At 46.0% G+C, this 123,509-nt stretch overlaps 1 protein-coding gene and 5 long non-coding RNA genes across 17 annotated transcripts in view; 3 read left to right on the top strand and 3 right to left on the bottom strand.

Annotated features, from left to right (window-relative positions):
- Positions 1-19,600: 19,600 nt before the first annotated feature.
- Oat (Ornithine aminotransferase precursor) lies at positions 19,601-62,229 on the bottom strand. 3 transcript variants are annotated; one of them, XM_089578266.1, is made up of 9 exons: positions 61,826-62,229; positions 44,713-44,887; positions 36,435-36,659; positions 35,246-35,469; positions 32,186-32,358; positions 29,975-30,053; positions 28,050-28,163; positions 21,752-21,890; positions 19,601-19,893 (listed from the first exon to the last, which is right to left on the bottom strand). In XM_089578266.1, exons 2-9 carry the CDS (start codon positions 44,879-44,881, stop codon positions 19,724-19,726), a joined length of 1,293 nt encoding a protein of 430 aa, XP_089434392.1. In that variant the 5' UTR covers positions 44,882-44,887; positions 61,826-62,229; the 3' UTR covers positions 19,601-19,723. The 3 variants fall into 3 exon arrangements, with proteins under 3 accessions (XP_089434392.1, XP_089434393.1, XP_089434394.1); XM_089578267.1 differs by having other exon boundaries at positions 36,435-36,497; XM_089578268.1 differs by lacking the exon at positions 36,435-36,659 and having other exon boundaries at positions 61,826-62,226.
- On the top strand, positions 62,050-65,943 carry LOC149349352 (uncharacterized). Its single transcript, XR_016290047.1, has 3 exons — positions 62,050-64,710; positions 64,809-64,891; positions 65,290-65,943. It is a non-coding gene; the product is annotated as an uncharacterized LOC149349352 (long non-coding RNA).
- A 20,291-nt stretch (positions 65,944-86,234) lies between these two features.
- LOC149349351 (uncharacterized) lies at positions 86,235-96,853 on the bottom strand. 6 transcript variants are annotated; one of them, XR_016290036.1, is made up of 4 exons: positions 96,671-96,853; positions 96,489-96,546; positions 95,919-96,071; positions 86,235-86,415 (listed from the first exon to the last, which is right to left on the bottom strand). It is a non-coding gene; the product is annotated as an uncharacterized LOC149349351 (long non-coding RNA). The 6 variants fall into 6 exon arrangements; XR_016290037.1 differs by having other exon boundaries at positions 96,692-96,851; XR_016290038.1 differs by having other exon boundaries at positions 95,919-96,031; positions 96,671-96,783.
- A 100-nt stretch (positions 96,854-96,953) lies between these two features.
- LOC149349350 (uncharacterized) lies at positions 96,954-101,259 on the top strand. 5 transcript variants are annotated; one of them, XR_016290044.1, is made up of 4 exons: positions 96,954-97,710; positions 97,814-97,994; positions 98,479-98,595; positions 99,231-101,259. It is a non-coding gene; the product is annotated as an uncharacterized LOC149349350 (long non-coding RNA). The 5 variants fall into 5 exon arrangements; XR_016290042.1 differs by having other exon boundaries at positions 96,954-97,994; positions 99,231-99,420; positions 99,475-101,259; XR_016290045.1 differs by lacking the exon at positions 97,814-97,994 and having other exon boundaries at positions 96,954-97,356.
- Positions 101,260-106,205: 4,946 nt separating this feature from the next.
- LOC149349349 (uncharacterized) lies at positions 106,206-113,600 on the top strand. The gene is made up of 3 exons (XR_016290035.1): positions 106,206-107,326; positions 107,805-107,921; positions 108,557-113,600. It is a non-coding gene; the product is annotated as an uncharacterized LOC149349349 (long non-coding RNA).
- Positions 113,601-123,316: 9,716 nt separating this feature from the next.
- Positions 123,317-123,509, bottom strand: part of LOC149349348 (uncharacterized) — a 1,017-nt gene continuing 824 nt past the window's right edge. The window contains exon 2 of the long non-coding RNA XR_016289408.1: positions 123,317-123,463. This is a non-coding gene — a long non-coding RNA (uncharacterized LOC149349348). The remainder of the gene's footprint in view (positions 123,464-123,509) is intronic.

Raw genomic sequence — 123,509 nt, 5'->3', positions numbered from 1 at the left:
TTTTAAAACGAGTGTTGTGCCACCTGCACTGAGCATCGGTTTTACATGGAAAGCAAGCTTCCTTTTAAGGCCTCTAACATTAAGGCCCTTTTACAGCTCATACTGCAAAGAGGCCTTAAAGGGTCACTGACGAGGGGTCAGGGCATTTTTAACAAACCAGTGCGTAGATGAGGCATCAATGACAACTTCTTAAAAATTCTAGATCCATGCGCGCCCCAAAAAGCTGTAAAAATTCTAATCAAAGCCCATTTGCTCTTTACTTCGAGAAGCAAACACCCTCATCCTCTACTGGCTCCCAAGCCTTCAAGTTGACATCATCTTGAAAACCTTGGCGAAAGGCATTCCATTGGTGCGTCGTTCTGACTGACGGCCGAAGGGTAGGCATAGCCGGTTCGTCACGTTCGTTGCGGGCACGCTTTCCGTAGCGCCTTCCGTTTTCGCACGCGCATACATGCCCCCCCCCCCCCCCCAAAAAAAACAAGATTTTTAGTTACTTGTGCAGTTCATGTATGCTTCAGAGTAGAGCATTTCCCTCGCTCACACATTTGACCGCTCTGCACACGCATTGCTTCTCGCTTGTCCATCTTGTCTACACTGTCGTTGTGTGGTTTTTGTCGGCTCTGTTGAAAGACACGCATTTAGGAACGGAGAAAAGTCGCAGTCAAACAGAACACACAAATACACAAAAGTGCACAGGCTTGCTTTCCAAGAAATTCCGGACAGTTCCCCGCGCTTCGCCGTGCTAACAAAAAAAAAGCAGGCATGAAAAGGATGCACTCGCCAGCATATGTTGAAGTGGTCGAGCTGATCCTAGACTAGACAAGGCCTGCTCACTCCTCCTCTCCACAGCGGCCTACGTCACACTAGTTGCCCGACCGCGAAAGGCTTTGCCGCGAATGATGGTGAGACTTCTGTGAAACGCAGGCGGATGCAGCACAGGAGCATTGCACCCGGGTGGATCGTGCCACTGTGGTTAGGTTAGGCAGCGAACGTGTTGACACATCTCTTTTCCGGCTTCTCGGTTTTCGAGCTGCAGAAAGTCAAACTGTTTTCTCTTTACTTGTGCGCGTTGAAACCAGCAAAACACACTCATTTTGTAACCGCACCAGCATAGGCCGGTGCTGTGTGCATGGGTGCCACGGAAATTACGACAGTGGCCAAAAGTTAGTGTGTTTAGTTTTGCCAAGGTTGAAGCTCGCAGAAAACTTTGGGGATAGTAGCTCCTCGCAAGGATTTTAAGCCAACCATGCGTTCCAAGGTAAGTAACTGAAATTTAACCGCTTTTGATTGCTTATCTTATGTTGTATAAAACCCAACACTAAACAAAAATGTTAGTTGTTGAATAGTGGTTTCGAGAGAACTGGATGGTATTAGAATTAAGCTTCCTCATACAGTTATGCGAGCTCCATTTCTATGAGCAAGACTTCATCCCAAGCTCTCCCATGATGATAAACAAACGGGAAGAACCATACAGCCCAAGCGCGATGGTGTTCAGCTTCACAAGGATGCAGTGCGTTCGGTGTTCCCCAATTGCCCGTCGTGCCTTTCTTCTACACCTTCATGTCGCGAGTCCACAGCAAGAAAGAGAGCATGTTCGGAAAATGACGCTACCCAAGAAGCCATAAACAATACTATCAATTCAAGTGAGGAAGAAAAACCCATAAATTCAGCGTCTTCGTTTGAAGTATTGCAAATCATTCTAGTCAACATTTGCGACACCAAGTTTTGGACAGTCACGGCGAACGAAAAGTCCATCATGTTTCTTCGTTTAGAAACTGAGCCGTCTCCATATTTGAAATGTGCTGTCATAGTCCTTCCGGATCTGACAAAATCTTTTTACTATATGCATGGTGAGGCTACAGTAACTAGCATTGAAACTGAAGAACGACGCCATTTAGGACAGCAATCAAATTGGAAGGTAGCTGCGAGGAAGCTAAAAAAATTAAAGAATTGCTATATTTTAATGCAAAGCACCAAGAGCAATAAAATGTTCACATAGTCTTCATGTTCCTGTTTTCCACGACTTCATTCATTTTGTTTATTTCAATGTTTAGCATGCCATCCACTTTCAAAAATGGCAAAAAAAAACATACGTTTCTTTTAAAAGCAGTGCAATGCATGAGGTGCGGCTAGATACTGCAATTCGTGCATTCTACTGCATTTTACTGCTATGCTCAAGGAAATAATATTTTGGTGTTAATATGAACTAACTGCGATGAACTGAAGAGCAGGAACTGTAGCAATGCAATGCTTTGTCACAAGTATTATCATGAAATTATAAAAACGAATCACTTAGCTGCAGCACGAAGTGTATCGCGAGGGTCACGAAAGAAAACACAAATTATAATAAATTAACACGGAAGATATATAGCGAAATTAAGCACGCGGTTAAAAAGCTGCTCTTTACTCGCTAATTCATGTTAATTGGCTCATTACTACAGCCATTGTACCTCGGATAGTAAAGTAAGGCGCTGAAAACTGCCGGCAAACCCTCGCAGCCGCCAGCGGAGGATGGGCAACTCGCGTGACGTCACGGAGCAAGCGGAGAGGCCCTGAGTAGTCTAGGTGGCTGATCGCGTCTCTCGATCGTTCAGTGTCGCCCAGGCAAAGCAGCCTCAGGAAACATAGAAGGCATAGAGGGCAGCATACATGACTGAGCACAGCGGAGTGAGGCCGGGGAGGCATGCGTGCCTAGCAGGACGCAATGACGCTCGAGAAGCGGGGGACAGCCACGAGAAGGGTCAAGCTGTTTCGTTGCACACCCGCCCAGGAAGCTCAGGGTAGGGGATGGAGAAGGTGAAAAAAACATCAAAGAAAATAACTTGGGCGAGGAAGGTCAACGAAAAAAAAAGCTCGAGGAAACACCATGAGGAGACCCCTCCGCCCCCCTCCCCCCCCCCCCCTCCTGAAATATCCCTGGTAGTAAAAAGCAAGAAAAGAATTCCTTCCAAGGCAGGGCCATGACGTAGACATGTGACGTCCTCCACAAGGAGCATGGCGAAGTAGCTTGATTGCGATGGCTGTAGCTACGCTATTAAAGGGACACTGAGGAGAGCACTATTAATATTTTTTTTATAGTAAAATCCGATAGCTCGGCATGTCATGGCTTTGTTGCCACTTGGCCGGCAGCGAAAGATGCATTTATTTCTAAGAAATTTGGATTCGAAGTTGAAAAAGTTTTTCCCGCCGCTCTGATTCAAACTTGGGATTCGTCTAACGACAGAGGACTAAGAGACGTGAAACATGACGTGCACATGACGTAACGCAGACTCCGTGATTTCTGGCTGCCAGCAGTGCGGCCTAGCAGCAGCCGAAAAGAAAGCTACCGCCGGCCGCACGTTGAAGGCATCTATCGGCTATTGCGGCCGTCGCTACAGTCGCTTCGATTACGTTTGCACTGGCGTTTTGCCAGCGTTACGATGGATCTCGTTCTCGAAGTCGTCAACGAAGTTCTCGCAAATAGACACCTTTAGCATACCGTGTACCTTGTTACCGCTAGTGGAATACCGGGAGCCCGCCTACCGCCGGAAAACAGGCGCTGATTTGTCCCGATGCTTCAGGAGCGCGCGTAGAAGCCGGGCACGTGGCGCCATCTGGCGACGTCAAGGAGATTTGCGCATGCATTGGCTGCGCCTCAGTGATGCATGGCTTCTCGGTTCCTGGTGTTGCTAGAACCATTCGTTCTAGCAACACTGTTTTGTTCTATGATCTCATCACGCTTGTACTTGCGAGTTTGGCCTGTGGCGGCGATACCTGTATTTTGGTTCTTGCTCTTGTCTACGTTACAAGAGCTTTGTTGTCAGTATGAGTGGCGTTTTTGTAATCAGGAGCTGGTATTCTGTCGATACAAGCTAACTTCAATTTCTCCTGCCGCCATCTTGCGAGTAGTTCATATTCTGCCACCAGGCTACGACACTGATCCATCACTGAGAAAGTGCCTACCCGTCTTGCCCCGAGCGAGCCCAGACTGGTTTTGGTTGAGATGTTGAGATACGTGTCCGGTCCTTTCTTGACCCGTGCCCCCGTGCTGCGTGAAGGCTTTTCTTTTGTTGCTGCGCCTGCCTTCAGAGGATTACAAACGAACCATGGCAAACCCGGCTGCTAGTCCCCGTCGTGCGTGGGGGGAGGTGTTGGCTGGGGTGGTTCGGCATGCTTCTTTCTCTGCCTCTCCCTTGCCAAAGCCAAAGAGAGTGGGGCTTCCTTTATTCGGTCTATGGTTCCGGAAGGGTGAAGGGAAAAAGTTGGAGAGCTGGGGCAAAGAGGGTACCGTCATTGTCCAAACGGCGTCAGAGGTGGGGCGATCCTTGTTCCGGATAAGGATGCCCAGCACGGGAACAGAGGACCGCTTCCTTCTCTCTCTTGTTTAGCCTTGGCTAAGTAGCCGCAGAAAGCTGTACCGTCGGGCCTCCTTTGAGGGAATGTGCCGTTTCGTTCTTGAATTTTACCCGACTACAGACTTTCCTGTTTTCAATGTCGTGACATGTATTAGTGGGAGCAAAGAAAAAGAAAAAAAATAATGCTGCCCAGCCCGCATCGCAAAAGGCACAATGTCGATACAGTGGAAACTTGGGAGAGTTAGTGATAATTGTCGACATAATTGCACAGCGCAAATTAGTAAGTAAGCGAAAAGAGGAAGCGGACGCCAAAAATAAGGAAGGTGTGAAATAAAGAAAATTAATTATGTTTATGTCCCATGTATATATTTCTAGCGTTTCTTTTTTTTTTTCAATGAGCCTTATAGTTGAAATCGGTGCCTTTCTTGTGTCCTTCCTTCTGCCCTCGTCTTTTGCGCGTTCAATCACTTCGTCACTGTTGATGCATAGTAATATTAGTAGCAGTCGGAACACTCCTAGTCTATAGTGTAACCTGCAAACAATTGACAGACTGTGATTATTTCCCGTTACTTCTCTCATTCCTCTTTAATTCCCCTCATTCCCTTCCCCTGTGCAGGGTAGCCAACCGGAATCCTTCTGGTTCTGGCCTTTCCTTCTCTCTCTCTCTCTCTCTAGCGCTGAAAAAAAATATTTTTTTTATCAAATGATATTGCATCTATGATAAGAAAACTATAACAAAGACAGCTATACAATTTAGTCAACGCTCAGCGTATGCCTGTCCAACCTTATAAACTATGGTTGGTAAAGAAAAAGGCAGAGAGAAGTGGGCAATTGTCAATTTCTGTTTACCCTTGAGATGAATCGACATTGCGCAAGAGACGTGAAATTGCTATTGAGAGGGTTAGCACCGCAGGGTGTCAGAATGTGTTTACCTCAGAAGCAAATATTCGTCGTACATGCGGCGGCACCTTGCAACCAATTCCGATCAACTTAGACGGAATTTTGCCAAGGCTTACAAAAATACAATATACAGATGCATACCATTCACGAGGCGGACTCGAGACTTTTTGTATAGACATTGTACGAAGAAGAACGGGGGGGGGGGGGGAGGGTGCAGGAATGCTGCCAAAAAAAAGGGGTCGGCTACAAAGCGATAGTTCTGTAGGCACTTAGGGCGACCCCCTCCCCTCTCTCGTTTGGACCCTCAACTACGTGCTCTTATTCTTTTTAGACGTACGTCTTTCTTGTATCCAGTTTGCATCATTAGGTTGCTTATTCCCTCCACAATTTTGCATCGCGTGCTGAAATGTATATCTTTCTTGCCTTGCGTCGATTTGCCTCGATTTGGTTGGATCAAAGATTGAAAAAGTGCGCCCGCGTATGTGTGTGTGTATGCGTGCGTGTCCACGCGCGCGTACCTGGAAACTGAAGGAACAGCTGCTATTTTCACACCGTCTATTGTCAGGAAACTATAGCCTCGTTTGCATGAACCCGACTTCGGCGGGTCGAGCCAGGAGATCGAGTTGAGCAAGGTCAGCCCAACTTGACTGCATGTTTACATGAACTCGATTTTAGCGAGTCGCGACCGGTTCAACAGCAGCGGCACCAAGCGTCGAGCGGCGCAGCGGGAAAGAGCAGTGGCAGCCGGGAAGATTGCGGCATGCACGGCTGCCTCGGAGGCGCTACGGCGCAAGCGAATAACAGGTTCGCATTTGTCACCTCTCCTTCCACTAACCCGACTCAGACCGGTTTACGTGCTATCTGCTGTTAGGGTCGAGTGAGTCAACCCACCCCCTGCAGCGGAGTTGACTGGACTCGCTCCCTCGACTCCCGGACCCGACTCTTAGGTGTTTACATGAACCCAGTAACCGGTTTTCAGCTCAAATCCTCAACTCAACCCGTCATGTAAATTCCGCTTATAACGTGCTTGAATAATTTTCCGAGAATTCCTTTTCCTGCGGCGGTAGTCTACCCCGCCTGCAGGAGGGGCGCGCAGCAAGGGGAGGGGGCGGTCCTTTGTGCCAGTTCCCGAAAAGGGGACTTCTCAGCACTATAGTCGGTTACAACAAAAGAACGAAGCGGCACACGCAACTCAGACGGAGCTCTCCAGCCAATCACGTCGACTTGTGTGGCTGCGCATGCAGCCAAGCCTGCGAAAGAGAGCGAAGGAGTCGGCGCTTTGTCCCCGTGTCGCCGACGGTGCATGTCCTTTGTTCGGGATAAGGCTAAAAGAATAATAACGCAAAAAGAAAGGAAAAGATTTTGCTGCCCCGGCATCCGCCATCGTCTCTAGGAGCACCTGAGCTGGAGCAGGGGAAAAGACAGGGAGAAAGGCGAAGGTACTAGTAGGTGTGGTGCCCCCGTTTATCGTCTCAGCTGCACTGGCCACTAAAGGGGGAGGGGGGGGGAGAGAGGGGGGGCTGCTCACCTTTCGCATATGTCCGCGCGAGAGCGTCTTTTGCGCAAAAGCGCTGAATGTTACAGGTGGGGTCATATTCGGCAACAGACGGTTGTGGCAGCTTCAGTCTCCACTGCTGTCGCGGCGCACCTGTGGAGACCGAACAGAAAACTGTTCGGTCGACGCGCTTGGCTGGGCGGTCTCCTTTGATGGGCATGTGCTGCTTCGTTCTTGAGTTGTACCCGACTTATATACCACATGGATTCATTTCAGCGGTGGAACATGGCGCCCTCTGAACCACGGCATTCGTTTGAAAGAAGTGCGAGTCTAGTTCAGGAAAACTGCACCTGCTCCATGGTTAGTGCTGAAATAGTGCAGCTGCAGCCGCCATGGAAGCACATGATGGTTTGCGGGTTGTGATAAACGGCGGAGACTCAAGCAACTTTCACTCGTCGACAAGCTAGAACGCTGCTCGAGTTCTCCAAAGAAACGGATCGAGGCTGGTTCATGGCAACATGTTATTGTGATGTGCTGTTTGCACATTTCTTCATCAGATACGAGATGTTGGCTGCCGCTGATGTAGGCTGTAAACAGCTGGCTGCAATTCATTGGCATCGCAAGGCTAGCGACGACCAGGCCTGCACTCGACCATCCGTTTTGGAAGCAGACAGTGCCAAACTGCGCTCAAAGTGCCGGAACTAGCGGTACACACCCGCCGCACCGCCGCTACCGCAGAACTTTGCCGAACTGGTGCATTGAGTGCAAGCGAATCGAGCGCTCTCCAACTTCCCCTCTACAGCGCTAGCCGGAACAACGAACAACCGGCAGCACGAAGCGAAAGCTTGTCTCTTCCCTTTCCTGTCGCTTTAGCAATGCCAAAGCTGTCCTGGAAAAATAATACGACGCCCAGAATGCGTTTCGTAGATCAGGTGAAAAAAATTGGCAGGGGCTTAGCTCTGCTATGCCTGGATATACGTAGCGTAAAGCGCTCCGATGTTTCGGCCGCACGTTTCGCCTTGGCTGCTCGACGGCGAACTGCCAGGCGACAACCTCGGGATCGGAAGAATTTACATTTTCCAGTCTTCTGCGCCGTTTGGCAGTGGCTCGACTCTCCTTAGCTTACCAGAGCTTACATTTTGAGCGCGACCGTCATTTCTCCGCGCACCCTCCTCGGGCATGCGCAGTAGCGCGCGGCGCAACTGTCGTAAACACGAGGTCACGCGTCGTAGAGGAGCGCACGCCGGCGGCGCCGGCAGCAAGGAGCTCGCACCGGCTGTGGCGAGGAGGCGACGCACCTGCGGACCTGCGTCTCTCGTAACGTCACGCGGTTCTCGCGCATGCGCATAACAGGCGGCGCACACTCGCGCAAAACTCGGCTCTGACCCGCGTAGTGTGGCTTTACTAGCTTTACGCTACAAAACAATCTAGCAAAGCAATATGGCGGAAATCTGCTTGGAAGTTCGACACACACTACATAGGGCAAAATCGAGGGAAACGAGCAAACATCGTAGAGTTATCGTTCCCTCTCGTGAACACCTCCTGATTGTAAATGTTTAGCAGCGCCACACTCGTTATTTTTTTGAACTGTGATTATTTAGTACACGTGCATGTGTGTAGATGGCGCTACTTACTACATTACTACACCTGCCAAGCGGAGAGCCCATACCGCAGACCTCTGATTACCGCTATCTCGGCGTCACCATTGGTGCCCAAGGGGCCCTATACGATGCACACGAGGAGCGTGTACGGCTCGCCTCCCAGCGCGCCTGCTGCATTCTGCGCAGACGTTGTCTGTGGGGGTGTAGTCGATATGTGATGGTGCGTGAGCTGTGGAAGGCCGTGCACGTCCCGGGCCTAACTTTTGCAAATGCCGTCGTGTGTATGTCGGCCTCCACACGTGCATGGCTAGAGCGCGGACAGCACGAGGTTGGCCGAGTGGCCCTGGGGTGCCATGGTCGTGTCGCCATTGAGGCAATACAGGGCGACCTCGGCTGGTCGTCCTTCGAAGCTCGAGAGGCCAGCAGCAAAATCGCCTTCGAAGAGCGGCTGCGCATGCTACCCGACACCCGCTGGGCGCGCCGAGTGTTCCGGTACCTATACTTTAAAGGGACCGGAACGCAATGGCGTGCGCGCGTCCACCGGCTGCGCGGCAAATTCGGTTTCCTTGCCCAGACCACTGAGAGCACCGAAGAAACCAAACGCCAACCGAGCCGCAAAGTAAGGGCCCAGGTGCAGGCTGCGGAAGCCGCCCAATGGCACTCCGACATGCAGAAGAAAACGACGCTTCAGCTGTACCGCACGCATAAAAAGGAAATCGCCCCGGAGCAGCTGTACGACAACAGCGGGGGCAGCGCTCTTCTCTTCGAGGCGCGTGCTGGTGCGCTGCGCACACTCGTGTACCGCCGCCGCTTCGACCTCTCCGCCGACGTACAAGCCGCTATATGCAGGGCCTGCGGAAAGGAAGAGGAGCTCCCGGAGCACTTGGTGCTTCACTGCGACGGGTTGTCCCCTCCACAGGCAGATGGCGCCACCTTCCCGCGGGCGCTGGGATTTGAAGCAGGCGAAGGGGAACAGGAGGGAGAGCGCGGTGCTAATAGGCGCACACCAACAAAAGCCGTGTCCACCACGAAGGCCCGGCTACAACGATGGTGGCAGATGACGCGGCGGTGTACTATTCCGCGAACTGAACCGACACAGACGTAGTCGCGGTGCACATACGTTGTGACTTCTGGTTGCGTGTGCTTCGTTCTGTTTTTTTCTCTTCGTTATTTTTTTTTCTTTTCTTTCTTTTTTTTTCTTCGGCTAGGACACAAATTCTGTGCCCGCCCGTTACAAAGGGCAATGCCACAATATCATCATCATCATCATCTACATTTATCGCATGTCGCTGCGTTATTGCTATTATTGTTTGTATTCTGTGGACTTTGTTGTTGGCAATTGTTACAAGTTGATTAAAGGAATGAGAGACCGACATTTTAAGAGTATATTTGCCAGAAAAAAAGAAGCCGCGGAACGTTTGAAGAGCTTGTGTCCTTCATGAGGAGAACAAAAAGGTAGCTAAAATCAACTAGACATTGCGCATTCCCCAAAAGCCGTAGAGTAAAGGCGATGCTTAGCCGCGTAGAGCGAAGTATTAAGTTTCTTCACGCAAAATCTCAAAACTGCCACGCGCTGGTTACCTGAACAGTATTGCATTCCGTTTTTAACTATTTCGAAAAAACGCTAACTTTGATCAGCAATAACTTTTAAACTAAACAAGGCAGACGGATGAAATTTTCAGAATGGAAGAGCGATTAGACGATCTCAAACTGTACAAAAAGTCGCCGCAGTGCAATGCATATCCCAAAAGTTATTGCAAATTACATTGTTCTGTTTTCTATGCTTTTCAAACATGCGTGGCTAATAAACTAATCTATACACGTACTTCTAAATGCTTAAATATGTTCATTAGCATACGATCTCAAAGTATCTCGAAAGATATTTCTCTAGGTGCAAGAGGTTTTTCACAATTTTGCATTTCCTGAGACAAGTTGAGCTCAACTGCCAGTTTTCATCTTTGCGTTTTCTTTTACAGTTGACACAAATTGGCAGCTACCGTTAAACCACATGCATCTTTTGAAAGCAGAGAAAAGTAGCTTTTTGGAGATATCTGAACCATATTTATGAAGCGAACGAGCGAGGTACAGTCGACGTACAAATATCGCCAAAAATGGTTCCCGCTCACCGTCAGAGTGGGACCGCATCCCCGCTCTCTTATGGATTCTCATATTCACCTACTCGCTGATGTTTGCGTCATTTTTAGAGAAATAACCAACACTAACAACCTTACATTACTTCAGTCAGTGGCGGTCACAGAGAGTGGTTTTAGGGGGAGCGGACAGACTGCATGCTGTATATAAAAAAGAAAAAATAGAAACAACGATTTTTTATTTTATTTGCACAAAAATTTTTTTCCGCTTTGTTATTGAAAAATAAATGGCGAAAGGTATAGACGTTATACCATTACTCAATCTTTGAATGTTAACGTTTACGCGAGCAATATTCATTTCGATACCAGGGGAAACGAGTCGACGTCTGAGATATCCCGCCACGACATGTCCTCTAAGGTCAAAGCACCTGCCCGGACATTTCACCAGTGGGGTTAGCGGCCTTCATTTCTCAGTTCTGGGAAGTGGCTTTGTTCCGCCCTCAGTCCCCTCCTTCAAGGCGGCTGGTCGGCGCTCCTTGTCAAGCCAGAAAGGGATGGTCCCCTCGCTGGCGTCGCTGTGTCCCATGGTGGGATAAAGACATGAATGGGTGGCTCCCTCCCCCCCCCCCCCCCCACCCCCACCGACGAGGTTGTTGGCCACCGCAACCGCAGGTGAATGGCACCGCCGTCGCCGCCGCGCCGGCGGCATGGCAAGACAACGGTGGCGGCAAGGCCGGAACACGATACCTCGACAATCACAACGAATTGTGCTCGTATAACTATCAACGTGTAGAACGTGAAATTGTGTGAAATAAGACAGCCGCTAACAAGGTGAACGTACAAAGCAGGGGACTACTTGACGAGACCGCCACTGACTTCAGTGCGAAGAATGGTGAATGCAGCTATATATGAACAAATGCAAAGTCATGCGTGTATCTAGAAAAACTTCCGTCCCACCTCACTACTACATCGATAACATTTCGTTGGAATCAGCCTCATCATATAAGTGCATCGGCGTCCACATTACTTATCTTAACTGGTCTCTTCATACCGAGAACATAATTAAAAATGCTAATCGCATGCCTTGCTACTTACGTCGCAACTTCCTTAACGTTCCTTCCAATTTGAAACTACTGCTTTATCAAACACTAATACGTTAAAAACTCGAGCATGCAACACGTGTATGGCACCCTGCTCATGACAACTTCATTAATGATCTTGAGCTGGTGCAAAATAACTCTGTGCGTTTAATCCTTGTTAACTACAACCGCACAGCGAGTATAACTACTATGAAGTCTAATATCTGCCTCCCATAACTGACATCGCGTAGAAAAGTGTTTCGTATCACCCTGTTCCACAAGCTGTACCATCATCCCGCTCTTCGTGATCACCTCATCCCCCATACAATTTTCCCGCCGCATTGATCATGATCACAAAGTTGAAAGTATGTCATGCAACAGAAAATGCTGCTCGCAGTCATTCCTGCCGCGAACCTCATGCGACTGGAACCACCTTCCCGCACAAACAAGTTGCCCGCACTGAAAATTATGAGCAGTTCCGCGTAGCACTAGCTAACATTGTATATTCAGCGCTGTTTAATATTCATGTAATCAACTGTATTTTTCTCTCAGTTTTCGTATATTTACCATTCCCCCTGTGTAATGCCACTGGCCTTGAGGGGTAACATAAATAAATAAACAAACAGAGTAATATGCAAGCCTCTTACACAACATTCACTAAGATTTCTTTCTTTCTGTAATAACGATTTGTAGACAGCCTAAAGACTCATATTTCACTGACGTGAAGGTTCATTTTTCAGTCACAGTTCCATACTGTAGAGCGCAGGATAGCGCTTGTGCTGCATCGTTCTTCTTCTGTGTGTGTCATTGTAGGCGCTATTGTTTGTTTTCTCAAGTACTATGCACCATGTACCCCAAACTGAAGTTCTTCTAAATCTTCTTTGATATTAGCAGTTGCAAATTCAAGCCTTCTGCAGGATTTGAAGGAGGCCCAAGGAGCCGAGGACTAATTTTATGCATATGTAAATGTAAACAGCTAATCTATCTGTACTATTCTAACTTGCATTCTCTTTTTTGCTTTATGTGCTGTTCTTATATTTCGTGCCGTAGTGCTGAATGTCGTAATTTTTGTATTTATTATAGTGTAAATTGATACTGTACGTCTGCTGTCAGTGTTTTCTTTTTCTTTACTGTAATGCGCGATTGCAATGTTTATCTCTTATATTGTTTGGTGTACTTTCCATGTTCTTTTAAAGTACCAACTTGTTTTTCCTACGTTCAAAACTGTCATCTAATGGTCCCCTGCGCCTTGTCAAGCTGTGTGCACAGCTTTTAGCCCAGGGTGACCAGCCAGATTTTTCTGGTAAATAAAGTGCATTGACTGATTTATTAATTCATTGATATGCAACTTACAAATGATTGGAAATGAGGGGAACATGTGCACAGGGCGGAAAGCGCGTGGTCTGCCAGGAAACACTGAGGTGGCCCCGAGAAGGGCCTTTAGCACGGGCCTTTAGTAAGGACGACATCCGTTTTGTGCCTCTTCACTAAGCAGCGACGACACGGCGTGCGCAGTCCTCGTTTTGCCCGAGCTGTCGAAGCAATCCTTGGTAAAAAAATACACGAGGGAACAAAGTCGTGCTGTGTATGCAGATGCGATCGCCTCGTGGTTCCATTCACGGCGAACAATCATCCGGCAAGCCCGGCTCTTTCGACGGATTCAGGAAACGACTGAAAAGAACAAAAGTAAGGAGCGAAGAAAGGTGCACTGCTTACAGGTTAAAACACAAAAAAACAAAGCTAGGCGCTGCACTCGGTTAACCCATTCAACGAGGCGTGGCGTGAGCTTTAAATCCGATTTCGACAAGGCGTGAGAAGTCGCTAAAGAAGCAAAGGCACACTGCACTGGGTGAATGATATAGCTAGACTAAGCGCAACTCATAACTTCTCTAAAGCCACACTGCACTCGTTTAACCCTGCAACGAGGCCTAGCGCGGGTTCTGATGTCTGGCGCCGATTTCGACAAAGAGAGGGAACACGGCCGCGAGATTGGATGCCCGCAATCTTCCAGGAAGCAATGAAGCGGCCCTGAAAAGGGCCATTTGGAGCAGCTCTTCAACGTCAACCTACAGCGGCGTGGCGGCGAGCAGTAGGCCCAGCGTTCGCGGCGAACAATGACATCGGCTTCGAGAAGCATATCCAGGGAACGATGCTGCAAAAAAAAAGTTTCGTTACAAGCACCGCAATTTGGTGAGTCCTCAATGCACGAGAAAACTTGCGACAATGTAGTTCAGTCCTTACCTCGGGGTTGAGAATGCGCACGCCCGACAAGCGCGTCAGCGTGGCTGTCAAACGGCGGTCCTCAAAGCGCGCCTGATGCGGATCCTTGTAGTGCCGCGGCAAAAACTTCAAATACGAGCACGACACCAGCCACGTGCTACTGGAGAAACGGCGAAAGCCGCAAGCAAAAACTGCACAGAAATTTCAGCTGGCTGTCGCCGACGAGCGCACCACGCACGAACGCCATAGCTGCACACGCCTCGAAACGAGCGCGCCGAGGATCACGAAACGAATGCCCGCTCACCACGCACGCGCGGCGCGGCGGGTGCACCTAGCGATTCCCCAGGCGCTCTAGGGAGAGGTCGATTGATTGATTGATTGATTGATTGATTGATTGATTGATTGATTGATTGATAACAACTTTTATTTCCACCGATAGGAGGCCCCCTACTCCCCGTCCCTGGCACGCAGGCCTAGGGGACGGGGGACGGGACCTCCGCGACTAAAGACTGGCGAAGATACATTGTCTCTTCGCGGCTTCAGCCGCCAGGCGGACAGCTCGTTTCTGGTCGGCGGGGACCTCGCTTCGCAGAAGGGCCTCCCAGGCTTCTCTACTCTTAATATTGTCCTCAGCACCCGGGGATCCAGGGCATTGCCAAATTATATGATCGAGGGTCCCCCTCGCTCCGCAGGTCTTACATTTGTCACCTTTTTTATCGTCTAACGTGGTTTGAAATAACCAGACAGGGTTAACGAAATTTCCGGCCTGTAATCGTCGCCAGGCGATGGCCTCTGTATTGGTTAAGTTTGGATCTGGTGGTGGCATTAGACGCCTGCCTAACCTGTAATCGGTCGCCTCAGTAGTCGACGGCCGAGGTGCACCAGTCGCCGCCGCCTCTATTAGGAGTAGAAACATAGATACGGCCGAGGAGGTCGCAATAGCGCTTGCTTGCGCCGGAACCAAGGCTAGTTTGATTCTTAGTGACAGCAAAACAGCAATCTGCAACATCGGAAAGGGCAGGGTCTCGCCAGAAACGGCTCGAATTCTGTCCGCAGCCAAAATTGATCGCAAGATCACCTTAATTTGGGTACCAGCACACACATCCGTCCCCGGTAACGAGGCGGCCCACATGTTAGCCCGAGATCTCTACTTCCGGGTAACTGTAGAGCCACCCGACCATGCACCCGACCCCCAGGGGATGGACGAACGTTTGCAAACATACGCGGAAATCGCTGAGGTCGAGAAAGGCGCGCTGACGCCACGTCCGGTTGAGAACGAGGGCGAAGTCAAAAAACGTCACGGAGAAGCGCATCCCATCGACCAATCAGCGTTTCCAGCCTACCTACCCGCAAACGCTTCTGTTGCGAGAGGCGCCTCGCAGCTGCCGCTGGCCCGACGCTGGGGTCCGGCTCGACTGGTGCCCGCTAGCGCCGCTGCTGAAGGCGCCATAGAAATTGGCCATACTTTTATTTTCTTGTGAGATGATGCTGTCGACAGCAAAGCGGAGTGAAGAATAGGCCTTCAATTATAGCGCAGGCGACTTCCGAAGCGCCGGCCCTTGCCGCTTCGATGCGAAGGGACGCCTAGCAACGACCACGGCAGACAGGCAGCCGCAGAGCTCGTCGCCCGGAGCGCCCGCGAGCAGTGCTGTTGCCGAAAGCTCGCAACATCAGCAGGCATGCTTTGTCGCCGCTCGAGTATAACTGGCAGTCTTTCTAATAACAAGGTGATGCCGTGTTTTCTTGCAATATTTGTACACCAAGCCAAGCAGCGCTCAGGCACTGCTGCGCTGCGGCGAAGTACGACACCGGCTGCTTGCCGCTCCGTGTGTCCCTGCTTGCTGTGGTGTGGCAGTTCGGAAGCGGTGACTGGAGCGGCGCGCCGGACGTGTTGCCGGACATGCGTCTCCTGCTTTAGCCAGAGTGCACAGGCACTCACCGAACGAAAACACACAGCTGCTGCTGCACTCCGCCTATGTCGCCGTCGTTTGCTGCATGTTCGCAACGGAGAGAACGACGGCGCTCCTCGCCGCGCCGCATCGTCGTGCTCTTTTTCGCGCACACGGAACTCTCTATGAATGGCGTGGATGCTTTAAAATCCGAAACAAGCGCGTTTGAGCTACGTTTTGATTTTGTGACGCGCCGAAATAGTCGCCAGAATCGGAATGCATGTGCTCGAGTGCGCCGAAGGTGGCACCTTTATTTTTGTGCTCACTATACAGCGGAGCGGCTACACGGTAGAAGGAACTTTTCGCTGCTCTTTCAGTACTTCTATCATTTATTTTAATGTGAAAACAGACAGGTCACGGACTAGAAGAAAGAAGCATGCAGCTACTCCATGCGCTCTGTGCTCTGGAAACACAGCTTGTTTCCGTGCGCGTCTCTTCGCCACGCTGGCTGCAGAAAGGCACACAGCAGCATGCCAGATTGGAAAGTGGCGGCGATACCAGAACCTCGTAAATTTTTCACCAGATTTCACCAGAAACTAAAATTACATTAAAAAAAAAAACAAAAGTCAGCCGCCTTCGAACACTCATTTTATTAATAACATAGAATCATTTCGTTTAGCCTTTCATCATCACTTTTAGCGTCATAGACGTCTGAACGGAATCTGCGTAGCATATCGTCTGTGATGACAAATTTCACGCAGCACATCTCCCTGAAGGCCAACATTGTGCGAATCCGTACAATCATGCGTACAATGGCATCCAAAGTTTTCAGTGACATCTTGTTCCGGTACTTCGTCTTCACACACGCGACTTGGCTGAAGACCCGCTCTACCACCGCATTTGACACTCGGCTCGAAAGACAGGCCAGTGCATACAATGACAGTTCTTTGTAGGGTTTTTCACCCAGGGCGTTTTCATGGCAGGCGACGGAACCTCGCCAGCCACACCGATTGATTCGCACAAAAGCGCCCCATCCTAGGAAACGATGAAATAAGTGAAAATGTCAGCAAATTCCTGGAGCTCGTGGGCAGTTCGCTGAAAGCGCAGCAGACTGAGGCTGCCACACTCAGGCGGCGGCAGTGGGCTACCCACGCGCCTTTTTGGCTCGCGAAACCTGCACCTTCTGCGGACGAGCAGTGTCGGTAGTTGGTTGTCTCGGCAGAGACAACCAACCCCAGATACTGCTTGTCCCAGATATCACCAGTTTCCCCAGATATCACCAGTTTTTGTCTGGTGTGGTAGTTCGCCTACTTCGACACCAGGAGGTCTAAAATTTCACCAAATTTTTGAAATCTGGTGGCGAATTTCACCAGATGGCAACGCTGCTTGGAGCAGAGAGCCAATGTCAAGGAACATGGCTAGGACACAGAAACAAGAAAATTGCGCTTGTTGTGGCTTCGCCGGGCGCCGTACTTTTCAATCTGGCCCGAGTGCATACCGGCAGGCGTATGCCCAAGTAATGGCGGAGGCACCGCGGTTTGCGCACCACACACCAGATGGCACTGAATTTTCTAAAGGGTCTATTGAACACAACAGAGAGCAGCGGGCATTCTGTTCGGCGAGCGCTGAGCACACCTGTTGCTACGTTGCCGCTGAGTCGTTCAGTTCTTTCCGGGCACAAGTCAGCCCAAAATAGTTTAGTTTGGATGCCATTCTCGCTGTTTTCCTGCTCGCCAGACTGCAGTCACCACTATGTGAAAATACGCATCACCAATATGCGACCCCGCACACCTCACTTTAATCGATGCTATAGAATTGGTTCAGATTCGGTCAGCTCGCTTCACCTTTTCGAATTATTCTTGCACAGCTGGTGTTTCTTTAATGAAATCTAAACTTGGTCCGAATAATCTCGCAGTTCATATAAACATTTCATGCCTCAGTCTTTTCAACGGCATTTTCTTTCAAAATGAGACACTAAAACAGGAATTTTTTTCTTCAGTCCCATCATACGTATCATCACGTGTTGATCATCCGCATAAAGTTGCCATCCCTACTTGTAAAATGAATGTGCTTTTTAATTCTTTCTTACCGAAGACCAGCACTGAGTGGAACCACCTTCCACCCCATATCGCCAGCATTGAAGACGTGTCATCCTTCAAGCTACTTATCACCAAGTATATAGTCAAACAAGCGTCTGCATCATGATTTTTGCTTTTTGCCTGTACTTTTCTATGTATATTTTTTCTTTTTACATCCACCCCTCTACAACACCCTGCGGGCCCTGGGGGTACTGTAATAAACAAAAAACCCGTGTCTAACAAACTTATTAAAAAATTCTTGCCCCTTAAAGAAATTTATTAGGAATTCCATCTGGTCTGTCTCATTTCTTGTCATCAACGTTTAGCAACTCTGAAAGCAATCCTGCTTGAGAGATTGTTGGAGTACCTAGACAACTCGTCTGCTGTGACGCTCCATCCACATTTAGGATCGCCGAACAGAATTCCTCCACAACAAAACAGTGGTCCCATTGTTAAAACTTTTTTTTAATCTAAACAACAAGCTAATCGCAAGAAAAAAAATTACAGAAGACACTTTGTCAAGACTAAAGCGGAAGCCTGGCCCGGGACTCTGCGGTGCCGGACGACCCTTGCCGCCCTGATGCATGCGGCATATACATTCGGCCTCCCTTGAGCGCCGCTTCCACTCGGCGGCCCTCGCACGCTGAGTGTTGGGCGACACTGATCCTTCCCGCACACTGCCGTGCCCAAGCAGACACAAGCACCTCGTGACAGCGATGTCGGGGCACGCCGATGCGATGAGTCAGCCCGCGCAGCGCCGACACCCGTGTCCGACGACAGCGACGTCACACGGGTGCCAATCGGGAGGCACGCACATGCACCTAGCGACAGTGACGTCACGGCTTGGAGGAGACCAATCAGGAGGCCGGAAAGATTGGACAGGCATATGACCTTGACAGTGAGCCATTAAAGGCCTTAAAAACTATAAGTTTTGATGCCTGGCTTGTTTAATAAAATAAAACATTAAAAAGCTGATTTCATTTGCTGTTCACTGGCTCGAGGAATAATACAGGGCGCCGCAGACTGTGGCCCAGTGAAAACAACTGCTGTTTTTTTTACTTGCATCCTAGTACAGCAGTGTTGAAGAAATTCAATACAGAGCATCCCGCACAACGAGATCAGTGCCAGATACACGCTGTTCATTTCAAAAACCAAATTTTTGGACTTCGCTTAATTTGAAAAACTGGTCCCAAACATGCAATAGCCCCAGTAAAAGCTGGAAGCTTGTCATAGAATTATGAACGAGTCCAAATTTTCAAAGTGTGAAAAGTTTTCTGGCAACTTTAGTAACTGAGGTCGCACTGGCTTTGGTCCATAAACAGCACGTGCTAGCAATTAACATGGTAAAATTACGATTCACCCACACATCATCCAGTGTTCGTTTTTTTTTTTTGAAGAAAATAACTGTGAACACAAAGACAGGGACAATTTTCAGGAGAAACAAGGTAGTGTTTGTACAACTGGGAGAGCTGGTCGAAATTCGGGAAAGTCGGTAGGTATGCATGCCAAGTTCCATGTAATTTAAACTCTCCAGCTTTGACTAAATGAAGCTCCAGCTCCTTTTCAACACAGCATAGGCTTAACCATATTCAAGAAAACTTTGCGCAGAATAACACAAGACGGAAGGGAGAAACACGTACACACACACGAGCGTGCTCGTGTGTGTGTACGTGTTTCTCCCTTCCGTCTTGTGTTATTCTGCGCAAAGTTTTCTTGAATATATCGCTACACCAACTGGCCCAATGTTCTGCTCTACTAAGGCTTAACCATAACCTTACTATGACAAGCTCAAAAATATTGCTCAGTTTCTTCACTTTCAAAATAATTTCTAATTATGAAGCCTGAAAAGAAATTTTTATGCAAATTATATCCAGTTCATATATAAAGTTCCCCACTTAAGACCAAAAAATGCACTACAGAATTAAAATTATTTTATTAGCACTGATAGATGGAGTGCAAGTCAGGTCACATTGGCTTGAAGCTTGAGATTGTGTCACCAATGATATCATAGCACTGATAGATGGAGTGCAAGTCAGGTCACACTGGCTTGAAGCTTGAGATTGTGTCACCAATGATATCAATGCACTGGCACAGTTCCTTTTCAGTGATCACTAAAGGAGGTGCCAGACGTATCTTGTCTCCATGCGTTGGCTTTGCAAGCACGCCGTTCTCCTTGAGCCTCAGGCAGACCTCCCAGGCATCAATTCCTACGCAAGAATGTCACAAATGCTCACTGAAAGCCCGCACACAATAACACGCTTTCAAAAAAGAATAATCGCTGACTAGACTGCAACCCAGTGCAACCATAAGGCTCCAGAGAACAGCTACAAAGCTTCCTGCAACCTTTGCAGTTTTCAGCTTTCCTTCAACTGCAAAGATTCATGAAAGCTGCCCAGCTTTTCTTTGCAGCTGTATAGCGATGCTTTTGTGAATGTTAGTAAGTACTCCTTTGCACCTTCGGAATACCTGCTAAATACACGGAACGAACAACATTGAAAGAACAACATTTTGTTTTTTGAACTAATTCATTTTTTGCTAGTTTGATCTTGTCAGGACATTCATATCTGTTTTCATTATGCCAAGCTGAAAAAAAGACATGTTCAGGCCCAGCTGGACAAAAGATCACTCGAGCTGGCCTCCAAAGCACCCTGTAACAAACGACAGGCGTGTATAGCATATGTAAAAAGCTGAAGAGGTTTTTTTTGCAAGGCCATAGAGTATGGGGTGTTCTGCATCATTGCATTCCCCTGAAAGTGAAAGCAACTTAGTGCTCCCCTTTCCGAATGCGACAGACACTACACAGACCCATATTATGGTCTAGAAATAAACCCCTGGGGACTTGTACTTTCTCTCTGAATACAGAGTGTAAAAATGCTGAGCTCTACTAAGCTGAAACCTCAAGGCAGACAGACACTGCAGCACCCTCTCTTGCCTGGTGGCCATTGCAAGACAAAACAGCACAGCAACAGGGCAGGCTCCTTCATGGCCTGCGAGACTCTTCCGAGGCACATGCAGTTGACGGCTGGTCACCCTTTGCACAACCAAGAAAGCATGTGACATGAGCCTTCATTCCTACACACCATTACAAATTACGGGACCGCAGATATTCTTCGATTTATGCGGGATTTTGAATTAACAGAGCTGGATGTAATGAGGTTTTACTGTACGGGAAGAGGTAGCAATGAAGCGCGTGGAAGGCATGCGGCTTCACGGAGGTGGCAAGCAGAAGAAAATGGTGCTTTTTAAAGCAAGATGAGCATACCCATGGCAAAACGCACCGCAATCCCAGCTATTCTATACCATAAAACTGTCGATAATTGGTGTCTTGATTATACGCTACCCACCACAGAGTGCACATCGCCAGTTATGATGCCGATTTCAGCTTCAGTCGCAAAGTCTAATTACGAAGGCCAACGCCGACTGCTTCGGCCGTTTGTTGGTTCTTAATTCCTTTTGCCATCTTCTCACTCGGGGCCCTTCGTATTGCAGGCACAGCGTAGTTCCCACAGCGGCGTGCTCTAGACATCATCCCAACCCATGCATTCGTTGGCAGCATGCTAATGGCAGTACAGCCAACACATACCACCGGTTACCTGTGTACAGATGACGAGCTTCAGCATGTACACAAAACTACTGTCCCCTTCCTTCGGCATATTGCCAATAAGTTAGTGATTTTTTCGAAAAAAATTGATTTTCCGGACTGCCCTATTTTTCGTACGTTTTTGTGGTGAGTCTGAAAAATCGGTCTTTGGCAATCCACATTTCCAAATTAACAGGGTTCAAATTAATGAGGTTCAACTGTATCACACAGCCTTCTGCTCAATGCTCTGTGTGCATACACACACTTTTCTGATGCTGGTTATTTAAGGACACAAGCTAAAGAAAAACTTGTAATAAAACCTTATTCCTTCACCCTCTCTTTTATCCCTTCCCTCATGGTGCAGCTTGGGCGTCCACCAAGATGCGAGACAGTCACTGCGCCATTTCGTCTCTTCAAAAACCAATTTTTTCCAGAATGGCTCAACTCTACTTCTACAGGCTCACAAATGCAGGCTGGAGACTCACCAGGTGCCACAATGATGGCATTCAGCAGGCCTTTGCCTCGGACTTGGACCACCAGATCTTTTGGTAGCCGGTTCAACTTGGCACGAAGAATTTCACCAAGGTACTGTGCATTTTCAGCAAGTTTTTCTTCTTCCAGCACCTGACCAAAATATCGACCAGAGTAAATTTACACGACAGTAAACTGCCAAGTCCACCACCTGCAGATTCGCTATTATATATATATTTATTTATTTGACCCAATGTTTCGATTGGAAGACTTTCATGAGCGATTTGTCTTCGCTGGTGTTTCCTCTTTTATAGGGGTCGGACACAGAGTAGGTGAGCGATAAATGGATAGAGAGTACAGAAATAAGTAGACAGAAGTAAAAAAACATACAAGTAAAAATAAAGAAATGGGCATGTATAGGAAAAAGAGCAGTCAGACTCACACGAAAAAATGGAGGGTGCGCAGAACATCTAAGGAGTAGGACAATACAATTTTCAGATGCGACCTCTGTTTTGTTCGTTAAGCACCGTATGCCTGCGTATTGACAGGTGTGTCGAGCTGAGCTGAGATGGCCGACAGCATGCGTTGCCGTGCAGCAACCTTCGTGGAAGAATGCGGGAACTTGTTGGCCGCGAGGGCAAGGGGGAAAAGAATCTCGACCCAACAGAGAAAGACAGAGGCACCAAATCTTGTGGCTGATCTTACAGTATTTATTCACAACACTGCTAGCCCCAAGGAGGTGGGAAATACATCAGTAAACACCGAGAGGGTACACAGTTGACCAAAAAAAAAAACTGCAACGCTTGAAAAACATACTATACGTGAAATATTAAGCACATGAATGTAAGTACAAAGCACACATGCACATTACACGATAGGGAATAGACTTCACACACTAAGTTCAGTCAACACCTGTGATTCATCCATGTCATCCACTTCAACCCACATACTGTCAAGGCCGTTCCACTCAACTACCGAGCGTGGAATTGGCGGATGTCATCTCCTGGCAATTCTTGGCACATGGTCTTGTATGAAATAGGAATGAGGGAAGGTTTTGGCTGTCAATAATGAATTCATGCATTTACAGTCTGGCTCATTCCTGTATAACAGGAAATCTACATTCTTCCAGCACAGGCAAAGTGCCAAAATAATGACAGCGCAGTGAAACTGCAAACCGAAAAAAATGCAGCTGTTGTAACCAAATGCGATCCCTCAACAGGTCCACAATGTAAATGAGTAATAAAGTGTTTTTTTTTTATTTTAACATCTTAACCAAGTGTTCAGTAGTAACTTATTTTTGTCACCACATTTGAGCACCAGCTACATCCCTAATTACAATTTCTCACATTTCAGAAAATGGAGCTCATGCAATGCTAGGATAATGGGCACAGCATGAAGCAGTGTGTTGGGGAATGTTTCATTAGCACCAATGTAAACAAAAAAAAAATGAAGCAGGGAGGATATTTTAAAAAGTCACAGACTATCAATCAATCAATGTGGCAAAGTAAGATTTAGCATTAGAGTCCGCCTGTTGTCAGCTTCGGCACTGCACTTACCTCCCTCCCCGCCCCTCCTCCCTCTCCCACATCCCTCACCCACTCCACTTCTCTGATTGACTGTTTCCTCCTCTCCACATGACTCCTCCAACCAATCGGCCACTCTTCTCTTTCCCACCTCCTTGCAACATTCCACTCAGCAGTATCACAAAAAATTGGGGGGACATTTAAGCTCCGCCTTTAAAGGCATAACGTGACAGTAGTTCCTCTTGCCCACATAGACACTGCTTCCTCTTTCACAATCACTATCAATAAGTGAAAGACCATGACATACACGTAAAGCTCTGCTTTAACTAGGACACGAGTGGCTACTAGGAGTACAGCGATAGTTCTGCTGTGTAGCAACTTGTAGCATGAGCCGTCGTCTGCTTCGTGTTTATTATATGAGGGTGAGGCCCGTCCACTTGGTGCGTTACTCGCGGTTGCTCTGATCACTGAAGGTCTGACGCGCCGCTGGTGTAGCTGGCGCCATCTATAGGAGGCTCTTGTAACAGCCACCTTTTCGACCAATACAGATTCTTCCACCAGAACCGGAACGCCGACAACAACGGCGACTAGACGGACAGGTTTTGCAAATATGGGGTAATAATGCATTTTAAAAAATTACGGAGGGCACTTAAGACTACTTACAGGGTCTGTTCTGAAAGTAGTAGGGCTCATTTTTTTTTATTTCTATTCATGAGAATAGTACAAACGATTAGAACTTTTCAAAGTAGCATCCTTCCACATCTACACACTGCTGTAGAGTTTTCCAGTTTTCGTACGCCTCCAGAAACGCCTGGGCCGGAATGCTATTTAGCTCCCTCATCACGGCCTGTTGAACCACCTCTACCAGAAACGCCTGGACCGGAATGCTATTTAGCTCCCTCATCACGGCCTGTTGAACCACCTCTACCGATCCGTGATGTTTGCCCTCGAGCGTCGATTTTATTCTCGGGAATAGAAAAAAGTATGGCGGGGCCAAGTCGGGGCTGTAGGGGGGCTGAGGCATCGTTGCCGCCTTGTGCTGGGCAGAAAATCGGGGTCCTCATTCACATGATGAAGAAGATCCTGGCAGATCACTTTCCGGTTGGCCTTTTGCTCCTCTGACAATGCTCCCGGCACCACCTTCGCGCACACTTTCCTCATGGCTAAGTTTTCTGTCACGATCTCAAAAACTTGGGTTTGAGGAATGCTCAAGTCATCAGTAATCATTCTGATACTCATTCTACGATCACTGTTAAGTAAATGTTTCACTCGCTACGCATTTTCATTGGTCTTGCTGGTCGAAGGGCGTCCTGAGCGGTCGTCGTCTTCCACTCTTTCCTTACCTTCTCGGAGCAGCTTGCGCCACTCAAAAAACCCCTGATCTACCGATGGCATCATCACCGTAGGCCTCCTTAATCATGTCGTGTCTCTTTGCCCGTTTTACCAAGCTTTACACAAAATTTGATCGCGTATCGCCGATCCAGTAAACGCTCCATGATTCTGCGCGACGAGGCGTTTCGACAAAGGTTCACAGTACAAGCGACCTGCTTTCTTCAACGGCCGAGAGCCGACTGCCGATTTTTCCCAGCGTTCTCAATGTCCTCCTTCACCGATCCTGCATGCACAGATCGCTTCTCGTCCGCCCGTTCGCCCAGGAAAAAACCAGTCCTACTACTTTCAGAACAGACCCTGTACATGTTTTGAAATGAAAGCATTAATTTTTTAATTGATATTTTTTCCTTCCTTCCTTCCCTTCTTTCTGATGACATGTCAACTCATTAGCATACAGTTGGAAGGCAACGCATACACTAGATTCACCTTTATTCACCAAGAAGCAACACATTTTGTGGCCTATTGGTTGTGTGCTCGCCTTGCGATCTGAAAGTCCTTGGTTCAACTCCCTGCACCTTCGGAGGGAATTTTTTTTCTTTGCTGATGATGTCACTGGGGGTTTTGTAGACCACTTTTCCTGGACTATGCAATGGGCTATGTAAGGCTTTCACCTGACAAAAAAAAAAAGGACACTGCAGGGACGTGGTGCCTGCATGTGCTGGCCTCACACACTATGCGACAAAAATTTATGTTGTATAAAAGCATCTGTAATAGACAACCCTGCAGTGATAAGCAGAAAAAGGTGACTGCAGGAGAGAAAGCTCTCACTGGCCTCCAATTAACCCTGTCCACAGCCATCCTCTCGAATCTCATCTGCTGCCCCCTGCTCTGTTTGCCTTCCCCAAAAACGAAAATCATGCCTAATCAACACCAAATGAAAATACAGTTAAAACTTGATTTAACGAAGTTAAGGGGAGCCATGAATTATTTCGTTAAATCGAGAACTTCATTAAATTGAATGAGGCATTTCTTGGGCACATAATTCGGTACATTCGATTATAGGGTATGGCGGCATCCAGAAAGCTACCGCAGCATCATATTTGTGAAGTGTAAATGCTCCCAAAATGAAACTGCGGACCGCAGAAACAACCGGCGCTGCTAGCGCGTATGAAAAGAAACAACAAAAATTGTTACTCAACAAGAAAGGCCCGAGGGGACTACAAATTTATTTTCCCGCAAAGAAGTCGGTGATCTTTGCCTGCGTGTGCTTTGTGAGCAACGGCTGCACCGATTTCTCGCAGGTCTGAAGTGCGTCTGCGCGTCTTCCATCCCCTCGTGTGCTCCGGCAAAATGTCGCAGCAGATTGAGAGCATCCATCACCTGACCCGTTGTCGGCACGGGAGCTTCGGCACCTGCAGGGTCGTCGTCAGCGTCTTCAGCCGTCACTCCCTCCACACTTCCTACAAGCCGCAACATATCGGCATCAGTCAAAACTTCCGTTGTGACTGCGTCTGCTTCGGCGTTCACGTAGTCTGAGAAACTTATGCCTGTGGGCACTTCATCCACTGAGCGAAGGTGTTCCCAGGCATCTTCATCCTCAGCAGACCCGGACCAGCTTCAGCAGTTTCAGGGCCTAGTGTACCGAAACCGGCAATCCTGAAGCAGTTGGCAATTATCGACGGCCTCAATGCTCTCCAAGCCGCCGCCATCATCTCAACCGCCATAAAAATATCTATTTTCGTCTCGCGCTTCAGCTCCAGGTTGAGGAGAACTCTGTTGACGACTCGATGCTTGTATGCGCACTTCACGCTATTAATTATTCCTTGATCCAAGGGCTGAATTACGGACGTTGCGTTTGGGGGGAAGTAGCGAAGCTCTACGCTGGTCACGTCACATTTCTTCTGTCCACTTGTGACAGCACAAATAATGTCCGCTTTCTCGTCCAGGGTAAGCCTTTTTCGTTTCTTGCAGGGCTCCATCTGCTAGCCAGGAGGGTTAGCGGTGCGCTTGCTCTCACACACCATGTCTGCATTCATGATAGCAAGGCTAGACTGACTGGAGACCTAGCAAACTGAGCTTGACAAAGAAATGCGCTCAAACGCACAGGGAAATATCCACACGACGACGGCGGCGAGCGAACACAGAGCACAACACACACACACAAAAAAAACACAATGATATTGTGGCATAAGCGGGCACGCTGAACTGCAACAGTGCCATCTATGAAATGTGGCACGAAACTTTTTTACTGCTGGCACCATCTGGTGAGCTAGACCCAACATTAAAACTCTCGTTTTGAGCCGTGCTGTTTAAAAAAAGCAGGATGAAGATGCTCCGCACTGTTACCGCTGGCTCACAATCAATAAATTTTGGGGTGCTCTCTACAAAATAGACCAAAAATTAACACTTTTTCACCTTTATTTCTCGAAAAAAGGTTCGCTAAATCGGGACAGATCACGGAATCGGTTTCGTTATTTCGGGTTAGTCAAAGCATTGAAACCTATGGGTGTCTGAGAGGGAATTAGGATACCTTCATTAAATCGGGACTTCCGTTAAATCGAGCTTTGACTGTAATGCCTAGTTGTCCAAGAGCGTCAGAAACAATCTGCTGTATGAGTGATTTCTCAGCTCCGTGAGCAAGCACAATGTTGTGAACCAGCAGACAACATAATATTTCAGACGAGCAAACAGGCCCCTTCCGTCATGCATGTCTCTGTGCTCATCTGAAATGAGTAGTGCTGAATGACTTCTCCAGAAGAAACAACAGACAACACTCTCTCCCACCTTTGACTGCAGTGGTGGGAACTGCATCAGGCCCGCTGCTCCCAGTGGGTGCAACAAGGAGTTCCAAAACAGAAGTAAATGCATAAACCCTGTAGTGTGTACTGTCCCTGCACCACCATCCCTGCATGTCTGATTCTGCAGGTTTCAGGTGTACAGAGTTCCGAAATGTAGGAACTACATCAATTTCTGAAGCATCCTAAGTAAAAAGTTCTCTCCTCAACCAAGAAAAAAAATGCACTCTGCAGAGGTGGCATGTTTTGTGGTTACATCTTTAGAATCTGCATGCAGTCCAATGGCATTTGGGCAATAGCATAAAAGGCATTTAAAAATAAGCCTAAGAGCTTTTAGTCCTCCAATGATGAAGTTTCACATGCACTGCCTGTACTGTGGAAGCAACCAGGGCATTTCCCTGTCAAGGACAGCAGTTGTGCCACCACGATCTTAAGCCTTTTTCCCTGCCTGTAGCATGACACTGCACCACCACTGCTCTTTTCAGAGTAGCTCTACATCAAAGATGGCAACAGGAAAAAAATTTGCACTCAGCAGCAGAATCGCCCAGAAAATTATCGGTGCGATGGGGACGAGAGGAGACACACGCCCACGCGTCTGCCTCCTTGACCCAGAACAGTATCCAGGGCAGTGCTAGCAATATTTTTGCACAGACAATGCATACCTCAAGTGCAGCAAGCGCAACACGTGCCCCAAGTGGGTTGCCACCGTAAGTGGATCCATGTTCACCAGGCTTTATCACCAGCATCACCTCATCGTTTGCTAAGGCAGCCGAAACCTGCACAGAGAAAAGGAAGCACTTTACCCCAGGTGGGCAGCTAATGGCCTTAGTCAAAAACATGACCCAGCAGGGGCGCATTTACCTGGAGGTGATCCCTCCCCTTGAGCGCGAAAGGCCAAACAAGGGACAAAGGAAGAAGGAGTGGAAGAAGAAAGGAAGAAAGAGGTGGGCACTACGGCTCATCTCCTGGGCCAGGGTACCCAGATTTGAACCCGGCTGCAGCGGCCGCATTTCGATGGAGGCGAAATGCGCCCGTGTGCTGTGCAATGTAAGTGCATGTTAAAGATCCTCAGGTGGTCGAAATTATTCTGGAGACCTCCACTACGGCACCTCTTTCTTTCTTTCTTCTTTCACTCCCACTTTCCTTTACCCCTTCCCTTACGGTGTGGTTCGGGTGTCCACCAAGATATGTGAGACAGTTACTGCGTCATTTCCTTTCCTCAAAAACCAATTCACCCAGGAAAACTATGCTGAAACCCATTTTCTTTTCCTAAAAAAGAAATACATAGTTCGAATGTGCCCTGCCCCCCCCCCCCCCCCCCCAAACAAAAAAAAAAAACATAAATCCCCCCCCCTGTTGCCCAACGGAAAAGAACAGAGACTAAGAAATTCAGCCAAGTGCCAGTGAAAGCCATTTTGCTAGCATGGTTGGATTCACCCCCGACTTTTATTTTTTGCACTGAAAGCATGCACAGCACAGAGCACCATGAGACAAAACAAACACTCCTTGACAAGGAAAAACAACTACATAGCAGCATCTTGCTAACAATACTTCGGCAGATAAGTTGCCCAAGGGAGTGCAATTTTAATAAGCTGAACACTGCTGGTTTCATACCCTGCCTTAATAATTCTTTTAGGGGCGCGCAAATATTCGAGTAGTTTGCAAGAAGTATTTACTACCCGATTCAATTAGCATCACATTTTTACTCTCCGAACCCCCTAAACGTTCAGAAGTCACAAGCTTCCTGTACACCTCAACTTGTGGCCTAACGTACCTCGCACTAATCACGACTTAACTTACTATCTCGTCACAGAATCAACTGTCAGCATGCGTTAATACCAGGCCTTTGCATAAAATGAATGCGCTGATAACCATCGAAAGCAGCTCATGGGCCAGAAAACGAAGCCAGCACCACGCGTTGTGCCATGATGCTATGAACCTGACTGGCTTTAGACTACTATGATAAGAGACTTGTGGAGCACAGTGGAACGGGCAAAGTTGTAGCCTGCATGCACTGATGTTCCGCAGCGACCTCATTGATCATCATCAGTCACGCTCTGGAAACTGCGCATCTTAGGTCACAGAGGAAAGAAAAAAAGCACACGACAGAAACACCCATGTCAAAGCCAGCCTGCTGGAGAATCTAATATGCTGTATCACTGCTTTCCTGAACAAAAACTGTCGCTTTAAGGTGGTACACATGGTAAGTTTACTCTTTTCTCTGCACGCACAGCTTATATATCTGACCTAAGATTGGGAAAAAAATCTGAGGGCCCTACTGCATTTATTGCCTAAAGATAAATTCGTAAATTCAGCAAATCTGAAGAGTCAGCATCAACAAGTATTCATAATGCTGGCAGCCCACTCTATGCTCACTCCTGAAAAGTCTGCGAGTGACAGCAGTATTAACAGACTGCGAAACTGCAAAATATGATGCTGCCTTTGAACTAAGGTAACCTTTTAACTGCCGACAAGAAAACAAATACTTTGAATGCCCATTCATTGCCACTGGGAAAAAATGTGAGACCAACATGCAAGCAAAGCGCCATCATGCATTTGTGCCAGCATCAAGCTGACAGCAGCTTACCGGGTAGAGTCCTCCTGAAAGAGCCTTGCCCAGGGTAACTATGTCCGGTCGTACATTGTCGTGGTCCACACAGAGCATCCTGTTCATGCATGAGAAGGAAAGCAAGTAGGTACGGGGTGTCCAGTATGACCTTTGCTTATTGACTGTTGTACTTTTAGGAACCAGGTCTGCTTTTCACAATGAGAAAAAAGAAAAAGATGCCCAGGCACTCTTCATTTGTATCATTAGAGAAAAATAAGAACAAAAACTGAGGCTTGAAATTTTTCCTTGAGAGACTTTGCAACTAAACAGGTTTCACGTATGGCAGCTCACACAGCGAAAGGAAAAACCAAGCTTCAAAAGCATTCCATAGCATCCTATCTGGAAGCTGATTCCTACATACCTTTTGCTCCAGAGTGGTACTGTGGCCACCAATCTATTCACTCTACCAGTGTCTATTCAATCTGTTCACTCTACCATGTCAAGCACAGTGACAGTGCAGCACAACAGAAGACCATCATCAGCCTGGCTACACCCACTGCAGGGCAAAGGCCTCTCCCATGTCCCTCCAATTAACCCTGTCCTTTGCCGGGTGCAGCCACCACATCCCGGAAACTTCTTAATCTCATCCGCCCACCTAACTTTCTGCCGTCCCCTGCTACGCTTGCCTTCTCTTAGAATAGACTCCCTTACCCTTGAGGACCAGCGGTTATCCTGCCTTCGCATTACATGCCCTGCCCAAGCCCATTTCTTCCTCTTGATTTCAACTAGGATGTCATCAACCCGCGTTTGTTCCCTCACCCACTCCGCCTGCTTCCGATCTCTTAACGTTACACCTATCATTTTTCTTTCCATAGTTCGCTGCGTTGTCCTTAAGCTGAAGCCTCTTTGTTAGCCTCCACATTTCTGCCCCATACGTGAGTACCGGTAAGACACAGCTGTTGTATACTTTTTCTCTTGGTGGATATTAGTAAACTGCCATTCATGATCTGAAAGAACCTACGGAATGCACTCCACCCCATTCTTATTCGTTATTTCGCTGTCGTGATTCAGGTCTGCGGTCACTACATGCCCAAAGTAGACGTATTCCCTTACCACTTCGAGCACCTTGTTACCAACTGTAAACTGCTCGTCCCTCCCGAGACTGTTGAACATTACTTTGGTTTTCTGCACTAACCCATTGATCATGCTTTGCAGTCCCTCTCCTGAATGACTTTACAAGGCAATGTCATCAGCGAATCGCAGATTACTAAGGTATTCTCCATAAACTTTTATCTCCAACTGTTTCCAATCCACGCCAGGTGAGTACCGGTAAGATAAAGCTGTTGTATACTTTTCTCTTGAGGGATATTGGTAAACTGCCATTCATGACCTGAGAGAACCTGCCATATGCACTCCACCCCATTCTTATTCTTCTAGCTATTTCTCTCTCATGACATGGATCAGCGGTCACTACCTGCCCAAAGAAGACATAATCCCTTACTACTTCCAGCCCCTCACTACCAATTACGAACTGCTGTTCCCTTGCTAGACTGCTGAACAATACTTTGGTTTTCTGCATGTTAATTTTTAGACCCACCATTCTGCTCTGCCTGTGTAACTCACTGATCATGCTTGATCAATGAGTTACATCACTCACGATTCCCTGTGCTGAATGTTGTGCGGCACTGCTACGCTTCCTTTTAACACATTCCTTGGCCTGCGACCAATGCATCTGATAACAATGCATTTCGTCAAGTCCTTAATGTTTCTTTCTGAGTATGTGTCGTTTATTACTGTATAAAAATTGCCTTTCACTGTCTACACACTGTTTTAATATATCCCTACTGCATTCTAATCTTATTGCCTTCCTGTGTTTTCAATTTGTCATGTATTCCTGGTTTATTTTTGTTTTCTCTTGTTGTTGCTGTTTAGACTGAAAATTTTATGTATTCCCACTCCCCTCTGTAATGCCTTCGGGCCCTGAGGGTACAATAAATAAATAAATAATAAATAAATGCAGCAACATTGCATTCAAGCTTTACCTTACAAGACGCTACCTTCCAAAGCCGAGCACAAGCTCTTCAAAATAGGCGTGAAAATCAGGCAGCGGTCAGCATGAAACTACCTGGTTCTGAATGCAAGGCCATGAATATGTACAGCTCAGCTACCAGCACACTGCCACAAATGTACTGACGAGGCAGTTCTGCTGAACCAGCCAACCACGCTACCAATTCAAAGGTGGCCACCCACTTGCCCGTGCGGCCCAGACCGGTCTGAATCTCGTCTGCTATCCAGAGCACCCGATGTTTGGTGCAAAGGTCACGCACACCACGTAGGTAGCCAGGCGACGGTACCACTACACCGGCCTCGCCCTGGATGGGTTCCACCATGAATGCACACACGTGCGGATCTTGCAGAGCACGCTGTAAAGTGACAGGAGACACACGTTAATCAGTGCTGACACACAACTGAGGCATCCCACCTGCTAGCAACAACACATGTTGCCACACTACTTCTTGCTATGGAGGCTAGGCAAAGAGGTGGGAGAATCGTTTGGAAAAACTACCAACCTCTTCCACTGTTCTTGTGGAAACATGCTGAAAAATCAAGAATGGCCACCACTCTTGTGAAATTTGCATGTTCAGTTTTAAATAACTGGGAAAGCTAAGAGCTTAAATCTTGGCAGAAAAAAATTTCTGCCCAAACTGCCTCAGTGATTCTTTTTGAAATGCATCAGCAGCAGCAGCCGCAGTATCTATGGGCCCATGGCGAGGCTTACAGTGTGTTGAAACTGCAACATGAGGGCTCAGCACACTTGCAAAACACCACACTTGGGTGGCATTCCAGGGTTAATGTCCAAGTAGCCCACACTGCCACTATCACAAACCACCATGCATGCAATGCCCTTAGACAACAGTCACAGATGTCACCACACCAGCCTAACACCTTTCTATGTCTCAGAATTGGTGCCTGCAGTTCCTTCTAACAACTGTTACGAAGCTCACTTGTCACGAATACATAAGGTAAAAAAAAAAGACATTTAATTTTTAATTTGCACTGCTGACTTCCATATTCCATAATCAAACTCACTTTTAAAAAATTCAACTTTTAGTGCATTCTCGTTGCATATGTATTTGCTTTGCAACCAAAAATTTGATATTTGTACGCCTCCAATACTCTTTTTTCTACAGCCAATCTTTGCTCTAGGCAAAGGCTTATGATGGTCATTGCAGACCACAGCAAACAGCAGAGCAACCCTAGAAGCAAAAACATGGGCAAGTTTTTCTCAGTGGGATGGAAAATACCGAGCATACCATATCTTTTTTATGCAACACAAGCAAAAAAAAAAAGCAAAGAGCTATGAAATAGCTGTCTTATCAAATAGCTGTACATAAGACAAACTGCTGTGAGTATGAGTCGACCTGCAACTCGTGACATTTGTTATCTAGCAAAAGAGCAGTGGCCGACAAAAACAGCGATAACGAAAGCCTACAACGTAATGTAGAGAGAAGATAAGGGACAAATGTGTCCTTGTGAGTGCACTCCAATGCCACCCAAGAGCCCAGGTAAAATTATGCTATGTGATGAACAAAGTGATGCCCTGGATAAGTACTAGGCACATTTTGCAAGGCATAAAAGAAGGCGAAGCTTATTTCACACTCAAACACGGCAGCTGAAGTTTTTAGTGTGACACATTTTTGCAGAAAGAAACGTTCAAGAATGTTGAAAGTAATATGTTTGCCATCTATTTCAATGTTAGAAGCAGCCTTGTTTTGTTTGTGTTGAATTTCATGGCACACAAGTGGCTACGGTAACCGTGTATCACAGCATTTCTACCATCGTCTCAAAATGTGCTTAAAGATTATGGTGAAAATGGAAAGATTCTGCTGCACACTGACAGAATTCAATGCTGCAATACAGTAAAAGCTAATTAATTCTGACTTAGTTAATTCGAACTGGTGCCCGGATCCTGGCGCAGCACTGTGCATTTAAACTGGGGGAAATTATCGACAGTTTGAACATGTCACTATCCAGAATGGTCAATTTGAACTCAGAGCCCCTGGCTTACACCGCTCCTCACAGTTAGAAGCCAGCACTACCAGCACAAAAACCAGTCTATGCTACAGACTGTCTTGCTCAGTACTCACAACGGGTTGACTGCCCGATATCAGATTGAGTACCGTGGCTTGTAAGTAACCTTTCTTCAGAAAAACAACAATTCAAAATAGGAGGGTTGACTTTTGTGGAGTAAAATGTAGTTTTGGAGAAGCGGCAGGTAGTTCCTGGCAGGAAACAACGGAGTCTAGGCATTAAAAAAAGAAAAAAGTCGCTAATTTGTCTACAAACCAGTTCCGCTAAAGCAAATTTGAAGAGCACGCGTTCATGTTCTGGCAACAGTAGGCACCGCGAGAGCGAACCGTGCCAGAATCCGCTGTTGCCACCAGTGGGAGGCGGGCACCTCTCTTCGCTTCTTCTCATCTGCACTGGCCTCAGACTGCCGTCCTTGTGGCCCCTTCATTATGTGTTTGTTGCTGTGAGTTGCGCGCACGCTGCAAAGCCATCCCGTGGGAGACTACAGACGAGGCAAGGGTGGGGGGAGGGGATGTATGCGTGGACTTTTAGTTGCAGACAACTCTTTTGGCCAGCAACAGCCACGAGCTTGGGAATAGAGTTATACGCGGCTACATACAATGACTGCAAAGTTCATCCAATAAAGGCTGCACATTTCTGCAATAAATTTTTTTCCTGCACCCCTTTTTTGTTTGCTGTGTTGGTTAATTGAAAAACCTGGTTAACTCGAATAATTTTGGCATTCCCAGAGACTTCAAATTAACGAGGTTTTACTCACTCCATATCATTGTGTATAAACGTTGTTTTTTTATGCATCTGTATTATTCACAGGATTCTGTACAGTAAAAATTGTTTGTATGACATGAATCGCTGTCCTGAGATTCACCTACTTGTTCTGTACAGCACTTATTCACAGCACTTCACAACTGCTTATATACTATATAACTGCTTCTGTTGTGCTTTTTCCTTTTCATTTTCTTACTCTCAAAAAGGAAGTCCTGTTAGAACTACCTTCCTTTTTATCCATGTGACATGTTATTTTGGGCAACTGAACATTCTGAATGAAGAACGGCACAAAAAACACAGCACAGGGGAAAGAAATAAATGTTCTTGACTGACTGATCCATGAATCAAATTCTTTTTAAGCCACCTTGAAGCACAGCGAAAAGATGCATTATGAGAAGCTGCTAGTGAGAGAATGCAGTAGAATAAAGTGCGTGACCACGAAAATTCACTTACCTCCAGGGCTGACAAGTCGTCATATGGTATGATTTCAAAGCCCGGTATGAACGGGCCAAATCCAGCATAGCTGGAAGGATCTGTTGATGCTGAGACCGCAGCGAGACTCCGGCCCCAAAAGTTGTTCTCAGCAAACACAATCTTGGCTTTGTTGGCAGGAATACCTTTCACATCGTACCCCCATCGGCGAGCAAGTTTGCACGCAGTCTCTGCAGCTTCCACTCCTGCAAGGAAGTGGCACACGCTGCTGCTACATGGGTGAAGGTGCTGCGACGCCCCAGCTTCCAGCAGGGGCTGTTTTTGATCAGATCCTCTTGCAGTCGCACATTCCAATTTTGCAATCAAGGCAAATGGTGGTATGGGATGACCTCCTTACCTAGAACGACTAAAATCTGCCATCAAAGATCAACTTTTACCATTTCACACTTCCTCTCCCCATAAAGAGACCTCCATTTAAGGGAGGACCCTGGCCTTAGAAAAAATTTTTTTTATTAATTATGTCAAAATTACGCAATCTTCCGGGAACATGCAGTTTTGTGTGCTGATTCTAAATATATCATTTAATTTCATGTAAAACACGTCCTTGTGCACTTATGCAATATGCTATGCTAGTCTTGTGGAGAGAGCATATAAGAAATGTCGCTGCAGGGAATTTACTGAAATGCATGCCATCGGTTTCTCTCGACATCAAGGAATGCAACAAGGGTCAAATACTATAGAAGTTCAGTTACTGAGCTCTGAAGTTGCTGTTTCTGTAGTGGCAATGCAAAAACCCTATAGCTCAAGTTCTATGACAGGTAGGATGATAATTATAACTCACTGCATTAAGTAATGGCATGCATTTAAACAAGTTTCTTGCAGCAAAATTCCTTAAAAGCTCTCTTCAAAAAATTACATAACATTTTGGCACAAAAGCACAAGCACTTGTTTTACATGAAATTAAATTACATATTCAGAATCAGCAGACAAAAATACATGCTCCCTGAAGATTTCATAACTGTGATTTCATTAACTTAATTTTTTTTTTAAACCAGAGCCTCCAATTAAAACAGAAGTAAAAATAATTAACAGTTCATAGCAAACAGGTCACAATCACCCAGTTTTCATTCATTTTTTTCAAGTGAGTTCCTCCCAGCGCAAGTCCTATGCAAATGGGTGCCATAATAAACTCGAATTCACAACCACTCACCAGTGTTCATAGGGAGCACCTTGTCATAGCCAAACATTTTTGTCAGCCGCTCTTCCAATTCCCCTAGAGCAGTGTTATAGAAGGCTCGAGAGGTCAGAGTCAACACCTCTGCCTGGTCCTTCAAGGCCTTCACAATTTTGGGGTGGCAGTGGCCTTGGTTGACGGCACTGTATGCACTCAAGAAATCAAAGTAAATGCGTCCTTCCACATCCCACACATGTACACCTGCAACAAAGACATCTGCGCTACACAAGGCTTCCAACACTTTACTTTTTTCCGTACCAAATAATTCTGTCCAGCGAGCCCGCTTTGCTATGGAACACTGGTGTTTTGTGGAGTTCACTACAATGTTCATTTTTAAACACACGAAATGACAGGAAGGGCTCAAGCAGACATGCCCATCCAAGTGCATACCATCAACTGAAAGTTTAATGGAAAGAACTGGGGATGTATATAAATGCTCACATGTACATACCCTAATAGAATGCATGTTAGTTTTCAGTAGTACAGAATTGTGATTCTTCATCGTTAAGACTTTCAGCAGCTTTCAGTCTGTCAATCTTGCCACATACAATTATGAGTTTGCATCAGGCATAGTTGAACCAAATAAGTGACATTGTCAAACTTACTACGGGACAAAAGGTACCTCAATGCCCAAGCACTATGTGCAGTTTCACTGCAAATGAGCCGGGAAGGTTTTTAAAACAATTAATAACAAAGATGCACAGTACTGTATGGCCACTTACGCGCAAAAAATGAGAAGACATGGTTACAGAACGCCCATAAACCCGCGTCTTTGTAACTCTTTCATGCATCCTCTGGCACCAAGCTGATCAGATAACCCGTGTGTATGCACGCTTCTTCCTTTGGAAAAATATGGAGGGCAGTGATGTGATTGGCTGAAGCCATTTTGGAGCAGCTTTTTGGAGCAGCCAAAAGGGAATTTTGGAGCAGGGAAACAAGCTTTTGGAGCAGCTCAAGGCTCATTGCCAAGTGAAAAAATTGACTTTGCGAGAAGTAAAATAGTAAAATAAGGAGGAAACCATTGGGAACAAAAAGGTGCTGTTCAATAGGATGTTAGGGGCATTTCGATGCGAGCAAAATGCAAAAACACCCGTGTACTCAGATTTAGGTGCATATTAAAGAACCCCAGGTGGTCCAATTCTGGAGTCCCCCACTACGGCGTGCCTCATAATCAGATCGTGGTTTTGGCAATAATTTAATTAAATTAGAGGCAGTTGTGAAACATCATATGTTGGCCCAAATAACTAACTTTAGAACTTCAGTGTCATGTAATCTTTTATGCGACCAAGTATAGATCAGCCCTGTGTTATAGCCGCCAAGCCCCTATAGGACAGCAGTTATAAATGGACAACAAGGAATTCACTGGAACTTTTATTTAAAAATGACTAGAATGCAGATCACAAGCTTACAGAAAAACAATGAAAAAACACTATCAACGTTTCGAACTGAGTAATAGTTATGTACACGACAGCACAACTTTTCGGCTTCTTGGCCTATCAAAAAGCAGTGGACCTATTCTGTGCCTTTTTTCTGTGAGCAACATCATTCAGTCTTTAACTGCAAAATACTGCCTAGTTGGCTGCCTTAGGCGACATTTTGTCAACAGCAGCTGAAAGCCTTGTTTTCCCTTCAGCAAGCAAGGCCTGCCCACTTTCAATATCACCAAAATTCTTCGTCTTTATGCCATTGTTGATGAGCAGCTCTGCATTCACCAGCATTTTCTTTGCTGTTTCTACTTCCAGCTTGAGGGTTTTGTCAGCATCACTTGGTGTCATCTTGGGAACATTGGCACGCTGCCGTTTGGCAGCCTGCTCTTCTTCAGCTGCCAAACGTTCTCTGTACCTTTTGCTTGCCCCTCGCACTGCTCTGACAACATCAGGCGTAACATCAAAGCTAGACGGGTCACTGCCAAAGCGTTTGGCATATGAAACAATGTTCCTTATGCCATTTACAGTCTGAATTGTCAATCTAGACCTTTCATTAAGTTGCCGACGGTTCACACTAAACCCCCTTTCTACGTCTGTAGTTCCGTGTGGAATGCAAAGCAACGCTTTGACAATCTTGCTCAACAGAGGGTACTTGGCTCCATTGTCAGGCTTCTTCTCATCAAAAATGGTCTGCCAGTGCTTTTCAACAGAAATGGATGCTTCTGATTCAATGTGCTGCAGCCGGAGCAGGTTGTATTCGTCCATCAAAGCAGAGATGTCACGCGGCTGTATAACTTGTGGAAGCCCCGAAGCTGTCTGAGATCACTGCATGAGGATTCCTTTTCCCTGGACTCTGGCTTCAGGAAACGTAGACTCTTCAGCAATAAATTACCGAATGGCAGTCGTGACACGAGGTACTCTGTGCACTTGATATAAAACGTTCTGGCACCCAGCCTAAATGCTCTTTTGTCCGCTGCTTCCCAAGATGATATTTCCTGCTCAGTGTCCTCTCCAATCTCCACTTTGGCTTTCCAGTTTGCAGGAGACCCGGCCTGCAGTAGTGGCAGCTCTGTGCCCTTCTTAGAGCTATAGGACTCTTTAGTCATGAAACGTCCACACAGCTTAAAAACTAAAGCCATTATTTCACTATAAAGCAGATGAGCCAAAGGTTCGCTCTTTTGAAACAGAGACAAAAAATCTGTAAACATATCTGCAGCATTTTTCATGAAAAGGAGCTTTGCATAAAACATTTGTGGGTTTCTAGGGGAGCCGGGGCGAAGCTGTGGCTAAATGACAGTGATTAGTCACCCAGCCGCCTCTCCACCGCCTGAGGCGGGAGCAAGGGAAAGAGGAGAAACAACGCGGGTGGCCAGCACAGCACCAAGATGATAGGTTATCACCATTTTTGTCCTTCTTGCTGAGGATGTCGACGTTACACTTGGTGGAACGACCTGAGGAACAACAAATTTCTTAGTTTAGTATCGCAGCACACACATGCATTTGCCATGCTAGAAGAATCAGTTTTAGAGACACCAGGCAAGGGCTTAAAAGCGATTGTATCACCACACACCATCACTAGGCATCACTATACCAGTGCAGTGCTTTTTCATAACGCTTTACAGTCAACGACCGAAAATTCGGAAGCCTGATTTCGGACTGCAGGAGAGATCGAAAACTTGATCAAATAAAACGAAATTCAAGCTTAAAGGGGGCTCCTTGCGATACTGAAATTCTGCGCGAGTCGGTACATTGCGACTGCGTGGTTTCGAATTCGTGCGGTTCTTGAACGTCTTCCGCCGCACGAACTTTTTTTATAACCAGTCAGAGTTTGCGGAACTCAATTATGCCGTGTATTTCGTTTCGAATACAGAAATACAGAAAGAGGTAGCAGCGAAGCGCGTGGGAACCACACGACTTTATGGAGACGGCGAGCGCGGGAGGAAATGGTGGAGCATTTTAAAGCGAGGTCAGCGTACCCGCAGCAAAACGCACCGCAACCCTGACTTTTCTATCGTAAAACCATAAACAACTGGCGTTTCGATAACAGGAAGACGCCCCTCATTATACACAAGCCACCGCAGAGTGCATACCGCCGAGTAAGATGTCGATTTTGGCTCTAGTCGCTAGGCCTAATGACGGAGGCAGACGGAGCGCTTGCTTCGGCCGTTTCTCAATTCTTACTGTTTCGCCATCTTCGCGTTCTCGTTCTGGACCCAATGTACTGCGGGCGCAATGCAGCTCCCGCAGCGGCGTGTTCGCTTTCCCGTTTAGACTTTGTCTCAACCCGTGCGTCCATCGGGCAACGTGCTGAGGGCAGCACAGCCAGGCCGAGCTTGTGAAAGAGGTCGCCGCCCGTCGTCTGGGCACGTGTCTCGCGGCGAAATTTAGTCATTAGGAGCTTTGAATGTGTGCAACACAACTGACCCCTTCGTCCGGCATAATAGCAATATGTTCGTCCGAAAAATCGTCCACTGTATTAAGAAAGTTCCGTGAACTCACCTTTAAGCTTCGAAAATGCCATTTCAATGATGAGTTGTGCTGCAGCCTTCCAAGCACGTCATTGCCCGGTAGTTCGACTTGCCTTACACGCGAAGTGTGCAATGGCGATGAAGATCGATGTCGACGTGAGGATTGATGTCACTCGCAATTGTGGGGCGCATAGACGTTTCAACCTCGAGATATTAGTTTCGCTTTCAGAATGTGAAAATACGCGTTTGACGCAGAGTAACAAAAATGATGTAGCAGGTGTTGCCTTTTGGCGCAGCTATCACATCACTGGGAGGGAAAGGTAGCCTTGCACCATTGCATTTCTTATCTTGACGAGAAAAGAGATGGGTTCATGAGGGACAGGATCCAGCATTGCAGCATCCTGGCTGTCATGAATCTCTCGTGGATTACTCTGCCTGCAGTAACCTAGTAGCCTCAATGCCTAAAGTCTTACTGCTGGCAAAAGCTTTACACAACATGGAATACTTTGGACGTGAAACTAACTGAGCTAATTTCTGCAGCTGGTTCTCTGCAATTTAATTTTGTAGTCAATCTACCATAGGTTCCCTTGCAGTCTTTTGCCTTTGGAACCCTCGTCTGTCTGTGTGCTCAATTTAGTTGTTTTGAAACATGCATACAGAAGCAGGTGACAATAGCACCTGGGCCCTAAGTTGCTAGCTTGGGACCATGCAATAAGTGCACAAGATAGTGTACCCGGGCACCGGTAACAAATAATTGTAAAATGTGTAAATCTTTACAAGCATAAAGATAGGTTCCACAAATGTAGTAATCAACTTATACATCATTTGATTTATGACGAATGAAAGAAACGAAATACCAACATGGGGCAATGTTTACAAACATTCAAATAATACATAAATGCCTTGTAAAAAGGAACAGAGCTTTTAACAGGATTCTAATACAACAAGAAAGGAAAGTTGCAGCATAGCACTTCATTTCAGCAGCAAAAAGAAAGTTCTTTTGTTAATGATGTCCTTGAGTGAGCGAGAAAAATTGCAGCTTCTTTTTACTGGTGCTGGGAGAGTGTTCCATATTTTTGTGCCAGTATATACTAACAGACACCTGCTGTATAAGTTGTGAACGGCCGGAATGTAAAAATGATAGTTATCTTCGCTTCGTGCGTGCCTTTTTGTGGGTATAGAAAGGAAGCGGGTTGTTTGAAAAAATTGTATGCAAAGCACATGCTGTTTTGTAATCGCATGTGAATCTGAATGGCACAGTCTGAAGTTTGTGAACAAGTGGTGCTGGATGTTCTCCGTACTTTGAAAAGGTTAAAATGCGCACAGCCCGTTCCTGCAAAATGACGAGTGGTTCCAGATAGGAAGGATAAGTATAGCCCCATGATTCAACAATGTAAGATGGCAGTGGAAAATTGCGACTTCTTAATGTTAGAGGAAAGTGCTAACGTGCTTGACAGAGTACAAAAAATTCGCAACCTAGTTTCGTGCAGATGTTACAGATATGTTCCTTGAATTTAATGATGAGTCCAGGGTAATGCCAAGGTATTGGCACGAACATATATTTTTGATGCCTGAATAAGAAAAGATGTAATTTGTTATCATGCAGTTTGACGTCAATACACTGGCATTAAACCATTTAGCCATGTTACTCAGTTCTTTATTAGCACTTTCTTCACTACCTTTACCGGACATGAGTGCAGCTCTGTCAACAGCATATATAAAGGCATCGCTATCTTGTATGCACTTCAGGAAATCATTCATGCACAAGGAAAACAAAAGCAGTCCCAACACCCATCCTTGTGGTACCCCATGCGAGACTGGCAAAAAATCAGAAGTGCATCTTTGTATATGTACTTTTTGCTGTCAGTTTAAAAGATAGCTTTGAAAAAATTTTAATGATACATCACGAAATCCATAGCAAGCCAGCTTCCTTAATAATTGATAGTCAAACTTCTTTCAGTCTATGAATATGCCAATAGCTGTTTCTCTGTTATGTAAAACATTATAAATCGTATTTACAATACATGTAACAGCTGTGCTGGTTGATTTGTTTGGCCGGAATACATGCTGATTAGGAACTATGACATCATATTTTAATAAAAAGCCTGACATTTGTTTTGCTAGAAGTTCTTTAAATAACATATTAACTGTTAACAGGACTGATATAGGCTGGTAATTTTTTAGGAGATCTGGATTCGCTTCCTTAAACACAGGAGACACCCTTGTTACTTTAAGAAGGTCAAGGTATGTGCCGTAGTGATAGGCAGCGTTAAATATCTATTCTAGAAATGAACACAGTATGTCAATATTCCATTTTAAACATTTTACTGTTAAGCATCACAACCAGCTGCTTACCAGTCGGTTATAAGAGCACCAAAGACCTTATTTCAGTGGATGTTATATCAAAAAATACAAATTATTGCACAGTACTAACAGGTAATGGAAAATGACTAACTTGAGGTATTTGTATGGCAAGATTACGGCCAATACTAATAATACATCAATTAAATTCATTGACGAGCTTTAATTTGGAATATCCATACAGGGAACAATCAGAGAGCTTTGGCAAGTGCATATTCCCCTCGATGACCAAGTTAATTATCTGCCATAGCTTTCTTGAGTTTTGTTGATTACTGAAAATAACTTGATTGTAGTATTCTTTCTTGCCACTGCCTAACACTGCAACTAGCTTGTTTCTGAAAAACTTGTACTTGTTTCTGTGAAAGCTGTTTTCTTTGTGCTTTTTGTACCAGTAATCTTTTCTGCTAGAAATTTCTACAGTACTGCATGTTTTCCATGACTGAATTGGATACCCAAAACATTTTTTTGGGGAGGAGTAGTTACTACAGATTGCAAAAGTGCATTATCGAAGGAAGTGTACCTATTGCCAATGTCACAGTAAAGTAGAATCATATCTGAAACTGCAGTGGGGTTTTTGTGAAGAACACTGCGATCAAAACATCTGGCCAAGTGATACACTGGTTTCTGTACAGAAGCAACGCAGGAAAAGGATCACTTATACACAGGCAACTGTATCGTCCAAGTTGAAATTGCATCACAAAATGTGGAAGTGTCACTAACGCGTGTTGGGTGCAATATGACGCCAGTAAAACAGTAAGATAAAAAAGTTCTTTATAAGCATCCTTAGAGCTTCCAAACAAATCGACGTTAATATCATCACACCCAATACATTTCCTATTCTTTAGCGTTTTAATTTTTTGGCCTGATTTACAAGATTTGATGACCAAATGCCTTCAGTACTTAGATGATTACATCCTTTTTTTGTTTCATGAGATGCACAGCTGATGTGACAAAGGTGCTTAAGGTTGCCAATTTTATCTTGCACGTAAAAGCGATGCACAGCTGCACCACGAGGCACAGACTCGTTTTTTTTTTTCCAGCCGCAGTTGTTCCTCCTCACATGCATGGGGGTAGGGGGGTTTGGGGTGGAAGTCGTTCTCTGCCCTTGAAAAATTAGAACCTTTGCAGACAAAGCACGATGAAAGCAAATATGGACTGCTGGGAGAGCATTTCGTTTGGAACAATAAACAGTTGCACTGGCATGACATGCCTTAGCCCCTTTGCATGTAAAAAAAGGTATACCATGTCACCAGCCAGCGCAATGTATCAAGATGCCAACATTGCAGAGACGCATTTCACGTTTCGAGATCACAGGGGTGGTGAGACAATGAAAACTGCATTTGGTCACCACGGGAGCCACCTGCCAACACCTCAACACACTGAGCCTTAAAACCAGATGCCTCGAGCGTCACGAAATAAAAAAGAGACACATGTTAGTATATGCCTTCAGTAACTTTTACAAACCATGAGCTCTCTTACCCTGTGCCAGTTTTAACCAACATGCTGTTAAAGTATGTGCATGCAACTAGTGCACACAAATTTAGCCTGTTCTTTCAACTAAACTTTCAGTCAGCAGAGTGTATATGTAAGCATGTGCCAGCCAGAGTGCCAATGTTGCGCGCATATAAAAAGGTCCAAGTGGGAATTCCAAAAAGTAGAGACATCTCGCAGTGGCACACGACATTCACCTTCTGCAGAACTTGCGGCGTACATACACAGTCAGAACCCCGGTCTACTGATCATCCCATTTCAATAGCTTAATGCCACACAGTACATCCCATCCTGTGATAAATGTCAAAAAGCCACTGAAAATACTCCTAGCTCAAAAATTAGTATACAGTGCCCTTCAATCATGAAGCTGAAGCACACAACTTCCAAAAACAACTGTCACAAATGGCATTAAACATAAGACTGCAACCATATTCTGGTAGTCAACATGGGTACACTTACTGTGCACCGAAGCAAAAAGCTAATGCGCCATGAAAATGCACTGAGTACCTTTTGCTTTGTGGATTGCCACAGGAAGTGGATGATAGTTGTGGGCGCCATATTTATCTTCTCGTTCAAAGACCTGCTCAGAGCTCAAGGGATACAGCTGTGCCTGTGTCCTTTTCTGCAGCCAGCTCAGCTGCCGACGCAAAATCTTGGAAGCCGTGGCCGCTAGCATGCTCTTCTGCAAATTAACAGTACACATACCAAAGCAAGGTTTAAATTATGATTTATATGAAGAACACTGATGTAAGGTTCACAATCAGGGAAGGGGAACAATTTAGGAAAGGTATTAAGCTGTAGGAACTTGAGGCCAAACAGTGACTAGGTCCAGGCCATGAGAAAAATTATAAGGATGGCAAGAAATGCATTTGGCAGAAGTGAAGGCTAACAAAAAAAGCATTATATATAGTCCAGAATCAGTGCAACAAGCTGTGGAAAAGAAAATAATAGGATTAACATGAGGAGACAGAATGAGAGCCGTGAAAATCGGAGAACAAGCTTGAGTTATTCACATCCTTCTGGCAGAAATCAAAAACAGGAAATGGACATAGGGATCAGGTGGCTGGGAAAAAAAAAAGGAAATTGGAGCCCTAGTGGACATCTGGCTGAAGATGATAAAATGATTCCAAGGGCTCCACAACATATACAGCAATATAAGCGGCACAAGCAGCCCCACGATGAACACAAGGCAAGCATATTAATCTCCAACATGGCTGCCACCATGATGTCAACTGTAGCTCAGACACGAAATAAATCCGAAATGGTGGGCTGCTTACATATACAAGCAATAACTTAACAAACTGCCCCCCCCCCCCAAAATGCAAAAGACTTCTTTCCAGATCAATTTCCGTTCACATGCTCGCAAGCTGACAGGGCAACCACAGGCTGTTTGCTTCACAAGCTTGCACTGCAGCTGCACAAGGGGAAATAGTTGGCCACTGATAGCATGCACACTGCAACCACTACGAGAGCAAAATAAGCATGGGCAACAGCTTCACTTAGTCCACACCTAACTGCATATGTTCAGAAAAGGAGTTGCATGACTGTTTTTCCTTTCAATCATGAAATTTTCACATGTGACAGAAAAATGTGTCACCATAAAGAAAGGACTTCAGTTTTGCAAGGAATGCCATAGTTTTGCAGGAAACAACAATATAAAGAGTGTTTCACCTAAGATTTTACACAATTTTTTTAAATAAGCTTTTTGAGCTGGAAGAGCGCTTTTTTTCGGCACAGCATTGTCAGCGGAGTAGTACATCAGAATACAGCTAAGACATGCTAACAGGCTAGTTAATTAATAACTAATATTGAATAGTTAACTTTACAACTATTACTGTTAGGCTCCTTAATTAGTGAGAGACATACAGTCCATCGAAGTAATATCGATATCAGTTTTTAGAATTTCGAAAACATGGTTACCTTCGGCACTGTGGCCCAACAAATTGTGGCTATTTCGATGAGCTATGCGCACTGGAGAGGTTCGCAGCAAACCACAAACCTCTTAGAGACGCCCAGCTAGAGGTCTCTGAGAGGTTTGTGGTTTGCTGGATTGCTTTGCCTGCAAGCTTCTCAAAAGCACATGTACAGTTAAAACTCGATCTAACGAAGCACGATTTTACGAAGTTCCCAATTTAATGAATAAATTTCAATTCCCCAGGAAGTACCCATAGGGTTCAATGTTCTCAATAACCTGAAATAACGACACAAACTACCACTAAACCTGATTTAACCAAGTTTTTAAGGAAATAATTGAGTAAAAAAAAAAAGGTGATTTCTCATTTGTATTGCCCACGATGCTTCGCAGCTTGCTGGCAGCAGTAATATCTAGGCTGCCCAGAAAGACACAGCCCTGGTTTTGTTGTGCAAGCTGTGCCTCTGTGCGAAACAAAGGACTCAACAGTCGGCGGTGCTTCCCACCTTGACTTCGAATACCAGACGGTGCTTTCATACGCAAGTGATGCGGGCCACTTTCGCAGACTTTTTATACGCGCAGGCGTGGCTTGTTGGCAAATAGGATGCCGCAGTATATAGCTTTCGGGTGCCACTACATTCAGATTTCAAAGGGCGGAAAAATGCCTTCCTCGATTTTACAAATTAATTCCCGGCTGCTCTTCACTTTGCTAAACCGGATTTTAACTACATTTTGGTGCGATGTAGCCAAAATTTGTTGGGTCACAGCGCCGAGGGTAAATGCATTTCGAAAATCTAAAAACTGATATGGATACTACTTACGGTGGGCTACACGCCTCTCAATAATTAAGAAGCCTAACAGTAATAGTTGAAAAATTAATTATTTAATATTAGTTAACCAGCCTGCTAGTAAGCACAGCTGTATTCTGATGAACTACACTGCTGACAATGTTAATGTTAGGATGGAAAAGCGCTCTTCTAACTCAAAAAACCTACTTTGAAAAATTGTGTACAGTCTTAGGTGAAACGCCCTGTATAACAAGAGATGGAAAATGTCACATTTTCGCAACCTGCATTTGGAGCCCTGTCAAACCAAACACAAATTTTTGCCAGACCCACCGTTGCCAGATCTTAGCTTTTTTCCAGTAAATATATGCAAACTTTTGTACTTGAATGAATGAAAAAGAACTTGTTTGTAGTTGTATTTCAAAGAAAAAAAAACGACAAACAATGTTCCAGAAACTGTGCACTCATAAAAGGCTCCTTTTCAGCACCATCGAAAAAGATGCAGCGAGAACTTAATGCTGAAACTTTTTTCTTTGTATTTGTCGGTCCTCTTTTGTTCAGAAAAAAATTCAAACTTCTAAACATGTAAGCTTTTACCATTTAGTTGCAACCCAACATTTTCCCAAATTCAAAGATTTCAAAAATGGTCCACTTAGGTTTGCGTTAAAAAATTAACTATCATTGTCGATTTTCTCGAAAATTTTCTGAGCAGACCCTCGGTATCTGATAATTCAAGGGCAACAGTAAAGTGTTCCATTATTTTGTACTCGCAGATAAAACTGAATGCATAATGAAGTTCATACTTCATTTTGTTACCTTTAGAGGACATCATCTGCTACAAAGAATAATATTCAACTCTTGGATTTTGCACCGACTGCATGTTATTGCATTTAAGTTTGCACAAAGGCAGAATTTAGAAAATTACTTGGAGGCTTGCTTTCACTTATTACCCTCTTACGTAATGCATCCAAATATTAGTTTCTTATTTTGCATAATTTCTCCAGGCTTGGCTAATGCCAGCAGAAAAATTTTTCATCCGTCCTTTATATCTTGTATATTTTCGTGTTATTAAATGCTTCACTGCTTCTGCTTAAGTAAATTTACTGTAGTTTTATATAAACTTTGTCACCACTGATTTCCTCCAGAAAATAATGTTAATGAATTTTTGGGTGCCAACTTTTTAAAATGTGAATCTGAATGCCTCAATATGAAGAGGCACCTTAAATTTATAGAGATGCAAGCTGGAGCAGACACAGGTACAACTAGCTAAAATATTCTTTTAGGTTTTTTTTTTTTTTTTTACATACGACTATGTTTCAAGGCACTCGTACTCAACCACTACCCCTGTCAGGTCTCGTGTCACTCTCCCTGGGTCCTCCACTGCTGCGTCCAAGAGCATGCTAGGGCTGCTGCAGGGTGCCTGCTATTATCAGCTGTCACAAGCATGGTCTCAGACCCAGCTGAGCGGCAGTAATGTTGCAAGCTCGGCACCTCAGGCACATGTATGTGAGCTGCCCCAAATTTCATTACGAGCACTGAAGTCTCCGCAAATAATATACGGAGAGGGCGTCCTTGCTATCAAGTTATCAAGTCTCAAAGCATCAAATGGCGTGCCTGGCTCAAGATATATTCCACTCAGAGTGTACTGTTGTCCATCAATAACTGTGACAGCGCACACGTATTCATTGTCGCTGTGAGGCAGGACATCAACCAATGACGCCGGGATATCCTTGCGAAAGCCTATCAGCAATCTGCTGACATCTGGTCGTTGTGAATGATGGAAATAGTATCCGTGGAGTCGGAAAGTTTCCTCGATGCGTGATTCACAGATGACTATGAAGGGGAAGCGGTACGCTCGCATGAGCTGTCGGAAATCTGAGAGTTTAGAGCGTAGCCCGTGAGCGTTCCACTGGAAAATGGTGCATGTACGAAAGATGTTGTGGATTGTCAGGTGTGGCGAAGTTCTCGCTGTTGACGCCATGATTACTGAAGTGTGGTATTACGCCCCTGTGGAGCGTAGGGCAAGCTTGCAAAACTTCTCTCCAAGCATTCAGTTCAGCCATTAAATGACGGCAGCATCACCTACCTCTGAGGCCCGACGACTACCAGCAGCATCGACGTGACATTTGTCACAAGTTCATTCGCCCACAACTTTGGCTGGTGCACTGATTCGGAGACACGCGGAATCGACCATTACCCAATCCTCATATCGGCTTTCCATGCGCAGAGGAACCCAAAGAAATTCCTTATAAAATCTACAGACTGGGACACATACAAGGACGCTGTAAGCAGAGGAGTTACTGCGGCAACTCGCAATGAGGAATTAGCATTGACAATGGCGTATTGCCTGAGAGCGAGTACACAAATTACAACTAAAAATGGCAGCCTACCTTCAAATGATGCCACATTTCAAAGGCTCTGCGCTATACGCAGGCGAGCTGAAAGGAAAGCTCTGCGCACAAAAAACCTCGATGACCTACATGCATGCCGACGGGCACAACGTCACATTCGACGTTACATGCATAAATTCAGTCGGCAAAAGTGGCGTGACTTTTGTTCTACGCTGGATGTGCGCCAACCAGTAACCAATATTTGGCGGATAGTTAGAGGTATGCGCACGCCACTTCAACAACTCCACCTCTTCGCTGCACTCTCCCTTCACGAACAAAAATCTATAGAAGAAGTCTCAGAAGAATACTGCGGGCTACTGTCGGCAGGGTCAGGACATTCGACACTCTCCGCAGATGGTCAAACAGGCATCCCAAAGGCGGCAGTGCCAGCGTTAGACCTGCCTTTCACAATGGAAGAACTATCCACAGCTATCGCGGAGACAAACAGACACACGTCTCCGGGTCATGATGAGGTGACCTATGACGGCATTGCAAAGCTACCCCACACCTCCCGTCTTCGACTCCTGGAGTATTACAATTCTTCCTGGATGGCTGGTGAGGTCCCCACGGAATTGAAGCTGGCGAAAATTGTGCCCGTTTTGAAACCCTGTAAGCAGCCAACAAGCTACGCATCATTCCGGCCCATTGCCCTACTGAGCTGCGTAGGTAAGCTCATGGAGCGCATGATCTGCAAACGCATAACTTGGTTCCTAGAAAGCCGAAATGAGTTTCCCCAAGAAATGAACGGGTTCCGTCAAAACAGGTCTGCGACTGAAAATATCATCGCCCTCGTCTCATCACTTGAGGAGTACCTTCATGCTGGGTACATCCCAACAGCCATTTTCCTAGACATCAAGGCCGCCTTTGACTCTGTCTTTCACCATGCAATTCTCGCAGCTTTGCCAGTCTTGGCCTTGGAGGAAAGCTATACAAATGGATTGGGCATTATTTAAAAGAACGGCAAATTTTTATGACCACTCCAAACGGTCCAACACGCTTTCACGCAGTGGAGAGGGGCGTACCACAGGGAGCGGTGCTCAGCCCTCTCCTGTTCAATATTGTCCTTATACACATAAGAAGACACATTCCGCGAGGGGTCCGTATAACAATTTATGCTGATGATATCTGCATCTGGACCGCATCACGTTCGCGCTATATTACCCAGCAACGTCTTCAGAGAACGCTATTGCACATTTCGATGTACCTGGCTTCCAGAGGTCTTCGTCTCTCGCCAGAAAAGAGTGTTGCAATGGCGTTTACAAGAAAAATGATGACCTGATATCCGCTGCTCCTAGGCGGACGATCGCTACCATATGTACGATCTCAGCGATTCCTGGGTGTCGTAATCGACTATAATCTGTCATGGACACCTCAGATCAAAAAACTCCGCGAGAGGATCACTGCAGCATCGCAAGTGTTCAGGTTCATGGCGGGAACAAGGTGGGGCAGCAACTGCCGATCAATGCTTTTGCTTCAAAAAGCCTACGTTGAAGGAACCTTGCGCTACTGTCTACCAGTGTTTGAAAGATTATCTACATCAAGCAATAAGACTCTCGTCGCCGCACGGAACAATTGCCTGCGAATATGCCTTGGCCTCCCAAAGGGTTCCTCTGCATCAGGAAAAGTAGCGGAGGCAGGATGTCTCCCACTAGAGATGATTGCCGCCCAGGAAACTATGCGTACCCATCTCCGCCATGTCCTGCAAGGGAAGAAGCACTTCCTGCACCGTGTCCACCTAACTCACAGCAACTCTAGCTCTGGCCAGGCAGTGCAGCTCCTGCTCCTCCCCACTATTAATCAGCCACAGAAACTACTACCTCTGGCCTTTCCTCCATGGACACTCTCTCCTCTAAAGGTGAAGAAGTTTGTTCCAGGTGTGAATGCAAAGAACCGCATGCCACAGGCAGCGCTTCTGCAAGCTACTCTTGCCTACTTAACGGAGGAATATAGGCAGCACACTCATATCTTCACCGATGGTTCAACTACTAAAGAAACCTCTTCTTGTAGCCTTTATGTGCCCTCAACAGGCCATGCCCTTTCTTGCCGGCTGCAGCGGAGGACATCCTCTACGACAGCTGAGCTTCACGGCATTGAGGAAGCTGTTTCTTACATCCTGCGCCGAACTGCCGGCCGTTGGGTTATCTTCACCGATTCAAAAGCATCTCTGCAGATCCTGGCCAACCTGCTGAAGAAAACGAATCACCAGCCAGTTTCCCTGGACATCGGGTATCTACATCATTTAGCTATTGCCGCAGGCCACTGTATAACATTTCAGTGGCTACCTGCTCACTGTGGCACTCTGGCTAATGAAAAAGCAGATGAAGCGGCCCGTAAGGGCCATCAACATCGGAGATACATTCGAACTTTTTTCATGAAATCTGATGCGTCCCAAATGGCTAAAAGTTTTGCTTCCGAAGAAACGTATCGGCTTTGGAGTTTGCAGACACATCAGTACCAATTTCTTCACTCAATCGACCCATATCTTAGATCAAGACTCTCACCCAGAATTCCTCGACATCTGGAAACACTTTATCATCGACTTCGTCTGAATGCTGCATATACAAACGGCTTGCGATACCGTTTTGGACAAGTGGACAGTCCGCAATGTGACAACTGTGCCTCGATAGAAACTGTGGAACATATCTTGCTTGAGTGCCCTGCGTATGCTAACGAGCGTGCGTACTATGAACATTGCATGCAGAAGCTCTGCCCAGTGCCCCTAACAATGGACAAAGTTTTAGGTTCCTTAGCCTGCCTTAGGCAACAGAGACTTGCAATGAACTTTCTATTTACATATTTAAAAGACATTGGACATCTCGATAAGCTTTAAATTCACTTGCACGTTACCTTCATGCATTCTTCATGCAGTGAACTTCGTCAGCCCATTTGTCGGACTATGCACTCCATCATTCCATAGGTTACATCAATACTCGCCATTGCATCCTTAGTACCCATTTCATGGCCGCATTTTATCTTCGTTTTTTTTTTGCCTCTTCCACACTGCTCTCCTTCTGTCTTTATCTCCCAAATTCCCCTCCCTACGCAGAGTGGCATGCCAGCGATATTGAAATGCCAGCTAAATTCTCTGTATTTCATTAAAGAGTCTCTCTCTCTCTCGCAGTAATGTTGGGCCTAGCCAGGTGCTGAAACACTTGCGTTAATTTTACAAGTGGTGGTACAGCATTTCAGGGTGGTCATGGTCCTACATATATCAAAGTCAGCCAACAAAATGTCTATTCCATTGAGAATTTCCAAAATTTTAAACAGAGGAGGGTAAAGCATGAAAGCAATTATGAATACAATGGTGGTCGGAATGAAGACTCCATAAACTCTACTACGAAATAAAGGAATTGATCATGTCACTGTTCGCAGAGTGAATGGTTCCACTCAAGGCCATGGACTTGTCCACAAAAGCTTCTGCTCTGAAACCTCGGTGTAGGCTGCACTGCTTTTATTTGCGATATAACGGGACACTGACATTAACTCCAAGCATTTTTTGTTCTCGGTAAAAATTGGTTTTATGGCTCTTTTCGGGTATGCTTGAGTATGTCTGGCAGCGAAAGATGTATTTACTGCTAAGAAAATTGCACAGAAACAAAATACTCCACCGGTCGATTTCATAAGTAAACTGCAGTGGGTTGACACCGTTTTCCCAGTTCAAAACAGTGATCATGATGTACACTTCAGATGCTGGAATATAGCGACAGGAGAACTTTTAAGTTGGTGTTTTCTGTCTTAAGGTACGGACACACTGACGGCAAAACGCGCACGGCACGCCGGCGGCGGCAAGCTGCTTGCCGCGAAACCTGCCGCGGCGGCGGGTTGATCTGCCGCGCAGCGAATGGGTAGAGGAGCCATTTTCGGCGGCTTGCCGCGTGTCGCGGAGCGGGGAGACCAATGAGGGGCGCCCGGCTTTGTGACGTAAGGAGCGTCTGTTTTAGTGCACTGCACGGGCTCAGGCCGGCCCGAAAGCCCGGGCCCGGCCCGGCCCGCGGGCTGGACCGGGCCGGGACATGATCTGTTTTGCCGGGCCTGGGCCGGGCCCGGGCTTAAACCTGCGGACCCAAGCCGGGCTTCGGTCCGTATAGAAACGGCTGGTGTCCGACTATTCATTCACTATTGCAGAGTGAAGTACACAATTGCGGCATTGGAGCAGCGGCACAGGTGAGCTATGGGTTATAGTACGCGCTGAGAAAAGAATTAAGCTTTATTGATTGACTTATTTATTTCCTTGTTTCCGCACCGCGGTGGCTTAGTGGATAAGGTGTTGATTATTGAGCCGGGGAACCAGGATTTGCTCCTAGCCTCGGCGGCCGCATTTCTATTTAGGAGGCAAGCATGACAGCCATGTACTTTGTATTATCATTGCTATTTGAAGAAACCTATGTGGTCGAAATGATCCGGAGCTCTCTGCTTCGCTGTCTCTCACAGCCTGACTCCCCTTGGGCCCTTAAGCCCCAAAAACATCGCTTTCATTTTATAGCTATATTTTTCTCATGTGAGAAAATTCACAAACTAAAGCGCGTTTGGTTTTCTTTTTGATCAGCTGACCGGAACGTCTCGTAAATGAAATAGTCACAAAAGCTCGCGAGAGTTTGTAAATCTCATCTGATAACCACATCTATCCCTCCTTGCTTCTTCAGCCTGGTTGACATGACAAGTGTTTTGCCCTGTAAGTTATCACGTGGTTCGCGCGTTATCTTCTGCTCCGCCAACGAGAGTAAAATTTAACCGGTCTTAATCGCCCATTGATCGTTCGTCATCCCAAAACATACCTATACACTATTAGAATTGCATTCGGGAAGGACATATTAGTTTAGGACGCTTATAGTCTTCAAAACACACACCGTGAAATACTCAAGCCTTTTAGCTTTTCGTTTCTGCTGAAAAGCGACTAGTTCGGCTAAGAGTTAAACCTGTGAGATCGCGTTCACTAAAAAAATGTCACCCCACTGCTGGCTAGGCAGCTTTAATGTTTATACTTCGCGGGCGGCAAAATATAACTGATTAAAATCATAGGGGAATGCAAAGTAGTCTATTACGCGCGTATGCAGCCCTTTTTATTTGGTTCTCGGAACTTCCGAGTTTACCTCTGCGCACGTACACGAGATCAGTGTCCAGAAGAGGGCCTGGCAAGCACTACTCTTAATCACTTCCTTCTGGGTCAAAAAGAACCAAGTTTCTGCAAGCCAAACTCAGAACCTTTGTCGGCCAGTTTCTTATCGGTCTAGTAGCAGTCTACTTGCTCAGAGTGAGCAGTATACCTCAAGCGGTACTGTGAAGCGGGCCGGGCCGGGCCCGGGCTGGGCTTCACTCCGGGATTCACGGGCCGGGCCGGGCTCACTAGAGCGATAATTTAGCGGGCCTGGGCCGGGCCCGGGCTTGAAGCCGCGGGCCTGGGCCGGGCTCGGGCTTCAGGTCGCGGGCCCGGGCCGGGCTCGGGCCTCAAATTCAGGCCCGTGCAGTGCTCTAGTCTGTTTAGCCACCTCTTGGCTCCTACTAAAGTTACATGCCAGCGGCGGCGGCGGTGCCGCACGCGCTCCTTCAGAATCGCGGACCTCGACCGGTTTGTCAGGAAGGGAGCTTTGCGCGGCGGCGACTCTTGCCGCCGAGTGTGGCCGTCCCTTTCGCGGCGGGGGTGGCGCCGCCAGCGGCATGCCGCGCATTTTGCCACTAGTGTGTTCGTACCTTTATACACACACTGTTTTTGGTGAGAGCAGTCCTTTAGTGATTACACTCCTCCATCTCACAAGTCATTTGCCGCACTGTGAAGCCCGCAAGCCAATGAGAACAGCACGCGCTGCAAAACGTGTTCCTCCATGCCCCTCACCCTCGCGACTGGTGGCTCCATCCTTGGGAAGGAAAGAGCACCAGTGTCCAGCTGCTGCACAATGGCAGACTCGGCCGACTCAGTGGACGCTATGTTTACTAATGGCAGCACACCACATCGCAGCAGGCCTCTGCAGTACTGTGTTTGTGCAGACTTTCTCTGCTAATTTAACCAGTGAATGAAACACTCAGTGTAGCTTCAAAACACCACCCTGAACTACCGTTTCACTAACAGCAATAATTGTTTGAAAAATAGTCACAACTATTTGTTGTCTTCCTAGGCCCTGATTGGATGGGAGAGCTGCAAGTACAAAGCGCAGTATCTGACACAGGCAAGCTAATGCACGTTTACATGTGAAGCCATTAGGTACTCCTTGCACGCTTCCTGAAAATGGGCAAGTTTGCTTTCAAGTGCACATGAAGTGCAATGTTGTGTGGTATTTCACCAGCCCACCAACACTGCTGCACACAGTTTGTTACTGTAGTGAAAAAGTTGCACCGAACGCCTAGACATAAAAGAAGACAAGAAATGTGGCTGCCCGGCAGACTACGAGAGAACAACTACAAGCTCCAACACCAGAACATCACTGCTGCGTTTCTGAGGGCTACCAGTGTGCTAAATCCCGCCGCACACCAGTAATATCTGGAAAGCGCCTTCATGGATGCCTTTCAAGATGTGCCAAACCTTGTCGCTTTCAGGCATCGAGGGGCTGACGCGATGGCACAGGTCTAAAACATCCTCGATGTAGCTCGTGAAAGTTTCCCCTGAATGCTGTGCCCAGCCGCACAAACTTGCGGACTGCAGGGCATCCAAAGACATCCGTAAAGCGGGCTTTGAAGGTGGCCCAAGTCGTGATGTCGGCTTCGTGATTAGCGTACCAGAGTTTTGTGACTCGCGTGAGGTAAAAGATGACGTTGTTGAGCTTAAGGACGTCATCCCACTTATTGTGCGTGCTTACGCGTTCATAGGACGAAAGCCTCATTACTTAATTGACATTCTTTGTTTTGGGATCACAAAAGTGATACTTGTTTTCAAAGTGAGTGGAGCCCCACTGCCAATATAGGTTAGCCTGGTAAAGACGGGTGCGCTGTCATCAAGGTGTGGCTTGTTTTTAGACAGATCCCAGCAGATACATAGCGATAAGCCAAGTCAGAGGTTATTGCATTGCGCTGCGTCTAGTTTCATGACACAAGAACACAGGTGAAAATGGTAAGCCACTTTTTGCCCTTGGTCATTCCAAGGAAAGCTTTGCACAAGAAAGACAGGACAGAAAGGCGAAAGGCAAGTACCTGTCCATAATTTTTCTCCCTTATGTTATTTTGTGCAAAGTTTTCCTTGAAATGGTCATTTGCCAACTGTGCATTGCCAATGGTATAGGCTTGTACTGCATCCCAGAGAGGCAACTGTGCAATCTTAGCAAAGCAAAGAGGCAAAACAGCTGCACCCTCCCCACAGCTTTGCTTTTATGTATGGGTCTTATATAGTTGTGGTGAACCTATTTATAGCCTTGTTTTGAAGTCCTCTCATAAAGAGCTTTTTTCGTTTTTGTACCCTGCTCACCAGACTCGCATGCTGCCTTCAGTACCTCGTCCTCATTGCTAGCTAGGAGCAGTGCTGGGAGCACCAAAACTCTTGGGTAGTGCTCACATATGCTGAGCAGACAAACACCAGTCGCACGTTCGCGTCCACAGAGGAATCTGCACATTTTTGGGATTTCTGGAATATCAATATGCAGAACTAAAAGTACGCGGAATTTTAATTTGGGCTTCGCGAAAGCCACCAAGTTTGAGCTAAGCTTGACATAAATTTCGTTCCAAAAAAAATGACTCCATAATATCCAAGCCTTGCTACACGGACATCCGGCTGGCATTACCCAGCCAGAAAAAAGTGTGCAAGATACATATTTATGAATTATATAATGGAGCTAACAAAGCGGAAACAAGCCTCCAGAGAACTTCCAGAAATGTGGTCAATGTGCAAAATGCAATCCCAACTTTTACCCTTAGAGGCAACATCTGGCAAGAGAGAATGAAATATGGCCTCCATAATGTATTTAAATTCATAACATCATAATACAAGATTTAGTAAAGCCTTAAAAATAATCAGCTATAAAAGAGGTTGTTCAGAAAAAAACATGAAGATTTTACAGTCCTTTTTCAATACACATCAGAGTTGGGAATATTTTTATATTTTTGAATTCCGGAAGACCTCAATATGAGGAATACTTCTCTAGAACTATCACTTTCGCTTAAAAAAAAAAGCAGAATGAACTGAAGAGTACTAGACAGAAGCTTTTTTTTGTTGTTGTTCAGAATGTAAAGATAAAAAAAGGTTATTTCATTTAGTGACACAAAAACACAAAAATGTTTGCATCCATTTAATTGACATTTGAGGAAATTTCATACCATGATCTGCAGGGCCCCAAACTTTCAACTTTGCACAAATTCAAAAGTGGTGTTGCCGACTTCGTGTCACGTGTACATTTATCTCACAAAACTACCGTGTTTCATGCAAAAAGGGCCATTTTTTTTCGTGTGTGGATACATTTGTCCATCACATGAAAAATTTCCTTCAAAACGGGTGTAGCACAACTTCTCCAAGAGCAAAACCCTCATCGCAAAAGCCCCACAGCGTTTGTCTCATGCCATAATCCCCACGTGCCAGAAGTCCCATACTAGAATCTCCATGCCAAAAAGCCCTGCCCACTACTGCTGCTCTCAGTATTCCCGACGGTTCGACAACTTCAGAACACTCTTTGCGCATATATACAATACAATTTTATTCTGCAAGATGTACAGGGATTAGCTGAGCCCACGGAAGAGGGTCATTTGTTCAGTGCCACTGTTGGCACCACAGGTTGAGGTGGAAAACTGAGACAGACAGTGAGGTGTACTCCATAAATGCAGAGGTAGAATGAAAGAAATCATTCAGAAAAACACCATTAAGAACTAGAGGGATACAGAACAGAAAATTATAAACACTGGTGACAGTAGCCACAAGAAAAAAGAATACAGTGGCTGGGTACAATGCAAACACACAGAAGCACAGACACAAAAAGAGGAGAAAGTAGAGGCACTACAAGGACAAAGCACACCACCACGAACAACCAGTAACTTTCACGGAAAAGTAATGTCAATTCATCGATCGAAGTAAAAGGTAAGAACATCATAAATGCCGAAGTGGAAACACAGAAGAACCGAATAGAGTTAGCTTTATTTTTATTTTACTTGAAAAGGAGTAGGTCAGAAATTGGTAAGCGATGCAAGTATTTAGAAGCATAATGAGCAGCCCACTAAACAAGCTCAGCGTAAGCAGCACCATGGTTTGTCGTCCGGACTGTATTAAAATCAAAAGGCTCAATTAAATAACGAATCCTCTTGCCATGTAAAACGGTAAATACATACGTGTTCAGGGCTGAGGAGTCTGCACACTGCTGTCAAGGACACACAAAGTAGTAAAGTAATGGTCACCCACTTCCACTCGTATAACTGCGCTAAGAGGATCTAACTTGGGGCACCTGACACCAATGTGGACAGTGTAGAACTGGGAAAACATTGGCCCTGCAAAATTCTTCACAGGTATGCCCTTTTAGAATAATTTCCAGATCCCAGCCGTTGAGACGATCCAAATGGTCAGATACACCTGGCTTTTTGGGTTTGCTAATATTGATATTCGTGGCTGCCGCTAAAACAAGACTGTGTACTTACCCAAGATCATTGAAAGTTTTCTGAAATTTTGCCTCACATCGAAGCCTGGCAGTCTGTAGATCGCAACCACAACAAAGGAATCTTTTTGATTGCACGCGGAGAAAGCCAAGACCTCAGCTGCTGTGAAATGACAAGGTACTTGTTCTGTCACCCACGCAGGTAGTGCTCTTTCTTAGCAAGGGTTACACAGAAGTGAGGGACATGGGATGAGTGCCCTCCTTGTTTATTGTGTATTCTAATACCCACAGCGCCACAAGCGGCATTACAGTGGGGGGGAATAACACATCATACAAACGAAGAAAAAAAAAGGTAACAAAGTGCAGCACATACAATGCATGCAACATTAATACAGCCTAAAAACAGCATTCACAGAGAATAAATCACCTGACGTAATTAATACCACCTCTCCAGAGAGCCGGTTCCTTACAGATTGGAACACAAGGCCACCAGCAGATTGCAGCACGCCCTAATACCCATGCCACATGCACACCAGAAATGCCAATGAATGCTTAATGCGTGGGGTTTGTTAATTCTATTATTTTCAGAGTTGGCGCTACACGTCTAGATTTAATGTCATTATATGTGTGTTGTGATGACGTAACACCTGCAAGCCAATCAAAAATTTTACTTGCTTATAAATAGTAATAATGAGCATAAAATCTCAAAAAAGTTGTACAAATGTGATAATATAAAAATAATTTTGCCCAAAACACCCCTGTTCTTGGTCGACAAGTCGGAAAAGTAGCCTCGCATGTCAGTCAGTGACAGCAGACAAGCAGAGAGTACCTGTCAGTAGTGCCGTTCAAAATGGCGCTATTCACAATGAAAATGCAGTAGAGGTACCACCAATAAACCATTTGCCACTTGATAGAGAGTCGTTGATAACAAATCTGCATGCTCTTCTGCAAGTGGAATGAGGTTGAGAGTACGTATTTCTAGGGCGAATGTGCTTACTGCCGTCTGCAACTTAATGACTTCGCCACAACTCATTCGCCTGAGAAATGCTTACTCCTGTCCCTATTCACGCGCACAGAAGGCATGCAACTTGTAGCAGCTTTCCCACGAGTTGCAAATGGTTTATTCACAGCTTTTAGTCAGGTGAGGCACCTCTGCTGCATTTTTAATGCGAATAGAGCCATTTTTGTCAGAGCTCCTGACAGATACTCTCAGTTTGTGTGCTGACACACGAGTCGACGGATACTTTTTCGACTTGGCAACCAAGAACAATGATATTTTCAGCAAAATGATTTTTACATTACTTTAGGACAACTTCGCTGAGATTTCATGCACATCGGCACTGTTTTAACCAAGTGAAATTTCTCACTGACTTACGTTAATATCATCTCCATGTACGTATACTGGCATTAAATCTGGCCATATAACATCAACTTAAGGGATCAAGCATTTACTGCAATTTCTTGTATGCATGTGGCATAGGCAAGCAGACATAGTAGAACCACCTCTATGTGGGGTTCGATTTAGGCACACACAAAAAAAAACCCTTGCAGAGGCGGGTGGCAAAGAGCGTGGATGAAGCTGCAAAAAAATTAAATGTGGGAGGAAAAACCATTCGAAAGTGCATTTTTTCAACACAGTGAGTCAGTCACTGAAATGAGCCCTCCAGCCTCCCGCTGCTCCCTCCAAGAGTCGCTCATAAGTCCACCCCTGCCATACTGCCGCAATATATTACCTAATGGGGCAATCACGTTGGGGGCTTTCGAACCCGGGGATTTTAGAAATGGGGGAAAACGCAACTGGAAAAATACATTGTGCCATTTGGTGCGGGCCATTCGAAACGGGCAATTGCGTCGAGGGCTTCTGAACTCGGGGCTTTGAAAATGGAGCAAACGCAGAAGGGCTTTCGGAGCATAAGGAGCATTTGGCATGGGGCTTCTGACATTGGGTGCTTCCGTGCCGTCCAAAACACATCTGGGCTGCTGCCAGGAGAGAGAATCATTGGGCTGAAATTTACCGATAACTCGCTACCGATTTGAGAAACAAAAAAAAATGCTTGCTTTTTCGATTGCGGCCCCAGATTCTCCCAGAACCGAGTGCAGCCGGAAAAAGTGTCAGCGCATGACTATGAATGATCACACAGCATCGTGGCTCTTATCGGCTACGGCCCTACGGAGAACGTCGGATTCCATTTCACGAGGTGAGGCACTTCCCAAGTCGAAAGCAAAGTGGTTCGCAGCACGTGGGCGGGTGCTCTCGGGTTCGACCCCAGTTCGAAGAACTGGATTAAATTCCGTTCGATGTTCATACCCTAGAATTCGTCGCGACGATTTTTTGATGAGGCAGCCAACTGTGCGCACCTCGTTTTCAGTTCTGCGTGTGCACGTCAAAAGTGTACTGGCTGCGTGCTATTCTGATGTCTTTCAAAACCTGAACACTTATCTCTAAAACACCGCCTAAATACGTTCCTGCTTGCAGTCGCCTGCAACACAAGCAGCGGCCTCAATTCCTGCGCATCACTGTAATACGGCGCGATCGGACAATCTTCTCACGGCCTCAACAGCAAAATGTCATGGCTTTTCGTAGCCAGTTTATAGTCAATCAGAGGCCAGTGCCGGTATAATTTCAGCCCGGCGATCATGCCGGTGATTCTCCTGGCTGCCAGCAGAAGCGCAAAAAAAAAAAAAAACTGTCATTAAACAGCTGCGACTGTGATTATCTGCACAGCGAAGTGTGTGCGCGCATCTCCGTGCGTGCGTGTGCTGCGCGCGCGCAGCTCGTAGATCGAGCCAAGAATATCAGGCGATCGGCAAGATTATGAAATGATCGTATCAAAGCGACAAGCATCGCAGCAAAGGCCAGTAACCTGAACCGGTGTATTGCCTGACAAAATATAAGGACCACGAGGAAACAAACGCACTGCGTATCACTGGCCCACATTGCAGAGCTTAGGCGCGGCCGTTGAAGACAGTCGGAACAGCCAAAGGGAGTGCACAGGCGCATTGTATAACTATGAGTGTATTATGGAAGAAGATGCTCACCGTGAGTAGGGTACCGTGAGGAAGCGTGTGGCGCAGAGATGAACCCGCGAGCTCACAAATGAAAGGCACAGCCCGGCGGCGCGCGCTTAGCGGTTTCCCTTCGAATACCGGCTAGTCCTTGGCTAGTCTCCGGGCGCTAAGGGTGTCGCGCTCCTAGTGCATGCGGCGGTGGCGCTGCACGCAGTTGGAGCGTAGAGCAACCTAATCTAAAAACGTTGGCGTAGAGTCACTGGAAAATTTTTAGAGCACTCCGACTGGCTGATGCGGATCACGTGACTCGCGCTACCAGAGGAAGGAAAACTAAGGAGAGGCCCTTCGTATAGGTGAGGTGCGTTTCCGCCGTCAACGCAAAGAGTCATGGGAAAATCGTCTGCTGGCTACTTCCGGTTCCAAATTGCTCAACTGATTGCATGCATCGCCCTATTCACCGCGTAAGTTGACATCGTTTATGCGATAAATAACTCGTGGTACTAGTCACTTATTGCACTGAAGCATCGAAAGAGAAGCCCGTACTACGTATCTGCATGACCTGAGCGCAGAAATGGACAATCTAGAGAGGTAAGCGTATTTTTTCATGGTTGATATATGCCGGCCGCCGTAGTCCATGTCTGTTGTGCATATGCGCTGAGGCGCATATGCACAACATACGTCATTATACAGCGCATAAGTCATTATACAGCCGTTTTTTGCCGCACTTTGGTAAACTGCAATCTGTGCAGCTGATTAGACGATGCTCGTATTTTCCTGAGAGCGTGTAGAGCCGCCAGTGTGCTAGCAGACGACCCGTATATGCCACTGCGCGCGGGGCGCGTCTCAGCACATCGCATGGTGCAGTAATAAATCGCCTTGTCGCCTTTTTGTTATTCCAGATGCAGTGCAGGTGGCATTTCATGTGAGAACACGCATGAACACGCCGCAAAGGAGAGTAGAGGTTAGATTATATATGCCACGCTGTGTTGTACGGAGCTGCGTGAATAAAATGAAATGGCTTGCCCGCGTGTTCTGGAGCAGAAATATTTTATCGAGTACTTACTGCTTTCAATGATCCGTTGGAAATACGTTGCATGAAGTCAAGGTCACCACGTTACTTCAATCGCATGGGTGATTAGCCCTGCGCTGCGCAACGTACCATATTAGAGCGCAAAGTGCGTTAGGTACCAGGGTTCTTTCGTCACCCTAAAATCACAACTGCGGCAGGCTACAAGGCAAATCAACTTGCAGACTGCTCATGAGGCGAAGTTGAATTTCTCTTTCGATGCTTCAGTGCAATCAGTGACTAGTACCACGAGTTATTTATCGCATAAACGATGTCAACTTCCGCGGTGAATAGGGCGATGCATGCAATCAGTTGAGCAATTTGGAACCGGAAGTAGCTAGCAGACGATTTTCCCATGACTCTTTGCGTTGACGGCGGAAACGCACCTCACCTATTCCCAATGCATTGGCGAGAATGTGGCGGAAGTGACGTCAAAATTTAGGCTTAAAAAGTCGGGCCACTAGCAACGTTGTCGTTGTTGCTAAGAAAACTCGGGCCACTGGCAACGGCGTCGTTAGCGTCGTTGTTGCTAGGGGCCCGAGTGTTTCTCGGTGGCGGTGGACGGGCTTGCGGCACGGTGTGTTCGGCCTTGCGTGTTAAAGTCTACATGCCTGGCGTCGTGACGCTACGTACGCATCTAAGATTGCTTTTGAATGCAGTAAATAACCGCTCATTTGATATTTTGTTCGTCAAACTTGGTGTCGTTACGCGGAGCGATCGATGCATTGAAATGAATCTCGCGAACAGGTGGCACTCCGGAATCGCGCTTCGACACGCGAAGAAGCGTTGATTGTTTTGATCAGCGAACTTTCGCACCTCACCAAACAGCACAGAAACATGAAGCCGCTCTCGGCGATGCTGAGCTGCGTTTCGAAGGCCACACGGCGGGTGTACGGTAGCCCGAGGAGGATGGTGAGCTGAGCTCTAAGCGGCGCGCAATGTCGTCTTTCTTTGCCTTGCGTCGGAAAAGGTTCACCGCACCTGTGCGCCGGTCTGTGTCTAGGTGCGTGTTTACGGGGAGGGAGGTGTAGGAGTGTAGCGGCGAGCGGCGCGGTTTTTTTTATACCTTTCTTTTACGAAGCGCTTGCGAGCCGCGCGCGATACCCGCCGGTAGCTCGGTGGAGAAAGAAGATAGTGAGGAGAGCCGAGCGAACTTCCGGTTGCGGGGCGGCTTCACAAAAAGTGACGTCAGGGCCTCTCCTTAGTTCTTTCCTTCCTCCATGCGCTACCATATCTCTTCCAAGCGAGCGGGCGGAATACATGCCCTCTGAGGGAGTTCCTTTTGGGCCGGCGTTATTGCGACCGGGTGAGAATAACGGAAATCCAAGCCAAAGCGTTATTGCGACCCGGTGGAAATAACGAAAAGCCAGCCCAAAGCGTTATTTTAGAAGCGTTTGCGGGACGGCAGGCTGGAAACGCTGATTGGTCGATGGGATGCGCTTCTCCGTGACGTTTTTTGACTTCGCCCTCGTTCTCAACCGGACGTGGCGTCAGCGCGCCTTTCTCGACCTCTCCCTAGAGCGCCTGGGGAATCGCTAGGTGCACCCGCCGCGCCGCGCGTGCGTGGTGAGCGGGCATTCGTTTCGTGATCCTCGGCGCGCTCGTTTCGAGGCGTGTGCAGCTATGGCGTTCGTGCGTGGTGCGCTCGGCGGCGACAGCCAGCTGAAATTTCTGTGCAGTTTTTGCTTGCGGCTTTCGCCGTTTCCCCATGAGCACGTGGCTAGTGTCGTGCTCGTATTTAAAGTTTTTGCCGCGGCACTACAAGGATCCGCATCAGGCGCGCTTTGAGGACCGCCGTTTGACAGCTACGCTGACGCGCTTGTCGGGGGTGCGCATTCTCAACCCTGAGGTAAGGACTGAACTACATTGTCGCAAGTTTTCTCGTGCATTGAGGACTCACCAAATTGCGGTGCTTGTAACGAAACTTTTTTTTTTTTTTTTTTGCAGCGTCGTTCCCTGGATATGCTTCTCGGAAGCCGATGTCATTGTTCGCCGCGGACGCTGGGCCTACTGCTCGCCGCCACGCCGCTGTAGGTTGACGTTGAAGAGCTGCTCCAAACGGCCCTTTTCAGGGCCGCTTCATTGCTTCCTGGAAGATTGCGGGCATCAATCTCGCGGCCGTGTTCCCTCTCTTTGTCGAAATCGGCGCCAGACATCAGAACCCGCGCTAGGCCTCGTTGCAGGGTTAAACGAGTGCAGTGTGGCTTTAGAGAAGTTATGACTTGCGCTTAGTCTATCTATATCATTCATTCAGTGCAGTGTGCCTTTGCTTCTTTAGCGACTTCTCACGCCTTGTGTCGAAATCGGATTTAAAGCTCACGCCACGCCTCGTTGAATGGGTTAACCGAGTGCAGCGCCTAGCTTTGTTTTTGTGTTCTAACCTGTAAGCAGTGCACCTTTCTTCGCTCCTTACTTTTGTTCTTTTCAGTCGTTTCCTGAATCCGTCGAAAGAGCCAGGCTTGCCGGATGGTTGTTCGCCGTGAATGGAGCCACGAGGCGATCGCATCTGCATACACAGCACGACTTTGTTCCCTCGTGTTTTTTTTTTACCAAGGATTGCTTCGACAGCTCGTGCAAAACGAGGACTGCGCACGCCGTGTCGTCGCTGCTTAGTGAAGAGGCACAAAACGGATGTCGTCCTTACTAAAGGCCCTTCTCGGGGCCACCTCAGTGTTTCCTGGCAGACCACGCGCTTTCCGCCCTGTGCACATGTTCCCCTCATTTCCAATCATTTGTAAGTTGCATATCAATGAATTAATAAATCAGTCAATGCACTTTATTTACCAGAAAAATCTCGCTGGTCACCCTGGGCTAAAAGCTGTGCACACAGCTTGACAAGGCCCAGGGGACCATTAGATGACAGTTTTGAACGTAGGAAAAACAAGTTGGTACTTTAAAAGAACATGGAAAGTACACCAAACAATATAAGAGATAAACATTACAATCGCGCCTTACAGTAAAGAAAAAGAAAACACTTTGACAGCAGACATACAGTATCAATTTACACTATAATACATACAAAATTCACGACATTCAGCATTATGGCACGAAATATAAGAACAGCACATAAAGCAAAAAAGAATGCAAGTTACAATATTACAGATAGATTAGCTGTTTACATTTGCATTAATATTATTCCTTTGCATAATATTAGTCCTCGTCTCCTTGGGCCTCCTTCAAATCCTGCAGAAGGCTTGAATTTGCAACTGCTAATATCAAAGAAGATTTAGAAGAACTTCAGTTTGGGATACACGGTGCATAGTACTTGAGAAAACAAACAATAGCGCCTACAATGACACACACAGAAGAATAACTATGCAGCACAAGCGCTATCCTGCGCTCTACAGTATGGAACTGTGACTGAAAAATGAACCTTCACGTCAGTGAAATATGAGCCTTTAGGCTGTCTACAAATTGTTATTACAGAAAGAAAGAAATATTAGTGAATGTTGTGTGAGAGGCTTGCATATTACTCTGTTTATTTATTTATTTACCCCTCAAGGCCAGTGGCATTACACAGATGTTAGGGTGGGCTTGTCTAAAAGGAAAGTAAAATTATTAATAGAGCCCGGCCCGCACCGCTTAGAGCACAACGGGCTAGTGGCATTACACAGGGGGAATGGTAAATATACTAAAACTGAGAGAAAAATACAGTTGATTACATGAACATTAAACAGCGCCTGAATATACAATGTTAGCTAGTGCTACGCGGAACTGCTCGTAATTTTCAGTGCCGGCAACTTCTGCGGTAAGGTGGTTCCAGTCGCATGAGGTTCGCGGCAGGAATGACTGCGAGCAGCATTTTCTGTTGCATGACATACTTCCAACTTTGTGATCATGATCAATGCGGCGGGATACAGAAATTGTACGGGGGATGAGGTGATCACGAAGAGCGGGATGATGGTACAGCTTGTGGAACAGGGTGATACGAAACACTTTTCTACGCGATGTCAGTTATGGGAGGCAGATATTAGACTTCATAGCTGTGCGGTTGTAGTTAACAAGGATTAAACGCACAGAGTTATTTTGCACCAGCTCAAGATCATTAATGAAGTCATGAGCAGGGTGCCATACACGTGTTGCATGCTCGAGTTTTTATCGTATTAGTGTTTGATAAAGCAGTAGTTTCAAATTGGAAGGAACGTTAAAGAAGTTGCGACGTAAGTAGCAAAGCATGCGATTAGCATTTTCAATTATGTTCTCGGTATGAAGAGACCAGTTAAGATAATAAGTAATGTGGACGCCGATGCACTTATATTTTTATTTATTTCAGTATACTGCAAGCCAGAGTTGGCCCAAGCAGGAGGGGCATACAACTAAAAAAATTTCTAAAAGAGCATCAGCTACAACACCGCGAGTCAGTAAACAGGACACAAATCCAGAGTCATCAAACAAGATACTAGGAGCCATACAATAAGTTCTTGAGCTCCTTCTCAAAATTTCTAGACTTACATAGACCCGAAGGAAGGCCATTCCACTCCGCGACAGTGTTCGGAAAAAAACTGTTCTTAAACCCACTAGTTCGTGCAAAAATTGGTGCTAATGACTGCTCATGTACATGACGTGTTCTCCTAGTGCTCGCCAGCTTCACGCAATCAGGAAGATCTGCCTTCAAATTTCCAGACATGTAATTATGAAGCAGTACTAGACGGGTAACTTTTCTTCTTATTGCCAAGAACTGTAAATTACTCTTTCGAATTAATGCAGTTGGAGAGTCTATCCTTCTATATTTCCCATAAATAAAACGAACTGCTTTTCGCTGAACACGCTCCAGTTGAGCAATGTCTTTCTTGTTATGCGGGTCCCACACTGCTGCCGCATATTCAAGTCGGGACCTAACACAAGCCTTGTATGCAGTGATTCTGGTACTCACGGGAGAGTTTCTGAGTTTTCTTTTAATAAACCATAACTTCTTTACTGCTGATGAGCAGATGTCAGCTATATGAGTGGACCAAGTAAGTTTGTTCGTGAGGGTTACTCCGAGGTACTTATAGCTTTCTACTTCTAAAATGGGATGATTGTGAAGTATATAACTGTGAATTCTGGGTGCTTTTTTTCTTGTGATTCTTAATAATACGGTTTTGTTTGGGTTAATATCCATGCCCCAGCGCTCACACCAGTCTGCAATTGCTAGCACAGTTTTTTGAAGTGACAAGTGGTCAGAATCACTTACTACCTCTTTAAAAATTATACAATCATCGGCAAACAGCCTCACCTCTACATCCTTATCAACAATATATGATGAGGCTGATTCCAACGAAATGTTATCGATGTAGTAGTGAGGTGGGACGGAAGTTTTTCTAGATACACGCATGACTTTGCATTTGTTCATATATAGCTGCATTCACCATTCTTCGCACTGAAGTCAGTGGCGGTCTCGTCAAGTAGTCCCCTGCTTTGTACGTTCACCTTGTTAGCGGCTGTCTTATTTCACACAATTCCACGTTCTACACGTTGATAGGTATCGTGTTCCTGCCTTGGTGGTAGTGGTTTATTTTTTTAAAAAAAAGGAAGCAAAAGAGTGTTGCCGGCTGCGGCAATTGCTATCTAATATCTTAAGCACCCGAGCTGCAGCCGGCGGAAACGACAGGGAAAGGGAGAGGATAGTAAGGAGAAGTATAGAGGGGAGCGACAGCAAGAAAGGACAGGGGAGAGCTTTGTACACTATTTACAAAATACAAAAGTAATCAAGTTCCCGCCACCGTTGTCTTGCCATGCCGCCGGCGCGGCGGCGACGGCAGTGCCATTTACCTGCGGTTGCGGTGGCCAACAACCTCGTCGGCGGGAGGGGGGGGGGGGGGGGGGAGCCACCCATTCATGTCTTTATCCCACCAGGGACACAGCGACACAAGCGAGGGGACCATCCCTTTCTGGCTTGACAAGGAGCGCCGACCAGCCGCCTTGGGGACTGAGGGCAGAACAAATTAAGCCACTTCCCAGAACTGATAAATGAAGGCCGCTAACCCCACTGGTGAAATGTCCGGGCAGGTGCTTTGACCTTAGTGGACATGTCGTGGCAATTATCTCAGACGTCGACTCGTTTCGCCTGGTATCGAAATGAATATTGCTCGCGTAAGCGTTAACATTCAAAGATTGAGTAATGGTATAACGTCTATACCTTTCGCCATTTATTTTTCAATAACAAAGCGCAAAAAAATTTTTATGCAAATAAAATGAAAAATCGTTGTTTCTATTTTTTCTTTTTTTATATACAGCAGTCTGTCCGCTCCCCTTAAAACCACTCTCTGTGACCGCCACTGACTGAAGTAATGTAAGGTTGTTAGTGTTGGTTATTTCTCTAAAAATGACGCAAACATCAGCGAATAGGTGAATATGAGAATCCATAAGAGAGCGGGGATCATTAATGTTAGATCAGGAACAGTAGCTAGGGTCCAAGAACTGAACCTTGTGGAACTCCGGAAGACACCTCTGTAAAACAGGTGTTATAACCGTAAGCGCTCACCACTAATTGTGAGCGATTAAGTAGACATTCAATCCATTTCAATAAGTTACAGTCAATATTAAGATGTTTTAGTTTGTGAGCCAAAAGGTTGTGACATACATCGTCGAAAGCCTTTGAAAAATTCAGAAATATACAGCCAGTTAGTGATGATAGGTCTAGAATACAGTGCAATGCATGTGTAAACTATATTAACTGTGTTTCGCAAGAGTAAAGTTTTCGAAAACAATGTTGCGCTGACATAAAAAGTTGTTCAATGAAAGGAAGTTAACAAGGTTGGTGAATATTATATGTTTGAACATTTTGGGTCAAGTATTGGTAAGGGATATGGGACGATAATTAATAGGGGATGCTTTGCTGCCGGATTTGTAGACTGTAACCACCTTTCCGATCTTCCACTCAGTAGCAGCGTTGACTGGTCAATGCTGGAAAAGTTTGGTTAGTATAATGGGCGAATAAGCTGCAGTGCTTTTTAAGTAACGCAGTCATAACCCGGAGCGGAATGAACACTGAGTCCATCAATAAGCTTATTCACACCAGTAGGAGCAACAGTTATAGGTGGCATGAAAACATAATTGAAGTGGTGAGTTGTAGGCATATGTATACATCAGATATGGGTGTAAAGTTGTCAGTGATTACGCGGTTAAGAATCGTGACGCGAACGTCGGAAGGGATGAGGTCGCCTAACGGGCCAGATAACGCAAAACTATCGTCGGTGGAAGGATTAATGACCCGCCAGAATTTTTGACATTGGTGGTTACATGTGAGTGGAAGTGCTTTTAGCGCTTTTGAGCGCCTGAACATACATGTTGGAAGCCGCTGAATACGAAGTCCGATCGCTCACTAGTTGGCGAGAACTTTGCGATGCGGTAGAGGCTTTCTTTTTGTTAGATAAACGTTTAATGTGATTATTACACTAGGGAGCTATTGAGTGGGTGGTAGCAGTGCGTTCAGGAGTGTATTGTTCTGTGAGTTGGGTGATTATAGCTGTGAACATGCTCCAGTTGGTTTGAATGCTGCGGACACCAAAGCTATGGGAAAGCATCGATAAAAAAAAATAGTTCATTATTTATCGCCTGAAAATTTGCTCCATTGTAGTCTCGTATTATTATTTTTTTTCTTTTTGTTAGTGTTCGGAGTGGCTAGATTAATGTCATAGTGCATTAGCAAGTGGTCGCTGATGCCTGGCAGGTATGTAATAGGTGAGACTATGTCAGATCGATTTGTCAGGATTAAATCTAGCGTATTAGCCGCGTTGGCTGTTATAGTCCCTTGTGAGCACAAATGCACTAACGAGAATACTGAGCGCACATCTAAAAATTCGCGACTTCGAGACGAGAACGGGGACATTAAAGGGGAGTTGGTATCCCATGTTATCTTCGAAAAAATTAGATCGGCAAATAAAACAATACTGAAATAGATCATGGTGCTTTGTTTTTAAGTGTTTCCATAAAAAAGTATGGCAACAGATAAGGAAAGGCTTAGGTGATCGTGATCGAGGAGGTTAGACTGAATTATAGTGCAACAGCTTGAAACAGGTCTTCACATCATTCATATATACTTTTGCATCTGAGCCTTGTATTTATTGCTGTATTTTGTGTTACAACTTGTATTTAACATTTTTCAATTTTGCTAAACCTGTTCTTTTTTGCATATATTATGTATTCGCCCCTCCTGCTTGGGCCTACTGTAGGCCTGCAGTATGTTCTAAATAAAATAAAAATAAAAAGAACATTGCAGGAGCCCGGACAAAGCAAAATTACACAAATTACGTTTGAATAGAGATTATGGCAGGAAAGTGGATGAAATATAGCTAAAAGAAGAATTGTGAACCGAAGCAAAGTATGTAATGAGCCAGAAATATGCATATCAAAGAAGACACTGCACTGAGAAAATGGACAGCATGAAATAAATGAGCAGCACAAGTGCAGCGTACAGGCCTTTATCAAAGAATTTATTTTTTGTTTGTTTACCACGTCCTGGTAGTGTTAGCTCCATAAAGCATTATCAAAATTATCACAATTTTCAGTTTTATTTGCTTAGGAGAACGTTAGAGCATTAAGAACTTGGCTCATAAATGCACCTCAAATATTGCCATAAATCATCGTACTCTTCGTCCTGGGCCACAAGAGCTGGGGCTTCATGAGATAATTATTACGGTGCATTAACGAAAATTTCAACATGCCGTCAGCATGCAAAGATTTTATACTGGCGCTGAAAAAACCGCATTTTTTTAATTTTCGCTGGCAGGAGGGAGTAACTTTCTTGACTGCGCTGCTTTCTTCCTAAGCAAATGAAAGACGTGTATGCCGAGCAAAAACAATTCGAAAATATGTAGCGTAAGATATAACACTAATGCACTGTGAAGCTTGATGCCTTATTGGTCCAGTAGAGTGGAGAGCTGGGCGAGTTAATTGGTTCACGATTGTAGAAAGAAAACCAGCGCAAAAGACGGGGACACAGAACTCGGAACACAGAATACAGGAACACAGAACACAGCGTCGTCCTGTGTTCCTGTTGTGCGTCTCCGTCCTTTGCCCTTGTTTTTTTTTTCCTTAATTGGCCATGCACTTGTGGCAATTTAAGTGCACTTCCTGTGAATTTTGCACAAAAGTAGTGTATTTTTGCATTCACCTTTTTTACACGCTGAGTTGTTTTATCTTTTGGTCACTTCAGAAGGGAGGAGTTAGTATAGAAGTAATTTACTTGGAGAATACAAGGAAATATATCTTGCGATGAATTTTCTCATATTTTAATTCTGCCTGATGGGAATGCATTACGCGCCATACGGTGTTACTCACAACCAAACGCCCAAGGCTCTAAGTTGGGCAAAGCATGTATCATATATGTGGAAGTGCGAATATGGCTGTGGTGCGCTGGGCGTCTTGCATGCACAGCAGGAAGTGATTTGTGTCTAGACCATCCAGGAGGGCATGTACAAGGACGGGAAGATAGTACAAACGCTAAAAAAAAAAAAAAAGCTGGCTGGGGCTAGAAACGCATTTTTCGTTCTAGCAAGTACCAACGTTGGGGCAAAGCAACCAGTTTTGGGCGCCTTGTAAGAAGAAAGGATGGTTCTGGGAAGCGGAGGCAGGGCTGCGTACGGCGCACGCGAGGTCGCGGGGTCACGGAGTAGCGCTGCAGCAGCACATCGGGAAAAGGTTAAATTCTTCCACTCGCCACTCGCAGCGCACCGCAGAGCCGGCAGCCTTCTCTCTTGTCCGCCTACCCGGCAGGTTCCGGCCGGGGAGACGGACAATAGTCGCGGGCGAGAGCGAAGGAGGGGGGGGGGGGGGGGGCACCACATGAAAAGCATTAGAAGAATGTCACTGGCGCCTCCACTACGGCTCAGCTTGTACTATTCTGGCGCAGTGCTGCGTTTCGCCGTAATCGCTTGTCAGCAAAGTGAACACAGCACCGTGCCTTCCCGTGAATAGTACAAGCAGGGACGTCGCGGCCACATCGGCATTCGCAGTATAGCGCCGCCCTGTCGCTTATTTGCTCGCTTATCCTCTAACAAGTCAAAAAGTCTTCCTGTTGTGGCACGCCATCCATGGCTTACGACACCACGTCTGTCATTCCCCTTCATACTTCAAGCGTTTCTCTTGCTATGGAAGTATTAGCCGTTGCGGCCACCAATTCAAGCAGCGAGAAAAATTTCAGCGCCGCAGGATTCGTAATGAAAGAGCGCCGCTCTTGTTTCGATCAAGCCATCATCAATGAACAACTTGCATATTTAGAGTGACAAATCTATACCTTTATGCGTTGTGTCTTGTGTATAATCCCAAACTGTGATCTGGAATGCGAGGTCAAAATTTGAATGTCATTGAAATAAACTCATTTTCCTGAAATTCTCTTTTTGTGTCGTCGCCGCTTTGCAGGTCGGGCCGAGCACGAGCGTGCTCAGGGTCCTTCAGTGTCGGGCCGGGCTTCCTGTCGGTAGGTTAAGTCCCGGGCCGGGCGCGGGTTCGAAATTGCGGCCCGTGCACAGCTCTATTCAGAAACCTAATCACATTTCCTTTTGTGAAAAAAGAGCTATGTGCAGAGTTTAAATGGTGCAAGTATGAAGCTACAATGAAGTCAATTACCAAACACATCGAAACATCAGTTGTGATGCCTGAAAAAAGATGTACTGCAACATATAAATACTCAAGTCTCGATAAGCAGGAATACTGAAGGGGAATAAAAAGTTTTCTTTTGTTCGGGCTCACGCACCTGCTACAAACATATTCTTTATACATAGCAATAAAACTTGAAATAACTGTTTAAGAAGCCTTTTGGTCAAAGTATAGCTAAGTATGACTGAAAGGAGTCCGCAAGAAATGCACGGAAGCAGGCATGCAGTGTGACAGCGCAGCGCGACAGGTGCGCTTTTTAATCTCGCGCGCGCACTGAAGAACATGGGTTTATGGTTTATTGGGGTTTTAACGTCGCAAAACGAGTCAGGCTATGAGGGACGCCGTAGTGAAAGGGGTTCGGAAATTTCGACCACCTGGGGTTCTTTAACGTGCACTGACATCGCACAGTACACAGGCCTCTAGAATTTAGCCTCCATCGAAATTCGACCACCCCGACCGGGATCGAACCCGCGTCTTTCGGATCAGCGGCCGAGCGCCATAGCCACTGAGCCACCGCGGCGGGTCGAAAGACATGACGGGGACACGCCGAGGAGGCAACGCTGCAGTGCACGCTGCCTCCTCGCCTCTCGGCTCCTCGCGAGCAGCCCCGTCCGCTGACGAGCGGTGGCGGGGGAAAATCTAGGGAAAACATGCCTGTCCCCAACCGGACATGACGTCATTAAATATCACGTGACCTATGACGTCACGCGTATGACGTCATATTTTTTTGACCAATCAGCGTTTCCAGCCTGCCGTCCCGCAAACGCTTGTGTTATTTTCACCCATGGATTGCCTTGGCTTCGTTTATTGTTGTCGGACGGGTTTTGAGCCGCCGTTTTTGCATCGTTTGCTTGTTTGGTCAGCCTCTGTCCACGCCTGGACGTGTGATTTCGGGGTCGCGCTTCGATTTTAGGCGGTGTAGTAAAGTTTCCTATGGTCATGCATCCTATGGCATTTTCCTATGGCATTTTGCATCATTCCCACCGTGTATATGTGACCTTGACTTTTGCGTGACGCGTTGTGATCGCTGGATTCGTTGTGAAAGGACTCTTCTGTGCTTGCGTTGTTTGGGTGCTCGCGCTTGTGCAGTGCCTTCGAGGACGCTCCACCTTTCTCCGGAAAGTCTTGTTATAATTAATCGACATGAATATGTGCGCTCATTTGTTTCGAGCATTCAACCTGATTTGCGCAGAGGATATGCATGTTAATAATGTGAATTCAGTACAACGTGGGGCCAGGATCATAAATACGATCCAGGCACGGTGGTTTTGCAGTCCCTGAGGCATTCGTCAGTTGAAGCGAGCAGTGGTTCCGTATCTACAAGGTCGTCCACCCGTAGCACGCTAGTGCGTGGCCTCACTCTGGAGGGCCACTGTCCGGCACGGCCGCTCATCGCAGCCAAGTGGCGCAGGAGAAGTTGGACCTGGACGTGGTGCTTCACGTCATCTACCACTTCGCTTCGATGCGCGGCCGTGTCGTGCGCAGTGGCCCTCCAGAGTGGGGCCACGCACTAGCGTGTTCGTTCTAAGAGTGGACGACCCTGTACATTCTAGACGAAGGGCAGGAGTTTTCAAAATGCACCAGGTGAATATTGCCCACGTGCTATAACTGGTAAATTGCGCGGGGATTGTGCAAATGTTGAAGATGCTCTGCCTCGTTCAAAGTTCCCTGGAATCGTTTACCTTGCGACGATTAATTCGGTCTACGTAGGGGGAGACAGCTAGCAACATACCCAGGCGGCTGAAAGAGCATCGCAGTGATGTCGGCAGGAATCGAACAGCTGCTGTGGCAGAACATGCACAAACAGGGCGCGAAATTGCTATGGGAGAATGTGGAAATCTTTGCCACTGAAAGAAATTTGTAAGTGTGGCTGCACCTGGAATCCTTTATAATATAGATGATGCTGAAGACAGTCATCAGAACAAAGGGAAACAAACCTTCACCAGGCTTATGCAAAGTCATTGCCCTGATTAGTTAAGGAGCTGCTTTTTCATGACCAGTCCTTCATTTTGGACGAGCAATCTGTTAGGGTTCTGAAATGTCAATCAATGTGTTCGACATGGTCAGTGACCAAAGTTTCATTCTACTATTAAGGCAAAATGGAAACCACGACAAAGTGTGCCTTATGCACCGAAGCTAACAGCAGTTGTGCCCTAAGCCCACAATATATTCCACAATTAACATCAAAAAGGTGGCCTGAATCCTTAATTGTTTTGTACCACTTCTCTCAAGCGGTCTTGCCTGAATCCACGCACATTTTGTGTTAGGAAGCATGGGTGTCAGAAAAGACATTCCAGACAATTGGTGTACTGCAGTGGTGTTCTGTGGGAATACTTAATTCTGTCAGTAGGTAATGCTAGATGGCGTGGCAATGGAGTATACCCCTCCCCCTTTAAGACACATTCATTTACCTATGAGGTTGAACGTCTTTTAAGAGATTATGGTACCGGTTATAATAGCACAGACATGATGGCACGTGAACAACTTTCATAACTGGCTTGTCTTTTGAATTTCTTATTGAATTGCACTATTGCTTTGCATTGAAGCCATATATACTAATAATGATTCATTTCTTCCTGTGTACAGTGCTTCAGCCAGGAAATAAATTGATTGGTTGCAGCTCATTTCCCATGTTTTCATTCTTTCTTTGTGTGCTTAAACTACTCGAACTGATATGATATACTTTCTTCAATTCTAAGCCAACTTTCTCAATAATAACTCACCTTGTAAGCAATGCATATAATCAGAAGTAATTTACAAGGCACAATTCATTTGTCCGTAGGTGTCGCAAATACTCAAAATCGGCAACTTGGTATTGGTTAGCAGCAAGGAAAACCTTTTTTCATTGTAATAAATCTTGCTACTGTGCAGATATTTGTGTATGTTGCTGTTGAAATGAGGTCCTCGACGTGAGCATGGTCGGCCGTAATTTCATGGCACTTTGTGCACTGCCAACTTCGTGCTTCTGCTAACAAGGTTTTTTGAAGTGCTATTCAAAGAGCTGGGATCGTGTATTGTTGGGACCAGCTTAGCGAGAACCACTGGAACTTGCAGAAGCACAATGAGTCCTTCAATTGGGGCTATTTGATCTTGCAGTGTAATGATCATTTTAATGTTGGATAGCTGTAATTCAGCTCTTGCTGTCTTATTAATATGAGTGGTAGACACCTTTGACCATGCCCCGAAATCTCAACTTTACAATCCAGAGGTATGGACACGTTATACAAAAAGTGTTTCAAATTGTGCTCCTAGGTATTACATGTTTCGAGAAAATTTTTTACCAGTTTTGGCATTGGCAGAGCAGCAAAGGCGGGTATTAAATTTGAATCAAAATAGTTATTTTACCACACATTCTAAAATTGTCTGCAATTCTAGTTAAAATTTGGGAGTGATATTAGGATGGCAAGATGTTTTTAACATTTCAAATGCCCTTTTTTTGATGCCAAATTTGTCAAAACAATATTGATATTTATTTTGCTTTACTATAAATTTTTCTTTCTTTTTACCATTCAATTTCAACACTACAGAGAGTCTTGTTTTCTGTTTTACAACTTCTATTTCTTTCCTCTGGTGCACTGATTTTCAGCGTTTCACGAGCACTATAATGAGCTCTATATTTCATCACGTAATGACCACATGTTTAAAGTCTGTTCTCGCATGTCATATGTTCATTTTATCCACACACCAGTAACGACTGGAACTACTTTTTTGCCTTTGTCACTGTGATCGTCAATAACATCGCCTTCAAGAAAGCTGCAACTGATTTGTTCTGTTAATAATTTGTTCTGTTCACCCATTTCTCTAAATAATGCCCTTGAGCCTTGAGAGTGAATAAGTAAGGTGATGGAACGAAATATTTTAACGCATAATTTCTTTAAATTCAAATTGAATTTTCTTTTCGTGCAAAGAGAGAGCAGCCACAAAAAGCTACTGCTGTCAGTGGCTTGACAAAGTGACCCAACAGGTGATGACAAATGCAGTGTATATACCGAAACACTGAATGAAAAGCATGGGCAAGCCGCCATGGTGGCTTAGTAGTTGTGGTGCTCAGCTGCTGACCTGAAAGATGTGGGCCTGGTCCCGGTCTTGTTGGCCTCATTTCAATGAAGGCGCAATGCTAGAGGCCTTTTGTACTGTGCGATGTTGGTGCACGTTAAAGAACCCCAAGTGGTCGAAATTATCCACAGCCCACCACTACGGCGTCCTCATAGTCTGAGTCACTTTGGGACGTACGATAAACCGCATAAAACCATGGTCTCATTCTATGTGGTCGTAAACTGCACTCACATACCCATTACAGCATACTGAACAGCAGAACAAAAGCAAGTGGTCAACTGTCCTATATACGATACAAAAAAGAAGTAGGCGGATGAGCAGCATTATTTAAAGACGTGGGGTGAAGCAACAAATCATCCATTTAATTTACACAAAGGGAAGAAAGTTGATATATGGCAACCGCCAAGCTAAAGAATAGACAGGCACTCCAACATAATCACCAGTAAACAAAATATATTAAGAGGAAAACGAGGTCCCAGGAAAGTTTGTTTGACACTTCAGATGTAACTGCAGCGCAAACACCCACATTCAAATTAAGGAACACACGCATACATGGATGCTGCAACAGCCACATGTGTGTCTGAGAGAGATAGAAACAGATTTATTATGATGCAACATGAAGCGCCGTGGATATCTTGTGCCAGGGTCACCAAAGCCATCTGGTCCATGTCAGCTTGTCCGATGCTATGGGTAATGCTGTAATTGAAAGTCAGTGGGGTTCAGCTTAACTTAAGGACAGCGCAGTGAGCTATGGAAAGAAAAATTATAGGTGTAACGTTAAGAGATCGGAAGAGGGCGGAGTGGGTGAGGGAACAAACGCGTGTTAATGATATCCTAGTCGAAATCAAGAGGAAGAAATGGGCTTGGGCAGGGCATGTAATGTGAAGGCAAGATAACCGCTGCTCCTTAAGGGTAATAGAGTGCATTCCAAGAGAAGGCAAACAGATAGCAGGGGGCTGCACAAAGTTAGGTGGGCGGATGAGATTAAGAAGTTTGCTGGGGTACGGTGCCCGCAACTGTGCACAGGACAGGGTTAACTGGAGAGAGACATGAGAGAGGCCTTTGCCCTGCAGTGGGCGTAGTCAGGCTGATGATGATGATGATGATTATGGGGCAGAAAAGAGGGCACGTTCCTGATTAGCATAGGGATGATAGCAAATGGGGCATGCAGGGGGAAGCTCTGAGATGGTAGACAAAAAAATTGCCAGGGGTGAGGGGTGTATCTTAAGAGGATGCACTGAAGAGAACGAAGTTGGGGGTTGGTGAGAGGTTTGTCAGGAACAAGAAGGCTGCAAAAGAGATCCTCTTATGTTGTCACAAGATTATTTTGTGCCTTCATGCGAATGTGTGTGCTTGTGCTGCAGTTGCATCTGAAGTATTTCAGAAGCATTTCTTACACTTAGAGTTGTTTTAATGCATACAAAGCATTATCATCATTGTTACTGTTATTATTAATTAAACAAAAAACCCTGCAAAGGTGTCGCAGATTAACCCCCTTCACGGAAGAGATAAGGTCTCTCAATGCACTGATGGTTTGCTGAATAATCCATCATAAAAAGCTGATAATTTCAATCAATATTTCAGGCTTGCAACAAGAATGGCAGTAACACAACACAACACCACTGCTTTAACATACATTCTGAGGCTCTCAACTCGAAGGGGGATCTGTCCAAGTTAGTGCACTTTTAGGCGAAATATGCCCACTTCATTGCTACCATGGTATCATCATGTTCTTGCAAACATTCCGTTCTTTTTGACTGAAGGGTTTCAGGAAAATTCTGTCATATGATTTGATAAGCTTTGATATAGGCCACTATTAAAGGGAAGGCAAAATATGCATTGAGAACTACTGACCAATTTACCTGTCATTGACCCCATCCCAAATACTAGAAAAATTCCTATTTGAATGCATGACAAAATTTTTTAACATTCTCTGTTTTTTTTAATCATCAGGAACGCGATATTACAAGAAGGGGCATTGCATTAATTCTTGACAAATTTGCAGCTGAGCTGTATTCGTCATTTGACAAATTGTTTAACTGCACTTTTTTTCTCAGTGTTCAGAAAATCTTTGATGTGATGAAACATAGGATTTTACCAAGCAAACTGTACCTGCTTGGCTTTTGAGCTCTGTTTTTCGCTATCCTTGAGAATTTTTTGTATAGTCGTTCATTATTAAATTAAATAACCAAACTGAACCTGGTGGTAAACTGCCAATATATAGAGGCTGGTAAACTGCTGGATTCTATTTTATCTTCCATACTCTTTAAAAAAATTTAATCACTAGTGGCTTCAGCTCGATAACTTCAGGTGCTTGGTCTTCCAGTGCATGGACAGCGCAGTTTTGCCCACAGATCAAGTACACTTTGAGACAGCAATGCATTAGTTGCAGGAAAACATAAATTATATGCTTAAATCATTTTCTGACAATGGAATTTCAGCTAACGCACAAAAAAAAATGATCTCTTTCAGGAATATTTCAAAGGCTAACGATAGAGTGGTATTTTACTTAATCGCGGTTCTCTCTCCTGCAGCTGAAATTCAATGGAATATGTGAACTGAATTAAATATTATAGCATATTCTCTTATACTATAGTGGTAGCTTAGCTTATTATGGTATGTTTGTGTCACATTACGGAAGATTCTGTGGTTGCTTTTTAATGTGAAATTCTTGACTCTAGTATCCATGAGAAAAAAAAAAATATTAGAACTCAGATATGATACTCTTAGATAAGGTATTACAATATTTGTTTCAATTCCTTCATGTTTTCCATGTGGGCAATAAAGCTTGAAGAATGTTTCAAATGTGTTTTGAATAGCTGTCTTATGTCACCAAGTGTTCGCATTTTCCTGTTTCTAGGTCTTTCCATAGTCTTTTTTACAAACAGACATTACTCATCACCATTTTTAGATATGAAACTTTTCAACAAAATTCACTTCCCATCGAAAGTTGCGGAACCACAAAATTTAGCTAGGTACAGGAAGGCAGCACACTGGCATATATGTACCTGACAGCTTTGGTGGATCACACAAAGAGCTCTTTACTGTACCATCTGTGCACAACCTAAGGGGCAGCTGAAGCTGCTGTATTATTCTTCAGTGTTTTGCTGCATTACCACGAGCAGTTTTCTGGCAGTGAAAAAGATGTGTGTGTGTGTGTGCGTGCAGGTTAAATGAAAGTGCCTTTCCAAGATGGCATCTTGGGAAAGAACATAAATAAGGTGAGGCTGACAATGTATAATCGCGGCACAATAGAATCTATGTCATGAAAAGGAATTCTACTTTATAGCACACTTCTTGCAATATCACACTCTCATTATTGATACACTAGGATCAGAATGACTAACATTTCAAAAAGAAAAAAAAATTAATCTGTATTTGTTGTACCTGTAATAATTGTTTCTTGTAGCTTTTGCTTGTTTTGATTCTTTTGCTTCCGGTAGGAGTAATTGCACAGTTTGCCCTTATGTATCTACAATTGTCAGGCTGTTCGTAATCTTTAATTTAATATTGTGTGAATGGAAGAAAAACAGCTAAGAGGTCTGTTACACTGTCAGGCATTCATTCATGCCTTTTCAAAAATGTGTGGGCAGAATGAGTGCAGTACATTTTATTTGTTCTGCTCAGTAAATAACCTGATTTGAAACTTTGCAAGGATTGTTCTGAACATATGGTATGTTCTTCCATGCTTCACCTTCAATGGGGTAAAATGTGTGCTTTACACAATTTTCTTGCCTCAGCAGCTTTGGTAACAACTAAAGTCAAGAGCTTTCAACCTGACATCTGAACAATAAGCAAATTATTTCTACTTCTATTTAATAAGAAAAGTTCAGCTTTGTGATGACCAAGTAACCATATGACACATGTCCCACATTGCAGTTCTAATCCCTACTGTATCTCTCTGCTTGATGAAAATGCCATCATACCTTTCAATGAAAATTAAGTGGGTCTTGTACTGATATTGCACTTACTTGAAGGAGCTTTAAACCTTTTTTTCTACAGTCATGAAGACAGTAGATAAGCTATAGTTCAGGTGAATATAATTTGCTTTCACTGGGCAATTGCCATCTGGATTTACATACGTGCAAGGGAAACATCCTAAACTGAGAATTTGACATAGTTGCAGCTGATATGAACTAATATCGCTCAGCCTCAACCAGAAATCTGTTGGCCACAGTTTCAAATTAAGAATCATAGCTGTTTGCTAATATATGATGCCACACCTTCTCTTGCAAAGCAGCTTCACTGTTCGAGCTGGAACCAAGTGAAACTGTGTAATCAAAACTGAAGTGTGCCTGAAATATCATTGCAAATAGTTCTAGTTAATGACATAATAAAAGCCAAATGTTTGTCCTAGTCAATAGCAGGTCAACTTCACAAGCATGGCAGATTTCGAGTGATCACCAGCTATGGAAACCACAGGGTTGTGTGTGATCTCAGCAGGGGTCAGTTGGGATTTGTCAGACTAAACTGTCTACATTTTCAGTTGATACCAGTCAAAAACCTGCATGTATTGCAGCTGTGTTAAGGCTTCTGCTGTAATCTTTCTGTACAAGGTGTGTCCCAGCTGGGATTAGTTCTTTTATAAGGAATTAACAGCTCTTAAAGGGATCTGCTTTTACACTGGCTGAGCTTGAAAAACAGTAGTAGGGAATGAAGTGTGTATATACTTTAGTGACCGCAGCGGGAACTGCTCGAGGAGAGAGCTGGGTATGCACTCATAGGCGTGGCTGCGAGTGCACCTGGCCCGTGCAGTTTCGCCCATTTGGGCACCCCAAACTCAGTGCACTGCAGCCGAGAGAATCACAATTTGAGAAATCTAAAAACTGATGCGGATATTATGGTCAGCTATAATAAGGGGCATTACTGTAACTGGTAAAAAGTTAAATATTATATATTAATTTACAAGCCTGCGGGTTAAATAAATATCTTAGCTGTATTTAATCTATATAAAAAATTGCCACATCTTCAGTGAAACACTCTGTAGGCCATCACTTTTGGACTAATTATAGCTTGTAGAGTACTTTCTCAAAGATAAATTAGGATTGGCATATATACTTTGCAACTGAAAACTCTCACATTCACCAGCTGAATTAATTTTATTTTTTTTTGTTTCTGCAATACACGCTTTACTTATTTTCTTCTTCAGTGACTACTAAAAATTTCACATTTCAGTAAAAACCAGTTCAGCTGCAAATGTCGGTGCACATACTACGACGCATTTCGCTAGTGATTACATCTCTGTTGCAAGCAATCAACCTGTGCCAGCTCGACCCGTTACCCATGCTTCTGGCCAAAAACCTCAACTGCAGCCATGGAATCAGCATTCTTGAATATGCATGAAATCTGTGGTCATGTTGACCAGGTGGTGATGTATGTGATTTGTGTGCATCTGGGAGAGACAATATGAAGTTAAATTTTTTGGGGGCTACACATATGTGTGTACGACCTAAAGCGAGAGTTGAGAGTGCACTCAAGTGTCCACATATAGTTGTTAAATGCACCAGAGCATCAAATGCAACAAAACACATTGCTGCAGAGTTTTTCATAGGACCGCAAAAAAAAAAAAAAGTAACAGCCAGGTAACAGATGAATGTTTAGCGTGAAAAAAAAATTATGCACTGTTGCCTGCAGTTTTTTTTATTATTATGACGTGTGTGTCACATCCTTTTCTGGAATTAGCAAGGCTGTGTGGTTCTCAGGATCGTTCTGCATGAGCAAAGAAGACCAAACAACACAAGTGATGAGTGTGCCATTTTTTCCATGATGCTATGCCAACTATATATATAGCTCAAATTTTGATTCCGCTTCTGAGCAGCTGTCTGTGGAAGGGTTTTAGCAGCTAAGAGGGAGCATGACTAGAGCGTGCGAAGGTGCGGTACGCGCGCTCCTCTTCGCTTTTTCGCGGTGGCCACATTAATCCCATAGGATCATCGCCTATCGGAATCTCGAAATTGTGTATCTTAAGGTGCGGGTGACAAGAATAAAGCGGATGGCAGAAACAAAACCGTCGGAGCCAACGCGCGCAACTGCATCTCGTGTGCCGTCTGCCGCGGCATAGTTTCGTTTTCGCGCGTCAGGGTCGTTCGCGCTGGCATCACAGCGGCGATGTAACTGTGCCAACAGCCGCACCAAAAATCACCTATTCAGTAAGCGCGCTCACTTTGTCGTGGGGGCTTCCCGCCAGAAGTCGCCTAACACAGCGGCGGACAAGCGCCGATAGAGTGTATAGTTTCGCTTTTTCTACCCGGCACTGACATTGCACACGCATTGAACAAATGCCGGAACGGTGTAAACTATCACCGCGAGGCGACTTCCGCGGCATGCGATGCGGAAATAATGCAATAACTGCATTATGTAACAGATACAGGCGATCGAGTTTCAATTACGTATACATGGGTTTCGATCTATGGCAGCTGGACTGGCTCATGAAAACGTAGCACTGGTAAAACGCAGCAACCGCGAACGTAACAGCGGGGTTCTACTCGAGGTTTGTTTTGCAGGAAAAAAAAAATCAATCCTTCCACTTTTCATTGTGAGGACTATAGAAGCGCCAGCTGCGGAACAACATATAACGCGTACTTCCATCTCGTATCGATATCACCGTTTCGCTGTACCGCACGCAAGCACCACGATCAAGGGCGTCCGCAGAACTTTTTCCAGGGGGGTGCACCCGATGTCTGGGGATGGGGGAAGCGGTAGGTTTGTAGTTGTTTTCTACTAGGGCATAAATAATATCCGTAATTCCAAGGGGGGGCAACCGCCCCCCCCTTGCCCCCCCTTCCGGACGCCCATGACCACGATCAGTGCTTTTAGTGGCAAAACCTATTGAGCACGACCCTTCCTCAAACACACGCACTCACGGAGAACTCTCGTTGTTTCGTGCTCGCTTTCTTAGCTCAAACTTTTGGTCAAATTCTATTCGAACTGAGGGTGCCAAGAGTGGACACGTGTGTGCGGCACGGTGGTTTTGTAGCCGCGTGCTGCTCTCTTTGAGCAGTCTTATATTTATGTTTGTTGCGAGTAAACTTTTGAGATTTGCGCCAAGACTTTTGAAGATGAAGGCAAGGACCATCACGTTTAGAGCCAAATTGTGCGCGCGCCATGAAAAGGATATATATCGTTGCAACGCCACGCGCCAATGGTCGGGCATATCTCGAAGTCTCAATACTTCAAACTGTTAAGGGACTGAAAATTTGTTCAAATCATGCCGATTTGAAATTAAAGGTAAGGGGACCGAAAATAGAGTTCGGAATAAAGAGAGCCCGACCAGAGGGTTTAATGCATTCACTGGTCTTGTCATTCTTATGCGACCGTTCATCAGCACTGGCAGCATTAGCGGCGCCTCATAGATGCCACTCGATCGGCCTCGCATGTTCTAAAATAAACTGGCCCCACGTCGTGACAGGAGCACAGGGAAAAAAAAAAAAGAACTATAGTGAAGCAGCCGCAAAGACCACAACCCACACCAAGCAACGCGCGCATAGTGCATGTAATGACCCTTCATAGACTGTCGGTCCGGGGGCTGTCGAAAGCACGACGGCCACGTGCAGCACGCTGCATTGCTATGCTTCATCATCGGTCAGGACAGGTAAGCTGTACGGCCGTTGAATAAGCGTGTACTACCGGCAGTTTTGTCGCACTGAAATACGAGATTTTGACGGGACCGAAGTACCTTTTTGTAAATAGCGCAGATTTGAATGAAGCGATTTTTGTGTGTGTACAGTACACACCCTACATACCTCTCGGGCAATAATGGCCCTTAGCAGCTAAGCAAGGTTAGAGCAAGAAAAAAATTAAATCTGACATTAACAAGTGATGCAAATTCAATAAGGCACTGTTCTGTTCGAGGAAAGATAGGTCAGAAATGGTAAGAGAAGACTGTAAATCGAATTTGCCAAATAACGTTTTAATCATTTAGGGCCCTTTGTTAACAGGTAAAGACCAACATTACCCAGTTTGTGCACCCAAAGCATCATCATGAAAACTGGGCGAAACCCAATTCCTGCTCAAAAAGTGTCTTCAAGAGAAATGTAGTTTGCAGCAGACTGAAGCTACCGTATTGAAATTGGCAGATGTCTTGAACCTGAAAACAATGAACTAGCCATGTGATCTTTTCCAGGTCGTGTTGCATGGCATGAATTACCGTGGAAGAGTTTTCTTTATGCTCTTTCAGAGTGCAGTTTCGGGAGATACCAATTTCACTAACTGCCAGCGAGAGCCAAGCGCTACAGAATCTGCCTCATTTGCAGTGGGTTGGAACCCCAGTAGTGCTAGGATGGTTGCCTAGCCTTTTTGAAATACCAACAAAGACCATTCAGTTAAAAGCACCCAGATTACAATATTCAGCACTATTTCCTAGCACTGTCAGTGCTGTATGAGGTGGTGGTATAGGCAGAAGCATCCCACATCAAGGGATGGTCCCTCCTATGCATTGAAAGTACACATGCAGCGCCCACGAATATTCATTATCTGATCTACATTTTCACTGGGCTTCAGTACCCTTCTAGCAGTAGTCTCAGAGCAGCTTGTCAGTGAAATTTCTTTTCCTCATTAACTTTGTGCAGCATTTTCTGCTGCAGGGGCATAAACAGAAAGGCAATATGCGGCTCTGCAGAGGAAACAATGTGGAGGCTGGGTATGGTCTCAACCGACTGTTTTGAAACATGATTTTTCTATAGGGCCAGCCAAGTTGTTAGTAATCTATTCATATGCTTCATTAATCACCGACAAGGCATGTTGGTAGGAATACTTTATTTGGCACAGCAGTTCTGGCAGCAATGGGTATATTGTCATTCTGCTTGTAGGCCAAGGTGCAGACTTGTGAGCACGTTCTTGAGCCAGTAGCCTGGAACGATGAATAGGTGCCTTGGACCAGAGAATGCTGCGTCATGCAAGGTCGGTTGCTGCAGTCCCTCCCCTAGTGTCAGCCATATGCAGGGTTGGATGCCATGAAAAGAGAAAACAAAAGTGGGCAAGCTCAGAAAAGTAAAATGCAACTAATAAACCACTAAGAGAAACCCACAAACAAATGCTCAAAAAAAAAAAAATGGAATGCATGCAAGAGAGAAAAAGATAAGGACATCTCCCAATTGTGTTCAGGAAAGTAAAAAGAGCGCTAAATTCTACACAAACCACACAGAAAGATGGACAGGACGGGCGCTGCTGTCTTTCTGTGTGGTTTGTGTACAATTTAGGGCTGTTTTTAATTTCCTGAACACAATGTCACACCAACTAGCCCAGCAAAAGGTACTGTTAAACATCTGCCAACAGACTATCGCAGCAGCCTACGCACTCCTTAGTGGCCTTGTGCATGGACATTTGAAAGATCTTCAAAAAAGGATAAAAGCAACATTGTTGAAGATGTGCTGGAAGAACCACACACAAAAAGAAGTGTGCACAAAGCTCAAGAGAGAATGAAAATAGTCAAGACAAACAACAAAAGGGTTTCACTGGGTCAGACCAGTACTAATTAAGAGAATCAAATTATCAGGTTTCAAATCTTGGCAGTTAAGCTTCGCCAGTCCACAACACTGACGCATTTCCTTTTGCGGCTTCCGACGCTGGCACACAGGAGGTCAAAAGCTCCATATGCTAAACCCAAAACCTTAAAATGGGGGGGGGGGGGGGGGACACCAAATTTTTGGTTGGCGTCTTTGTTTCAAATATTGCATTGCCCCAGGGCACATATACATGACACATGCTGCACGATTCATATATGCACTATAAATAATTTATTACCGTGTTACTTATACTGAGCGGTTTCGCTTTCTGAGCGCCGGGGTGTGTTATGACGTCACTCCCAAGGAAGAGCAGCAACCCTGGTCACGCGGGCTCCAAAAGTAGACAAAGGGACTGCGGCGTCGTCTGCTCTCGTACACATGCTGTGCATAGCAGGGCATTTTGAATTGCCGGCCGGTACTATGACATGCTTAGCAAAGCCAAGCGGGTGAGGGGCAACGTCGAGTTCTGAAACCAAGCAGCTCACTTGGGACGATCTCAAGTCGGAATACGCGATTTCAGCGTTGTATTTAGCTTTGGAACACTCCGCCCATTCCAAAAGGATAAAAGGGTGCAACAATTTCTGGGAGTCTTTTTGGTGATCTCACGAGTATATTGTGCATTCATAAGCAGATAAAATTTGTTTTGTACAATGTATTTTTAAAATAAATATTTGCTTTCCTTGTGCTTTGCTGCGTATGAAATTAGAGCTAGTTCTCAGCAATGTTGCTGTTCCCGTTGCAGCTTGGATAAGCCTTTGTGATCTAGATGCCAACTGAAAGCAGCATCTGCTTGCATTTGATGAAATGCTCACAGTGCAGTGCATTGCTGCTATCCACATTGCACATAAAATAAGAATCTAATCCCACTCAAACAAATATCTTTTTGCGTGCTTTACATAGTCGAGTTTCCTTGCGGTGTGGACGGAATAACAAAAATCTGCAGACAAAAAGACTAAAATGTAGCCGTTAAATGCATTCCCGAGTTAAATATGCTATCTAGGCGAGCTGAAGCATTCAACAAAGAAAATTAAAACTGGGCGTCCAGCAAGCTACTAATTTTGAATTCCCAACGGCCGAAGCGAGAAACATAGTGTCGATAATAATGGACAGTATACATGATCAATTCACAGAAAAAAATTAATGAAGCCGCAAAAGCTGCATTGCAAGAGATTTGCTTCCCCTGTTTGAGAAAGCCCCTTTTACGAAGTCCATCTCTTTATTATAGGTGGCTACCCTTTTCTTTATTCTTCCCAGCATTTGATGTTCTCTACCAAGTGCGTGTCAACATCAAATTTTTCATTTTGAAGCAGACAATAGTAATAAAATTCACAGCAAATACAACTGAATATTCTAGAGTAGTTCAGATATCAATACAGATAGTTAAAATTACAATACAAACATGTTTCCTCAAAATGCAGCAATAAAACTGACTATTCCACACCAATATTTTACTTCTCATAATTTATCACATCCTAATGCTTACCGAGCATTTCAATGAATGAGGGGAAATCATGTAGAATGGTAAAATTTGCCTAAAGCATAACTGTGTGCAGGGAAAAACCTGACAGCTTGAATTTGCAAGCTGGCAAGTGGAGGTGCTCTTGCCACAGTTCGCACTGAAAAGGCGTATGACGTGATGTGGCACACTGCTGAGAAACAAAAGATTACACAAAAAATCAATGAACAGCAGCTTAAGCTACAACGTGAGTGAGAGCTTTAACAAGACTGTCTTCCACGCTGCCTCGTGACACCTAGAGACAGCTCCAACCGTGGAATGCTGTCCCGGATGCATCATTCTTGACGGGACATGGCCCGCTTAACTCTTGTGTATGGGTTTAACCACACTGGAATCCCTAGCCATAACGGGCCCACAAATGCTGGCACATTTCAATTCAAAATCTGTGCAGCAATTTCGGCAGCTGTTTTCCTTCTCACCAGACGAAAAGTGCCTCAGTGACCTGGGCTCTTAGATTTGGAAGTTTCTTAAAATTATGCTCACAAGTTCCTGCTCTCTTTTAATGGTTCATAAGAGTGGTGGTCATATGTGCTTTTACAGAAGAAACAAAGAGCACCACTTTGAGAAAATGCTGGAAAATTATCTAAACAAAACACTCCGCATGCTTTCAGGGGATTCATAAACTGCCCATTGTACTGCCAGAGATTATTTCAGGCTTTCAAAGGATGGTTTTTCCATCAGTGAAAAGTACTGCCGTTTCCTGCCTTTCCAATGAAGGCGCCCTATGCTCACACTGGCATCCCTTTCGACAGCAGCAATGCCATGGGAGAAGCACCAAGAGATTTCCATAAAAAATATCAGCTTCCTATGACCTTATCACAGCTCGAACCATACAGAAACTAGCCTGTTTGTTTCTGCAATGGCCTACAAGATTGACGAGGCCTGAGAGCAAGATTTTCAGTTTGATTTTGATGCCACGCTAGGGTGGCGTGGCTCCTCGCATGAGTACACTGAAAGTGCATGAATTCTTTACATTGCTATGACTACGGCTTATTCCACAGAAAGTACTTTTGAATGCAGCTATGTCTATCCATATGCACCAGCCCAAGTTAACTGTCGAGTCCGGGAACCTGTTCAGAATGAACCAGTATATACAATGCTCACATCATGGACGACAAGAAAAAGACACCCAAAACAGACAGGCTGCCATGCCTCATGCATGTTAGAAGCAAAAATATGCCACGCCAATGTGAACAGACCGTGTGCTGGGCACTCGCAGTACCGTTGAAACTTGTGGCAGACCACTGCGTTAATTTCAGTCAGTCCTTTTTTCCAACTTGGCCACTTTCTTGACCGTATCCCTCACAATTCACTCATTTTTCCACGTAAAAAAAATTCCCCTGATGATTCAAGGTTGCTAAACACCCTGTAAAGCCATCACAGCCCTTCAGAGAAATATAGTAGAACCTTGCTATTCTATTCTGTTCTTGGTTCGTGTAATGTGCCGTATAACAAACCCAAAAATTATGCGTGTTACGCTATTTTTCTTCACAATATAAATCCTGGATAACTTTGTGGAACGATTCCCTGGTGTACATGTCCATAATTTCGTCAAATTCTGACGGCATGGTGCATTCAGAGACCAAGAGGAAATGCCAGCCAAGCTAGTCATCATTTTTCGATACTTTGCCCAAATGCACCTGAGCACTGCGGAGAAGGCTATGAAAAAAGCAAGGAGACGGAGCATCTTAAGAGCAGCGGCGGCTCCTCCACACTACACAAGTGCAATGGGACAAAGTATCTGAAAACGCCAAAGAATAGTTGATGGACTGGATGTGCCATGAAGCTCCAGCCCCATGAAAAACGAAAATATGGAAAGAACTTGCGAGCGCTAGAAAAAAAGGAGCTTTCCAAAATTTGTGCCAGCATACACACACACAATTTTTAATGAAGTGAAAGTGCCAATAAATGCCAGGGATTACGAAATAGTGCAAAACCTGGACATGGAGACAATCGTGTGCAGACCAGCAATCAAATTTTTTGAAGCTCCTAATTCAAGCTTCGTGCATAAAACAGCACTTGCAACATCCAAGAAAAAAATAATAAATGAAGGAGACAAAAAAAAAAGGGAAGGTGGCAAAAAAATTTGCAGACACCATCGCGTCAGGATTTAGCATTCATTGAAAAGCAGAGTGCAATCACCTTGAAATCAGTGGGTGGCCAAGCGTCTGCCTAGGGAATTTCTCAGTGCCCTTAAGTTCTTATGCAAACAATGATACACCACCCAGCTTGCCATATGTGACAATGCCCATGGGAAAAATGAATATTACACACCACACAGCATGTGGAGAGGAGGGAATGGCCACGAGCATTTTGGAGCAGTCTTTGTAGCAAGCCAAATTTCTATTAGGAGCAGATTTCCAGTTTTCTAGCAGGTGACCAATACTGAGAGAAGGTAAAGATACGGATGTGCCAAAGTTTAAAAAACTACTGGCTGCAGTTTTTTTTAAAATGCATATGATTTAAAAGGAAAGTTCATGAGTGCTTTAATGCATACGCCACACTGACATAATAAGTAGGGGTGTGCGAATATTCGAAATTTTCGAATATATTTAGAATATTATATTTTTAGTATTCGAATTCGATTCGAAATCCAAGTATTCGTGTTTTTTTCGAATATTTGACCCGACGCGAATATTCGTATCTAGCCGGATATTCATTGTGAGTACCGGCGTTTATTTCGGTCCGTAAGCCCTATCGTCAGATACATAACAACATGGCGGCGCCTACACGGAAGGAAAATTCTTTCTTCCTCCAAGGGCCATGCCGCAGCTGACTGCGCTGGTGAGCTTTTTTGTGTCTATACCTGCGAAGCTGGTATAGTCAGAGCTGTGCACGAAGTACCTCGCAAATACGTGCCAGGTTAGTGCCAAGTGAGAGGGCATTTTCTGTGGCTGGAGGAGTCGTTTCAGCTAGAAGGGAACTACTTTTGCCAGACCATGTGGTGCAGCTGGTTTTCCTTCACGACAACCTTTTACGTCATCCCAGCAACGCGCTTTTGTACTGATGGCAAGCTAGCCTTAATCAATGCTGTGTACTAGCCATCTTCTCTGATATTTCCACTCTTCTAAGAATTTTGTTCGAGACTTTGATAGTTTTAGTGCACCCACACACAGCTTTTGTGTTCATTTCATCATCGATAGCTGAACTGTGATGTTCTTGGGTGCCCAAATAAATGTTTTGTAGTGATTAAATGCGTCTGTCCTTGATTATTCGATATTCGGAACTATGTTGGGCCTTTGAACCCAGAGGCAACAAGCCCCTGCTTCCCTTCAGCTCGGCACACTCCAAAGCCGTGAAACGAGGCATTGTGAAATCGTGCCTTTCCAACGCTCTGAGCAAGTCCTGCCTGCATTTGGTAGGACGCAGCTTTGACATCCAGTTGCAGCGCCTTTCGAGCGCAGGCTGCCAGACGGCCTTGCTGGCTTCAACTGCCGAGAACCTGCTGAAGAAACCAGCCAGCAAACCCGACCGAGTTGACCGGAAGAAAGTGGCGGTCATTCCGTACATTCACGGAATCTCGCATAATATTAAGAAGATCGGTGCTAGGGCTGGTGTTAGAGTGGTTTTTAACGCTCCTGAAAAACTCTCCAGGATTTGCAAGAGAGTGAATGCGGAGGATACGGCCGTCGCTTGTTCGAAGCGGCACCAGCAGCGCTTCGTGGCCTGTAAAAAGAGCGTTGTGTACTCGATACCACTTGCCTGTGGTAAGCAGTACATTGGCCAAACTGGCAGGTGCCTTAATGAAAGGCTGAGGGAGCACGCAAGATATGTAAAGAACAAGTCACGTAGCAAAATGATTGACCATATTCGGAATTGCCGCAACTGCACTCCCGCGCTCGAAAAAACTTCAGTACTGCGCCGGTGCAAGACACAACTTGGAAGAGAGATAATTGAGGCCAATGAGATAGGAAAATCGGGTAACTCGTGTGTCAGCAATCCTTCAATTTTGCTCTCAAAAAAAGAAATCAGTTATCTTGCGCAGAATTAGAGCTCGAAACATGCATTCACTCGTGCGATGGTGGGATCTGTGCTGATATGATATATGTATGCTAAGTCTCTTCTTTCCCTTTTCGTGTTTGATAAGAGCAGCTGCTGTATTTAAGCAATGTTATGTCAATAAACACCTGAGTTGTTAGTAAGCGCTTGTCCTGTCTACCTCGTTCCTTTGTGTCGTGTCTTTTGCGCAAAAAACCCACAATGATTCGGAACTAAGTATTCATATTCGATTCGTATTCGAAAAATTTGATATTCGCACACCCCTAATAATAAGACATGTTGCTGACATGTGTAGCCTACTTGCAGCTGCTTGACGCATCTGGAAAGAGAGAACTCTTCCCTCCCATTGTAAGGAAAGGGGGGTGCCAGCCTGTCCCCACCACACCTGAGGCTCGTCACTAACCTGTTTGCAGGTGCTGGTGTACGAGCAGCCACGACCCTAGCCATGCAGATGTGCCACTGCTATAGCTACTGCTTATCACTGTCATATGACTTGGCCTTTCTGCAGCAGATTTCAGTTTTCCTCCAATGCGCCGCACCTATCATTGCTGCGTTGCCGGCTGATCTGCGCCACTGTGCAGCTGTGGTCCAGCCCCATCTCATTGCGTTCTCATATTGCCAACGCTGTCATGGATAGCGTGCTTCCCAAATTAAATAAGCTGCAGTGTGTCTCGCATCAGGGCGAAGCTCTCAGTACTGACAGCCACGCTGCCTGTGAAGGGCTCTTTGCAGATGTTCTGCAGCAGGATGGCAGTGTCATCATCATCATCAGCCTGACTACGCCCACTGCAGGGCAAAGGCCTCTCCCACGTCTCTCCAATTAACCCTGTCCTTCGCCAGCTGTGGCCGCCGTATCCCGGCAAACTGCTTAATCTCATCCACCCACGTACCTTTCTGCCGCCCCCTGCTATGCTAGCCTTCTTTAAGGACCCTTAAGGACCAGCGGTTATTTTGCCTTCGGATTACATACCCTGCTCAAGCCGCATTCGAGGCTGAACGGTAGCTATGCAGTTAAAAGGTTTCATGTGCACATTTAAAAAAATTGATCAGGAATCATTATTTACCAGGTAAGTGGATATATTCAGGCCGCTTTCAGTTTGGGCATATTGCCGCTTTGCACATAGTTTTTCTGCAGTGCTACGAGGTACGCCTTAATGAGGTTTCACTGTACTTATGAGTAGTAAGGTTGCTGAATTTTATGCGTCTCAACGTGAAATCTGAACTGACTGATACACCTCCTGCAGTGAGGCCCATGACCCAAGTGTAAAAGTGAAGTTCTGATCTACTGCTATGCGATGCATTCAGAACAGGTGCTGCCCTTGATGGCCTCACAAATAAATTTGACAACAATGGCAACACAGACATCAAAGTTTGCTCTCCACCATTGGTGCCATGTTTGCTGCTGCTCTAATGTCATTTTCCACAGTGGCCCACTCACAACTCACCTCAATCCTGGTAAATACAAGAGGGGGGGGGGGGGGGGGGGGGGGGTACTGTGCACAAAAAGACATGGACAAGAAGATAACACAACAAGCGCAGTATGGACAAGAAGATAACACAACAATGTTCTTGTCCATGTCTTTTTGTGTGCAGTACCCCCCCCTTGTATTTACCGTGATTGACCGACTAGCCCAACAACGTACACCTCAATCCTGACCGCGGTGCCAAACCAGCAAACAACCTATAAGTGGTACTGTGCGGATGGATCTTATGGCCATGCCACTGCTCTAATTACATCACACCACTTTCTCTCAGTCCCATGGCGACATTCCGAGCAAAGGTGGGGGAAGGAGGAAGTTGGAGCACCACAAAAGGCAAATGTACAACAGGGACACAGTGCAGTGGCCTCGCTCAAAGCTCTTGCCCAGAGCTCAAACAGCACAGGCATTTCTGGCTGAGCTTACAACTTTTGTCACACCCAAGTTGACAGCTCACCAGCCACACACACCGCAACAATCACACACGCCAACAGTGCAAGGTCTGGCGATATGATGTTAAGCCATCTGTGCTTTAACCAACCCGAAATTCTTACCCCTCAGTCCAGTAGATGACCTCGGTTCTCTCCGGCGATACACCCAGCCTGTTCACAGCTATGGTAAATTATCATTTCGACCTCTCAGATTCCCTCACCAAGAGGCATGAGGGCAATTGATTACTGTTTGGTTCTTCGGACCAAGAGGCATTTAGGAATAACTACAATTTCTGGGTAAACACTCCCTGAAGGGGCCACAGAAAATCCTCCACCAAGGCTGCAAATTATACTGTTTGAACAGAAATTACTTTTTGTTGTTTATTTATCAGTTTATCTGTACCTCAACGGGCCGAAGGCAGCATTATATAAGGGGTGGGCTGACATGTAACCTCCTGCCACAGAATTTTTCACAAAAAGCAAACTGAAGAGCTAAACTGCCCATCCACATCCTTGAGGCTTTTTTTCCTCTCATAATTCCAGCTGCACTGGAAGCCCTACGTTGGTGCTTGAACCTGAATGCCACACACCCATAGGTGCGCCGCACACATCTTTTATCAGCATAGCGCCACGTAAGATCATGACAATGCCGCATTTGAGGTGAAGAGGTGCAAGTACACAAAACAGTAGGAACGAAACGAAAACACTAATGCTGTGTGAGTCATCCCTGAGCTCCATCTTTTGGCTGCCTCAAAAAGTGAAACTACAACAAATATAGACTTTTAACTTGTGGGGAAAAAAAAAAGAGAAACATAGAAGGAACAACATAAACAACGCCTCGTCCTTGTCTTTCCATGTGTGCTTCAAATATGGGAACTACTCCCTCGTTCAGCTACCTGTCCTACCTACATTCGCCTATGGCTTTTCGCCTCTGCTTGTCTCTAGGGGCACAAACGTTCCCGGTTTCACAGCAGGAGGCCCACTTTCAAAATTATAATTTGCTAGATCCATAACAGTCGAGTTGCTTTGTTCACTATACGGGCAGGCTTTGTTCACCTGGGGTCTGCAGGTGAAAGCCATATTAAGAGTTAATGTTCCCACGTTTTCTTTGTTTTTTCTTTCTACTTGACAGCCAGGGCAAAAAACTGCCACTCACCCGTGCAAAGCAAATGGCCACATAATCATCATAACCACAATGACCTGTCACACACTGAAACAGTGCCTTGTGAGCTTTATGCACCTCACAAGCTTCCAAAATATCAAAGGACATCAAGCACTTTGTCCACAATGTTCCCCTTCTTAAGGCCTCTTTGCAGTATCACCCGTAATAAGCTCTTAAGCTTAGAGGCCTTAAAAGAAAGCTTGCTTTTCCAGTTGCCTCATGCGCTCCATGCTAGTTAGCTACGTGGGTCCAAGCACCTTCCCCGTGTAATACCGAAGCTCAGTGCAGGTGGCACAGCACTAGTTTTAAAATTCACAGGAGGTGGAGAGCTCACCTAGTGGCGCCTTAAAGCCTTTGCTGCTTCCGCATTCTATCGTCCCATTTTGTTCAGCCTCTGCGCCAGCAAGAGAACGCCGGACTCGATGCAGGAATCGGGAAGGTCCGTGCCTACAAGTAAAATGCATTTCGGTTTTTCAAGTGCCGTTTTCTGAAATGAAAATAAATTTAAAAGAACATGTTTACGCGCTGCAGACACCAAAGCGTAATCGCTTATCTCGCCGCAATTAGTGCCCCTGTTTCGGAAAGCGGCTCGTATGGATAAACAGCAACACAACTGTAAAATGAACCATTAAATCAGTAACCTAAACACTTTCCTATTAGCGGGGGCACAAAAAATCGGACCGCGCACAAAACTCATCGCATAAACGGTTAGTTCAACCGGGCTGTTGTCAAAAGTTTCCCGCCTTTTTTTCGGGCGCACGCTAACCATGCGTGTTTTACATGACCAAAAGTTACGTTGGGCCGGGCTGACAAAAGGTACAAAAACTTACTCAGCGCATATTATCTTCTGTCGAACTGCACTGAGTTTTTCAGCAGAACTCAGGATAAAACAGACGAGTCTCACCTTTAGGGCCTTTGTGTCCACTGCCGAGCAAGCGGGCTCAGTGCTAGTCCTGGGTGATCTGCAAACACAAAATATTCGGGCGCAAGGAAGTTCAAAATGAAATGCCGAATGCCATATAACGGGCAATCACTCAATACATACAATACATACCAAAAGACAGGAAGAACAGAGAAATTGCTCACGGGCAAAACGAGCGCGCGTACCTCCCACCGTCCGGCCATTCTCCTACTGCAAGCATTGGCAATGCTCGGCTCGCTCGGCTGTAGCTGGGCTCAAACATGACAAAAACAACAAAAAATTGGCCGGACGTGGCGTCATTTTTCAAACCGGATGCGACGTCACGGGTGAAAATAACGCTTGCGTTATTGGCCGCATTTGTTTTTCCAGTCCCGGGGCCCTATTCTCGATATTCACATTCGCCTGTCGGCGCCATATTGCCTCTCTGATTGACTGTCAGAAGTGTCAATCGCCGTCAATGGGCGTGTCAATCAGGGTCGGTTACGCGAGCACTTTTCGCGGTGACGTCGATTTGACGTGGCATTGAAAATGCATTTTCGTAGCGCTATTCTTGGTGCCCGGCTGGTACATATATGTGATTGTGAAGGGAAAAGAAGCTACAAGCGGTCCGTGCGAGAGCACTTGCGCTCGACTTGCCAATTCGGAGAAAATAGCTGCACACCGGAAATGGCAACTTCCTAAAATCTGATTGGTTGGAACAATATCACGTAAATCACGTGATAGGCACACATTTTGGAGTGATGTCAGAATGACGTTTCATCACGTTTACGTTGTGCCGCCATTGCAAAAAATGGCTGAAATTCGCCGCCATCATTTCGCCCGGCGAAAGGTACCCGAATCATGCAAATGAGTTAGTGAAATGCTGATTTATACGGCGTTAGGTAGCCGCATTTTAACGGGTATTTATTTCAAGACAAAACTAAGCTTACAAAAGTCTTGTTTTGATTGCACAATGTAATGATATCGCGTTGTAAGAGCTCATCTGAAATAAGCAACCCTCGAGAGCGTTAATAGTGAAGGCTTAAGCGTACAGCCGCATGGGGGCGCTAACTGCTCTCCCGTTGCAAACCCTTCGCTCGCGGTGAGAAATCATCCGTCCGTGCGGTTAGTGAAGCGCGAAAATTGCTCGAATGGCGGTGCCGGCGCTGCGATTTGCTGCTCCTTGCATTCATTCGTCGTTTGTTAAACCCTAGAAGTGGGAAAGGTGAGCGACTTTCGAGGTCACCGCGATGCTTTCGAGTTGTCTCTGACTAGACAGCTCGTCTGTGCAATCATCTGACGAGGCATATATGTGGTGGCTATGCAAGGATGCATTGCGGCGAGAAGCAGTGCCGAACTGTCGAGCTCTGAGGGACGATCGCCAGCTGTGAAACGTCGCTGAACGGATGGGCTTTGCCTCGCGTGATGAGCGGATGACACGAGAGGTGTTCGCGCGGCCGAGCAACAAACTCCAGGAATGTGTCGGGCTTCTTCACGAGACATCCGTGTGTGTGTAGCATCATTCTCATTCCTTTCGCATGCATGCTGGAGATGACTTTAAAACAAGAATCCGAAATTTGTATTCGGCACTTCGCGTTGCTTTTTTCATACTGTGTTTCAGTTTTTGCACACAGCGCCAAGTTGAGAAAACAAAGCCTAGCATGCTAGTACGTTGATCGATTTCTTTGTGTTTGGTGTTGATGAATGTGAAAGGCAGCATCGGTGAAATCAGCTGAAAGGCGTCGTTTCCTTAAGTGTGAAAAAAAAAAAAAAAATGCGTGACATTGTAAAAGAATACTATAACCTGTCTTAAGCATTATTAATGAAGCACACTAAAGTGATTTCGCTATTCAAGCTGAAATTTTCATAACAGTGTTACATCATCAGTTACGCAGCAGTCACGTGGAAATTACCGTAGGAGGGTGGAAAATATTATTTCTCTAAGGGCACACGGAAAACAAATATATATGAGTCTTGTACATTTTATTTACAGGTGTGGTGTTCCTGCCGGTGAAGGTTCCAGCTCACAAGAATCTGTGCGGGATCCATCCATGACCCATTTATGTGCAGTCTCTCTCCATGTGCTGCCCGCATGGAAATCGTTAAACTGGTGAGCATGTGCTTAGTGTGTTGTGGCAGGCATGAAGGGATAGCATGTTTGCCTGCAGTAAGATTGCATGCGGCTAATGATATCTGTCTGCATTTATATATAGTTTATTGAGCAAGGAAGAACAGTGTAAATAGAACCACATGTAAATTAATCATGTCTGTACTTTTCAGGTGACAGTGGAGATAGGTGTGGGTGACACGCAGTGTTGTTCTCTGGCTTTGGATTTCTCTTAGTGACCGCAATGTCAAGGTAGCCTCATTTCAATTGGTGCAAAACGAAAAAGCATGCATATACTAAAAAACTCATGGTAGTCATAAACAGTTGAACTTGTGCCCTTCCTTGCAGTGCATTCTGTGGTGGTTTTCTTGAGTATAAAAAGTGTGTATTAATTATTTGTATCCGTCAGTTTGGGAAATGTGTCATCAAGTACCTCTAGCTATATGGCAACACTTCGTTTTGATACTAATGATTGATTTTGCAGTCAGCGTATTTTACATTTGTGCGTAAAACTAGACAATAGTTGAACTTGAGGCTTCAACAATTTCTCATATTTGGAAACGCAATGTCTAGCTCGTTGGAAGATTTCAGTGCACAGCGTTGATTAATGTGCAGGTGATGGTTTGCATCTTATGCAGATGTGGTGGACTACTCTCACCGTGGGGTCTCGTGTGCTCGGGAGCCATGATGCCAGATTCATCTTCGCTCACCCCTCGGCTGGACTGGCTGCCTAGCTGGGTGGTGATACCGGGTTCCTGAACGATTACATGAGGTGTCTGCAAAGGTGTCATGGTCATGGTACGCCATGGTCAAGAGTTCTCTGCAAAGGTCAGCGGAGCTTGCACTGTGCAACACAACATATTCATCCACACTCAGCTGCAGGACCATGACACCACTGGCAGGTGGTGATAACAGAAGGAGCACCAACATCTACAGCAGGGAGGAGGACACAGAACCATTTGGATTCTACCTGACAGACAGGAAGTGCATGATCAGCAGCTGCTTTCGAGAATTGCACTCACTGCCGTGATTGTCATGTGTAGCTATGCCACAAGTAATCAGCATACATTTGCTCTGCTTCAAGTTTGATAGCATACTGCCAGGAAGCTGATGAAGTCTTCATCATTTTGGTGCTGTTCTTTGAATAGGACCATATTGGTGATATCCATGACAGTAGAAATCATTTTTGTCTGGTGCTGCAGTTTTGTGTGAGTCAGGAAGTGCCCCAAGTGTTTTCAGCCTACCGTCTGCCAACTTGCTGAGTGCATGCTTCAACACATGCTTTGGTGATTGTGAAGAAGTGCCATCCCTTCGTGTGGTGCCTCCCTACGTGTTCTGCTTGTACACAACGCACATTTTATTTGGTGCTTAAGTTCAGTGAAGGACAGGAAAGCACCAAAATGTTTTCCTTCCAGCACCTGGGTGTTGACTGGACATGCTTTCACCAATGCATTGTTTGCTTTGGTGTTTGTTGAGAGCCAGCAGTCCACAACATGCTCAACATACAGCATGGTCGCTGTGTCTCTAGTCATTTACAACATCTGTTCTTCAGGGTGCAATACGTCTTGTGTGGCACTGTTTGTGTCATGAAATCACAACATGCTTTGCCTCATGGCATTTGGTTGCCTCTGTCTGCTTGCTTTTGACTGCTTCTTTCACATGCTGCACGTAGTTATACAGCAGTGAACTATTTTTCCTGAAGGAAAAGTCATGTAATTGTTTCACGGTCAATTTCCCAGATGAAAATGCAAGGCCTGGCCAGCGTTCTGACACGTGTACCCATTCCCATCTTCTAGCTGAAATTTGTACCCCTGACGAAAACCTACAAATTGTACATTAATTCAGTTGAAGGTAACTGGAAGTATAAATTATGCAGCTGGACATAATTTGTGTTTCAATAATAAAGCTCTAAGCGCTGGCATTTTGTCCTTCTTTTGTGTTGTCTTTCACTGCGCTGTTTTTCCAATTCGTAAAACATGTATCAACCAGCCCATATTTGCCCTCTTCTGGAACTCCAAATGGCATTTTGTAGCTGGAAGGGCATGATTCGGTTCAATAAGTTAGCTGGAAATGGATCATAATAGTAGTAGTAGTAGTAAACGCTATTGATTTTTCTGGGTTACACAGCCGGTCTTCCCAGGTTCGGGATCTTTTTCTCTTTCCAGGATTTGAGGTCCAAGATCTTTTTCTGTGCTGGGCTATCAACCTTGAATGCAACCTTGAATGGAAGGTCACTGCCCACCTGTCCTCCCAGTGAAACTGTGTTAGATCCCATTTTCATTGACTCATCCCCTTGCACTTTTCATTCATATAAGTTGGGGTTGCTGTTTGGTCATTTTAAGACAAATCCTAGACAACCTGTTTACCCTCTGCACCCTTAGTGTGACTGGACCGTATCAGTGTCCGTGCTGCCATTTTTCTGTTTAGCAAAGGTGGCTACTTCAGCTGGCTACTTAAGTTTGCAAACTAGGCAACACTAATGTGCATGTACACCACTGTCAAACGGTTATGAAAGATGAGTCTGTTCCAAAAAAATTCTTATCTTTGTAGACGAGACATATTCGTCAATGTGTATTGTTGCACTAGGTAATGATTCGCAGTTAGGCTGCATAATGAATTCTAGGATGCATGAAGTTCAGTGATGGAAATAAATTATTTTGCCAATAATGGCTTCCACAAACTTTTCACTCTGCATGTAAAAGACACCTCACTTTTTTTGAGCAAATTGCAACACCTAAGAGGCAATGCAACTTGTCTCGCTCCCCAAAAATGTAGGGGCACACTTAAGTTCAGCATTCATGGGTATCACACAACAGTGTTCATGGCTCCCTGCAGCGGTTTCTCTTCACACACACAGTCACTGTTCTTCATTCATGTTCACACATTTATCAGAGTTGCCTCAGCACAGGTTCCCAATTCTTGTCTTTGAACTCTTCCACACTGCAGTTCACCTATGTAATGTTATTGTAATTAGTTTCTCACTAATTGGCACATCTCTAGTTCACTGTAGTAATTACATTGCTAGGCTTCAAATTAAGCCAACAGCACCCACACATCACTCCCCCCCCCCCTTTGTACCTCAGCAAAGTCAATGTGCCTACACGGTCTAGTTGGTAGCGTGCCTGGCTGGCGATCCAGGGGTCATGGGTTTCAAGGCAGAAAGAAATTTATTAATTTTCTGTACGTAAAATCTATTATTTTATAAAGTGAAGTAGTTTCAGACGTGTGCTGACGTTTGATTCAGATTACAAATCCTCTTTTCAGTGACTTTCACTGTGGACATCCACGCGTGAAGCTTGTCTTTTGACGCAATGCCGGCTGGATAACACTGGGTTTTCTGCTGAATGGCAGCCTCTCTCCTTGACAGTGGTGGCTTTCCGTACCTTTCTTTTCTGGCTGCACATGGCACCCAATAACTTCTTAGCACTAATTGCGATGCCATCACATACCATACAGCACTAATAATATTACCTGGTGGTAGTCGGAAAAAAAAATTATTCTTATAGTGTGAAAAAAGAATAGCAGCCTGTTTCCACCTGACTTGGTTTGGTTTCATACTTCTGCTAGAACTTTCAGAGAAATTAGCCAGCAAAGCTGTACAAGACGGTAATTTTTCAGGGAGCTTAAATTTTATGCACAGGCACTTGCAATGACTCCAATTTTATCAACATTTTGCAACCTGTTCTATCATTATATTGGTGGTGAATAGCTTCTGTTCATTTATTTAACACTCTCCTCGTGGAAACTCTGAATCAGACTTGCTTACCATTTTTCAAGCTGCCTTAATCATGCTCAAAAAAACAATTTACCCTCCATGTGCACACACCACTAGGCATTTTAAGTGTTCTGTTTTTTTTTTTCATGCAGTGGAGTGTAATACATACATAGAGGGGAGAAATCTCCAACCTGTCACTTATGCTCGAGCACCAGAGCGGATTTTAAACGCTCATATCAGGCTTGCCCAAACAAACCGAAACCTCCTTTCCAAGGGGTGGAATCACAGGAGCGATGGGAGGCTTCTCTGCGCAGCTCACAGGCAGAGCTTCAGCTTTGCATCATGGCCTGGGCCTTGAAGGTTGCTGCAGCCAAACAGTGCCTGGTCACCTAAAGTGGCCTGAGGGCCGTCGCCGACCTCTTCAACACCCCTTCACTAACCCTCACCTGATCCACTGAAGTGGGACTAATAAAGTTATTACCAACCAAGGGCTGTAATAGCCTTCCTGCCAACGCACTTCACCATGGTAATTTTGAACTGCTTCTTTGAACAAATAATCTCTGAGCTGTACACAAGCTTTGTTCTCAGTACAGGTAGGCCCTTTGTTATTGGAATGTGGTAATCTACTGTTGCAGAGCAACTTCGATTAGTCCTCAGTGTCCTTTCAGACATTTGCCGACATTTCAGCACCTACATCTGGTATGGTGCCCTTCACTGAACTGTAGATGTCATATTTTGAGTGTACATAGAGGGTTGTCTATTTTAGTTCACAGTAAAGGAAGGCACTTTGAGATTGAGCCTTACTCTCCTGCAGTGCGCAATAGTGGCATCACAGGGTCTTTATTGCATCAGTGTATGGTGTAAATGTTGCCTAACGGCATTGTGATCCACCCCTCAAAGAAAACCAACAATGGCCCTGATATGTATGTGGTCAGGAGTGTGCACAGAGGGAAAGTCATGCACTTGCACATCAGGCTAGAAACATGACTGAGGCCTCTTGTAGATTGCTCGTGGCGTGCACAGGGCTTGCCAAAACCAATCCACATCATCCAATGTTATCATGCTGCATTAAGAGACCTTTTGCTAGAATACCACTGCTTGTCTGTGATGCTGCCTCCCTCAAATACTGTGGGTCATGTTAGCCTTGCATTTATTGCCCCCTTTGTGTGTTATCTTGCTGCTGTGCATGCTTGTGCTTTTCTTGTTGTGTTGCTGTTCTTCCTTCTTAACTCACCGTTGTTTTTATTATCCTTCAGCTCCTTGACCTGACCCAGAGCCATGTTCAGGCTTAATATGACATGCGCACTAGATAATACGGCCGCCGCGGTGGCTCAGCGGTTATGGTGCTCGGCTGCTGACCCGAAAGACGCGGGTTCGATCCCGGCCGCGGTGGCTGGAATTTCTTTGGAGGAGAAATTCTAGAGGCCCGTGTACTGTGCGATGTCAGTGCACGTTAAAGAACCCTAGGTGGTCGAAATTTCCGGAGCCCTCCACTACGGCGTCTCTCATAGCCTTCGTCGCTTTGGGACGTTAAACCCCATAAACCAACCAAACCAAACCAGATAATACGCGTGTATGTGCATGATATGATAATAACTTGCATGCACGTTAAAGAACCCCAGGTGGTCGAAATTTCCGGAGCCCTTCACAACGGCGTCTCTCATAGCCTGAGTCGCTTTGGGACGTTAAACCCCAATAAACCAAACCGATAACTTGCATGAAGCAAATAAAGCAAGTGTCTTGCACACTGCATTACCTGTTTGTGATGTGGCATCACACTCCACCTTCATTATCCCCCTCTATATTCGTCCCGTTCCCCAATGTTGAGTAGCATATGTGAAGATATCTTTTTCCAGCCGACTTCACCTTTCTTGACATCACACATTGCCCTCTTACAAGGAATCTTGCTGCATTGAAAGGAGCTGCCTGGTGCTGCTGTGGATGCATTACTGTTGTCCTACAGCAAAGGAATTGTAGGGATGGGCATGACAAATTTTGTTTCACCTCTCACATTTTGGTGCGTACTTGCATCACACGAGTGGTGTACCTGCATATGCCCTTGGTAAGTGCTGTGTGCTCATTGTTAGACAGAATTAACGAGATTGAGGGCCTTTTCAAACATTGAAATCAAATAGCATTATTGAAAGCCTTTTTTATTTGAATGAAATTATGTACCTGCCACTCTATGCCATGCATTCGTGAGGTGCTTTTATATAAAGTCCGTGAAGTCTGCTTGCAGGCAGGCTTAGTTAATGTTCACAAAGCAAAAGATGAGTGCCATGTCCTATTGAGATTAAGTGAAACGCCAACACTGTGAAATACATGCTTCTGTTGACAGTGGACTTTTAGTTCTTTAAGTACTGGCGGGAAACAATATCTCCCTATTTTGCTTTCGCATTTGACGCTTTTGATAATAAGACGTACGCGCTCATAGCGTTGCACTTGACGCGATTCGCAGTCGCGTTTCGTGCGCGGCCGCTTGCAAACGTAACCAAGGGTAGTGTTAAGGTCTATGCACCTGAAGAAGTGACACGGTGAGGTAAAGCTTTCCAACGCCACTGACGCGTTGAGGTTACGATCGAGAGCCAGCCGTTTCTCCGCCAATTCCTCTCCCCGTGACGCTGATCGCATCTCACAAGTACGGAGACGCGACACGCTACGCGATGGCTTCGGGCAATAAGCGTTCGCTTCATGCAGCACAATTACCGCTAAACTCTTATTTCCGTGACGACCGGCCACAGGGTCTTTAGCGTCGCATTCAGCACCATCACTGTGCGGCGAGTACGCCGAGACCGCCGCCGCAACGCAATCCACCGTCCATCTCTACGGCGCTACTTTGCTAACTCACCTTCGCGCCGCAACTCGGCGGTGTTTTTTGTACTTGGCGCCAAGTAGCAGACGACACCGTTTATTTTTTTGTCATACTTTTTTCTTTATTCTTCAACGTCGTCATTACATTCTGCTGTTACGCATTTTCGGACCGCCCCGATTCACACGTCACGGGTACGCCCCGCTCATGGCGGATTGGCGAATATCGAGAATCGGGCCCCCGGACTACTTGCTGGCAGGTCTCGGCTTCCGCTCGGACAGGAAAAGCGTCATGGTCACATGACCTACTTGCCATAGGCTGCTTTCGAACACGGCGCCAGAGTCGGGCTCCCCCTCGGTTACCGTACAAGGACGCTGTCATCTGCTAGCAGACGATGCAAGCCACGGCCACTACGACGCCGAAGCAACGCCGTACGCTCGATCATGATACTGAGTCGATTTAAAGACTGTACTGTCAGCTTAGCGTAGGTGCATTACAGAACTCAGCTTCGGAGGTATGCTCGCCGCTGCTGCTTGCGGCGAAGTTCGCACAAAGTAGCCCAACTCGTTGCGGAAAGGCGGATAGACGAAAGCCTCCGCAAAAATGTTGACAACAAGCTCTATAGCTGCTCCAGTATACGAGTGGTTCACCTGCGATGCTTTCAGGTAAGCGTACAGACAGCATGTGGCAAAACAAGCGAACAAGAACCTCTTGACTACACGAGCAAACATTACGCGCTCGCAGCTCCGAACGCGCGTCCGTGTGCGGTGGATTTCAAGAAAATAAACGAAGCTGCAAGAACAAAAAGTCTTGCGATGGCTCAGAGAGGAGCTACGGAGCTCATGTGAAGGTTTAACGCATGATATCGACCTCCAGGGACACGAAAAGCACTCAAAATGCACACGGAGTCTAACTTAATATGGCTGCCAGCGTGGCGCGCAGCTATCGTCTGCTGCCTTCTCAGCAGCCCCAAGCAGCCCGCGGACTGCCATAGGCTAAAAACGAACGCGTTGCTATGGCGATGCAAGCAGGTGGGCGGAGCTTTCGGGCTGCCCGAGAAAAACAAATACCGGACTCGAGTCCGCAAGTAGTCCCGGGGCCCTATTCTCGATATTCACATTCGCCTGTCGGCGCCATATTGCCTCTCTGATTGGCTGTCAGAAGTGTCAATCGCCGTCAATGGGCGTGTCAATCAGGGTCGGTTACGCGAGCACTTTTCGCGGTGACGTCGATTTGACGTGGCATTGAAAATGCATTTTCGTAGCGCTATTCTTGGTGCCCGGCTGGTACATATATGTGATTGTGAAGGGAAAAGAAGCTACAAGCGGTCCGTGCGAGAGCACTTGCGCTCGACTTGCCAATTCGGAGAAAATAGCTGCACACCGGAAATGGCAACTTCCTAAAATCTGATTGGTTGGAACAATATCACGTAAATCACGTGATAGGCACACATTTTGGAGTGATGTCAGAATGACGTTTCATCACGTTTACGTTGTGCCGCCATTGCAAAAAATGGCTGAAATTCGCCGCCATCATTTCGCCCGGCGAAAGGTACCCGAATCATGCAAATGAGTTAGTGAAATGCTGATTTATACGGCGTTAGGTAGCCGCATTTTAACGGGTATTTATTTCAAGACAAAACTAAGCTTACAAAAGTCTTGTTTTGATTGCACAATGTAATGATATCGCGTTGTAAGAGCTCATCTGAAATAAGCAACCCTCGAGAGCGTTAATAGTGAAGGCTTAAGCGTACAGCCGCATGGGGGCGCTAACTGCTCTCCCGTTGCAAACCCTTCGCTCGCGGTGAGAAATCATCCGTCCGTGCGGTTAGTGAAGCGCGAAAATTGCTCGAATGGCGGTGCCGGCGCTGCGATTTGCTGCTCCTTGCATTCATTCGTCGTTTGTTAAACCCTAGAAGTGGGAAAGGTGAGCGACTTTCGAGGTCACCGCGATGCTTTCGAGTTGTCTCTGACTAGACAGCTCGTCTGTGCAATCATCTGACGAGGCATATATGTGGTGGCTATGCAAGGATGCATTGCGGCGAGAAGCAGTGCCGAACTGTCGAGCTCTGAGGGACGATCGCCAGCTGTGAAACGTCGCTGAACGGATGGGCTTTGCCTCGCGTGATGAGCGGATGACACGAGAGGTGTTCGCGCGGCCGAGCAACAAACTCCAGGAATGTGTCGGGCTTCTTCACGAGACATCCGTGTGTGTGTAGCATCATTCTCATTCCTTTCGCATGCATGCTGGAGATGACTTTAAAACAAGAATCCGAAATTTGTATTCGGCACTTCGCGTTGCTTTTTTCATACTGTGTTTCAGTTTTTGCACACAGCGCCAAGTTGAGAAAACAAAGCCTAGCATGCTAGTACGTTGATCGATTTCTTTGTGTTTGGTGTTGATGAATGTGAAAGGCAGCATCGGTGAAATCAGCTGAAAGGCGTCGTTTCCTTAAGTGTGAAAAAAAAAATGCGTGACATTGTAAAAGAATACTATAACCTGTCTTAAGCATTATTAATGAAGCACACTAAAGTGATTTCGCTATTCAAGCTGAAATTTTCATAACAGTGTTACATCGTCAGTTACGCAGCAGTCACGTGGAAATTACCGTAGGAGGGTGGAAAAAATTATTTCTCTAAGGGCACACGGAAAACAAATATATATGAGTCTTGTACATTTTATTTACAGGTGTGGTGTTCCTGCCGGTGAAGGTTCCAGCTCACAAGAATCTGTGCGGGATCCATCCATGACCCATTTATGTGCAGTCTCTCTCCATGTGCTGCCCGCATGGAAATCGTTAAACTGGTGAGCATGTGCTTAGTGTGTTGTGGCAGGCATGAAGGGATAGCATGTTTGCCTGCAGTAAGATTGCATGCGGCTAATGATATCTGTCTGCATTTATATATAGTTTATTGAGCAAGGAAGAACAGTGTAAATAGAACCACATGTAAATTAATCATGTCTGTACTTTTCAGGTGACAGTGGAGATAGGTGTGGGTGACACGCAGTGTTGCTCTCTGGCTTTGGATTTCTCTTAGTGACCGCAATGTCAAGGTAGCCTCATTTCAATTGGTGCAAAATGAAAAAGCATGCATATACTAAAAAACTCATGGTAGTCATAAACAGTTGAACTTGTGCCCTTCCTTGCAGTGCATTCTGTGATGGTTTTCTTGAGTATAAAAAGTGTGTATTAATTATTTGTATCCATCAGTTTGGGAAATGTGTCATCAAGTACCTCTAGCTATATGGCAACACTTCATTTTGATACTAATGATTGATTTTGCAGTCAGCGTATTTTACATTTGTGCGTAAAACTAGACAATAGTTGAACTTGAGGCTTCAACAATTTCTCATATTTGGAAACGCAATGTCTAGCTCGTTGGAAGATTTCAGTGCACAGCGTTGATTAATGTGCAGGTGATGGTTTGCATCTTATGCAGATGTGGTGGACTACTCTCACCGTGGGGTCTCGTGTGCTCGGGAGCCATGATGCCAGATTCATCTTCGCTCACCCCTCGGCTGGACTGGCTGGCTAGCTGGGTGGTGATACCGGGTTCCTGAACGATTACATGAGGTGTCTGCAAAGGTGTCATGGTCATGGTACGCCATGGTCAAGAGTTCTCTGCAAAGGTCAGCGGAGCTTGCACTGTGCAACACAACATATTCATCCACACTCAGCTGCAGGACCATGACACCACTGGCAGGTGGTGATAACAGAAGGAGCACCAACATCTACAGCAGGGAGGAGGACACAGCACCATTTGGATTCTACCTGACAGACAGGAAGTGCATGATCAGCAGCTGCTTTCGAGAATTGCACTCACTGCCGTGATTGTCATGTGTAGCTATGCCACAAGTAATCAGCATACATTTGCTCTGCTTCAAGTTTGATAGCATACTGCCAGGAAGCTGATGAAGTCTTCATCATTTTGGTGCTGTTCTTTGAATAGGACCATATTGGTGATATCCATGACAGTAGAAATCATTTTTGTCTGGTGCTGCAGTTTTTTGTGAGTCAGGAAGTGTCCCAAGTGTTTTCAACCTACCGTCTGCCAACTTGCTGAGTGCGTGCTTCAACACATGCTTTGGGGATTGTGAAGAAGTGCTTTCCTTCGTGTGGTGCCTCCCTATGTGTTCTGCTTGTACACAACGCACATTTTATTTGGTGCTTAAGTTCAGTGAAAGACAGGAAGCCACCAAAATGTTTTCCTTCTAGCACCAGGGTGTTCACTGCACATGCTTTCACCAATGCATTGTTTGCTTTGGTGTTTGTTGAGAGCCAGCAGTCCACAACATCCTCAACATACAGCATGGTCGCTGTGTCTCTAGTCATTTACAACATCTGTTCTTCAGGGTGCAACATGCCTTGTGTGGTACTGTTTGTGTGATAAGATCGCAACATGCTTTTTCTCATGGCATCTGGTTGCCTCTGTGTGCTTGCTTTCGACTGCCTCTTTCACATGCTGCTTGTAGTTATACAGCAGTGAACTATTTTTCCTGAAGGAAAAGTCACGTAATTGTTTCATGGTCATTTTCCCAGATGAAAATGCAAGGCCTGGCCAGCGCTCTGACACGTGTACCCATTCCCATCTTCTAGCTCAAATTTGTACCCGTGACGAAAACCTAGAAATTGTACATTAATTCAGTTGAAGGTAAATGGAGGCATAAATTATGCAGCTGGACGTAATTTGTGTTTCAATAATAAAGCTCCAAATGGCATTTTGTAGCTGGAAGGGCATGATCCGGTCCAATAATTCAACTGGAAATGGATCATAATAGTCGTAGTAGTAGTAGTAAACTTTGTTGATCTTTCTGGGTTACTCAGGCGGTCTTCCCAGGTTTGGGATCTTTTTCTCTTTCCAGGATTTGCGGTCTGTGTTCTTTTTCTGTGCTGGGCCATCAACCTTGAATGCATGCATTGGAAGATCACTGCCCACCTGTCCTCCCAGTGAAACTCTGTTCGATCCCATTTTCATTGACATGTTCCCTTGCGTTTTGCTTCATGCAAATTGGGGATGCTGTTTGGTCATTTTATGAAAAATCCTAGACAACCTGCTCACCCCCTGAACCCTTAGTGTGACTGGACCATATCAGTGTACGTGCTGCCATTTTTCTGTTTAGCAAAGGCGACTGCTGGCTACTTAAGTTTGCAAACTAGGCAACACTAATGTGCATGTACACCACTGTCAAACGGTTATGAAAGACGAGTCTGTCCCAAAAAAATTCTTATCTTTGTAGACGAGACACATTCGTCAATATGCATTGTTGCACTAGGTAATGATTCGCAGTTAGGCTGCATAATGAATTCTTGGATGTATGAAGTTCAGTGATGGAAATTAATTAATTTGCCAATAATGGCTTCCACAAACTTTTCACTCTGCATGTAAAAGACACCTCACTTTTTTTAAGCAAATTGCAACACCTAAGAGGCAATGCAACTTGTCTCGCTCCCAAAAAATGTAGGGGCACAATTAAGCTCAGCATTCATGGGTATGACACGACAGTGTTCATGGCTCCCTGCAGCGGTTTCTCTTCACACACATAGTCACTGTTCTTCATTCGGGTTCACACATTTATCAGAGTTGCCTCAACACAGGTTCCCAATTCTTATCTTTGAACTCTTCCACACTGCAGTTCACCTACGTAATGTTACTGTAATTAGTTTCTCACTAATTGGCACATCTCTAGTTCACTGCAGTAATTACATTGCTAGGCTTCAAATTAAGCCAACAGCACACACACATCACTCCCCCCCCCCCCTTTGTACCTCAGCAAAGTCAATGTGCCTACACGGTCTAGTTGGTAGCGTGCCTGGCTGGCGATCCAGGGGTCATGGGTTTCAAGGCAGAAAGAAAGTTGTTAATTTTCTGTACGTAAAATCTATTATTTTATAAAGTGAAGTAGTGTCAGATGTGTGCTGACGTTTGATTCAGATTACAAATACTCTTTTCAGTGACTTTCACTGCGGACATCCACGCGTGAGGTTTGTCTTTTGACGCAATGCCGGCTGGATAACAGTGGTGTGTGCAGGCTTTCCATACCTTTCTTTTCTGGTTGCACATGGCACCCAATAACTTCTTAGCACCAATTGCGATGCCATCATATACAATACAGCACTAATGATATTACTTGGTGGTAGTGAGAAAAGAAAATTATTCTTATAGTGTGAAAAAAGAATAGCAGCCTGTTTCCACCTGACTTGGTTTGGTTTCATACTTCTGCTAGAACTTTAAGAGAAATTAGCCAGCAAAGCTGTACAAGACGGTAATTTTTCAGGGAGCTTAAATTTTATGCACAGGCACTTGCAATGACTCCAATTTCATCAACATTTTGCAACCTGTTCTATCCTTATATTGGTGGTGAATAGCTTCTGTTCATTAATTCAACACTCTCTTCGTGGAAACTCTGAGTCAGACTTGCTTACCATTTTTCAAGCTGCCTTAATCATGCTCAAAAAAACAATTTACCCTCCATGTGCACACACCACTAGGCATTTTAAGTGTTCTGTTTTTTTTTTTTTTTTCATGCAGTGGAGTGTAATACATACATAGAGGGGAGAAATCTCCAACCTGTCACTTATGCTCGAGCACCAGAGCGGATTTTAAACGCTCATATCAGGCTTGCCCAAACAAACCGAAACCTCCTTTCCAAGGGGTGGAATCACAGGAGCGATGGGAGGCTTCTCTGCGCAGCTCACAGGCAGAGCTTCAGCTTTGCATCATGGCCTGGGCCTTGAAGGTTGCTGCAGCCAAACAGTGCCTGGTCACCTAAAGTGGCCTGAGGGCCGTCGCCGACCTCTTCAACACCCCTTCACTAACCCTCACCTGATCCACTGAAGTGGGACTAATAAAGTTATTACCAACCAAGGGCTGTAATAGCCTTCCTGCCAACGCACTTCACCATGGTAATTTTGAACTGCTTCTTTGAACAAATAATCTCTGAGCTGTACACAAGCTTTGTTCTCAGTACAGGTAGGCCCTTTGTTATAGGAATGTGGTAATCTACTGTTGCAGAGCAACTTCGATTAGTCCTCAGTGTCCTTTCAGACATTTGCCGACATTTCAGCACCTACATCTGGTATGGTGCCCTTCACATAACTGTAGATATCATATTTTGAGTGTACATAGAGGGTTGTCTATTTTAGTTCACAGTAAAGGAAGGTACTTTGAGAGTGAATGCATTTCATTGAGCATTACTCTCCTGCAGTGCGCAATAGTGGCATCACAGGGTCTTTATTGCATCAGTGTATGGTGCAAATGTTGCCTAACGGCATTGTGATCCACCCCTCAAAGAAAACCAACAATGGCCCTGATATGTATGTGGTCAGGAGTGTGCACAGAGGGAAAGTCATGCACTTGCACATCAGGCTAGAAACATGACTGAGGCCTCTTGTAGATTGCTCGTGGAGTGCACAGGGCTTGCCAAAACCAATCCACATCATCCAATGTTATCATGCTGCATTAAGAGACCTTTTGCTAGAATACCACTGCTTGTCTGTGATGCTGCCTCCCTCAAATACTGTGGGTCATGTTAGCCTTGCATTTCTTGCCCCATTTGTGTGTTATCTTGCTGCTGTGCATGCTTGTGCTTTTCTTGTTGTGTTGCTGTTCTTCCTTCTTAACTCACCGTTGTTTTTATTATCCTTCAGCTCCTTGACCTGACCCAGAGCCATGTTCAGGCTTAATATGACATGCGCACTAGATAATACGCGTGTATGTGCATGATATGATAATAACTTGCATGCACGTTAAAGAACCCCAGGTGGTCGAAATTTCCGGAGCCCTTCACAACGGCGTCTCTCATAGCCTGAGTCGCTTTGGGACGTTAAACCCCAATAAACCAAACCGATAACTTGCATGAAGCAAATAAAGCAAGTGTCTTGCACACTGCATTACCTGTTTGTGATGTGGCATCACCCTCCACCTTCATTATCCCCCTCTATATTCGTCCCGTTCCCCAATGTTGAGTAGCATATGTGAAGATATCTTTTTCCAGCTGACTTCACCTTTCTTGACATCACACATTGCCCTCTTACAAGGAATCTTGCTGCATTGAAAGGAGCTGCCTGGTGCTGCTGTGGATGCATTACTGTTGTCCTACAGCAAAGGAATTGTAGGGATGGGCATGACAAATTTTGTTTCACCTCTCACATTTTGGTGCGTACTTGCATCACACGAGTGGTGCACCTGCCTATATGCCCTTGGTAAGTGCTGTGTGCTCATTGTTAGACAGAATTAACGAGATTGAGGGCCTTTTCAAACATTGAAATCAAATAGCATTATTGAAAGCCTTTTTTTATTTGAATGAAATTATGTACCTGCCACTCTATGCCATGCATTCGTGAGGTGCTTTTATATAAAGTCCGTGAAGTCTGCTTGCAGGCAGGCTTAGTTAATGTTCACAAAGCAAAAGATGAGTGCCATGTCCTATTGAGATTAAGTGAAACGCCAACACTGTGAAATACATGCTTCTGTTGACAGTGGACTTTTAGCTTTGTTTTTCTTTAAGTACTGGCGGGAAACAATATCTCCCTATTTTGCTTTCGCATTTGACGCTTTTGATAATAAGACGTACGCGCTCATAGCGTTGCACTTGACGCGATTCGCAGTCGCGTTTCGTGCGCGGCCGCTTGCAAACGTAACCAAGGGTAGTGTTAAGGTCTATGCACCTGAAGAAGTGACACGGTGAGGTAAAGCTTTCCAACGCCACTGACGCGTTGAGGTTACGATCGAGAGCCAGCCGTTTCTCCGCCAATTCCTCTCCCCGTGACGCTGACCGCATCTCACAAGTACGGAGACGCGACACGCTACGCGATGGCTTCGGGCAATAAGCGTTCGCTTCATGCAGCACAATTACCGCTAAACTCTTATTTCCGTGACGACCGGCCACAGGGTCTTTAGCGTCGCATTCAGCACCATCACTGTGCGGCGAGTACGCCGAGACCGCCGCCGCAACGCAATTCACCGTCCATCTCTACGGCGCTACTTTGCTAACTCCCCTTCGCGCCGCAACTCGGCGGTGTTTTTTGTACTTGGCGCCAAGTAGCAGACGACACCGTTTATTTTTTTGCCATACTTTTTTCTTTATTCTTCAATGTCGTCATTACATTCTGCTGTTACGCATTTTCGGACCGCCCCGATTCACACGTCACGGGTACGCCCCGCTCATGGCGGATTGGCGAATATCGAGAATCGGGCCCCGGGTCGCAGGAGACACTTCCGTTCCTTTTGTTCAGTCTGTTCGGGAATGCGCATTGCGTGGCTGCTGTGCCTTTGGGTTCAGCAACAGGACTGAGTCAGGAAAAGCGTTTTTCTGCATTCCTGAAGGAAAAAATGACCGGAAACGGCGGTAAATAGGGCTGGAAAACTTCGTGCCATTAAAGAACACCCGCTTGTGCGAGGCAAGCTGGTTCATTAGTTAAAACAGATGCTTGGGCAAGTTGGTAACTCATTTTCACCGGAACAGCGCGCACTAAGACACGGACAAGAAGGGAGACACGACACACACGAGCGCTGACTTTCAACTAGTGTTTATTGTTTGGAACGAGGCATATATACACAGTTCCAACAACACAAGGAAAACAACCATCCATTCATAGTCAATTCATGCATGTCACACTGAACAAGGACGATAACAACATTATCATTTTCCCTTCACTAAAAATGTCAATTCTTTTGAACTGATCGATAAAGAGGGGCTACTGACGCATGCGTCTTTAGACCAGGCGATGTGCGCTGCTTCGATTATTTCGCGTGTTAATTGGTCACTGTGTTTACTTAAAATTCGTGTGCTAGTGAAGTCAGGGTGGCAAGTTTTGTTTTCACAGTCTCTACAATGAATCCCGAGATGCCCTTTTACTGTGTTATGCACGTTATTATTGTGCTCCTTCAGGCGTTCAGTGAGCATGGAACACCATCTTAGAAGCATGAACTCGCATTATATAATTAATAATCGTATTATTTGTACAAAGCAGTTTCGGTTTCGGTTCGTAGTTGCCAGGTTTTGCCAGGCTCTTGCATGACGTCAAAAACCAGACAATGCGTTGTCACGTGGGTCCGGAAAGCCGTGACGTCGTGTAGGCATGTCGTCTGCTTGACACGCACGTGGTGCGCGTAAACACGGAGAGCCGGGCGGAGGGCAAGTCGAACAGCTCCGAGTCGGAAAGAAGAGTTTTATTTCGGCGAAGACACCGATTATGAGGAATCGCGGGATGACGCAGACGAGGAAGAAGACGCCGCGGTTCGAACCGACGATCGGCCGATTTCAGTCTGGCGATGGTCGGCGGCAGCGATTTTCGTGCCGTCGGCGCGTCTGTCACACAGCGCAGACGCCGACCGAGCGCCGGTCGTCGCCTGACGAGCGCATCGCCGTCGCGTCGCCGAGATAGCAGCCGTCGGCCGACCCGTGTGAGTTCGCACTAAAGCGATGTGATGAGTAGGCCTTTTATTACAGCACAGTCGACTTCCAAAGCGCCGTCAACTGCGGAAGCGAGACCAACTAGGCCTAGCGACGACTAGGGCAGCCTGGGACCAGCGCGCAGTTCAGGCGCGTTCACACTAGGCCGACGGGACCCCGAGGTCGACGCGACAGCGACGCCGACGGTCGCGTCGGCCAACCTGGTCGTTCCCCGACTAGCCGTCACACTGCACCGACGACGACGACGACGCCCCAACGACCAAGCGTCGTCCTAGTGTGACAACGCCGCCGACCAAAACGAGACCCGTTGGCCGACGTGCATTGGGCATATCGGTGGCCGAGCGAAAACATTCGCCGACCAAAAACAAGTAGCGAGCTCAGAGCGCGAAGTGCAATCATTATTTAGACAAATAATCACAGCAACATTCATCAAGACATATGGCCACTTGACCGACGCGCCGCACTGATCGTCGCTTGCGAACTGCCGCCCCACTGCAAGCAGGGACACGGAGCGGTGAGCATCGCTGCGCCGCTCTAGCTCCGCCCGCAACCGGTGTCGCACTTCGCCGCCGTACAGCAGTCCCTCAGAAAGACTGCTCGAGAAGCGACAAAGCATGCCTGCTTATGTTTCGAGCTTTCGGCAACGGCATCGCTCACGGGCGCTCCGGGCGGCGAGCTCTTCTGCTGCCTGGTTGCCGTGGTCGTCGCTAGGCCTATAGCCTCTTCCGCATCGAAGCCGCAGCGGCCGGCGCTTCGGAAGTCGCCTGCGCTATAATAAAAGGCCTACTCTACACATCGCTTTACTGTCTACAGCATCATCTCACAATAAAATAATAGTATGGTAAATCTCCACGACGTCTTCAGCAGCGAAGCGAGCGGGCGCCAGGCGAGCCGGACCCCACGTCGGGCCAAGCGGCAGCTGCGAGGCGGTTGTGGCAAAACGTTTGCTCGTATCACAGTCGTTACCTTTGCCAGCAGCTCAGTATTGGTCAGCGATCCTCAAAAATGACACATTTTTCACATTTCTTATCCCAGGGTTTATTATTACGTCAAGAACACACTTTAGCTGCTTTTTATGACACGCCGGCAGACGGGATCCAGGCTGGCTGGCTGGCCGGCATGCTCGGCGTACTTCACGTTCGCACAAGAAAATACATAACATCCATGATACCAGAGAATGCTTCCTACATTATAGCACGGGCAATATGCCTGTGCAAAAGTGGATCTTTCGACAACGCCGGGCGTAAAGCACAGTCGCACTCGCGAGCGTGCAGAAAAAGAAAGACTCGCGAGCACTCGTAACCAAGGTTGCTAGGCCGCGAAACCGCAAAACTTGGTCCGGTACGTCAGAAAACTGTGCAATGACGTAGGAAATACTTGCTTGTGTTTTCTTCTCTGTTCCTACGTCACATTGATGCACTAGCGATGGCTCAGACTTCAAGAGTGAGCATTTTCACAAACTTTAAAATGAAATTAAAATATGTTCTAGACCTCCCTTAAATTTAATACTTCGCTCTTATGGTCCTCACATACAAAGGAAACGTATGGCAGTCTTTTGTGCAACCTTGGAATTTGATGTCTCTACCCCTTTAAGCGCGTTGTGATAGCATGACTTCACCACGGCACGTTTCACCAGCTTAGAATGAGATGACGTAAAAGAGAGCAATGGCTTTCTGCTTCGTGGCTGGTAAGACCAACACATGTGATGGTGCATTAATCTGAGTTTGAGGTCTAAAAATTGGATGACATTGTTTTCTGGCACTTCAGTAGTTAGTATGAGGGGATGAAGTAGCCCCTCTTTATCGATCAGTTCAAAAGAATTGGCATTTTTAGTGAAGGGAAAATGATAATGTTGTTATCGTCCTTGTTCAGTGTGACATGCATGAATTGACTATGAATCTATGAATGGATGGTTGTTTTCCTTGTGTTGTTGGAACTGTGTATATATGCCTCGTTCCAAACAATAAACACTAGTTGAAAGTCAGCGCTCGTGTGTGTCGTGTCTCCCATCTTGTCCGTGTCTTAGTGCGCGCTGTTCCGGTGAAAATGAGTTACCAACTTGCCCAAGCATCTGTTTTAACAAATTTCATTTCTAGTACATCGGGCCCTATTAATTGTCTGTCCGTCCATCCATGGTGTATTCTCGTCACCTACAATAGACCCTTTAAAAAATTCAGCGCCATCTGGTGTGTGGTGCGCAAACCGCGGTGCCTCCGCCATTACTTGGGCATACGCCTGCCGGTATGCGCTCGGGCCAGATTGAAAAGTACGCGCGCCCGGCGAAGCCACAACAAGCGCAATTTTCTTGTTTCTGTGTCCTAGCCATGTTCCTTGACATTGGCTATCTGCACCAAGCTATAGTCGCGATGCCGGCATGCTGCTGTGTGCCTTTCTGCAGCCAGCGCGGCGAAGAGACGCGCACGGAAACAAGCTGTGTTTCCAGAGCACGGAGCGCATGGAGTTGCTGCATGCTTCTTTCTTCTCGTCCGTGACCTGTTCGTTTTCACATTAAAATAAATGATATAAGTATTGAAAGAGCAGCGAAAAGTTCCTTCTACCGTGCAATCGCTCCGCTGTATAGTGAGCACAAAAATAAAGGTGCCACCTTCGGCGCACTCGAGGACATGCATTCCGATGCTGGCGACTGTTTCGGCGCGTCACAAAATCAAAACGTAGCTCAAACGCGCTTGTTTTGGATTTTCAAGAATCCACGTCCATTCATAGAGAGTTCCGTGTGCGCGAAAAAGAGCACGACGATGCGGCGCGGCGAGGAGCGCCGTCGTTCTCTCCGTTGCGAACATGCAGCAAACGACGGCGACATAGGCGGAGTGCAGCAGCAGCAGCTGTGTGTTTTCGTTCGGTCAGGGCCTGTGCACTCTGGCTAAGGCAGGAGACACATGTCCGGCAACACGTCCGTCGCGCCGCTTCCGAACTGCCACACCACAGCAAGCAGGGACACACGCAGCGGCAAGCACTGCTGCGCCGCTCTACCTAAGCTCCGCCGACAACCGGTGTCGCACTTCGCCGCAGCGCAGCAGTGCCTGAGCGCTGCTTGGCTTGGTGTACAAATATTGCAAGAAAAGACGGCATCGCCTTGTTATTAGAAAGACTGCCAGCTATACTCGAGCGGCGACAAAGCATGCCAGCTGATGTTGCGAGCTTTGGGCAACGGCACCGCTCGCGGGCGCTCCGTGCGAAGAGCTCTGCGGCTGCCTATCTGCCGTGGTCGTCGCTAGGCCTATAGCCTGCTTCGCATCGAAGCGGCAGGGGCCGGCGCTTCGGAAGTCGCCTGCGCTATAATTGAAGGCCTATTCTTCACTCCGCTTTGCTGTCAACAGCATCATCTCACAATAAAATAATAGTATGGTCAATTTCTACGGCGCCTTCAGCAGCGGAGCTAGCGGGCGCCAGTCGAGCCGGACCCCAGCGTCGGGCCAGCGGTAGCTTCGAGGCGGTTCTCGCAACAAATTCGCTCGTACCACAGTTGTCACTTTTACCAGCAACTCGGTATTGACGAATGACCCAGAAAAATGATATATTTTCTCATTTCCCTATCACAGGGTTTATTATTTACGTCGATAACACTCATTAGCTCGTTTTTATGACGCCGGCAGGGGATCCAGGCTGGACGGCCGGCAGGCTCAGCTTACTTCACGTTCGCACAAGAAAATACAAAACGGCCATGCTACCAGAAAGGATGCTTGCTAGATTCTAGCAACCACAGCACGCCTGTGCTAGAGTGGAGCTTTCGCAAAGACACCGCCTGCGGCGACGCCGGGCGACGAGCTGCGCGCTGGTCCCCGACTGCCCTAGTCGTCGCTAGGCCTAGATCGCTGATCGAGCGCCCGTATCCGAATCCACACGCATTTCGCCCTGCAGTGCGCCTGCTTGTAGTCGAGTCCGGTCCAAGTGTTGTTAGCCCTCCTTTATCGACAGTAGATTCGACCTGCAGGGTAACACGGCAACGCGCACTGTCGACGGATCGCAGTGATACCGGCTTGTAGCTTCGCTGAGAGGTGCGGCCGAACGATAGGAGTCCAAAAGCCTTTCCGAAAATCCGCCCGGGATGACAGTCAGGTCCCTCGACCTCTGCAAATTTTCCACAATCGCTCTCACAAACGCAACCAGACATGCCACAAGGTGGAAACTAGTGCAAAGGCTGTGCAGAGCGCTATAGCTGCGCGTCTTCCAGCCAAAGGTGCCCAAAATATGGCGCACGACGCCGACGAAAGTTGCTGATGATGATGCCTGCCGAGTTGCCAGACTGAATTTTCTAAAGGGTCTATTGCTGTCGCCGTATGCAACGCTCGATCATGGGCTTTTCTCGTCAAGGAAAAACGTGTTCCAACGTACGTTCTGCAGCTGTTTGGAGGATTCCAGCCTTCGCAGGGCCATTGCTCAAGAATTTGCCACATCCTGAAGGCTGAACCCAAAAAACACAAAACCTCCTCAGAAACTCCAAAAAAGGATGGAATGTCCCAGTCCCAGTACAACGTTTATCAAACGTTTCCAGACCATAGAGGCACGACATAGAAACACAAGCAAAAATGCAGTGCTCCCACTAAAGGTCTAGAAACGTTTTTTCTGGAGTGTTAAGCAGCAACAAAAGCGAGTTAATGCATTTTCGTCCCAGAAATGTAACTGGGCATAACGTTTTGGGACCAATGATTTTCAACAAGAAATAAAAATCGACTGCTCGCGCTCTCTTTTCTCTCTCCTTCGCGCCACAAGCTGCGGGGAAAGAAGGTTTTGCTCTTGCACTCGTCGTTTTGAGAGATGAAACGGCAGTTTCATTAGAACAGCCGAAGGAAGCGGTTCACCCCGCATCTCTCTCGGTGCATGCGTTTCTCGCACGTGGGCCGTCGGCTCCATGATGCAGGCAGGCGGCGGCGGTCTGCATTTTCATCGCGCCGCCGGCAGCGGCGGTCAACATCTTTCCCGTCTTCTAGCGTTTTCCCAGCTTGCGCCCAACTTCAAAATTGTGTGGTGGTCCCTCCAGGCGTCTCCGACTATCGGCACTCCTCGCTGCGCCGCTGTCTAGCAGAAGTGCGGTAATGGCCTCCCGTCGCTCGCCCGGCTTCCTCGCTGGACGGACGCCATTTTGCGCACGCTTATTCGCGCTGCCCCAGACGTTCGAGCACAAGCCCCAGCGCGCGGCAGTTCTTGCTCTCGTCACTGCGCCAACTGGGCTGTCGTGGACTTCGTAGCTACGGATTCACGGAAGTTTTCCCGCGCACCTCGGCGTGCCCACACCATTCCTTTTGGAACTGATGCCGCGGCTGCGCATCGCAAGTCCTTTGCGCAGCTCCACGGCCCTACTGATGCCGCTGTTCGAGGCGGCGTTCGTGGCAGCGGAGTTCGTGGTAATAGGTGACTCCTCGCACGCACCCTGCATTCCTCAGCGCCTCCGACGACTGCAGCACGTTGGTGGTGGCAGCGTGGCCGTCTACTACGGTCTGAGGCGGGAAGGACCTTCCGAGACCCACCACTCTCTTTCTGCGAGTGCCCATGGATTAGCCTGCTCTACCAACTTCGCCACCGCGCAGCCATCCTGCCGCAGCGGTATAGTTTGTGCAGTGTTCGCGTGGTTATATTGACTCTCTCCCACTGGATTAATCGTGCCTTGATCTCGACTCCCACGCTGGACTGTGCCGCATGCGCGGTCTGCCGCACCATGGATGCAGCGCGCCACCGCACGTACCTGAGCACGTTCACCTTCCTGCCTGGCTCCAAGCAGTCTTATCCCCACACTTAGTCACAAGAAAATAAAACTCCCAGGATCGTTACGAGGGTGTAACGCGTAGTTTGAGCGCTCGCTGTGCTGTGAGAAGGCGCAGGACAGAAGCCTGCGTTTAATTTATGGTTTCAGCTGTTGCAAGCCTTGTATTTCATCCCTGGGTTTCCGTAGGCAACGTCGTCAAGGTATGTTGGTTTATTTTAATTATTTATTTAATTTATTTATTTAAGCATACTGCAGGCCCTTTTCGCATTTTTTTTTATTTTCGCCTAGTAGAACTAATATTTTTTTCGGTTTTGATAACACGTCGCTGAAGCTTGCTCCGAGTCTCTAAGCGTGAGGGGGGTTTCAACTTGAAGAAAATCCGTGACCTGAAACTGCGTGTCTGCAGCGTACGCCCATCTCGTCTTTTCTTTTGTCACCGAAGTTGCTCTTTACATACGTTTGCTTTTGCATGTGCATATCTGCTTTTGAAGCCCTTAGAATGCTCGTTTAAGGTGCATCAACTTTCGGCCTGTATTCTGTTTTACTTGCTTCATATTGCAGATTTCTCAGGGCTGGAGAAAAAAGTGGTCATCATATGCATGGCGCCGTAGTGTTATGTACACTGTGTATTAAATGGTGCATACGTTTGCGTCTGCTGTTTGTATTCATTCAGATTTGCGCCGTTGAACGTAAGTTTTTCGGCATGGACTTTCAATTCGGTCTGTATTGTTTTTCTTTGACTGAAACATGAATGTATTTTGATTGTGGTGGTGTATGGTGCGGTCGCCGGCATGGACGACAGGATGCAATTCGTGCTAAGAGCACAGCTATTTGCTCTTATATGAGCCAAATCGGGTGACTTTTTGAGTTCATATTTCCTTTGTGTGCAAAATGCTAGGACATTTCACGTAAACGGATAAGTGCAGAACGGCCGAGCCAGCACGCATTCAGACGAGTGGAAAGGTGGATTACACCACCTGTAACATAAGTATGCACCTGAAATTTGGCACATATGTGCGCTTGGATGCCTGCAGGCTGCACGAAAAATGAGGAATAATTTTATTGAACCAGAGCCGAGAAATCGAGCATTAACCTTTTGGGGCTTTCCATGGGACGCACAACTTTTTGGACATTGATAGTTGTGGGTACGTTTTTTAGATGTGTTCGGGAAAAATGAGTACCTCCTGGGGAGATTCCAAATGTCCCGATGGGTCATTTTTGGGAGATTTTGAGGAGGTTTTGTGTTTGTTGGGAATGGAACAGACAAGCTCGGTTTTACAGGCGCAGTCTTTTTCTTCTGCTGCAAAGAACCGAAGCCCCACCACATAGAAAGAAGAAATGGAAAGAGCTTTCTGATTTAGCGAACACAACGGCTGACTTCTTGTGGCACCAAACCCTTTTCCAGCTCCGGGCATCACCGGCCAGAAAGAAGCACTCGACAGAGAATGTAATCCACACCGCAGGGAACGTGTCGCTACCTACGGAAGTGCGTCGTGTTCTCTCCCAGGGGCCAAAGTACGCCACGGAACCCAAAAGGTCGCCCGCAGAACTTCTGAGCATGGTGAGGCAGGTGTCCAGGTTGGCACCGGTGGCAGAATCCGATAGGTGCGTGTCTGAAGGAGTTGATGCGCTTCTGCGTTGCAAGGCCCCAGTGAACACCGTCTCGGTTCCGCGAACTGTCTCGTATTTGAAGGGAAATTCGCTGCGTTTGCTCCCAGCCGACAAGGAAGGGGGATTCCTAGTGCTACCCTCCCATTTGTACGTCAAGAAGTGTAGGGAAGCTATTCTGTCTTCGTTTTCTGTGGCCAAGAACCTCCCAAGCAACCACCGACATCCTTCGGACGGCCGACAGAGGTCTGTTTCGGATATTCTGTACGTCCGCTGAACATCCGCAAACAGCCGATAGACGTCCGTCGGCCGTCCGAAAGGTGGCCAAAGGTATACGGTTCGCCCGCCGACGGACGTCCAGTTGAGTACGTCCATTGGCGGATCTTTCTCGAATATTCGCATATATGGTGCATGCGTGCTTTTTTCACTCCGCGCGATGCAATAAAACCAAAAACAATTTGATGCATAGCACGCATATTTTATTGTGGTTGATGATACATCAGCAGAGCAATGGGTTATATTCGGAAAATTTCTTAAATGTGACTCTTCAAATGTGGCAAGCTTGGGACACACATCCGTAATCTTCCCACCCACAGGATTTCTGAAATAAAAAGAACGCGGCAAACATCAGTCATGTGAAACAAGTG

This window comes from Amblyomma mixtum, chromosome 3 (assembly GCF_055824585.1).
Source record: "Amblyomma mixtum isolate Tamu chromosome 3, ASM5582458v1, whole genome shotgun sequence".
NCBI lineage: Eukaryota > Metazoa > Arthropoda > Arachnida > Ixodida > Ixodidae > Amblyomma > Amblyomma mixtum.
The sequence above is the reverse complement of the archived record's forward strand: the minus strand, read 5'-3'. Positions and strand labels throughout refer to the sequence as shown.

What these genes read in the sequence shown, in the direction of transcription:
- Oat (XM_089578266.1), bottom strand. Translation starts at nt 44,881, where the DNA reads ATGCTAGCGGCCACGGCTTCCAAGATTTTGCGTCGGCAGCTGAGCTGG. An exon ending in ACGACTTGTCAGCCCTGGAG is followed by an intron (nt 32,359 to 35,245) that starts GTAAGTGAATTT and finishes GTCACTTTACAG; the next exon opens with CGTGCTCTGCAAGATCCGCA. An exon ending in TTGCGCTTGCTGCACTTGAG is followed by an intron (nt 21,891 to 28,049) that starts GTATGCATTGTC and finishes TATTTTGGTCAG; the next exon opens with GTGCTGGAAGAAGAAAAACT.